The sequence below is a fragment of the Coffea arabica genome, chromosome 8c (assembly GCF_036785885.1).
Source record: "Coffea arabica cultivar ET-39 chromosome 8c, Coffea Arabica ET-39 HiFi, whole genome shotgun sequence".
Taxonomy (NCBI): Eukaryota; Viridiplantae; Streptophyta; class Magnoliopsida; order Gentianales; family Rubiaceae; genus Coffea; species Coffea arabica.
In genome coordinates, this window is record NC_092325.1 from 35,053,095 (window position 1) to 35,197,273 (window position 144,179).

Here is a 144,179-nt window from a genome sequence, read left to right on the forward strand (position 1 = left end):
AAGACCACGCCCTCATTTGTCTCTTCTACCTATTCCACGCCTTTCCTCCTTTTATCTTCACGCCTTCCACTTGACCTTATGACATAAAATAGGGCAAATATGAACCTAGGCAGTGAAATTTCGTCTTCATTTCCCCTTTAATAAAAAAAAAAGAAAGAAAACTAAAGAGAAAACAAAGAATAGCCTACGGTTTTCTCCATTCAGCTGATTTCCTCTCTCACAAGAAACTCAACTCAACACCGTTTTATACCGGGAATTTCGCCAAATTGGTCCCTAAACATTTTCACTTAAATCAATTTCGTCCTTCATTAAATATTTTAACCAATTTAGTCCCTTAACTAGTTTTTTGCTTTCAATGTAGGACTTTTTACTACATTTTACTCAATTCGCGTGGACCAAAGGGGTATAATTGTCACACTGGCTTAATCTCCTGCAATTATCCACTGAAACGAATTAGATATCATTATCCCGCCCATGCGATTATCCTTGGAAATAGAACTCAAATGGGGAAAATTGGGAGAACAACTAGGGCGAGCGGTGAACAGAAGGTGGAGGCCAGAATCGAAATGTCTACGCCACGAGCTCAGGCAATGGACGATGGCGATTCTGTAAAGGATGGCAACGATCAAGTGGAGTCATTGGGCTTGGGTGAACAGACGATGGAGGCTAGAATCGAACTGTCTACACCACGAGCTCAGGCAATGGACGATGGCGATTCTGTCAAGGATTGCAACGATCAAGTGGAATCATCAACAAGATCAGGTAACTCGGCTTACTTCAAACCTAACTTCATCAACCGTATGCATGAGGTGCTTGAGTTGAGTGCCACTACCCAGTCGTATGTTGGAATGGTGATATAATGTATAATGGAAGGACTTGAGGGAGGAGGGTTTAATTTTGCAGTATTGTACTTCAGTGGCGAGGCATGAACAGGTTAGGGGATGTTAAAATTTTTTGTTAAAGTGCTTATAGGTTCCACATGGGTAAGATAAAGCATTTAGTTTGGGTATGGTACTTTCAAAATTTTACTTTGTTTTCCTGAGATTTGTGATGTTGAAATGTTGGTAATTTTAAAATTGAATATGTATGCTTTTGGTTTAGGTGGTGAAATTTGGTCTCGATTAAAGTAAATTTGTTTGTTTGTGAACTGTGATGTGGTCCCTGTGCCTTTAAAGTATACTATGCGTTGCTTTCATGTTGATGAAAAGTCAGACATAACTGGGGCCAAGGTTCTGCATCTGAGAAATAATAAAAGATTTCTATTTTTTTAAATAAAAAAGCAGGTCAAGATATGGATTATTTTACTTTGAAAGTACATTATGGTGGTGTCTATGTTAAAGAGCCAAAAGAAGCATACGTAGGGGGTAGCGTCAAAACATTTGACGGAGTTATTCCAGAAAGAGTTAGTAAGTCAATTCTGAGTCACTTTTGCACTTTTGTGGGCTGTCGGGAGGATTCAAAGATGATGTATGGAATCCCCTATGAAAAAAATGTCCTGAAGTTTCGGCAAATAGATAGTGAGGATGATGCAATAGACGTGGCTTGCATTGGTAAAAAATATGGAGAAGTTGATGTGTATGGTATCCATGAATTCCATATACGAGATGTTAATAGCGACACTGATTTAGGTGCAGCAACTGTTGAGGAGATTCAACTAAAAGATGATAATTTATATGTGGGGCTCACCTTTGATGATATTGATCTAGCTGACTTCGAAGAAATACCAGTCAAAGTTGAGCAAATGAAGGAGCGTGTGAGGTCAAAAAATGAAAAAACAGAGCCTGCTGAACATGGAGGAAATGATGGTGATGATGATGGTGATGATGATGGTGATGATGATGGTGATGATGATGCTGTCCATTCGGATTCATCTAGAGCTGAAAGCTTCCATGATAGCGATTATGATTTCAGCCATGATGAAGAAGATGTTATATTTCAGAGTTGCATTGTTACACCCGAGCAAGAGTTAGATTGTCGAATTGGAAAGATACAACCTGATGGTGGAGCAAAAAGTAGGGGCAAGGAGTGTAAGAAACAGAAAATGTCTATGCCAATTCCGTAGGTGTAACAAAGCTGCCTAGAAGAGGAGTTGTGAAAATAAAGTGTTCAAATTGCCATTTAGAAGGTCATACTGTTAGAAAATGCCCATTGATCATTCCAGTGAATGAGCTGCCCGGTTCATGCTGTGGTAGGCCACCATCGTCTAACTCCAATAAATGCAGCTTCTGCAAGGAGAAAGGCCATAACAAGAGGACTTGTCCACAACTAAGTAAGACAACTAAGAGGCCTGAAGTGAATGAAGACCACAGATCAACTACTACAGCTGGTACTGAAGATTGCTTGTTGAATTAATTTTTTTTATGATTAATTCAAAACTAACATAAATTGATACTTTTTTGTTTAACAGATGTAAATCAGGCCTTCAATGATGGGGAAAGTGGAAGAGACCAACAAAAAGCTGCTACCGTATCTTCATCAAATAATGGTTTGCTGTGTTTCTATGTTTTTCTAAATTTTTTCGACTAGAGTTCTTTTAATGGTTGTATGTTCTTTTGCTGAATTAATTGTAAGCTTTTCTAGTCCCAGGTGGAATTGCAGAAGCTGGTACCGAAGATGCTGAAGTGATAGAGTTCCAGCTTTCGGCTCCCCAAGCTATTTCTACTGATTTGCCACAAAATGTGATGAAGTGTTCAGTTTGCAAGAAAACTGGACATAATAGGCAAACTTGTGATTCCTTTCAAGCTCGATCTTGGAGAAAAAGACGGGCTGCTATGTCAGTTTATGGTCCATTTCCTCCTTCAAAAGGGAAAGGGACCAGGAGAAAACAAACGGTCTGTTTGCGAGTATAATTGTTAATCAAAATTGGAAATTCGTTGTATACTCTATTCCCTAACGCATGTATGTGATTTATGCAGGCACATAGGGTGTTAAATGAAGATGATGATGAAGCTGACATAGCAATACTGGAGGGATGATTAATAGATGTGAACCCCCCTGACTTCTTAATTTTTGTTGCACATGTTTAGGGCATGAAGTCTCCCTAATATAGATCTTACAATTGTAATTATAGCGTACTGATCATGTGGGGGAAAGAGAACAGAAAATATCATTGTTGCCATGTATCTCATTGCCTAGACATGAGTTTGGCATTGATCTCTTTTGGACAATTGGCATTCACTGGTTATATGAAATTCCTAATATCTTTTGTTGGTTGCATATTCATCAGGTGTTACATGGGTTGGTTGTGTTTAGAGATTGTCAAATTTTAAGGCGAAATCCTGCCAAATTTTTTAAGACACCATTAGCTACCTGAATGGCTATCCTTACCATCTAGAATGAGATTAAAATTGCAGAATTAGCATGTGTATCCTTACCTAACTCTGGATGGTATAGACATTTCAAAGTTTAGTAGCACAGGTACGGGAGATGGAGTCATGACTTTCTCGTGCTTATGTAGCTTTCCTTTTGTCTGCCTTCTTGTTTGGTACCACTAACTCTATCTAGCAAAATAGTAGTTTTTATTAATTTTGCAAGTTTTATTAATCAAGTTGTATAGCTTATACATGGAGCAGTCAACTTAGTTACATCAATAGCTCCCTAAACATATCTATATATTCCTTACTATGAACAATGAAAACATAATCAGCAACATGATACACCTATCAAAACAATTATGAGTGAAATGTTTGTGGCAAAGCAACCAAAGAATGAAGGAGAACCGAGGAATGCTGTCTTTATCCCACACAAATTTGCATCATTCAACCTTAGCTCCAGCAGGTCTCAAAGCCGATGTGAAATGTTCTGCACGAACCAGCTAGCCATTTATTTTGATCAGCCTTATCTAGAATGGGAACAAACAAATTTGGAGTGACGTTCTGCAATTCCCTCGGGTGAATTCTTACATTGTGATGAAAAAAAAATGATTCTACAACGAGGGCGTATTGTGAATGATTTTCTGGAATTGGGGTTTTCGCATTCTCAGAATGCGAGCTCGTACTAACGTTGAAACCCGCAAGCGGGATTCTGTGTTTTTTCTATTTCAAGGTTAGCTCGCATGCGGGTTAATGTTATATTTGAGCGCGAGAAGGCTCTTTGGGCATTATAAGTAAATATTTAAATTAATGGCAGTTTTATTACACCAATATTATTGTATTATCATTATTATGATTATTGTATTATTTCTTATGCAAATATAACATTTAATTATTTAAATTTGATTTTATTTTTACAATTTATAAAATTTTTATCACTTATATAATATTTTTAAAACCCTAATACATCTAAATTTGATTTTATTTTTCAAATTTATAAGATTTTTATTTAAAAAAATGGGATACGGATAAGATATCCGGTTGGTTCGATTTGCATAGGTGCATATGAGAATATCCGAATACTCCTTAAACCCGCATGCGGGTTTAAGGAGATTATGGCAACTCTCTGACACACTAGTTACCCGTCCAACTTGTGTGTATTAAAATATATTTAAATATTATATTTCATATTTTTGTTATTTAGAGTTTAACAAAACATTAATATTGGGTAGATTTGAGGGATATGCATAATTTTGCACATTTGTAGGAATATTAGAAAATGGAAAATTTGGGTAAATTCCCAAATTTTGGAGGTAAGGTGTAATCCAAGAACTAAAACAGTCATTTATAAAACCTTAACAGTAATAAGGTGCAAACCAAAACTGCAATCCATGAGTAATATCATTACAAATTTCATAACCATACTTATAAATGCGAAATCTAACAAAAAAGTTAAATACAATTTTTGCAGGTCAAATTTAACAAATGCGAGCTATTTGCAAAATTTTAAATATTTGCAACATTTTTTAAAACAAAAATTAGAAGCTTTCTGCAAATAATTCCCTACCTCTCAAAAAATACCAAAATAAAAAAGATAAGAGCTCGCATTTGTTTCCTAGAAATAATTCCCTAGCTCTAAAAAAAGGAAAAAAAAAAATTGAGAAGAGCTCGCATTCGTGGAATGCGAGCTCAATAACCAGAGCTTGCATTCCACGAATGCGAGCTCTTGTAAGCTCGCATTTGTGAAATGCGAGCTCGTTATTGAGCTCGCATTCCACGAATGCGAGCTCTTGTAAGCTCGCATTTGTGAAATGCGAGCTCAATGAGCTCGCATTTCACAAATGCGAAGACCCCCTGACGGAAATTAAACCCAAAATCACCCCTTTTGTAGAATTTTTTTAAAATTCATCACAAAGTTGGAAATTTCTCCAATTCCCTCACTAGCCTACATCAGATAAGGACACTTGAGAAAATGAATAAAACTACGAATCAACTACAGGTTCCAACAAAATTTGCTAATTCTGCATTTCATCAACGGAAGACAGCTTCCAACAAAATAGATTACGATAGGCTAAATCTAATTTTTAATCTCGTTCAGGAAGGCCTATCAACATGTCCATATACAAAATTTGCCCAAAATTCGATATATATATTAGACAAATGCTTCATCAAATGCTTACACAGCCTTACAACCAAATCATAGTCAGACAAAATTAAGGCCAACCATTGCCACCTTACAACTTCATGAACAAAAGGCTAACAACAACTACATACGTTTCTCTAATTCATTTAAACTAACATTTGGAGCCCCAAATCTTTTTTAGCATGTCCTCTTTTCTCGTTGCCAACAAGCACAGCAATTAACAAGCAACCACAACAAACAGCAACAAAAACTAGCAACTTGCTCTTATCTCTTAACTTTCGAATTTCAGCCTTCATCATCTTCTTTTCTTCTTTCAACCTTGCAAGTTCAATCTTCATGAACTGGTTCTCTTGTTCAGCTTTCCTGAGTTCCTTCAAAAGTTTTGCCATTGTATTTTTTGTCATCTCCGGCATTGGTGGATCATACCACAAAAAGTACTTGCAAGCCTTCGGTGACTATAATCAATATCAATACCTCAATTAGATTACCTATTATTGCAAGTTGATCTAAAGCACAAATTACTACTAAATACTCATATCCGATTATACTGCCAAATTTAAAAAATTAATTCCCCTGAAGACAGATTAACAAAATAGAAAAAAATACCCCATAATTCTTGCAGCCGTGGAATTTTCTTCCTGGATTTGACAATGTCCACGAAGTAGCTATTCGACATGGTTCATTACAATCACAAAACACGCTCTCAGATCCATTGTACTCGCCTACCTTCTCTCTCTTCACTCCTGATAAATTTTCACTTTCCTCATCCTTATGATTTGAGTGTTGGAAGCTGCACGAACTTGATGCTCCATTGAAATACTTTTTCCCTTGATGCATCTTACATGTGCTCCTTTGCAGAAACAATTGGGCAACTAAAAATGAGCCCTAATGTCTTCAAACCAGATGCTCGCCCCTTTTTGTAATGATATCTAATTCGTTTCAGTGGATAATTGCAGGAGATTAAGCCAGTGTGACAATTATACCCCTTTGGTCCACGCGAATTGAGTAAAATGTAGTAAAAAGTCCTACATTGAAAGCAAAAAACTAGTTAAGGGACTAAATTGGTTAAAATATTTAATGAAGGACGAAATTGATTTAAGTGAAAATGTTTAGGGACCAATTTGGCGAAATTCCCTTTTATACCTCCCAACAGACAAAACAACACACATTCATCTGGATTCTTCATCAATCCACAGAACCCAATCGGCAAATCCAAAGAAACTCATTTGGGGATTTTTGATTTCTTGCAATTTAAGTCAATTTTTTAGAGACTATTCGTTACAGAAATGGAGCAAGGGCTTGGTGGTAATGGTGTGGATATAGAAAAGAAATTGCAAGAATTGCAAAAGCAACTCTCGAAGAAAAGTATGTTTGAAGAAGCCGTCTTCTCCATCAAATCCCTTCTTCAACAGTATTACACTTCTGCTTCTCCTCCTCTCAAGAATTTGGTTCGTATCATCAAATCCCCCTTCTTTTTTGGGCTTTCTTTTTTGGTTAGAAAATTTCTTCTCTTTTCTTGTTTTTGAAAGTTCTGCTATGCTTTTGTGTGTCTTTACTTTTGAATCTGTGCCTAACCCAGCCAAGGAATGATATCGAATTGGAGAAAGGAGTATCTGGCCTGAGCGAAGTTATGTAGAAAGTGATTAAGCTAAAAAAGATGGGATTTTCAAGAACTGCCAAGTTAGTTAAAGAACATAGGATTTTTGGCAAAGCAATTGCGATATTGTGAAGCATGAGATGGGAATTTATTCCAGGAAATTCATTTACCATTTAATTGTGTTTCCGTATGGGACCAATTAGTGTGGCCTGAACATAGAAGGATAGATCTTCTGTAAAGCATCTGTTTAAAATGTCTTTACCTAAGAGGGCCTATATTTTTGTTACAAGTTCGATAGTTTCTTATGATATTCATATGTAACGTACATTCAATTGCTAAGCATCTCAACCAGCTCAGGTATAGAAAATTTTCCCTATCCATGGTGTATGCAGTGTTAGTTCTCAATAAAAAGATGATCAGTTGGAGTGAATGTGATTAAGTGGTGTCCTAATTAGCAAAAGGGAAGAAGCAGAAGACTGAAGAGGTCACGGAAGCCTTGTTTTCAGCAAGATTTTCATCGGGATAAAATGGAAAAATTATGGTCCTTAGTTGAGAGGGATGGAAGGGAGAGGTCGGTGGAAGCCTTCCCTTTGCTTGTCTATAGTTGCTTCAATGTGGACGAGGCCTTAGAAATTGTGTTAGTTGTTTGTAGTTTGTCATCTGTAAACTATACGGTGGGAGAAGAACAAATTTGTTACTGAATCAATTGGCTTGTTTGGCTCTAGTCTTCTGAGCCCTTTCTTTTTGTGTTTCTTTTTTATTCTCTTTCTTTGACAAGACATGTCATTTCTAGAACAGTAAGATGTTTAAAGGTGCAAAGATTTTATACAACAGTTTACCATATAGGAAAAAAAACTATTTCTTAATCTTTCCTTGTTCTAATTAGGAAGAAGTTCCTTGGCATGTATTGGGGATCTGATCAGATGCTTTATATCCTGTGAAACCAATCGTGTTGCAGTTTTAGGAGGGAAATGGAACGCCAGATAATAGAACATGTCATATGCATAAGTGGAAATGACCTGCTGCTGACTTGTAGTTTAGACTCTTGACCGATATATTTCTTTTTTATCACTTTATAAGCTACAATTGTAGCTCCAATATGGTTTGAATTCAAGGGTAAACTTTAGTATTTAAAGTTGATTGCGGCTTTTTCGTATTGGTATGCCAGAGTACTGATTTCATCTTTCTTCTGCTTTCAACTATCCCAGAAATTCAATATTCTTCCAGACTTGCAGCTGTCACTGCCCAAGCTGTGCCACCTACTAATGGTCTTCTCTGCTTTGTTATATTTTCCCCTTTTAGTTTTGCCCTTGACATCCTGGTGTAGAGCTAAAGACCTAGAGACTATTTTACAGCATAGCCCAGATCCGCACGACTTATACTATTTCCCACCTTCAATAATCATCCTATTGCCAAATTCCCAAATATTATTGCCGCTGGATTTCAGTTGCATTAGTTGGAGAAATTTCTAATTTTATGATGAATTTTTAAAAAATTCTACAAAAGGGGTGATTTTGGCAATGGATTCCGTCCAGGGGTCTTCGCATTCGTGAAATGCGTGCTCAGTAGAGCTCGCATTTCACGAATGCGAGGTTAGAATAGAGCTCGCATTCGCGGAATGCGAGCTCTACTTATTGAGCTCGCATTCCGCAAATGTGAGCTCTAATATACACTTGGCATAGTTGTATGCACGTCTTTTTTTTTTTTTTTTTTTGGTATTTTACTTCCTTGCCTTAAGTTGCCTGCAGATGTTTGTATTACAAATATATGGTATACTGAATATATAGTATGCACATTAATTTCTTTGGATTGCTTAAGGGTATATTGTTAATAATAGGGGGTTTAACCATAAATTATAACAATTATGAAGTAATATATATTAGAAAATTAACACAATTATGAATTTTTTTTTGTAAAATTCAAATTTAATTAATAAGAAATGAAATAGGCAGTAAGCATTTACAAACGGAAAACAAAATCCTACAACAACTCTAGGACTCTACACCTTATTAAAAAAAAAAAACTAGTTCTCTATGCCTCAGAGAAGCTAAACAATCCTACAAATAAACTGCAAAATAAATCACAATAACGCAAATTATGTTAAGCTAATAAATACTACTGTGCAACAAAATTTTTGTCTTTGTCCCGCGTGAAACTACAAAGTCAAGAAATCTGCCTAAACATTTTGTTAGCATTTTTCCAAAAGCAGAAGATGGAAAATTGCCCATTTGTACTGGGGAGTTCGTGATCTTTTCCTCATTCTAGTCTACTTACAATTCTTGGAAAAAGGAATACTCACATCTCAAACAACAGCCTGTTCATCTGCAGCGTCCCCCAGAATTCTAGAAAGTAGGTGGCAATATTAATTACATTTCAAAATTGACTGCTGCGATAACTAATTCGATGGCGCTCCTTAGTGGGAGCTCGATGTCGCTGAGCTCGCATTCGGGGAATGCGAGCTTACTTGAGCTGAGGCATGCAAGTTCACTTGAGCTGAGCTCGCATTCGTGAAATGCGAGGTCAGTGAGCTCGTATTCCACGAATGCGAAGACCCCTTTTGCAGAACAAGCTCCAAAAATCGCCCCCCCGTTGTAGAATTCCTTTTTTTTTTCATCATAAACTAAGAATTCACCCCATTAGTTGATAGATTGGCTAAAATGATTTAGTAAATAAAGATTATTGTCTCCTTATGCAAGTCCATTTGCTACCATAAAGGAAAAGAAATCATAAAGAATACATGCTGTTATTTAATCTAATATTCTTGGTGCACATAAGAGTTCTAAGCTGGTTGAGAATTTGTGGAGAAGTTGGAAAGTGGAACTATAGTTAATGTTCGGCCACTGTTGTGTAATATTGTGCTTCTTGGATTTGGTTTCTTGTTTCATGTTGGTATTTTAATGATGTTTCTCCATCCTTTCTACGGTTCTTGTTTAGTGGTTAGATGGTGGTTCTTGGGGGAAGAAACGGTGATAGTGTTTGAGGATCATTTAATTGGGAAAGGTTGTGGTAAATAGGAAAGGGTTTTTCTTGCTCTTCAAAAGAGGTTTAATGCTGTCACTTTTTACATGTAGACCAATCACATAACCATAATATGAGGAGGTTAAGTGGTACACCTCGTACAATTGTGCAAGCATTTATATACCAATTTGCTTGAGCTGTATGTTGTTCACTGCAGGATGAATCACTTACAGAATTATGGATACTTGTCTTGTCAACTTGTCCTGTTCTGCTATGTTCTGGATTAAGATTCTGGGAGAAATACTTCATTTAAAATTTACATAAAGAATCAATACTGTACAGACTTCTTAGCTTTTCTGCTTAAAAGTTTTGTGCATAACAGAACATCACCCTATCAGTGTGCATAGTTGAAGAAGTCTCCTCTACATAGTCCTGTGCAATCAAGGACAATTTCTGACTGCATCACAAGGGTCTGAACCAGATGGAACACTTGCTTCATATAAACAGATAATCTTTTTCCTTCTTATAATCCTTCTTAGTGCATTCAGCTAAAAGTTAGATTGCAATCTTGATTAAGTTTGGGTATTGTATAAGGTGGGTTAAGGTATCTTCTGTTGAAAGGCACTTCCCAAATTTGAGTGGGGATGTAAAATGTATCCCTCATGAAATTAGAGTGGATGAGACGAAATTCTTACTTAAACCTCCTTTGCTACTCAACATACTACCTTATTCTGGACACAATCTTGTCTGATGATGTATAAAAGCAATTATCGCATTGGAGAAGTCCTCTATTAAGAATTTTGTTTCAAGCATATACATTGCCTCTTCTTGAAAATATGGAATCGTAACTTTTGCAGTTCTACACTGTCGTATGTCGGGTTGCAACTGTTCTAAAGACGAGATATACGGCACCTGGATTTTGGAATGCTGGGCTGGGGCTTTTCCTGGAAGGCGAACAGCTAATATCTGGAACTTCAGAGAGGAAACATTTGCAGAATTGCATTGCTCATGCCAGGGAACATTTGGGTGAAGCAGAGAATCGATCAGAAGATATGGGATCTGCTCAAACGAGGAATACAGGTCCATGAGCATGTTTTTTCTAACTTATGAGCATTCTACTGCCTGACTGCTCAATTGATTTGTTAGAATTGGCATTGGTGATGGTTCAAGTGTGTTTATTTGTTTTGATTTTTTAATCCAGGATTTTTATTTGAAGGACACCTCACAGTTGATCCTGAGCCTCCACAGCCTGATTGGCTGGTGCAATCAAACTTCTTGTCTGCTGCTGCTACCTTGTTTTCTGGAGAATCTTCTAATGAGCCAGTAGGCAATAGTAACACATCTGAAGAAGCAGCAAACCTAGTCCGGCAGTTGTTTGATAGACTTGATACAATGGTGCCAGTGGTATTCTTCTATCTTCTCCTTCTAAAACAATATATACTTGGTCCCATGTTTGTAATTATTCTTTGGGAAACAAATTAAAAAGCAGATAAAACATTGTATGTTCACTAGTCAGTGTTTAACTTTCTGATTTTTGAATAGTCTTCCCAGCCTTCTTTACATACACCCACTTGCTGGTGAAACCAAAAAAGAAAAGAATGAGACGTGCTTCTTCTCAAATAGGCAATGGTTATTTTTCATTTTCTGTGGGTTAACAGGAGGTCATAGACATCTATGGACTCAATTCTTGGAGGGTTACTCCCAGTCTAGTATGCAGATAATCTGTTTTAGAACATGATTTGGCTCCTCCTTAGTCATGCAAATGATACAAGAATACCTGCTTTAGCATCTGGTTTGCTGCCTTATCTTTTTTCCTTGGGATTTTGTCATTTACTGCAGGCCCGATTCTATATCTAAGCTTTGCAATCCTCTGTAAGAGCTGCTAATTGCTAAGTGGTGGCTTTCATGGTTGGCTTGAGATAGAATTAGGTGTGATATCTCTAGTCAATGTTGACCTCCACCTTATTACCCATGTTCTCTGTAGTTACAATCTGTTCCTGACCAACAAGTTATTTAATCAATACCTAGAACTAGCTGGGAAACATTTAATTGGGAGCAAAGTACTTTGATTGTCTGTTGGAGATGCGTGTTAACTTTGAACTTTTTCTTTTCTTTTTTTTGGGTGAATTGAAGATTCTGGAAGATGGACCTGCAGCACCAAGAGCCCCACCTGCAAGTAAAGAAGTGGTGGCAAAGCTCCCTGTTACAACTGTTACAGCAGATGTCTTGACCAAGCTGGGTGCGGATAGTGAGTGCGCCATTTGCACTGAGAGCTTGGTGCTGAATGACAAGATGCAAGAGTTGCCTTGCAAGCATATCTTTCACCCTCCCTGCCTTAAGCCCTGGCTGGTAAAAGCTTTTGCTCCATTATTACCATCTGTAGACAAATTTTGGCTTCGTTTTATGAATGAAATTTATCATTTGCTAGGTACCTTATAATTCCCATGGTTTATTGATTATTTTACACACACAAATGCGTGCGTGGCCATTGCATCTGATTTTCATTTTTATACAAAATTCTTCTTCCACAGGATGAACATAATTCTTGTCCAATCTGTCGGCATCAGCTGCGAACGGATGATCATGACTACGAAAGTTGGAAGGAGCGAGAGAAGGAAGCTGAAGAAGAGAGAAAAGGAGCAGCAAATGCTGTTCGAGAAGGGGTGTCCATGTATATATAGGTTAAACTGTTATTTCTAATGTTTTGGTATTCCAGTGTTCTTGTAATGGCATAAAACTTTTGTAGTAATAAACATTATTATTTTTTCTTGATTTGGTTATTGACTATTTCATGGCCTTCTAGTTAAATTCCATTGTTTCTTATTTCTAATTCAGAGATTTTATTATTTAGCAATACGCTGTCCCTGAGGGGTTGCTTCTTGTAAAGCAACACTATTTCAAACTTGATCTAGAATGCTAGAGACGACATGGATGATCTGGGGTTGTTTGGTTTTCAAGTCCTGGGATCTTATTGACATTAGCTATTCATTTGTACCTTAAAAAAAAAAAAAGTTCTTGGTGCATGTCTGAACCTTTCCGTGTACCCTTCTTATGAAGGGTGTAAAATGTAAATACAATGACATAAGTAAAATTCACTCACACATGAGACATGCAACAACAAAATGCATCACTAAAACGTAATGGGGCAATGTATATGGGATTCAATGAAGCCTCGTAGGGCCAAAGTTGATTCTTGAAGACCTGGATCTTATCCAAAAGAAGAAGAATGCAAAATGTTTATGGAATATTGACGGCATTAGTCCTTTCTCTTTTTTGCTTTCTTTTACACATGCCTTAGTTTAGGTAATCAACTAAAATGAATGAGACAGGGTTGAAAACACTATTTTTATTTTTTGCCTTGTTGTAGAGTGCAATTGCATGCACGTACGTAACCTGCAAAATCATGTGCTTCTTTCTACTGGAAACGTAATGTGAAGGTATTTGGACTGAGCCTGAGGTATCACCATCTTTGTGGTCATCACATCCATATCTATGGTCCCTTCTAGTTTTACTGCTTGCTAGCTGGCTGTTATACATACAACTCAGTCCGTCCAAATCAGTAGTTACATTCCTGCAATTTATTCTTTTAGCCTTTTCTTCTTACTTGTTGCAAGTTGTCAATATTGCAGAGCCGTTGCCAAATCAGTCCGTCCAAGTGTTACTAAAGCTAAAGAATAGCAGTACAGAGTTCCCACACTTCCCCCCCCCCCCCTCCCCAAAAACAAAAGTCACCGCCACCGCAATCTCAGCCATCCCTTAACCGCACACCAGACGCTGAGATAATTGAAGAAGGCCCACTACCGCCGGACCTTATTGCGGAAAGTGACTTTACATTTCCCTCGAGGAAGTTGTTGGTTTCCGCCCCGGAGGAATGCTGGGGAGGGGTGATTTGGGGTGGGGGGAGGGGGGGGCGGGTGTATGATTTGATGCTGGTGTGCATGAAAAGACAATAATAAAGTCAAATCACTCGTATTTCCTAGACTACGTGTAATTATGCAGGCGAGTTTGGATAACCGCTACTTAGCCTTGTTTGGATTGCTGTTTTCTGTCGAAAAATTACGTCGTTTTCCGTAATTACATTTCCCTATTAGCTTTTTTCCTCACATACATCAAATCGCTACAGTAATTTTTTCATGAAAAATCATAAAAAATGCAATTCAAACACATTTAATTTGGTCCTTGAAGATTATATATATATACGTACATACGCATATACATATACATATATATGCCATACATATATATATGTATGTATGTATATTATATTATATATATATATTTCGGTCCTTGAAGATTATTATTATTACTTCCGGACTAGGCTCGCAGCTTCTATTACTCATTATCTAATTCGGACCATGAGGGCTACTATCAATTTAATACTGCTATTGAAGATAAATACACATAAAAAGCATCAAGAGAAATTCGTTTGGAAAGATCACATGAATCATTGAAAATTGAGTTCCCAAAGGCTCCACAATTTACAGAAAGACATCATATCAGTAGTCTTAGTTTAATATGGGGCGTTTTTACAATAGACTTGTCTTTTCCACACCTAGAATACTAGAAAATTTTAAAATAGGGATAATTTCACAAACCTTCCCTAAGGTTTATGACAATTTCACTCGTCTCCCCTCAAATTTTACAAATTACATTGACCTCCCTTGTCACAATAAAATGACTATAATAACCTTCACTTCATAAATAATTCATATTATAATGAAATAAAAAAAAACTTAATCTTTTCGACGATCATGTTTATAAGTTATAACTAACGATGATTCCGCTCACTTACTGTCACTTCGTTCTCATCTATCAATCCCTTCCTCCTAAAATTATCACCAACTATTGCCTATAACTACAGCCAATCACACCACAAGTAATTCTTTAAACTTTACTATATATTCTTATTTCTCCTTTCTTCTCTTTAAAATTGTCAAATCACAAGTTTAGTTGAAAGATTAGATTTAATGGTTAAAGTAAAATCCAATTTCACGGTCAAACTAAAAACAGATAAAAAGGCACACAATAATAACACAATTATGGGCCAAAAGAGGAAGAGAGATTAAAATTGGTAATTTTGTTAATTTGTCTATCATCCATTCAAAAAACTTTTTAAAATTAATGTTAATAAGTACATTTACATTTCTTTTTATACTTGACAATTGTTAGTTGTGGTTTCATAATAGAAATAGAGTTTCTTCTCTGTATTTAAGACGTTAACATGTTTGAAGATTTGATGGTAGGTTAGATTATTTTGTTTTAAGAAGGTGTGCATTAATTTGAAAATTGGGGTGTGATTAGTTGCAAACAGAATTTTGATTTTTGGTAAAATAAATTTCTTGAAAATTTCTATAGTCATAATGATGCCTTTCCTTCTTTTAAACTTGATTAATCCCATCCATGCATCAATCTCCTTTTAAGGTTTTTTTTCAAGGCCATAATGTGGCACATGTAGTGGGAGTTGAGCCACTTATATGGAACCAAATCATGGCATCCCATGTTGAAAATTATTCAAACATAATGGCAGTTGATTTTGAATTTGACTGAAGGATGGAACAAATCTTCAGTATTGAATATATGTTTTGGGAGAAGCAATTTTATGACTATGATGATGGAATTGCTTGGATTTAGAATTTGGAATTAGACTATTTATTAGGCTAGTTTGTTAATATAGTGGGTTTAGTTGAGATATGAAAGAAAACAATTGGCAAAATAATTTTTGTTTTATTTTTGTACAAAAGGGTAGTTTAGGGTTTTTGAGAAAAAATATAGCCTTTTGGACCTATATTGTTATATAAACAGTAAAAGCAAGGGAGGTAGGTGTAATTTAATAAACTTGAGGGGAGGTCTCTACAATTGTTAGAAACCTCAGGGAAGGTTTCTGAAATTATCCCTTTAAAATATATCAAAACAATAAGAAGCATTATAAAATGAATGGTACGTGAAAGCAAAAGCATTAAAAAAAGACAAATTCATAGAATGTACAATCGATTGAAATTTCATTTTAATCTCTGAGCTTTGGAAGTTTTCAATTTCATCCCAAAAACCAGTAACTATAAAAATTGCTACTGCTATACAAGAATGAAACATAGATGAAAATCTGCATGTAGGGAGATAGACGAAAATATGCTTGTGAGGGAAGGACTAATTTCACTTTGTACTCTTGAACTTGTATTATATTCTCATTTTACATCCTAAATTTTAATTTTAGATACTTGACCCTTACCTCTCAGATTTATTGCACTTAAATCTGATTGATAATATCGTTAGCAAAATTAAAGGAATAGAGGACTGTGCAAATCATTAAAAATATATCATTCTATTGTGACTGTGATCCTTTTGCTTTTTGACCACTTTCAGCATATTGTCATCGATTTGCGCAGTCCTATAGTCCGTTATTTTTGCTGACAATATTATTGATTGGATTTAATTAGGATAAAACGGAGAAGTTACTGTGCAAAGTGTTTGAAGTTAAAGTTTAGTGTGCAAAGCGAAAATATGATACAAATTCAAAGGTATGAAGCGAGAATGATATTTTAGTCAATTCATTTGTATTTTATTTAGTTTTGACAACAAAATATAGCTTTGGCAAACATTGATAATCGAATAAAGATTACATTTTGATGTGAGTTGCCAAACAACCAATTCAAGGAAAAAACCTATTCCTATTGGAATTACCTTTAGATTCCGTCATTAGATTCAGATATTTACTAATTTATTTGCCCCAAAATTATTATATAATTGAAAACTGAAAAGTACTCTAATTAACAAGATCGTATACAAACTTGTGATTTTTCAGCCTAATATGTTTATTTTTCTTTTAGTTCTAAAGACATAGTCTAATTTCAACACTAAATTTGAGTAAATTTTTTTTTTGATATTAAAGCACATTTTATCTGTCCTCCTCTTGTACAAACAAAGATAATTTGTTGAAACGAGAAAAACCCATTATTAGAAAACAAAAACGTAAGAAATTGAGAATTATTCCATTTTAATTCAAGATTATGTAGAATATTTCTATTAAGTATAACATTTTTTATAATGTAATGTGAGATAAAAAGGTAGTTGAAGAAAAAAACGAATTAATTATTAGCATAGAATATCAGAAGAATCTCCCAAAGAAATTTCCAAATAATCACTTTGTAGTTACTCACCAGCTATGAACTTGTTTGCTTTTCTTTTTTTATGAACTTGTTTATTTGTTCCGAATTCGAATCTTTCACCTGATAGTTGTTGAATGTGAGAAGGGGACGAGAAGAGATGGAAGGGTTACAAAAAATTTGAAAAGTGGTTTAATTTTTTTTTTAGTTGGCATGAGAAAATTGGCCCGGTGACATTTTGTGTGGGGACCGCGCAGCGCAGCACTCGCGCAATCCGCTGACTTGGTGTTGACATGTCACTTTCCTAGAACCGCACGTGCGACCTTGCTCCCATTGGATGCTTTAGGTCATTGCTGACGTGGCATCGACCCCATCTCCTCCACATTCAAAAGATGGCCGTTGATCTGATCATGAACCATCACATCACCTCCGTCTGTATTTACATTCGGGCCCCGCCATTTAATAAATATCCAGCAATTTTTTTGGGCAAAAACATAAACGATCATTTCAGAAACCACCCAAGAGGTTTTTTGAAAATATCATTTTGGTACCTCACAAGTTTCCAACACTTAGGTCTAGCTGGGGAGTTTTGAAGAGAAAAAGAAAAGAGGACAAAATCTAAAACATGAGAGAAAAGAAAAGAAAAGAAGAGAAGGAAAGGAAGAGATCCTCAAGTTATTAAAAGTTTAAGAACAAAACAAAATGGTTTTGGGCATGTTTGGTGTTAATATTTTTTCATATTTTATGAGTAAATTTGTCATTTATAAAAAGTTTGCATGTAAGAATTTTACTTTCTTTTCATTTCTCTCTAATATGAAGATTTTTTTTTTTTTTTTTGTACTTAACTATCTGTGATCCTATTTTTCTCATTTTCCCTTCTTTTCCATCCACTCAAAACTCCCAAAAAATAAAATGGGTCAGTCCTCTCCCTTCTTTTCTGTTCTTTTCTCGCCATATCATTCTATACAAACTAAGCCTCAGTTGTGTTCAATTTTCACCATGGAACAACAGAATCGAAGAGTAAAAATTGGACCATAACTAGCTGGCATCAGCAGAAAACTTTTTAATATTCCATTACCGACCGTATGCATTTTAAAGGGAACATAGACACATGCATGAACTTACTACAAGAGAAACAATTCAGTAATATATTACGCAAGCTGCCTTAGGAAGCTTCAGCTTTGAGTTTTCTTAATATTGTGCAGGAAAATTTTCACTGGACTTTTGGGGTTGGTAGATATTTTCAGGATTCTTTCGAAATCTTTCAGAAGATTTCGACCTAGTTCCATTATGGTGTTGACAATTGATTTAGGTTTTAAAGTGTTTTTTTTTTTTTTTGCGATCAAATGTAATTTTTGCAAAAGCACAATCACAATCTGAGTTAGGTTTTTTTAATATACATCATAATGTTGCACAAAGTTGATAACCAAATGAATCTCGTTGCTCCATTTGAATTAGCTATTGTTGGGTGCTTTTGAAAAATTTTACTGTAATAGTGTATATGAAAAATTTTTACAATAAAAATTTTTTAAAATATTTGATATATTGTATGAATGAGATGTTTTTTGAGTTATTGTATATTACTGTAGTATTGTATTTAAAAAATTTGTTTTTGAAAAAATGACCAATCCAAACAGAGCAAAGTGCATTTTGCACATATGCAACTAGTTAACAATGTTGAGATACTAATAAAAGAACTATTACTTCTAAAACTCTAGGAATTAGAGGTTTTGAACTCAAGTTTTCCCGAACGTTTCTTAAATCCCACCATTTCCTTATTGGAAATAATTTTTTGTTAATAGAACTATTGCTCAAACGTTACGTAGATAAATTATGCTTCAATTTAGGAGCTAATCACCTAATACACGATCTATTTTCTATCGGTACTTATGGCCCAACAATGCATGTCACGATACAGCAAGTTATAAATCTTATACTTCAGTTATATATATATATATATATATATATATATATATATATATATATATATATATATTGAAATCTCACGTACTAATGTATTAAAACAATGAGATTAATTGAAGATTTTGGTACCAATTTGGTTAAATTTATGAAGAACGAACTGATTAGTCTAATAGAGTTAGTACCTGTAGTAGTTGCAAAATTGAATAGATCATAATGAGAGATCTATCCTGCTCTCGTAGTCATCCTTATCCCATATATTTTTTCTTAAAACTATATATTCCTCTGATATATCACGTCTGTTTATCACTTATCTGACGATTTTGCTTGACCTGTCTAGAAAATTAAGTTTTGTGACTTTTGTCCCCTTGAAAAGTGAAAAATTTTCAGAAGTAACTCTATAGATAAAATTTTTGGATTAAATTTCTATACACATACATTTTTTCCATTTGATGCATAACATAAAATTCGAATTTGCATTTGAAACTCAAATTTTATATATATGTCGTGCATCCAACAGTAATAGAGTATACACTGTTAGTATATATAAAATTTACTCAAAATTTTTGGCCCCAATGAAAGCTTTGAAAATTTCTATATGATACCCGTAAGTAATATATATGTAATGCCTCTCAAAGTAAATGTTCTAATTCTACCTCTACGTATTAGTATGCCCTCAAAAAAAAAAAAAAAAAAAAAAGACCAAAGGACGAATAAGTACTATCTTAAAAAGAATTATAAAAATTTTCAGTTCATTTTTTGCTCAACTAGGGAATATTATCACTTCTAGAGCTCTAAAAGACATTTCCAGTGTCATATCACACGTCCAAAAATTTCACCCTAACACTAACTTATGACTTAACAGTTTGTTGCGCATTTTGTTTCGGCAACTTTTGATATCACTTATTACTACACATGATTTTTTGATTAAGTTGAGGAAGTATTGATGGCCATTGACCAAAAGAAAATGGTAACAGAAAATTTATTCAGCATTGAATATACAAATCTAGAATTGCAAAGACTTGTCAATTTTGGCAATTTAATGAGAATTAATCTGTGATGGGAGGGTATGGTTTTGTCAAGAAGATGATAATGGAGATGCAGCGGCGGTGGCAGCCAAAAATTGTTGTGTGCTTTGCAGGCAACAGACCATGGTTGGCGGTGCCGTGACAGCAAAAGCAAATAAGCCATTTAATGGCACCAAACCGATGGATATATTCATTTGTCATCAGGTTTAATTCCAAGGGTCCCCAAAACTTGCTGGTGCTGCACAGTTGCACAGCCCAGATTTAATTATCTTTACCTGCCTATCTGCGCAATGTTGGCTTGCCTAGTGCAGAAAGTAAGAACAACTTTCCTATTTGGAATAGATTAATGTTACATGGAAAATCTTCTCAAAGAAAATTTTATGAAAAACCTGGCTTTTTTAGGCGGATATATAGCTTCTACAATTATCAGATTCATTTGCATGCATGGTGTAACATTTACACTAACATAACAAATATAAATACTGAACTAACAAATCTATAGACATTTGAAAGACAAAGTATAAAAGTGCAATAAATTTTATGGCTCCTTAAAATTTTAGTTTCAAACTCAATCTCGTTCTTCCAAATTCAAGATCTCACCACGAATTGTAGTTTGTATCACTATTGTGATATATTGCAGAGAACCCATATCTATATGAGTGTTTAATTTTGATCAGTTGAATTGATGTTGACTAGAAGGATTGAACCGCGGGCAAGAAAGTTACCTAGTTGAGTAATTTACAATAAATTTTGTAGTGGAATTTACCAGTGTGATGTGATGCTCAAAGAGCAATTATTAGATAAGACTGTAAAAGGGAATTAGAAGATAATAATAATAATGAGAACTGCCTTTTCCACTTTTTAATGCAGTTTAAGCTCTAACAGTAAGATAATAGGAGTTCTCAAAATAAAGGGTTCTCCTTCTAATGACGTGACCTAAGAACATATATTATATCTCTCTGAAGTAATTAATGATACATAGTGAAAGACTGAACTTTGTTTACCATTATTTTTCTCTTCCTACTCCTCATTTTCTAAGCTGCAATACTTCATTTCCATTAGATTTAAAGAAAGGGTAAGTGAGAGTCAATGTTTGCCATTTGCCTATTGCCACAACACATGTTAATTAGTTATGCCATTGAGGTTTTCCCAATACACTTTCTCCATCTTCAAAAGTAATCATCTTTGCTTCTCCATACACGGAATCGCAAGGTGATGTACACAAATCGTATTCAATGACCAAATGAGAAAGAATTAATGTAAAATTGAGCGTCCTTTATATTGAAGTTGGAAATTCTATCATAGGGAAGCCTCATTGCAACCTCACGATCTAAACCATCCATTAGGGAGAAAAAAAAATTAAAAAATGACGCACCCCCTAAATATTGAGTACCTTAATTTTTTTTTTGCAGTGTAGATTTGTGGGGGAGATAACAATAAAGGCTCCTAAGCATGTAAAATTTTCCAATTGAAGTACCTAAAATGTTGCTACTACGTCATATTGAGATGTGTTGAATGAGCAAAATGACTTCTTGCAGCGAAAAATAAAACTTTTGAATCATTTTCAATTAACGGTCTTGACTATAGCAAATGAACAATTACTTCTTTTTTGCTAATTTTTATTAGCTCTCTTTACATATTCACATGACTTCAAACATTTAGCAGCAAATGGTAGTAAACTTTCAATTTCCACACAAGATTATAATTTTGAAATTCTTTTGATAGTCCGCAAGTAGTGACATATCTTGATTTTGGTTTATTACCAAGGTCGTTGATTTTGTAACTTTTAGTCATAGTTAATTTGGCACAACCATATCTTTTTATATGCCATACGTAACAATTATTTACCGTGCTACAAAAATTCCTCCACACGTAATCAAGATCATCTCACAAAAAAAAAAAAAAAGAGAAAAGAAAGCAATAGTAGTGTTTATACATCATTCAGACCTGTCAAGCTACAGTGAATCAGAGAGATCAGTTATATGGAATCAATGAATGCTGAGCTTTCTAGTTTCTACTAGCAGAGTTTTTGTGTAGTTGTATTGCATCCCTTCCACATCTTGCAAGTGCAAGTTGATAATCATCTCATCTCATCTCATCACATAAGAAGATAAAGGGAAGAGACTAGTCAGCGAGAGAGATGGAAAGACAGAGGCATTCATATGTCATTCATTTCTCACACAAACGGTGGAGGGGTGGAATCAGAAATGTGAATGGTATCCAAAGAGAAAGAGAAAGAGCTTTTGAATTAGGTTTCCTCTGGTGATAATAATGTGTAGTAATGGGTTCTGGACCTTGTGGTCTATGGTCCTTTCTTGAGTGTTTTTCGCTGTAGGAAAGCCATTCGTCAAAACCATCTGCTGGGCACCTGCGAAATGAAGGGGATTGGTGGAATCAGGTTTTCTATAACCTCATCTGATAGAGAAGCCAATGCTGCATCTGTCTTTGATGTTATCCACAATTAACAACACAGCAGCAGCAGCAGCAGCCAGCAGAAGTCAGGCCTCTTTCCCACTTTCGTTTGCCTTCCTCTCTTTCATTGCATACCATAATATTTTATAATTCTTGCTTTTTTTTCTTGTCCTATTTTAATGTTCTCTAGTTTATCCTCTCTTTCTCTCTCTCCCCCGGCAACAAACCCTATTTTTCCTTTATTTTTTTTTTGTTTTTTCCTCTCCAAAATTGACTGTTTTCTTGTGCTTCTTCTCTATTTGTTTAATTCATTTTTATGGTATGGTATCTTCTTCTTTGTCTTTTCGAAAACAGAAGTCAATATTATTAATAAACTAGTTAAAAATAGTTAATTAACCTTTGATGATTTATTGGGACTTTTGATTTGCTTTGCAAAATTTAGAATAAGCAGTTTAGAAATATAAAAAAAAAATATATACTACTACATCTTTGGAGATGTTGGGGTTTATCAATTAATTACTTAATTTTGGTACATATTCTCTTTAGTTTTATACAATCAGTTGTTACTTAGGTCCATATGACAAACACAAGGTAAGGGTATAAACTAAAATTAGTCCTATATACTTTATGACAGCATTACTTAGCAATCAGGTTAAAAAAAGTTCCATATTCTAATTTGTGAATCTCGTGCTAACGATTTTTTTATCTTTTTATTTTTTTTTCTATTTATAACAAAAAATTTACATGTTTTGCACTTTATTTGACAAAACACAACTTCAGATTGATTTGCCTTTTTTTTTTTTTTTTTGGGTGGGGGAGAGGAAGGAGGGTTTGAGATATAAGCTCTAGCAGGGTTAGGATGTTAAACAAGAAGTTCGACAAACTGAAACTTCCTTGTCGTTGTAGAAAATGCCATCTTGGTATTTTTAGTAAAAAATCTTGAAACGCAAGGTTTGTTAAATGGTAAAATAGTTGTAGTACCACTGTCTAGTAAAAGGTTTGTAACTTGAAATTTAATTTTGATATGGAACAAGTCATGGACAAGGTTTGAGAGAACAACATTGGAAAATTACCTAAGCTCTATCAGTGTTTCTCACTTCCAAAGCAAAAGGATAGCTGTGGATTCAACAACATATAAAGCAAACCATATGAAGTGTCTCTAATCATATAAATTCTTCTGCAAGGAAATCTAAAATAAAAAAAAAAAAACGAAGATTAGGTATTGGAATTTTGATGATGCCAAAACATGAAATGCGGTTTGAATAGGGACTTTGACTTCCAAGAGAATATTTAGTTGAGGTACTCTTAGTTGGGTTTGGTGCAGGTACGTACAGTTGAGATTTCGTATAATTATTTGGTTATTGTATAGTTCACACAACTTGGTGTACATTGATATTACTTTATTGTGTATGTGAATTTTGTTCATGTATATCAACTTAATATATACATACATCCACCTGTGTAAATACATATCAACTTGTCGCACGATTGTATCAAATCTCAACTGTAACTGCTTCAATCCTCTTTTAATTCTTTAACTTAATTTGTAGCCTATGTCAGGGTGAAACTTGAAATTTTTATTCTTAACTAAGTGAAAAATTAATCAGGTACTAGGATGCTTCGCCAATAATTTAATCTCTCTGTCATACTAAGTGCTCGTGATGACATAGTAAGGAGAGGTAATCATGAGGTCCTTGCTTCAACTCTCAAATCCTTTCCTTCTCCTTTCTTCTGCGTAAGATTTTAGGTCTTCTTTGAATGGAAAACATAGCAAGTAAAGACTGGATCCTAGTTACCGGTACACAGAGTTAAGGGCTTATAGTGCTTCAATATCACAGGCTCAAAACTCCAAGAATTTGGAACTAGGAAATTAATATGTACAATCAAAATTAAAAAAAAAAATGGCAATTAGGTAATGATCTGCTTTGTTTAAACTTAAACTTTCATCAGTTGTGATCTGGAAACTCAAATTTCCTTTCAAGTATATGGCCTACAACATATGTCATACTAAAAATATTACCACCAGACGACCAACTCTGAATACGAGATAACAGGAATTAATTGTAAGAATTCAGTAGTCTTTTTTGGCAGATATCATCCAAAAAATTCAGCCTAAATAGATGTGTAGTCAACTACAATTTCTGATGTGTTCTAACCTACTTGTGAATCAAACAGCTGATAAGTAATGGTATGGAGTTCCAGTATGAGACTGCTAGAAAAATTGTAGACCAAAATAAGTTCATAGAAATGAATTAGAGCAAGATGAAACTTCAAAGTTTTTCTGCCGAAGATTGTGGAGTTTGACTGCTAGTTGCTCCTCAGATTTCAGATTAGAGACTAAGTAAAAGGGTAGTTGTTAAATGAGTAGTCTTTTTTGGCAGATATCATCCAAAAAGTCCAGCCTAATGGATGTGTAATCAACTAAAATTGCTGAAGTATTCTGACCTGCCCAATAATACATGTACTGTTCTGCTGTTATCTTTAAGATAAACAATTGATTTAGAGCTCACAAAGCATTATCATATTAACAAACATTTTGTTGCTTCTGCACTCCGTTAAAAACTGCTGATTGGATGTTGTCATGTGAGAGAGGCTTGTGCCAGCAATAACCGCAGCTTTGAGCAATGGTATGCTTCTGAAGAAAAGTAAATCTGCACTGCCTGCTTGGTAGTGGGAGCATTCCCTTTATTTCATGTCTCATCAACAATAATTTCTGCTCTCAGAGCAAATGTTGCCTACCAGCAGTTGGGGGAGTATTATCTATAGATTGGGTTGTGGTCAGAGTTAATAATTTTTCTGAGATCAATTACTTCATTGCTCCCCAAGTACACAACAAGTAGTACTTGTGAATGTCAGCTTGCAATTTTGAATAGTATTATTCTCTTGGAGAATGGATATGATTTACTTTGACATAAAACAGGTAACTTTTAATTAGTAGTACCCTACAGGTTGTCTTTTACATGAGGAAATTTTACCAAATTTGCCACTGACATAGCATTCTGCTGGAGGGTTTCAGAAGCAATGCCACTGCAACATCCTAATAGTGCTTAGAAATCATGTAATGAGTGTCTGGAGAAGCCACAGCAAGAAATGGAACAGAAACTGATATGAAAGAGGGGATGGTATGGAGCATTTCTGTCCTTAATAGGCCGTATAGTGGCTTTGCAAAAAGGTTCAAGTTCTCTGTTTCATCATCAGACTAATAATTTTCAGCAAATGGAACGGAAAATATTGATTTTATGGCTTTTTTTATACTAGTGTGGTCACACATATATTTATTTAAGCAAGAATTGAAGGTTACAACAGTAATGAAGATTCTCATGTCAGTTTCTATGGCTTCTTTGATGACGTCCTCAGAATCTGGTCCCAGTGTATAAGCTTGCAAACAAATAGAAGAAAACCCTTTAGATAATCTGTGTCCGAGATCACACATTCAATCATTAGGATGTTAATTTGTTCACTTAAAAATGTGTGTTCGTTGATATTCTTCTTAAAGAAATGATCTTACATTATCTGATAGATGTTTGACCTGCTGTGTGAATTCAAAGCTAAATTCATGGTTTTGTGACAGAGAGTCACACTAGATGCCATTTCTCCAACCTTTGAGAAGGGCTATTCATAAAATTGAGCTGAGTTTGCTGACTTGAAATGGATTCCATGTGAAGTTTCCCAAGTTATCACAAAATTTGTTTTGTATGCATGTGTTTCAACCATTTTTATTAAATGTCTGACTTAACGAAGAAGACAATCCTTTTTTCCCCCATTTTTAACAACAAAGGCATAGTGGAATCTAAAAATAAGTTCCCAGTTCTTGAGTGTTGGCCGGAGTTTGATCATTTGTTAGTTCTACCATAGTTGTGATCCCTTAAAAATAAAATAGATCTTTAATTGGAAGTGCGAAAAAGAGATTTGAATAAAGCTATTTCACACTGAGCTTTCTTTGGTTGCAATCTAGCAAAGGGAAAATATTGATATGTGAGACCATAGTTGTGTAAGCAATCATAGGAGAAGAGTACATTAGTATCCTAAAGGATCATTAGTCATCTGGTTCATTTGTGGGATCTCTGGCTGTTGGATGATAGTTACCAGTTGATGGTTCTGCCTGGAGTTTTACCTTGATTGTTAGCGGAACTTTGGATTCTTGACAAAATTGCCTTAACAGGGAATTTGACCATTAGGTGTTATTAGTTTGATGGTGTAAGCTAAACTTTTTCATCCTCTGATGGATGGATGAGTCTTTGAAGCAGGATGAGTTAGTTGCACTAATCTATCAAGTGGATTGAGGTCAGCCAGACCCTATGTGTGTGTTTTGGAGACTTTTGTGATGAGATTAAAATGCCAAAAACAAAAAAAAAAAAAAAAAAAAAAAAGACCATGCTTGTAAATTTGATGGCAAGTCAAGGGTGCATCAGTTACAAAAGCTTTTTTCTAACTGCCAATTTAAGGCTAGGAATAAAAAAATATGGAACATCCTGGTGGTTTGCCAAAAGAGGGAAAATTCCAAAAGAATTTAAAAACCCTAGAGACTGTCGTCAGCTATTTATAACACCCATGAGACCTCTGCCTCTGCATTCTGTACTTTGCCTTTCCAGAAAAGTGAAAAACATGATGTTTCAGACAACCGCCCTTCTTTCAAGACTCCACCACTTCATTTTCATCTGAGTACAAATACACCTTCAAGAAAACCAGCAAAAAATAGAAAAAACATAGACAAAGAGGGAAAGAGAGATGAGGGGAAGATCTTCTTCCAAACAAGGAAGTAAAGGAGGAATGGAAATTGACAAACTTGATAACCTAAAAGAAGAACCCCATCTCTCTGGTGCATACATTCGTAGCCTGGTTAAACAGCTAACCTCTACTAGAACCAAAGATCCACTCAACTCCAAGGACCAGGACAGTCCAGAAGATGGAGATGGAATCCCTGGCAACACAAATTTAAGTAAAGATCTTGATGGCTTTGGTGAAAAACAGCAGCAATCTCAGCCATCCCAACAGCCTCAACAGCACAAAAAACAGGTCAGAAGGAGACTCCACGCCAGTAGGCCGTACCAAGAGAGGCTTCTGAATATGGCTGAGGCTAGAAGGGAGATTGTCACAGCACTCAAGTTTCATAGAGCAGCTATGAAGCAAGCTAATGAACAACAACAGCAACAGCAACATCAACAACAACATCAGCAGCAGCTGCAGCAAGAAAGTGAATTGCAACCACAGCTGCAGCCTCTGCAACAAGAACAAGAAGGGAAATCAAAATCTAGGAGAAATCCGAGAATTTACGAATCCCAGATGACCAACAACTTCACTGGCTATGTAGACAATCTTCCTTGCTCAGCCTTTGCTTGTCCTCCAAATAATCATCCTTACTATTGGCCTTTGCCTCCAGTTGCTCCACCCCTATTCCCTGAAAATTTCAATTTTGTACTCCCTAATCAACCATTAGGCCTGAATCTCAATCTTCAGGATTTCAATGACTTGGACAGAAGTTTTTACCAAAGTACCAACATCCCATCAATTTACTCCTCAACCTCATCTTCATCTACTTCTTCACCCCCTCTTTCTGTTGCCACTGAGGAAGTCCCTAGTGTGGCAATACCACAAGAGGGGCTTCCTATGGTGACTACTAATGCTGAGTCAAGCATGATGAATTTTGGAGACACAGATTTGCATCATGCAATGGATGACCAGGAGATGGCAGAGATCAGATCAATAGGTGAGCAGCATCAGATGGAGTGGAATGATACCTTGAATTTGGTCACATCAGCATGGTGGTTCAAATTTTTGAAGACTATGGAAATTGATCCTGAGGAAAAGGCTGAGGAGTATGGGAATTTTCCATTTGATGAAGTCATGGAATTCCCTTCATGGTTGAATGCAAATGAGAGTTGCTTGGAGCAACATCTAAATGATTATTGCTTTGATGACTACATGCAAGATCCTGCCTTGCCATGGTAAGAATTTTGGTTCTCTGATTTTTTTTTCAACTATTTTCTGACTAATGTAAATGAACAATTTTATCTTTTTTTTTTTTTAATTTCTTACCTTTGGCCTTACTGACTTGTAAGATTCTTGTTGTTTTACAATATAGGATTGTCTATTTTCTTTTACGCAATGCAACCAGTTCATCTTGTGCTTTCTTTGCTTTGACCTAATCTGAAGGCAGAATCACTTTTGTGCATGTACCATGATTAAAGCATAAAGATCAAATTGACTTTGGGTTCTGAGGAAATGGGAAAATGTGAGCCTTCTTAGATTATCTGCTGTTCCCAATACACACTTAATTCTACAGAAGAAGCACCATAAATTATCAATTATTCTTCTTATATTGGCGGGTGATCAGATATGATCCGTCTACAATTAAAATTTAGTTGATTTAGTGATTTGGATGGAGAAGAATGAAATTGTGAACTTTTTGGTCAAAAGTTCTTAGACTCAAGGTCTTGCTCTGCTTAGTCCCAAATGATCTCTCATGCTTATCACTTGCTGCTTCTGTTTTCAGTGCAGGGAGTTAATGAGTTATTAATTCACTCTTTCTTATTCTTTTTCCCTTTCTTTTTCTTTTTCCTTTCCTTTTTCCCCCTCTGTTTTGATTTTCATTCTCTGTACTTGCAGCATGGAGATTGAGGAAATTGAAGGAATGGATGGGGAGTGGTTATCCTGAAAAAGATTGATTGGTTTTTGTTATAATCAAATCTTTGGCTATTCTTTTATGCCCCAGCAGCCAGAAATGCCCCCCCTGCCCACCAAAATCAAGAAAAGATTAGAATAAGGATTGGAAGAAGAAGGAAAAGATGCCACTGGAAATATATTCTTCTTCATTTTTTTTAATTTGTATTTCCTCATTAATAAGGCTTGCCAGAGAATGTGATATGGACAAGCCATGAAAAATAATAAAACAGAGAAGGAAGAATCAATGTTTACCTTCCTACCATATTTACCTATTAAAATATTTGAATATACCAAATTGTTGGATATTTTGCAGAAATGTTTTGGCTGCCTTGACCGCCTTTTCTTTTGTAATAACTAGGATGTTGAATTATTTGTGTCAATGATGAATCATTTGGTAGCTTGAATAGATTGGAATTCGCTTGGAATTGGGGTTGTAATCTATGGAAAATTTACTTAAATCCTATATATGGAATGCAGCAAATTCATTTACATATAGCAATTCCAATTTTCTCAACGAACCAAATACAGCCAAGGTACAACTCATTGCAACAAGAAGTATAACCTTATCAAATTAAAATTTCAATTTAATTGAATTTCATCTTTTGGCAAAAATGTACTAGTATAGAAGTTGTAAATTCTAACTGCTTCAGAATTTACTTGTTTGAGACTTAGGGTCTGTTTGATAACATAAAAAGTGCTGAATCTGAACTTTTTCAGACATTCAGATATTTTGAGTGTTTGATAAATGAAAATCCATTTGCTGAATTTGTTAAGTAGTGTTGAATTTGTGTGTATTTTTTTCAGCACAAGAATCCTAAATAAATGCTTAATTCTGATAAGAATCAATAGAATTACTTCAACTATCTTATCTTATCTGCCAAATCTACCCTTGTTTATTCATTATGTTCAAATTTCTTATATAATTAAACAACCTAATATTCTCTATCTACTGATTTTCTATATCTCTTTTCTTCCTTTTGAATGACTTTCACTTATTCACTATACTCCTCATATAATATAATTCATCTTTTATATTAATTTGATTTAAAAATAAATATTGTCATTTTCATACCTAACATTTTTAGCTAATTAAATCATAGGTTCTATTTCTTTTTTGGATGAAAAAATATAAGGGCAAAATTGTCAAATTTAACTTATTAAGCATTCATTTATAAATATTTATCAAATAGTATAAATAGGTTTAGTATTAAAATTCAGACATTCATAAATTTTTTTCAGTGTTTAAAATTTAGCAAATTAATTGTTTCAGTATTCAGAATTCAGATTCAGTTTTATCAAATGAAACCTTAGGCCTAAAGTCTACCAATCAAAGTCTAGTTTTGCATATTAAATTATGAACGGATGGAGGATATCAGTTTAGGGATGCAAATTTGTATATTCTTCCTATTTGTATATCTCCCAAGTCAAAGAAATCAATTAATAATGCAAAAGCCATCATATGTAACATTGTATCCAAACAAATAACAGAAATGAAATAAAGAAAAAAAGAAAATGAAAAAAAATTGAGCAAGCACATTAATTGGCTGATGCCCTAAGATGCTGAGACATGCAAAAGCAAAAGGAATTGCTACTAAGCCTTTCAGCTTCAGGATGTTCGGGAGACAAGGGAAAAAGAAGCACACTAGGGGTCTGTTTGGTTGGAAGTAAAATGTTTTCCTCGGGAAAATATTTTCCGTGGAAGTAATTTTTCATGAAAATCATTTCCCTTTCATCATTTTCAGGTGTTTGATTAGCTTATTGAAAATATTTTCTTACTTCATTTTTATGGTGTTTGTTTAACTTTTGAAATATTTTCACTTTTATCTCTATCTTTACTTTCTACACATTATAACTACATACTTCTTCCCATGCAAAATAAGAAAATTTATCTCATTGTTTAACTTTAAAAAATCTTGAAGAAATGTATATATGAATAAAAAATATCTCCTTAAGCAATAAACAAATTGCTGGCCATTTAGTGTCAAATATCAATCACATGCAATGCTTATTGTGACATATATCTTGCACTCTCACTGCTGAAAGTTTCTCTAGAAAAGAATGTCCCTATTATACATAATTAATTACTAGCATAGGATGAGCAGGATGAGTTTTTTTTTTTTTTATTTTGAATATACTAGGGGGAGGGTTAGGTTGGGTTGGGTGGTACGGGGGAAGGAGTGTAAGGAAGAGGTCTTGGGTTCGAGTCCTCTTGTTTACACAAAAAAAAAAAAAAAATACTACAAGATGTTTTCAGTAAGTTTGGAACATACTACAGGCAGGATACATGCATTTCGGAAAACAACTTCAGTAAGTTTGGAAGGAAAGTTGTTTTCCATAAGATGAGTGAAAATATTTTACATAGGAAAATGTTTTCAGTAACTTTTGTGCAACCAAACACGGGAAATTAGGAAAATATTTTCCTGGAAAACATTTTCACCCGAAACAAACGGACCCTAGAACTTTTACTCCATGGACATACTTTCTTTCTTTCTTTTCAAGTTATAATACAACTTCCATTGATAGAGCCAAAAATGTACACAAGTAGCTAAAAGTACAAAACTGCACAAGTATTATATCCAACTCCCTATGACTACCATTACACCAATAAACAGGAAAAGAAAATAATTATTCAGCAGCATAAATAACAGAGTTAAACTTCCAATCTGTGTAGCAAATTCTCAATAAGCTTGAGTTCTTGATGTTTCTCTTCAGCTAGCCATTGCCATCTGAATCACTTCAACAACGCAAGTAACTAAAGTTTAGCAGCATGGATTTGCACCAGAACCATCTAAAATTTCTTCCCTGTCATACGCTATATGTTGTTACACCAATTGCCAACTAAATTGTAACATTATTTGGGAAAATGTTGGACAAATCGTGTGCATTGTTTTAGTTTGCAAAAAAATTAATTAGTAACTAGAGCTTCTTATAGCGAAAAACTGGTTTGATGAAAATTGATGTACAGGACTTTTTCAGATTTTCAAACCAAAAGAGTGACATGAGGGAACTGTCATAATTCATTTTGAGCTGGGATTGAAGAGTTTGAGTGCGTTACATACATATATGTAGACATGGCCACGGTTCATTTTGAGCCAGAAATCGCACTGGACCAGACCTTATATGAACTATACCGGAACTGGAACTGGAACTGGAGATAGAATACGAAGTAAAGGTTTTGGTTCTGATTCTCTAAAAATGGAATTGGAATTGTAGTCTAGAATCATCTAAAAAAAAGAAAAAAAAATTAATAAGCTTGATCCAAGTTTAAGTTGCTTGGGGTAGGAATGACTTAGGTGATACGAGATAGGAAGTGTGAGTTCGAGACGTCACTCCTACATTAAAAAAAAAAATTTTGAAAGAAGTCTAAGTTATCCAACTCGAAAATACTCTTAAATTCTCTAAAATAGTGTATCTTTTCTTTTATTTAAAATGGTTATTAACAAACATTCAATAGTGCAATGTACTTTTCATAAAATATGTATCCCTTTTTTTCTTATTCAATAATAATAAAATCAAAAACTTACTTTTCTTCTATATATTTTTTTCTTCACCTTTTCTTTATTTTAAATCCATTGTCATATAAAAAATCAGAATCGGAACCGAATCATAATCGTAAGGAACTAAAGCCACAACTTGAATCGGAATCAGCGATTTCATAATTGTTACCAGGAACCTTCCTATAAAGTGTGATTTTGATTTACCTTTTCAGGGAATCAGAACCAACTGTTCTACAACTGTTACCAAAAAGGCCTCCCCCAATCACCCAATTTCCTCCTCATAAAAAAAAAATCCATATGATTTGTACTTTTGTACTGTGGGAAAGACAACAGCCAAACGAAAGGGGGAAATAAACATAAAACACATCAAAATTAGATCCAGGTAATATTGCATGGATTAAGACTTATTGCAAGGATTAAGACTTACTGCATGGATTAAGACTTATTAATTTCATGTCCTCATGTGTTCTCTTTCATTCATAGCAATTAACTTGAAATGCATAAACAATCATAGAAATTAACTACTCCGTCCGTCCCACTTTGATAGTGTTGTTTCTTTTTTTACACAGTTTAAGAAAAAGTAGTTAATTTTGTTGGAAAAGTAAATTTAGATTGCTATTTTCCTAAAATACCCTCACATTAAATAGAGTACAATTTTATGGGAACTTGAATTGATGGTAAAAAAAGAATCAACTCTCATTAAATGGGATAGGTTTATAGTAACAACAACTTACATTAAATAAGGGTATTTTAGGAAAATTAAAATACAACTACATTCTTCAATTTGAAAGTGGACTATAATTTGGGACAGACGAAAAAGGAAAACAGAACTATCAAAGTGGGACGGAGGGAGTAATAGATATGAAATGCTCATTAATACTTACAATGCCTCGACAATCATAGAAACTAATTTAAATATTTGCAAGTCAAAAAGATAAAAGAATCATATAAATTAACTGGAATGAAACTCTATTCTCATTACACATATATAAACATAACGATTCTATTCAAGATTATCTGGTCGATTTAATTTCAGATTACATCCATCAAACTCTCCAAGAAAAATTGACAAGTATAGTTTATCGATAAAATTACGGAAGGTGTTTTCCTGCTTTTGAAGCTGCTGGAGGCTTGCCAATTTCTGGGTCAGAAATACGATTGACAACATCTTCAACAACAGATGCCAAGTTTTCAAGATTTTCTGTAACTATAGTTTCCATGACTCCATCAAATTCACCAAATGCTTTATGGCATAGGGAGCTGGAAATCAGATCGAGCACGCAAGGTTTTGTGCCATGAGGAATTAATGTGCATCCACCATCGGCCCTGGTTCATTCAGAAGTCACAATTTCAGAAGGGCTTCTTCGATTTCATTCAACTTCACCATCAGATCATCAACGCATTCAAATAGATGACCAGCAGATGGAGTACTTGCGAACACAGTTTTAAGATGGGGAATTGTTGCGACGAATTTTCAGGCTCCTTGAACTTGTTGGATGCTTAATGAAATTACAGCAACAGCAGCTATAATTATCTTCGGCTCCTTGAACTTGTAGAATGCTTAATGAAATTGCATCAACAGCAGCTAGCTGCTGTTGTTTTTTATCCAACTTCGACAATTCGGTAGTTTTCCAGGCAGAGCTGAATTGGGACAGGATAGTTAGGAGAATAAAAGTGTGATTATCTTGGAGGAATTTGTGAGGGTTTGAATGTGATTTTGGGAGGATTTTTGTGAAGGTGTAGTTCAATTATTTTTGTCAGCAGTTATAGTAAAATTTTCAGCCCAAAAATCAACGTTGAGATGTACATTATGAGGTGCAATTTGCATGCAACAATCTTTGTTGGGTACAAAACAACCTTAATTGGAAGGTTAGATATTCCTTAAAAAATGTTCTTTGGCAGGCAATTATGCATGGGCAGTTGACGGTTCATCGAAAAGGGTGATGAATGAGTGAATCGTATTGGCCGGCTTTTGAGGTTTCTTCTGGATTAGATTTATAATTCTAGCTTCCGTCAAAAAAAAAAAAAAAGAGTGAATTGTATTGTGCTTACTGTTTTAGTCCATACAACTATAATTAAAAATTTTATACATTTATGGCTCTTAATTTGTGATGTTTAAGCCTAATTCCATTGTTGGAGATAGACTAAGACATCACTTTATATGATTAAATTAGGAAAATATTATTTGCACTCTCATTTTTGTAAATTGCAGACTCATTTTTATTTTTATCGTATACTTTTTATTTATTAAACTATATAATATGATAAATGGTGGGACTGCAATTAATAAAAAATTATAGGATTATAGGATTTCCCGTAAATAATATTTCCCATAAATGGTGAGTATAAAGTTTGGATAGGGTATTATTTGAAATATTATTTGGAATAATTACTGTAGCATTTTTTGCGATGTGATGTATGTGAGATAAAAAGGTGATTGGAAATATAAAAAGGCGGGTTGGAAAATGTGTTTATGATACAAGCAAAATATTATTTGGGATAATAAAGCTATCCAAACAATTTCGCGCCGTAAATTATAGGATGTATGATGTTTTGAAACTCAAAATACATTTTATGCCGGAAAATTTGTATGTCAGTGTGTAAATCATCCTGTTCCTAATTAATCAGAATCATTCTTCCAATTTGGAAGAAAGTATTGTTAAGAAGTTTACCATTGATTCAATTTATAAATGTTGCATTTCCTTTAGTAATTTATCCCCAACTCCGTTGTTTTATGTGATCGATGAGCTCCACTTTGGAAGATTGATTGTGTCAAATTATATGCTAGATACAAAAACTGAAATTTTAGGGATCGCATGTCAAATATAACATAGAATGTTTTGATAACAAGTGAAAATTTTGAGTTCAAATTACAAAACTTGTAAGTAGATATATGTCAGTCTGTGGGCTTTAAGCTATTATTGCAATTAAAAATAAAACGAAAACAGAGCAAGTTCTACTTCAATTATAGTTAAGTGAAACTAAGAATGGCATGAAAAGAAATACACAATTTCTTTGGTGTTAAATCTTTTCACTCCATTATACTGACAAACATTTTCTTCCAAAATACATCTAATGAGGAACAACTTAATTAGATGCAAGCACGCATATTAATATATCAATATTGGAATTCTACAGAGCAGATAATTTATAAGTGCCATTACAAAGTACTACATGTTAGAAGTTGAGCTTGAGAGTGTGATGATATTTGTCTCACTCACATCCCAATTAACTTGAATTTAATTTAGCACTTGCAATCATTGACAGTGTCATATTTTATATTTTGAGATATTTCAAAATATTTGTTATATTGAGAAAGTCAAAACACTTTTTTAGTCTGTCCTTTGAATACAGTTCCGCTTTTTAATTATATGCATGTTACCATTTAAATTCAAATTTTGAATTTGTGGAACGTAAAATTGAAAAAAAGAAAAAACACAAACATCACAGTCAAATCACTATTTTTAAAAAGTTGAATTCTTAAAATATAAACAAATAATTGAGACAGAGAGAGTACAATTTATATTCATTACCACATCTTAACCAGCAACTTCAGGGATATTGTCATGACTTTGATCTGATGTGCTTGAAACGAAAGCGTTACCTTGTATGAATCTTAGACAACAATTGACATAGGATATACGACTCCAAATCATTTTTAGAGTCAACAAACTTAGAAAGACAAACCTAGGATTTTTTGTGATTTAGTCATGCTGGAAATGTTGAAGCAAATGCAGCATTAATGCCATTAGTTAGTTTTGACAGTGCTGCACCATCCCCCTCAGCTTCAGCTTCCCCAGGATTAGAGAGCCTCTGGAGGATACCTATCAATGCAATCAAGCCATGGATTTCTAGAAGGTGACCATACTCGGCGCATCGATCGCCAGACTGCACTGTTACACTTGAATCCAGAACCAAATGAAATCTGCCACACCCGGTCACCTCTCTTGATCCTTTCTTTGGCTTCCAAATAAGCCAGCTCATACCAAATGCTACTGCTGGAAGTGTTGCCGAATCGATGCAGTGTAGCCCTTGAGGTTTCCATGTTCTTCTCACTAAGTTCCAGATTCCTTTGCAGCTCATCAAGAACAGTCTTGCTTGCAGCATGCACGCAGAAATGCTCAAATGCAAGTTTGTAATCAGGGATGTATGGTTTTTCGGGCTGTGACCCTCTACCGGAACCAAACAAATGCCTCCAAATTAGTGTTGCAAAGAAGTAAAGCTGCTCAGAGAAGGGTAGGACTAGAGGACCAAGTGTGGTGATGTTAGTCTTGAGTGCATCGGCCCCTATTTCTACCAAATTTTTGCTGATTTTTAGTCCCTTGAACCTTTGATCGTCTTCCTCTTGATAAACACTCCTGCAGAAAATTACGGTGTAAATTTCTTTTGTCGTAGTAAACTAAAAACCATTTTAGTGTTCCAAGAAATTTCACTAGCTCGTCTCCTTACCAAGTGCATATCCATTTCTATTTGCACGAGTTTAATCAAATTAAAACCATCTCTCTCTCTCTCTCTCTCCCTCCTTTTTTTTTTTTTTTTTTGCATTTTCTAATTTTCAATTTTTCCCTTTAATCTCATATTCAAGGTTTTAAAACTTGAACCATGCATTGAACTGGAAAAGTCACTGGGTCAAGGGTCATTGGTTCAACCATTGGATTGACCGTTTTCGACCCATGATGTCATAAATAAATAAATTATATATTGCTAATTTTATCATATGTACAATTTGCACATCCCACTATAAAGGTTTAGACACATAATCATAACTATAGTTCTTTTGCTAATAAGTTTATAATAAAATAAACTAAAAGAAAAGCAAAGATACAAAGCAAAACAAAAGCAAAGCAAAGAAAAAAGAGCTATAATTATACCAATATGACAAGCTTGACACCAAGAAAATAAGAATCTTACTTTAGAAAATTAGTAAATTACAAAGTAAAATAAAAAAAATCATAGATTAGGAAATCAAACCTACGCTTATAGTTTAGGCACAAAATTGAACTTTACTGAAGGAATTTGAGAGATTAATGATGAGATGATGAAGAAAGGGATGATTACGAAGAGAAGAAATTGAAGAAAATTAGCTAAAAATTAGAAATAAAGTAAGGAAGAAGATTGGAGTCTTAGGTCTTGACTTGAGTTGACTATAGGTTGCGGCTATCTAATTAGTTTCTAGTTTTTTTAAAAAAAAATTTTTGATCAATTGAATGAACCAAATTGATTTAGCAAAAACCGTTGCAATTTGACAATTCACTGGTTGGACCGGCCGAGTCAATTGATTTCACTAAATAAAGCGGTTTTTTTAGCTACACTGGATTTGAAGCATAACCCCGCCGCTTAGACAGCCACCTGATTGACAATTCAACCGATTTGACGGAACGGTCCGAGCAGGGTATTAAAACCTTGCTCATACTACAGGAGTGTAGCCTTGATCTGTTATTGACCACGTGCAATGACAAACCATAAAATTAACGATTGCATCTTGCTGCTATTATTAATATTATTACTATTTTGTTATATATCAAAAAAGAATATTTAAAAATTATGTCAAATCTAGGATTCAAATACCGTCTAACAGTGCGGGTGAAAAGAGCGTGAGAGGAGGTGGTGTATATATATACATACATACATATATATATATATATATATATATATATATATACATATGTGAGAGAGAGAGAGAGAGGGGGGGATCCCACATATGAATCTCACGTGTAAAACTTGTATGTTTATTCCGATCAACAACAAATCTTCTGGTCAAATCCTATGTAAGGTCCCAATAAGTGTGGTCCACCCTGTCTGTCTAATGGTCCCCCATGGCACGGGTCTATAACAGAAAAATCCACTATCATATTATAGACCAGCCAGCATGAGATAATTGTGGTTTCGAGCGGAAATGCAGTGGAATGATGATAATGTGTGGGCCACAGCTCACTTTTCGTCCACAACTCCACTTTTTCTTTTCTTTTTTTTGATCTTTTAGTTTAAGACTCCACCTAATTAAACACACTGCTTAATTACTTTGATTGAAAAACTGATCTTCTGTAATAATTGCGTACATCCATCCATCCATCCATCCGTTAGTAATGGTATACAACTTTGGTAATATACTTGTTCACTAACATCGTATACTAATTCACTAGTTTGGATTTTTTTTTTTTTTTGAGAATTTTTATAGAAAAAATGTAGTGTCATAATTGAATGTATATAAGGTAAAAAAATAATTAAAAAAATAGGCTTATAAAGAACGTTAATTTTTTTTTAAAAAAAAACTACAATTCAAACAAAAGGTCATTGATAGAAAAAGGAAACAAATAATTGGTGCAACTTTCTACATCCCAGCAAAGTGGCAACGTGTTAGCATAATAATTTTGCTTAAGATTGGATTATCATTAAATCTACCACCACTAACCATGTAATGATTTTGCTTTTATAGTGGAAGAAACTGTCACGCAGTACTTTGGCTGCAACCTATCACGAAACTTCTTGTTTGTATTGTAGTTCTTTTTTTTTTTTTTTTTTCTCCCTCTCTATCTCTTTTTTTTTGGGTCTAACCACCCGGTATCCCTTTCGGACTAATCCGGATTCGGTCCGGAGAGCGCCCGCAGAGTTTGACTCTTACTCTCTCTATCTCTATCTCTTTTTTAACACTACTAAACTTGTGACTATATTTTGGAATAAGTCTTATATACACGGACACTATCATCGTTGAATTCATGATATATGTGTAAAAGTTTGATTTAAAATTCAAATTTTATATAATTGTCATTCATCCATTCCGTACTGTACATTATTAACGTAGGAAAGATTAATCCTGTATTTTGTTTGTTAGAGTAATCCCATACATGAAAGAATTGAATATCAACAATAATATATGGACCCATGATCCTAAATGATAGGAATTAACAAGGTATTTTCAGTGTTATGGTGCTTTAATTTGAACTATTGTGCTAATCTCAAGAAAGGACTCCTGAGAAGATGCAGATTAATTTGGACCCACTTTTACACAATTTCTTTAAATGGGCGGTTGGCAATTAAGTTGAAATGAATGAGTAGGCAACCACCCCCCAGCCATCCTTCAACAAATTATCTAAGTTCTCAGGTCACCTTTCAATGCACATCCATCGGCCAGCTCTATGGACCATGCATTCCATTATTAGTGTGCAAAAATAGATTGACCACTCATGAGTCCCAACTCCCAATATCTCAAAGAGTAAATTAATGAGCATGGCAACCCAAGGAGAAACTCTCTCCCGAACCGCTGGGCCAATGGCTCGGTGGCCACGCCAAGAAAGAAGGGGCTTAAGTCCCTCATTGGACTGTAGGTGAGGATTGAAATCTCACTTACAGTAAAAAAATTTAAGGATTATGTCATAATACTCATTTGATCTAGTTGGATCTGTATACCCACTAGCTCTCTACCACAGCCTCCTTAGGCTCCTCCTCTCCCTAGATTAGGATAGAATAGATTGTACAAATATATCGTTGCTGACAAAAAAAAAAAAAGAGAAACTCTCTCCTGATTTGACTTTTTTTTTTGTTTTCAATTATATTGCTATTACGTTTCTATAATATAATTCTTTCATGCTTACACTATTTGAAATTTCAATTGCAAACATAAGCTCTAATATCGATCTTGGATTTAGACATTATTATTATTCCTGCACAAATACTGAAATGATTTTTTACGCAAGCAGATCTAGCTAGATTCATGCCACATGACCGAACTAGACATTATTCCTTTTTTTTTTGGGGGGTTTTCTACTAGTTCTAAGGAAAAAAAAATAAGAGATCAAGAAAGCTAACCTGAAGCTACGATCATCAGCACCCTTATGGGTCCTTACAATATGCTCGAGTCTGTACTTTGCACGAGCATAATCACGGCGCCTGTTGGAGAGCAAAACGGCCGAGCATCCCATCCGGAAGAAGCAATTGGGAATCATCATAGATCTTTCTTTCCCGGGATACCAATTGAATCCCACCATTTCAGTGCTAACCACAACAGCATAGCTATTAGGATTTGAATGTAACATGTCTCTAGCCAAATCCAATGATATAATTCCAGCGCTACACCCCATTCCCCCTAGGTTAAAACTCAGGATATTTCCTCTCATTTTGTAGTGATTTATGATCATTGCTGAGAGGGATGGAGTTGGATTGAAAATGCTGCAATTTACCACAAGAATCCCTACGTCCTTGGGGCGAATTTTGGTCTTTTCGAAAAGCTCGTCTAGTGCTCCAAACATCACCATTGATGCTTCTGCACGACCTTCTTTCATTGTTGCTGTATTCTCAGGGGACATGATGGATTTTGGGACGTAGGTCTCATCCCCGATTCCTGATGATTCTACTATCCTTTTCTGGAATTCAAGACTTGCCTCGTTGAATTTGCCTGATTTTCTTGCCATTTCAATGAATTGCTCCTTTGTTACCTGTCACGCAAATAGAGAATTATTTGTTATAATTTCTTTTTCTATTAACTACGCATTAATTATTTTCCAGTATCAAGATTTCTTTATTTGTATAGGAAAAAAAATAAAAATCAACTCCGAAGAAAGATTAGTGTCATGTATTTAAACAAACTCTTCTGTCTGTGTCAAAAAATCTTTACACCGTTAACTTTTATTATAACTAATAAACATATAATGATCATTAATATGATGAATCCATTTCCCTTAGGGACCTGTGGTCTCGCGGACACGATTGGCAGGTGACAGTGACCCGAACAAAAGTTTTTGATCAAACTTGCACAAACTTTTCTGCACCACAAAACACATATCTTTTTTTTTTTTTTTTAACATCAATTAAGACTTCTTTTCCTTAAAAAACAAAACATCAATTCAGACTACATCAAAAGACTATCTATCATTCATGAGAATCACATAAAGCCCATACTTATCATTTTGCAACAAAAAAATTCCATTTTCGTCCACACCATTAATTCTCTCTTCTCATCTAGTCATTCACACTTGATTAAAAGTTGTAAATGATATGAGATGGATGAACATGCCTGGATGAATCCAGAATAGTAAAAAGGTTGGGTTGAAATTAACGTCACGAGATTCGAAAATTGAGAAGGAAGTTAAAAAAAAAAGAGGAAAAAAGAGTATCATGCATGGAAAGTGATATGGTGGTACCTTGAGGTCATCATGGGGCCTGTAACACGCAAAGTCAAGAAGATAGATTGGCCGAGGCTTTGACAAGAAAAATACAGAGAGCGTGAAAACAAGTACACCAAGAGAGGCGAGCACAGTAGCAAGATCATATCCGGTGGTGCTATCCCAAAGCTTCCTCCAGAGTTCTTCCCTGCTGAGACTTCCCAATTCAGCACTGAACACGAGCACAAGCAAAGGTACAGTAGCCAAGTAAATCCCATGATTTATGAGGTAATGATACCCCAGTTTCACGTATTTCAGATTCACAGATTGAACAAAATCAGGCAACCTCCTTCGAACCCTGACGGAAAATGTCAAAGATCCAGCATCTGGACCTGATGACTCGATGCCACGGTTAACAATCTCAGTTGACAGCAGATGTTGCTCTCCAGCCATAACAATAATGATTATAATAATGGGATTTTTGAGCTCTGATGTGGGATTTTGGACTTGGGATTGGTTGAAGCTGATCAGAATTCGAAAGATGTTTGAGATAGGTGTTTGATAGAATATGTGAAGTACTTATTGCGAAAGCTACTAAGGGAGTTGGATAAGGGATAGTTAATGTCAGCACCCAAATTTAGGTTTGTGTAGTTGGGATGCTTTCAAGTTTCAGCAGCAATAAATTCCAACATTTATTAAGGGGAGGAAACTAGTGGGTGACATTTACAAATTCAAAGTTAAGAAATACATAGCCGTATTCTCTCCATTCCGAAATGTTGTCCGTGCATTTCAAGATTCCAACTTAAAAAAAAGTGAATTAACAGTGATGTTAGTGGATTTATTTTTAAAATTATCCTCAAAATGTGAATTTTAAATTTGAATTTAACACGAAATATAGATAAATTAAAGGTGGGGGATAATATTGAAAAAAGAGATTAAAAGTAAATTTGATTTTAGTAAGATGATAAATACGTTAGGATATTTCAGAATGGAAAGTATGATATTTTCGATGAAACAGAAGGAGTATTTAATATTGATATGATTTGCCACTTTTGGCAAGATTGTGTATACAACTAAATTGCTTGTTAAAATTCTCCTCTATTAATTTTCTTTTTTCCTGATACATCCACTACTTGCACGAAAAATAGCATGATTGGAAAAAAAAAAAAACCCTAAGATGTTTGGAATTACGTAGGAGTAGCTAACTCCTAAGATGGTTCACCTAAAAAATTGAAAAAGACGATGCTGAAAAATATATAAAGCCCGTTCGTGCTATTAGTTTGAATCAAGTGAAACAACAAGATATGCTAGCTCTTGGCAATTACTCCAACTATTGATTGGCGCAGCGATAAGAAACTTGTGAAGTTTATCCAAAAAAGGTGACAAGTTTGATTCTTACAAATGCAGGTCCCTTAAGTTTAATTATTGCTTTGAAAGTTCAGTTTAATAGTATAAGATAGTATGTTTATTTTTTTGGATAGCATTTATTGACATTGATCTAATTTAAACTTAAATTCAACATGCTTTAAATATATGGAATTTTGTTATACACAAATGAAAATTGTTTACCTAAAAAAAAGATTTTTGTACTTAACTTAAACTTTTGTTATGCAACAGGTTATTTAACTAGACTATTGTTGAAAATGGTCATTGGCTTTAATTAGTACTTCATCTATTAATACTTTAATTTATCTTGTAGTAATTAATTAATAAGCATCAAAGGGAAGGAAAATGGAGAATAATAAAGAAAAATCAAATATATATCTACAATTTCGGGGAACTTCTTTTGTCCACCATCACTGTCTAAACTAGAGTTGATACAAGGCTGTTGAGTGCCATATTACTCTTATGCCCTTAGTTTGTCTTAATTATTTAGGCTTGTGAGAAAAACTTTTCATAACAATCATTTTATCAACAATATAATACATCAATTCATTGACTACCCTACACCACCTAACAAAGATGTTGAAAAAGTCATGAAATTTATGGCAGTTTCTATACATCTTTGAATAAGCAGGACAGGATTATTATCTTAATTAATTCCATAACCCAAAAGTTGCTCAACGTGCAGGAGGCTTAATTTTGCGAGATCCACTTGGGATCCTCGGTGACATGTTTTTCTATGCCAATTCAATGCCACCTATAGTATTGTGCCAAGTGTCCTGTTATTATTTACACTTTAATTTTCTAATAATTCAACTTGATTTGGTTTAACACAAGTGTAAATAATAACAGGACACTTGGCATAATATTATAGGTGGCATTGGGTTGGCATAGAAAACATGTCACCGAGGATCCCAAGTGAGATCATAGGGATGGAGGTTTGTTTTTCCGGCCACTTGAATTGCTAGAAATGAAACTGAGGGATCAAGTCGGATGAATTAACCAAGTTGGGTGGGTGCAAATTTGGAATTGAATGGAACAACACAGAAACTGGTTATAAATGTTAAAGGGGTCCATCTATGCGATTGATTATAGTGGATAGGTTACATCAAATGAAGCAACGTAGACACTACTGTTTTTTGTCATGTCACATATTTATATTGTCTGGTTAAGTTTTGTGTCTGGATTATCAAAACTACAATCATTCATTCTTTCAAGAGGGAATATTAATATTACCCTATAGTTGTTCAATTTATTTATGGGAAAAAAAAAAACACTTTGTATCCACAAAACCTAAAAAAGAAAGGGTACAAAAATGAGGGCTGAATGTGTTTGGATAGAGTATTATTTGAAAAAATTACTGTAACACTTTTTATGATATGATATATGTGAGATAATTAAAAAGTATGTGGGATTATAAAAAGATAAATTAAAAAATATATTTATAATACAAACAAAATATTATTTGAAATAATTTGATAATCCAAACACACTAATTAATTTTATCGTTTAGAATTGTCCGATTCGGCAGAAATTCAAGTTGTGCGGATGAAACAAATTTTATTATGTAACATGTTAGGGTTCACATAAATAACAACAGCATGTCTTATATCCGTTAAAAATGTACTCCATGCAAGTGGTTTATCATGAATTACATGTTGTGTGTTGAACTGATGTTACTTTGATTCACGAAACGATTGTGCTGACAATTGTATGTGAAACCATTTCTCCGTCGCTACAATAAAGAAGCAACATGTCTGCAAAAAGCCAAAAACAAGAAATGTAGGCCTCATATAGCTTAAATAAAACAGGTGGGTAGGAGTGGTCCTTTGACTTTGAAACAACACCAAAAGCGGAGAGGGAGACAGGCCGACAGGTGTCTTAAAGAATTTCTTATTTTCCTTTTTGCAATGTTTTTAGAACCAGAATGAATCCGGTCCAATCGGTTGAATTGTCAATCAGTCGTCTTGCTGGTCCCATCTAGGGCAAAAGTCGGAGATTAATGAAAAATTACCATAAGTTAGTAAAACTGTATCAACTGCTAAAAATCGTTGGAGCAGTAAATTGGGGATTTTTAATTTTTTTTAACATGAACCACTTAACTTAAGTAAAAATCAGATTTTTTTTTTTTTAAAACAAACACTAAGACACAACGGTCGTTCTCCACAAATGAGCTCCAATTCCAGTACATTAATCTAATAATCAAGTCACAAAATTTGTCTAGAATTGGAGCTCATTTGTATCGGTTCCTGAGCTTTATTGACTCATATGATGTTATTTAGTTCTTAAATTTTTCTTTATTATGCTATTAGTCCTTAAATTTAATACTTAGTATTAGAATGACATTTGACATTTTTTGGGCCTTTTTTATACAATTGTGGCCGGACACGTGACTGTCATATAGTTTTTTTCGGTAACAATTTGGGAAAAAATCGTTAAGGATACTTAATGTGTTCAAAATTTGAAAGTTCGGATACCAAATTTGTTTTCGTCCAAAATTTAGGGACTAAAACCGCTCGTGCGTCAAAATTTAGGTACCAAAACTGCATTTTAACCTTTTTTTGTTCTATTTTGGTCGGACACGTGACAGTCACATGGCTGTTTCCGATAACAATTTGAGAAAAAATCGTCAAGAGTACTTAATGTGCTCAAAATTTGAAAGTTCGGGTACCAAATTTGTTTTAGTCCAAAATTTGGGGACTAAAACTGCTTGTGCATCAAAGTTCAGATACCAAAATTGCATTTTTCTCTATATCTCAATGTTTAAATTCTATTTATCGATTGAGGTTCATGTATGATATTCCAAGTTTAATGTACAATTTTCAGGGATTTACCCAAGCAGCTGTTAAAAAAAATAAAGAAAATCGTTGAATCAGTCAAGCGAATCGGCCAAACAAAAAAAAAAAAAAAAACTGTGAACCGATCCCTCTTCCGATTCACTGGCCAGTCCGAATTTAAAAACATTGCCTTTCTGTTTTGATAGAAAAGTCTTAAAGAAGTTGGGCACTGTTGGAGTTGTCAGCAATCTGATCATCGTGGGAGTATGGAGCCAAAGATAAGAATTTAAGGCCACAAACCGTTCAGCTACCACCTTCCCAATTTACATCAACAATGAATGATGTCGGACTGCAATTGTGATAGCACATACTTGTACAACAACTCTCTGAAGATGCCAGGGCTTTATTTTTACTATTATTTCCATTTTTTTTTTTTGGTAAACGAATTCTGGGTCAACAGCAGAAGTATGTATGTATGTGAGGATGGATAATAAGTTGGAGCAATATTTTTTTTGTGAAGAAATAAGATACCGTCTGTGAATAGTATTTCATGACTGGAATCAATAAAAAAAAAAGAAGCTATCGTGATCCTTTCGAACACACGCACACAACTTATTTAACTTTTCATTTTTATCAACAAAAAAAATGCTAGCAGTACTAGGTTATCTAATAGCACACTAACAAAAGATTGCGCAGCGAAGACAAAAATAACACTAAAATTTTGAATAATTGATAAACCAAGGAACTAGAAAGTATAGGTCATTTTACGGCTGAAAATGATTCACGTCGAGTCGAGTTTTGTTCTAATTGACTTAAATTTCAGTCAATTTTACCAAACTCAAATTACAGTAAGTTCTCAATATAAATCTCGAGGTTCGAACTCGACTTCGAACCTAGTCGAACTCAAATAAAAAGGCAATTAGTATTATATTTCTTTTACAATAGATAAAGAGAACACTTCATTTCATAAATAATAAAGATATTATGAATACACATTATAAATTCTGTACCACTCAGAAAAAATATCAAAACATATAAATTGAAACCCGTTGAGCCAATAAGTGAAGTATTTTTATACTTAGTTCGACTCGTCAATCTAACTCAATTCTTTTGCAGTCCTAGGTCCGGAAAAACACTCAAGTCTGAAGAATTCAGTATAAGAACAAGAACAAAACTGCACAGGTTTCTTAGATATATAAGAAGAGGAACAGTATGAAAGGCAAAACTATAATATTGGATCAATCGGATTTGTTTTGCACATCGCACTTACCCTTGTACATGCCTTTTTAATGGATTAAAGACTAACTAGAGTCTCAAGCTTATATCTACTACCCAGTGTGCTCATAATTTTTCATCACATTAGATTACCAAACCAACTAAATTGGGAAATTTAAAAAATATAAATAAAACACATCTTAATAAATAAAATTCTAATTATATCCCTTAAATCAAATTCTGGATGGAAACTCGTCCAATGCCATCTCGAGCAATGGTCTTCGCACAAAATTATGTTCGGGTGTGGGCGATGTACAAGTGCAACCCTAATTTGTAATTAATATCCACCTTCATCTTCACATATGAGGGAAACCAAGCTTCACCCTTCATGTACAATATGGTTACTAACTCTGCTTGATTGAAGAACCCATTCATGTTTACTTATTCATTGCTAAAGCCAACAAATGTCTCTCACATGATAACCATCCATGCAATTCTCAAAAACCAAGAAAAAATATCTCAAATAATATTTCGTTTGCATCATAAACATATTTTCCAACCCACCTTTTTATATTCCCAATTACCTTTTTATCTCACATACATCACATCACAAAAAGTGCTACAGTAATTATTTCAGATAATATTTCAAATAATACTCTATCCAAACAAATGTTTCCTTTTGACAATTACCTCCACTACGAGAATTTCCATAATGTCCAATATATATTTTATCCACCCCAAATTACAATCAATCCCAAATTACAATCAACAATTTCTTCCTCAACCAAATGAATAATGAATAACAACGTGTCGAAATTTCCCTAAATTTTCTTCGTCTTCAATTACCCTAAATAATGAATACAAATAAAAATAATACGTGCCGAAATTTCCTCTTTTCCAATGTAAGCAAGATTCTAAGCCTTACAAAGAAAAAAAAAAGGAAAAAAAAAGTTTATGAGTCAAATTAAAGACCTCATGATTGTCTAATTAATATCCTCGCTATTTGAATTGGGTCTTGAGTGCATCTTTCAAGACTATAATTAGGGGATACAAAGCAAGCCTCCTTTTTGCCCCTTTGGCGAGGCCAAGAAAGTCCATTTACACTGATACTACTCTACCATAGAACGTGCCCATAAGGTCCATAGTTCAGAAAAGGTTTGATTGACTCAAGTTTTAATGTAAAGATAATTCTTAAAATGAACCCAACTAGGAATCTGTTTTTCTCTGACTTCAGATTGAGTGACAGCAAGCCTTTTGAAGGCAATAAAGATAGTACTTCTTTGTCTCAGCTTGGCCCACTTTCGTACAGGGTACAAAGGCTAAGCTCCACAAGCATGTTCATATGCACTTTGGGCCAGTCCAAACAAAATAGTCGAGTAATTACATTTCTTGGATCTAAAAAATTTATGTATCTTTGGACCCAGGAAATAAATTGTTCTAAGTGACATGGAAATTTTTTTCTAAGTAACAACGGTAAATGTTACATTCACCGGGAAATATGAAGTCTTCGAAAAGATTTTTCGTTGTTCTCAACACTTGGATGTAAACAACAGAAAAGGAGATAAATTTGGGATGGGACAAATCCGGCTGAGATTAGTTGGGTAGATACTTGCTCATTTGCTAAGATAGTTTGGTTTGAAAGCTGAATCCTACTTTTAACGAGATCAATTGGCTCATCAACGGTTAACACCAACCTTGGAATTGAGATCCAAGAAAATGGCAATATTGCCATTTTATAGTCAAAATAGTAGACTTGCCTTGTTTGGATTGTAGTTTTCTGCAAAAAATTTTTTACGTTTTTCATGAATATATTTTTTAATCACCTTTTTATCTCATATACATCAAATCACTATAGTACGTTTTTCTATATTAATCTTCTGTTCCACCTTTCAATTGGCATATCTTTCTTTATACTGCAATTTATCACTAAAGAGAGTAAAAAAAGTCAGAGAAAAAAGGAATATATATTCATACATATTCGTTTTGTAAAATGTTGTTTTTTACGTTGTTATCAGTTATTAAAATTTAAGAAAACATTGAAAAGCATACAAATAGGATACCTATATAAAAAAAAAAAGAAAATATAATAAAAGATGAGATAGAGAATGATATAAAAAGTGCAATAGAAGATTAATTATATACTACAATCTATTTAAACTAAAAAGAGATGCCAGTTACAAGAAAGGTATTCCAATGACTTTGAATTCAAATTAACTGATAAGTAACGAAAACGAAACATTTGTGTAAGAATACAAGCTAAACCCTCCAATATTGCAAGCTAGTTTTTGTTTTTATTTGCATGCTTTTTCATTTTTTTTATTTGTTGTTTGAAAGAAATAAAGCTGAACATTTGTAGCACCACCACCACCACGTAAATTTCCATTTACTAGATCCAAATGCATATATTTTGAATTATTCTTTCTGCTTCTTGGATATTGTGCTTTGAAACTTCTGCATGCAACATTATAATCTACCATAATCTTATATTAGACGTAATGCGACCAATATAACATCCTCTCCCGTAAACAAATCCATTGGCACTGCCTATTTGGTATTTTGCATGGCAAAATTTTTTTTTTTTTGGGTAAAAATTTTCCATGGCTATGCCATTTTGAACTCTAGTTCATATTCTGATCATTGGAAAATTTGCACTTCCACCCTGGTGCAAAATTGTTTATTGTTTAATGCATCTTTATTTACCAAAAAAAAAAAAAAAAACTACTTTTGGACTCTATCAAATGATGCTATAGCAGCTAGTTCTTTAAACTATTTGACCATGGTACCATGTTTACTTCTTGTCTTGTGAACAAGCCCTACCAGAAAATGAACTAAACTGTCTCCCTTGGAAATTCCATGTTGAAATAAATTTTTTTTCAAGTTAATACAGAGGCAAGTCTTATACACCAAAAATCAAGGAAATTCAAATCTCCAATTGCATGAATTCGTGAAAAAAAAAGCATCATGAACTAAGTGAACAATACTAAAATCCACTTGATGGATTCATTAATTTCATACATAAAATTCTGCACTAAAAATTGTGAACAAGAGATCCAAGTATATTAGAAAAGAGATTTCAACCCCTTTTTTTTTTTTTGCGAAAAATCTCTCTCCCTCTCTGTTTTTTTTTTTTTAAAAAAAAAGCAAATCCATTGCATCACAAGACAAAATACGAGTAGTTACTGGATAAGTCATCTTTTATGAAGATAGAAGCAAATTGTATAACTCCAAAAACAAAACAAAACAAAACAAAAAAAAAATGCACATACCTGGCAAAGGAGGACGATGAGGCGGCTCCATGCCGTGAAAGGAAAGGGAAGATGGAAGTGTCCGTTAGTGAGTGTCGGTGACTTTGGGGACAACAAATGAGGGAAAAAGACACAAAAAACCAGCTCAGTCGTGTACAGGCAAGAGCATAACAATAAGGATACTACAATTGGCGAAAGGAGGCAATATGATAAGAAGTATCATATCACGTAGAAGTGGACCGCATTTGTACAACTTCTAATACACAGCACACAGCATTTTTTTTTTTTTTTAGCAGAAAATATGACAGCAAAGTTGCAGAACTGGACACCTTGAGGAGACCAAGGTCACTGTTCATAAACCACCGGTGCCACCACCAATACATTAAGGCTTGGTGGGGTGGGAGGTAAGGTTTGACACAATTAAATGTGGTCTTATTTAAAAAATTCAGAAAGTTGCGTAGCACATTCATCTGGTCCGGTGGTCGCTCAATTCCCTTCAAATTATTCCAAAACCTCTTCAGGCTCTCCCCTCCCCGTAGTATAGGAAGCTATCGTTTCGAATATATATATATATATATATATATATATATATATATATATCACTGTTCATAAATCCCAACTCCCCCATTTTTTTGCTTTTATTTGAGGAATGACTAACACATTGTACTGGTGTCAAATAAGGTCGTGAATCACGGCAAGCTTTGTGATAGGATTAATTTCTTTATAAATCACAAGAAAGAAGTTGCCAAAAACATAACCCTTATGAGAAACCAGACCTAAGAAAGGTCAACAACAATTAATGTTTGCCTAATGAAGGACATTGCTAGGTCGAATTGTACGAATCGATTGGGAAGTCTTTGCAAACGAGTGGCAAACTGGCGAGTGAAACGACACACTCACCCAAGTGTTTCACCGTCCCAGGTGTGATTGTGCTTTCGCTGTATCAAAGTCGTCCACAAGGAATAAATGGCATACAAATTGAATTGAAAAGATGACTACTACAGAAAACGAAATGTGTGACGTACTGTTCTCTGCCTCCAGAAGTCAAATGCTGGCAGACGTCTGCGTGTTTGATTGAAAAAGACAAAAATGAAATGGGTAAACTGCATATAATTCCGTTATAGTTTTATCTATTACCGTGTGACCCCTCTTAACGTTTCAAAATATTTACTTCACTTCCTATGATTTTACGTAAAGTAGAAATTTGACAAAAAATGACCCATGTAATATCGTTAGTTGAAATATCATTAGTGCCCTCACTCAAATGCTAAATCAACCGACGACTTAATCACCTTGTATAAAAATATAAGGAGATTACGTGAATAAATGCAAAAATTATACGGGATAAAGTAGATATTTATATAAACCATAAAGGGGATATATGGATATTAAAATTTTATCATACGAGCTTTTAAAACGCGATTGGTATGAGAGTTGTAATTGATTGTGCATTTCGTTGATTTTTTACTTTTACGTAAAATCACGGAGGGATAATGTGGCTATTTCAAAACTTTAGAAGGGCCATCTTACATTATGTAAAACCATAGGCGGTGGTAATAAGTAATTTACGCAAAAAAAGCAAAAGAATGCTTTGATTGGCTGAGTAAGAGAAGAGTGTAGGATAGCAGCAGCTATGCTTTGATTTTTGCCTATGTCCAACTCTTTATCTTTACCAAAAAGGGGTAGACTCGCTTTAAAATTTCGATATTCTTCCTTAATCATTTGGTATTGTACTTGAAGGTTAAACTTTTGCAGACAAAAAACAATTGGCTCTACTTAGAGGTGGCAAATCAACCCACTTAATTAGATTTATCCATACTCGCCCATGAATAGATGGATATGGGTATCTTAAATTTTTGTATATGGGTATAAATGAGTTACCCAATAAAACCCATTTAATAAATGGGTATTATTGGGTAACCCATAAAACCCAATTAACCCATTTAAAATTCTCTTCCCCCCAAGTCTCTTCTTTTCCCCTACCTTTTTTTTTTTCAAAATTTTCATTTTGTCATGATGTTAACATTATTATTATTATTATTATTATTATTTGTTGGTTTTATCTTATTATTTTATTTTTTCTTAGTTTGTTAACTTGCTCATTTTTTAGCATTACCAATTTATGATAAATTTTAACCTATTTTCTTATCTTTATAAAATGAAATTTTAAATTTATATATGAAAAAAATGTTAGGGGTTCAAAATTTTTGGATTAAGTTTTTATATTAATTTTTATAGTACTTAATTCAAATTTTTATATTCGTATTATTCAATTATTAAATAATAGGTAATTTTGTGACATAGAGTATAAATGAAAAAAATTGGTAATTAAGTTTATTGAATATTATAAGTAAATATTTAAAACTAATGATGGGTACAAAGAGTGGTATAAATTGATAACTTAGTTTGCAAAAATGAATTTAAATGAGTTTGCAAAAAGTTAAAATAAATGAGTTATAAATGGGTAATTGGGTTACCCAATTCATTTTTTGACTTACCCATTTATACCCATCTAATTAAATGAGTATAAATGAGTTGACTCACTTATACCCATTACCCATTTTACCCAACCCAAACCCGCCCAAATCACCCATTTTGACACCTCTAGCTCTACTTTTCTCGTGTGTAATTAGGGAAACCAAGTTCATTTTGGCAAATGCTGTACACCAAAAACCTGTGGACATAAATGAAATCGAGGTGTGTTCTGGTTGATCGAATTCTTGTAACCAAAATCAAGATTGATAACCGAAAAAAAAAAAACAAATGCCATAACCGAAAGAACAAATGCGACAAGCCGAAATAAATCAAGAAAATAACCCACAAAAATGTCCCCACTCAAACCACTTGAAGATCTAGTACAGTTTTTGTCCATGCATTTGATATCCATAATAACATCAAAGAATAGGGCCACGAGAGAAAAACAATCTAATCAGTCACTATCAAACAACAACTTTTTTTTGTTTTTTTTTAAATACCAAAGTACAATGTTTATTTTCTTCGTGTGCAAATTGGCCGTTTACCTCACCACCGCGTTAGCCTTAGCCCACCTCATTGATGATCTCATTAATGCCACGCCAGGCCCTCCGATCCACCAACGATCCCTTCTCCCTGAACCGGCCTGTCTTTGTACGCTATTCTTACGCTTATTTGGACTTGTCTTTTGAATCAACACGCTTGGGTAGTCCTTCCACTTTGACATTGGAAAGTTAAAATCAACAATGGAGAATTTGTAGGCATGGAAATGGACTGTGGCAAGGCATATATATATATGCACACTGAGTTCTTACATGAGCAGTCAAATCCATAGCATAATTCCGAGCAAAGATATTCCTCTAGATTGGTGCTTGATACTTGCTCATTGATCACTAGTAGTGTATCCGTGGACTACGAAATCTAAAAAGGGGTAATTTTTTTAGCAAGTTTTTATCACTTCAAGAGTCTCTGCTACGTAATAGCTGGTCCAAAATGTTTAAGCCAAGTTGTTCGTCGTCTGCACCTGCTTCCTCTTCGATAGCGAGTCAGGAAGCTCAGGTGAAGTATAAAGGAGTGAGGAAGCGAAAGTGGGGGAAATGGGTGTCGGAAATAAGGCTTCCCAATAGTAGAGAACGTATTTGGTTAGGCTCTTACGACTCTGCTGAAAAGGCAGCTCGAGCATTCGATGCTGCACTCTTCTGTCTTCGTGGCAAGAATGCTAAGTTCAATTTTGCGGATATTCCTCCTGATCTTGTGGGGGGTCGGTCGCTTACGCCGGCTGAAATACAAGCTGTTGCATCTGAATACGCCAACCGCTATGGTAATAAGGAGAAGCAGCAGCAGCAGGGAGAGGGATTGATCGGTGAAAAAGAAGATGATCCATTGCAGTTTGATCAGGATACATCGCCAATATCATCAAACTCAGACGGTGCACTTCAGAATGTGGATTGGTCGTTTCTTGGTATGCTAGAACCAAATGGAGCTGCAACAGGGGCAACTTCCAACGCACCAGATTATGATTTGATGCTTTCTAGCCTTGACAACCTGCATGAGGACATGTATATGACTCCACACGTAGGGACCAAGGTTGATGTTGATCACAACTTCAATGGTCAGCACGAAGATTATCAACATCTTGATGAAAACTATTCTCATCAGTCTTTCCTTTGGAACTTCTAATTGCTGAAGGAATTAGAAATCTGCAGAAGAAATCTGCCTTTATTGATCTGTGCAATATAACTTTACAAAGGTATATCCTACTACATCAGATAACTATCGTGCAATATCTACACTCTACACTGCTTTAGGCTTTTAATACTTAATATGCTATACATGTACAAATATTCTGGCTGAAGCTGGCCAATAATCAAATGATGTTTTCGGGAGTTGCCTATACTGTGTTTTTCCCCGTTTTGTATCATGAGATTGGTGGTAATTCAGCTTTATACATGAAGTACCATCTTCCTTTAATAATCTAGTAAACCTACTAGGAGCAGGTGCAATATATTGGCACATGTCACCTTAATATAGTATCCATACAGATAAACTCCACGTCTCTATCTCGAGTCCAAGGAGTTTTATGGCATGTGACTATTTATGAAGTGGGAGGACGTTCATATACTCTTTAAGCTGATCTGGATAATATCACTTTCATGATTACGGATGCTTTCTTCTGTAGCTCCTTTCCATCAGTCTCATAAAGGTGAGAATAAAAGCAATTCTGCACGCATTATGATTTGGTAAGTCTATTTGTTTTAGATGCTTGGGAATGACAATTATTTGAAACTATTTATACCCTCACACGACTAGTACGCAAAATCATTTGCACAAAAGGAGACACGATCATGGTTCAAAGTTACGATCGCAACTCGGACGGGATCTCGGCGAAATGCAATATTCGAAAAATTGTTAATAATATGAAAAAATATGTAAAACAAAAATAATAAAAGAAAATCTTTAAAATGTATTTTTTTTTATTGGATTCGAGTTGAGTCGAAATGATTCGGTGTGACTTGATTGTTACTATTCTTGTCGGAAATTTCTCGATCGAGTTCTCGGTGATCCATATATCTCGAAATTATCTGGTTTCGATATTGAAACGGAGAGTTCCATTTCGATGACGACTCGACCGAGTCCGAGAACCATGGACACGATACAAACCTATGACAATGACAACCTGCCCTTGATATTTGTTCTACGATCGATTTTATATAGAGTAACAATAGCAACGCAGACGTTGTGTTTTGAGAGTATTTATAAAATAAGGGTGAATGAGCTTAAATTTAGAGATAAGAAAAGAAAATAAACAATTAGTTTAGTTGTAATAAATTACTATTAATAGTTAAGAACAATCTCTAATTTTCAACGTCAGAATATGTACAACATTGCACTTTTACTTTAGATGTTGTAGGCCTGGTAGTTGCAGTTATTTTGCAAAGAACATCCTAATCAAATGTTCGACCATTGTGCATACGAATTCTTTGTACATTAAGCAACATACTGGGAATCTTGGGAAATTAAAAGAAAGCTTAAGGCCTTGTAGCGTCTAGTTTCATAGGTCCTCTAGGTGTCAATCGAGCTCCACCAGCTGCGTTTTATCCAGCCCAAATTCTACTCATAAAATAAATGGAACTTTCGACATTTCAAGTTTTTAGGTTCAGGTCTAAGTCAGAAGCCTCAAGTTCGATTCATCATTTAATATGGGTTTTGGACTCATATTGGATTCATAATTAACTACTCCCTCCGTCCCACTTAAATAGTCTTGTTTTCCTTTTTCGTCTGTCCTAAATTGTAGTCCACTTTCCCATTAAGGAATGTAGTAATCTTTCAAATTGTCTAAAATATCCTTATTAAATATCTTGTTATTAATACATTGTTATTAAATACTAACCCACTCCATTGAATACATTGAGTTTTTCCAATGCACTCCTCGTGATTAGCATAAGGGTATTTTAGGAAATTATTAATCTAAATTTATGTTTCCAACCAAATTAATTACACTTTCTTAATCTGTGTGAAAAAAAAACCAAAACTAACAAAACGGGACGGAGGGAGTATATAATTATATATAAGATATGAATATTTATAAATTATTATAAGTTTGTATACAAATTATTAATATTCTGATGTTATATTATGTATGATTATATACTATATACATCATTTAATATGTAATTATATATGTTATATATATAATTATACATATGAATAGGTCGAGCCTTAATCGAGCTTGAGTTTAGTGATATCCAAGCTCAGCTCATATTTAGTTTGATCGTATCATGGAGCACACGGCTTATTGGGTTTTGGGCGGGTTGGGCTCGAACTAGCCCGGCACAATGAAGATGGAGTGATTTCGTCCGTGTGCGTCTATTGCAGTAGAATTCTTGACAAATTCGTGCCTGTCTTGTCGGGTCTTCTGGTTCAAGGACACGAAAAGAAGTATTTGGGAAAAGAAAAAAAAAAAATTCTAAAACTGATAAAGTCGCAGAGGCTTTGTTTTGGTTATTGCCTAATTGCAGCTTGAACAAAATTTAAGATAGGGGGACCAAGCTAATGATAACAAACAAGGGGCAATTGGCTATACGATAGATATATGCCACGTGGAAACAAAAAGCCACGTGATTATTTGCCTAAAACAGACACATGGGATCCACGGATAAAAAACCCACTTTGATTGGACGAAATTCTTGACCTCGAATTGGATTCATCGGGAAACCCACAACCATTCATTTTTATTGGTTGATTTCCATTCAAGAATCAGGAAATCGTATATCTAAATCAAGGCTAGCTTGACTGCTTTATTATTATTTTTTTTTTTTGGATTTTTGGAATGTACTCAATGCACGTTTATGATTATATTTAATTTGTCATCTAAAAATACATAAAATTATTGTTCTCTTGTTTTGAAACACTAGCTTAAATTCAGCTACTCTTCTCTCAAACATCAGAACTTGAGGCCTCTCTTGACAAGTTCTAGTTTAGAGTACTAGACAAATCGTTTTACCTTTAATCTAGGCAAGCTCGCGGACTAATTTTTTTTTTTTTTTTTTTTAATTGTACCAGTTCAACTAGCCAATACTACTATTTTCTCGACAACATTGATCATCGAAGCACAAAATGAAAGTGAAAAACTGATACGAAAGCGTAAATTCACAGGAAAAATCGCACGAACATTTTTATGAATCTGAATCAAAGATTCGAAGAAAGGAGAGCAATCTCTCAATTTATTGAAAGAACCCCATGAAAGTTTGATAAAAATGATGAAGGCATTATGAAAACATCTTAGGGTTGGCTTATTTACAGGGACAATGTTTATTAGCCAAAATAAAATAAAATAAAATGAGTACATCAGGTAATAGTGGGTCCTATGTTGGATTCAACGATTGGGGACGAGGGACCTGGACGGTTGTCAGACAGTTCACGGCCTGGATGACCCCTCAAAAATTTGTGCGGCTCAAATCACGTCTTGTAACTCGATTTTCACGCCGTGTGGGGCCCACAAAAATGTTGTTCTAATGTTATTCGTTGTTGTTCTATTGTTACACCTTGTACAGATGATGTTACACCATGTACAAATAATGTTACACCTTCCGGATCGATTGTCAGAACAACCGCTCCAGTCCCGCGTCCAACTATTGGCGCACCATCATAATCTGACTCTATAAATTGGACAGGTGAACCTGACAACGTTGGGCCCTATAACTGGCGCTTATTCGGGCGCCCGACTTGACTAGATTCAGTTTTATCCGAGATTTTTTTTTTTTTTTGCGCCATCCATCCTACTCCAATTTGCATTTTCAAGCTGCCGCATCAGTCCCATCTAACTGGAAGGAACTAGCCCTCAAGTTAATAGGCACATTTGGATACATTGGCATGTCCAATGAATGATACAAGGACAAGTCAGAAACATTTGAAAGTTGGGGAAATATCAAGCAACTCGGGCAAGTCCACCACATAGGCATTAGGATTTCTGCATCGTGAGATTTTGAAGGAACCATACTTCCGTGGCTGCAACTTGCCATAAGTACCAACTAGAAAACATTTGCTCATAAATACACCATCACCATATCACCTTCTTCAAACACAGTAGCCTGCTGATGCTTATCAACTGTTGTCTTGAACTTAGCATTCATCGACTCCAAATTTTGCCTGATAGCATTCTAAATATCTTGAACATCTTTAGGGAAGGGTTCAACTGATCAAAGAAGATTACAGAGAGTGAGTCCCACCTTTAGATCAAAGGGGTTACGCTACTATACACCATTTGAATTTTATTGTAGGTGCAGAAGTTTGAATTCCTGATCTACAGTTAGATCTGTATCTTATGCTTCACTTGATAGCCAACTCCCCTAACGCGAGTTAGCTAGGAAAGGTATAGACTATGGAACACAAAGAAATCATTCAAATTCGAGGAGAAAAGTTCACAACAATCGGAAAAGTGATCTTTTTAATAGAATAAAAAAAGAATATGATAGAGAAGCAAATGAGATTATGAGAAAGTGATCCCTTATCATGGCAGTTAGGAAAGGTATATGCTATGGAACACAAAGAAATCATTCAAATTTAAGAAGAAAAGTTCACAACAATCCGAAAGTGTTCTTTTTAATAGAAAAAAAAAAAAAGAATTTGGTAGAAGAGCAAATGAGAAAGTGATCCCTTATCATGGCATGATGGCGCACTAAACAACCACTTGTCTTTTGTTTGGTATTAAGTTGACCAATCACGTATCTTTTTATTTTATGTTGAGTCCACCTAGTCGACCGAAATTAATTAATTAATCAACCGGTCAATTATCTTGTTGCTTTCTATTAAGTTGACCTATTATGCTTTAGGCTAATGGTCAAATTCTTCCGATTTAGTCAGGTATTTTGCCGCGGAGACAGAGCAGCAAAGGATGTTTAATGAAGACTACGGTAGGCATTGTGAACACAACAATGCCGGGTCAATGGTCAATAAGTGACTAAATTGTGAAGGCAACACCTTTTTTTTTTGGATGGAAGAACAAAAAATGTAATAAAATGTGAAGTCAACAGTGAGGAGGGCAAAAAAAAAAAAAACTGAGAAAATCTGCAAGGCCCTACTTGATTTGGGCCAAGAATAATAATAAATCTACATATATTGATTGAAGGAGGACCTCGGGTGATTTTTTTTTTTTTTTTAATATAAGATAGAAGCCAATATTATTAATAAATTAATTGAAAATCGTCCATCACGATTTGCTTGATAAAGCAATTTATACTGAGGACAAAAAATACATAAAACAAACATGTCACATATATATTTGATATGAAAAATTATCAAATATAATAGAGTTATAAAAATATAAAAGATTACACTGTAAATTACAAAACATCATATTTGACCAATTGTACGAACTGCTCAATAGATATCTGTGTATGTCTATTCCCTTAGATCTGATATCCAACTGGTTCAAGTTCAAAATCTGATGAGAAGAGTCAAGAAATTTCAGATCTAACATATAGATATGAAAAAACTCTTAGATCTCCAAAGTAAATAAATAAATAAATAAATAAACAAAGATTAAACAAAACCTCCACTATCATAGCCTAGAAGAGAAGAAAACTCTCACTAGTAAAATACTAGGAAAGACAAAACTTTCATTAAGATACCTTAGAAAAGATTTTATTAAACATAAAATTAAAATAGATGAAGAGGAAGGGAGACATTGATTTAAAGCCAAGATCTCCGTAAGATCTCCCTCCTATGGAGAAAGAACGGTAGAGAGAAGGTAGCAAGAATTGATGGGTAGAGTTTTTTTTCAATATCATGTCAAGTACATGTCACAATTTGGCGACTCGAGAGTACCCACCTACACTGCAAATATACAAATTCTAGATATGTTTTGAGATGATTGTATAATTATGCATTTTCTATGACAGCCATTTTCATGTGTGTGTATATATATATGTATATATTCATCACATTCTTTTTACCATATTACAATTTTTTTATTCTCTATTCTTTATTTGAGAAATTTTGTAGTGATAAATGTTCTTAATTTTTTTTTTTTTTTATCTTCAAGTGCATTTTCATATTGGGTACTTGCTCATCCGACCCTATTCTATTGAATACTAGTTAGTGGGTCTCTATTTCGAGGAGAAACAATAACCCTCAAAAAAATTATTTAAGAATGGCTTGAAGGACAAAGTGTGCTCCTCAACAGAGGTTCATCATTACACAATAATTTTTTCATTTTTCATTTTTCATGCTTCTTCTTCTTTTTTTTTGGAGGGGAGGGGGGGGGGGGGGTAATATTTCTTGTGACAAGTTTTCACTGCTAAAAGAACTAGTACACGAGGAAAATATTCAAATTGATCCCCCCAAAATCATAAATTCTGAGTGTGAAGTTTATTTGACCATTTGAGCAGAGACCCAAATCCAAGCCATATTAGGTGTTGATGTTAAATGTCCAAGCAAAAGTTTTGGACTACAAACATACAGTATTCAACGTTTTTTAAATGTCCAACTCTTTTAGGTGCAGTAGCTGCAGAAGCAACAATGAACCTTCAACACCCCAAATCACCTTGGTTTCAAACGTTGTTTTGAATAGAGAGGAAGTTGCGTGGGAAAGTAAAATGCAGGAAAGTGAAGTTAAAAAAAAAAAAAAAAAAAACTGAAGATTGTTTTCTGGCTTACGTTTGGTTATCAAGAAAAAGTTTGATGGAAAATGAGAAATTAGTGACAGTTATTGGTGGTTATTAAAGTTTTCGTATCTAATCACCCATCTAAAATGAGAAAAACAAGTGATTAATGAATGGACTCACACAACAAACGCGCAGAAAAGGTTCAACCAAAAGAGTGCTAATAAACTTTTAGAGCCCAACGCTTCCCAATTAAAAAAAAAAACTAAACAAAATAAAAGGTCGAAAAAGGAAAGATATCATATTGCACCATTGCATACATACAAAATTATTGCCGTGCATGCATGTTCTTTATCTGTCCCGTTGGGTAGCTCGACCGGTCATGTAGTCCTTCTTTAAGGCATTGATCAGTGTTAGAGTCCCGTGGTTATCGTGCTCGGAGCCGCAGGGGGATTAGTCAAGCCGAAAGTCTAGATATCCCCTGTGTCGTCCACAAAAAAAAAGTATATTCTGTATCTACAGTGCACATATTGCAAGAAACTATTAGTACCACCTCCATATTCTCTATACAAAGCACTGAACTAAACATGAGGAGGAAGAACAACATGAGATAATACAGCGAACTAAGTACAAAAGAATTGCAAATATATCTATCACCTGATATCTATATGTGCTAGACATCCATCATTCACCTCAGACTGATTTGCCAGCAGCTTAAGCCAAGAGGTGGGAAACCATTGTCCTAGTGGATTCTGGTCCATGATTGTTTACGCTTGGTATGATGTTTGCAGGAGATATAAACTTGACAAAGTCTCTGAGTTCCGAAAAGCTGCAATGCTCACTATATGGTACTTCATACCTGAAGATGAGGATAAAGCCTTAATGAGTTTCAGGTACAGAGCAGTTTGTTACAGGACCAAGAAGGTACAAAATTTTCATGCCCCATCTGAATTTGTGAAACAGTTCAAAATGACCACAAGGTATGGATGGCATTTTCAAGCATGATTCGTCTTAAAAACCAGCACAATACTAAATATATCCAGCAGGATTAGAATTTTTTTGTTCTTCAGATTATACGAGTCAGCCTCAATGTATCAAACCAGCACTGTGGACTGTCAAATAGCCGAAAAATAGATAAAGGAACATTTTCTTTGTCAATAAAAACCTAAAGAAAGTTTAACAGATTCCACTCAAGTTTTAGGACTATTATCCTTGCACTTGGTGACTGCAGTTTACCCTGTGTGATATAATATGCTGGTCATAAAACTGCCAGTATAATAAAAGGGGTGAAAATATGAGTTATGTTAATATCCATAAGCCAAATTTGAAATTACACAAGTAATCAATAGCAGTACGGTTCACAATTCCAGTATATAAAGGGTGTGTTGGGATTTAATTTGTCATACTAACTTCTAAATTTGTGATATGGGCAAACCATGGAACCTATTTTGACTGTTTGAAGATGCAAAATTAGCTAAGGACTAGAAAACACTGTGTGGTTATTTACCATTATTCTCTTATTGTCTGTCACAAACCAACTCATAAATTGAACAATATTGGAAGTCCCACTTTGCACCTATTCCGCCAAAAAGTACATCAAAGTCCTGATTCCTCTCTTATCAGAGAAATGCTCTTAAAAAGAAGCCAGGCATCCCCAAAATTAAGAAAGTTTTTCTTTTACCCAAAATGTCAATTTGTTAGGACCTCTTATCAGAGAAAACGTAACTGAGGAGGAAAATTTTAATCAGAAATCAGCAGTTACGAAGTCAAAAGCATCATCTTAGTCACTTGACCCACTACTGTGCAGATTTTTGACCATGAATAGAACCTGTCTTGCTCTTCACATTCATATTCTGATGATATTAGCTGGTAAAGTTGACAGGAAGATGTCCTTGAACCATTTTAGACTGAAGTAAAAATTTGCTATCGACCAACGTTTGTTGTGACTTGAATGACAATGGAAGAAAGTGAACAGTTACAAGATTTAGAAGTTCTTCTAATTGCCATATATTTCAAACAATGGAGACTAAGTGATGTAATTAGCCCTCTGCAGGTGTGCACCAGAAAAAGGAAGGAAATTGCAGATCCTAGTGGTAGGATATGTATCGGTAATTGAAAGACTGAATTTTCTCAGTGAAAACTTGCAGTTTCCTCGATGCATTAATAAATGCTACTCTTTTGACTAAATGTCAGAATCAGCTACATTTCCAGATATAAAATCCATCCATAATTGAGATGTTTTACTTTGGTCTAACAGATTAAATACCAAATCTGATGATCTGGTAACCAACTCTGAAGTGTTACAGATTCCCAGACCAAGGTATATCCCCAACTTATAATGTATACAACTCGTGCAAAACTAAATTGCAAAAGAAGAAGGCCAAATAATAGTTTATTACTAGACTGACCTTATGATGGTACCCTGCTGCCACCTTCTTCCAGGAGACTTCTTCTTTCCTTTAGAAAACGTCCAGCCAGTTGGAGAAAAAGCTACTATTAGATTGAATCGACCCTAAAGAAGAAAAAGGGATAATAGAAATTAATATATTGCCAAAAATTAAAAATAAATGACAAAAACAATGAAAAAGATTTAAAAACATAAGAAATCTAAAGAGGAAACAAAAGGATTTTTTTTTTAATTCTCAAACTAGCATCAGTGTCACAATTAGTCACTAGAAAATGTACTTATAAGAGCAGAACAATGGCATGCTGCTGATATGCCTTCTTGTAAGAGGACATGTATACAACAAAAATAGATGCGAAACTGTACTCTGGAGCAGTCACGAATCAAATGGAACACAAAGAGCCACCCAGAAGTATCTGGTTTCCCTTGGTAAATGACGAAGTCAAATAATTCCAAAGAAAATCATCCAACAGAACATCAACTACACCACTAACGCCAAATCAAATTACAGAAAGTACATTATTAAGTAAACTAATATAAGCTAATCTCACATGTCAATGGTCAAACTTGTATCTAATAAATGTTTCCATCTTACATTGTGATAGGTTCATTTTCACTTATGGCACGCCTATAGCAGAGACAGTGAAGAAAGAAAGTAAATAAAAGTTTCTAGCGACAAACAATTGAAAGAATAAATTCGCCAAAGAAGTGACAATTATCTGAATGCACATGTCCATAAATTTTCTCCTATACAAACAATGTCAAATATTTACACAGAAAAAAAATATTTCTGAAGCTGACTGTTTATTTTGATTTGAACTGTTGTCACTTTTTGCCTCTTCATTAATGGTTAAAGAGACTTCCTTAGTAAACAAAGCATGTAAAGAAGGACTTAATGTAGCAAAGATGCTACAAAGAAGAGAAATACCAATTCAGGATAACAATGGAATGTTGTTGAAGTTGTTAAAAGTTCTCGGTAACAAGTAAACAGCTGACAGTTTCGAACTTTAATTACTTGAGCTGTCCAACATGTTATTTTCAAGCATGGATCTAGGACATCTGGAAATAGAATTTGGAAAGCCCTAAATGGACAAATGCAATTTACCCAACATACCATATTCCAGGATTTATGACCAGCCAACTTATGTACAAAGATACCTAACCGTTCTGTTTCCTTGGTGTTTTTAATGAAGAGACTTGCAGAAACCGGAAAAACACCAAGGAAACAGAAAGGTAAGATATATTTGCATCTAGTTCCCTATTTGCATAAGCAACTCAGATGGCCATGGATTAACAGTAGCTGTTGTACCAATATAGCAAGGGTCTCATGTAATCTTCTCTTATTTTTGCTGTGTAAAGTTCCCACCTGCCCCATAAACTACATACCGCTATCACTTTGATCAAGGCTACACAGTTCCAAAATTGGTTATATTTTGTTGTAGGTTCATTTGAGGTTCCAATGGAAACTTTCAGATAAGATACCGTATCAAGCCATGCACCCTGAGTATCTGTAAAATGAGAAAAAGATTCATTGTGAGCTTACTGCATATTGATTTGCTATATACTTCAATCTCTTGAAGCTTGCAAGCGTCCACATGGGCACCACATGAATGTGGCTTTCGTGTTCATTTAAAGTAAACCACTGTGCATCTTCCTTTGGAAACTCGAGGCATTCAAGCAGACGCAATTTTGCGGCACTGACATAGACTTTTTTGCGAAGAACACGAGCAATCTCTAAAAACAACCTTTCCTTGCCTGTCGGTAAAACACAATCAGAAAAGCAAAAACTGAGGAAGATTGAAATATGAAAATGATGACGGTAATAGTTATGGTTAAGCAGAAGATGACCGACAACAAATTTAGGTGCAGAACAATAGGTTGACAGAAAACTGTACCAATGGTATAGCTGCCAATCAAAAATAAAGTTTTGGGGTTAAAAGCCTCGGCTTGGATGGCCTCAATCACAAACTGAATTACAGCCTCCTGTTTTGGAAAGTCATACTGCAAGGATAGCAAACAACCTTGACAACATTAATAATTTAACATAAAACAGAGAAGCAACTTGAGACAGTAACGTTTTATGAAATGCAAGTATTTGTACAAGAATTAGGATCCACGTACCATGAGCAAGTTAATCGGGTTGACATTAGCTTAGTGACAATTTATCTTTTAGATATTGAAGCTGCAGTTTATTGCTTGTGAATACCATGAATCACAAAAATAATTGTACATGTATACCACCCATATTAACATTCATGGTTGTGCTTACTGCTTTGACTGTTTTAATGGGAGTTTCAAGTTCATCGGAAAAAGAAAAAAAATGAAAAGAATATATTGAGCTATTAGCTTGCATCTCATACCACAGCAACTGAAATCTAGAGTTGTAATATTTCATAAGGGAGATTACCTGGGGGTCACAGTATGTGGTGTCGAGAATGAGTGTATGGATAGGACATGTCTGCAGAATTGGAATTTTTGCCATTTCCTCACCGAAACGAAAATCTCCAGTGTGCAGTACAGCCTAGGTGCATGAAAGATGCGGGCCATCAGTCTAGGAAACTAGGACATGGTCATTAGCGGAATATGCTGTCAAAATCATAAATATATTTTGGGTCGCACCTTATTATTGGGTGGTTCAAATAGAATTATGATGGCACCTGGACAGTGATTTGCATCAAAACACGTGACAGCAATCCCTGCAATATTGATCTTCTGGTTAAGGGGCAAAACTTGCAATTTGTCCCAAGAAATTCCAAGTTTCATGTTGACAAGCTTTGCTGTAATCGATGAACAATATATCTTCCCATGACAAAAGGACCTCGTCAAACCTTGATAATCTGCAAAGATGAAGGAATTTAAATGCTTAAATAACAAAGAAGAAAAAAGAGGTGACAAAAGGAATGATCTGTTCTAGAAATGACAAAGCTACTGATCTAGACTAACAATAACACATACCCATGCAAGAAGCTATTACACTATTCAACACCAGGTAAAGATTAAATTATGACAACAGAATATGATATTCCAAAATTCACCAAAAAACTCAACATGAAAACTAATAAAAGCCTAAAATAGATCTAGATGGCAATTATCCTTCATTACATGAGGAAGACATTGACAGACAATTGATAGAGAGACAAATAAGTTAAATTGAGCCCAACAATAACTTGAATTTTAGGTTTCTAAATAAGATATGCCTAGAGCAATTTAAACCTTTTACACAGAATCATGCAACACTGGTACAATTCATTAAGTAAAATAGCGAAATCTGGATATCTTCTTCTTGAGAAATTGGTAATGAAAAATTACATGCTTGTATGAGTATAGAAATGTGCATAAACCAATATGCAAATTCAGCAGTAATAAATAAATCATCACGATCAAGAAAACTGCACCATTATTAAACTCTTCTAACTGATTCAGCATTAGAATAAACATCATACACTACTTAGCAGGAAAAGTAACTTTCTCAAGGTCATCATCCTAAAGTAACAACATAAATGCATGAAACTATACTTACGATCCATATGGAAGTGAGTAAGAAACCAATGAGAACATTCTCTTCTTAGATATTTGAATGCATCCTGCAATAAAGAGAAAAGATGAGATTCAACTGAAGCTGGCCAGGAAGTAAAATGTGGAACCATATTTCATGTATCACTACTCCAAGCTACAGATGAGTTGCTTAAGGAATAATGTGACACAAGCCAATCTTGAAATAAATCATGCAACTAAAAACATAAACATGTTAAATAGCATAAATGACTCATCAGGACTAAAACTTATGCAGAAAGAACTTCATGAAGGGAATCCTTTTTTTTTTATTTTCAGGCAGATATCATTGAAATTTTTATAACCCCAGCAACTGTAAGCCAGTAATTAGTAGAATACTGTAAAATGGAGCTAGTGGGAGCATGTTTAAGCCGGGTAATAGTTTGTAGTATAAAATATCTGAATTGAAGTTGATTAAGCAAAGAACCATGCAGAGAAACATTAGTTAGCCCCATCCTTCAAGTGAAATCTCAACACTGGACTTGATTTTGAATCATTTCACCTATATTCTGCTCATTGTCATGCACCTTGTATAATGAAATCTAATGACATCACATTAACCAGTGAAAAATTAGGGTTCAAACAACCTAAGCACAGGAGAGAGTATTAATCAGTCCAAGAGAAAATGCCAGACTACTTACAACACGGAATGGTGTTCCTGGAATGCAACACCAAGTGGGAACTGTCTTGTGTTTTACATTATTTATGCGATTTTTCTTCTGTTGACTCCTCGAAGCAGAACTTGGGTGACTTTTAAGTGTCTCCTTCTGTTCTTTGGCACTAATGCAATCTCTCTTTCTCCTAGCAACAGAACCTGGAAAATAGTCCGTTATCAACTTGTTTGTAGCAAGTTTGTTTCTTTCATCAACAACTACATTTTGGATATCGGGGGTTTCCACTGGGTTGCCCTCATGCCTTTTTAGCTCAGCAAGAGCATGAACGAGCTTTTTCCTTGGACCAAGTGCAGTAACACCAATGCTGCAAAGATCCTACAGTCAGGAAGAGCTTAGATCGAAGACACGTCAGGAAGAGCTTAGATCGAAGACACGGCCGCTTATGTAATGTAATAAGTATAACCAATAATTTATTCAAAAATACCAAAAAAAAAAAAGAACTCAAGAAAAAGAGAAAACAGGCTGCTAAATTGCCAAGGAAATTAAGCTTAAAAAATTTCTCAAGATCATAATTTTTTATGCAATGGCTGTAATGGCCAATGCTTAAGATCATGTTGATCACATCTCACATCTAGAGAATAAACAATTTAAATTGGCCAACAAAGCTCCAGAAAGATTGTACTTCCAGAAATTTGGAAGTATAAAACAGGACGACCAAGTCCAATTCTTTGTCCAAATAGACTAAACATACAGCTGATTTGTAAGTGACAAATCATGCAGTAACAAACACGGTTGACCGCATTACAGAGTTGGATCCCACTGAAAATAAACTCCAAGGATTTTGAAACAAAGGTCTGAGAATTTAATTCCACATTGGGAAAGAGCACAGAGTCAACCCTGTCCAGATAAAATCCTAAAGCTAATAATCACAGGTCAAGTTTGATCTTTTCCTCTTTAGGATGCCAAATAAACTACATTCTTTACCTGCTTAAGATGATATCAAAGAGTTAAATCACATAAATCATTGTTTTTCAAAATCTTTGTGTAAAATTTTTCTGGGCAGGCAAAGTAAGTAGTAAATCCTACTACCATACCTGCATCTGCAACCAAATAAATTATTTTGCACACAGTGAAGAGGCAGGTTTTGATTAGTAAGAGTAAACACACCTCCTCGGTCAGCCGCTTCAGAGTATCCCAATCAATCTCTTCTCGCACAAAAATTTCTTCATATTTAGCAAGGCCCAGGTTGTGTAGCCATTCCAATACGGGAAACGCAGCTACAACTTTCCTAGAAGATTGGCGTGGAGAGCCATCAAGAACTTGCCCAAGACAGTGATAAGCTGTGGAATCATGGGGAGGAACCGCGGCCGCCTGGCAAATGCAACACCGTGATCTTGTCATAAATTAATTTTGCGACCTCACATTTCCCATGACAGTCGCTTAAAAAAAAAAAGAGATAATGACATCACCTATCACCTAGCAGCATTTTGTTCAACCAAGCAACGGATTAGGGGAATGAAAGGTAGTCAAGTATCAGATCTATAAATTCGCCTCATTTTACAACATTTATTCTAATTACACTCGGGCATGCAACACCAAAAGGAACAATATGAGTAGCCTTCTCTTGATTTCTCAAATTCTGTAACAAAGGCATACTTTTAGTCTTTCAAAAAAATTTCAATCATAGACCTTTTCTGTAATCAGAAGCTATTAAAAACAATCCCAAAATATTTAGATGACAACCACTTCCAATAAAATCAACAAACTAAGACAAAGATTAACAATCTACCAGCGTAACTTTTATTAAACAGCCTTCATCAAATACATTCAATATTCACTGCCTCAACAAATAATAGCAAAAAAAAAAAAAAATACAATTTTGACATCTTATTAGCATCTCACCTGGCAAAAAGCCTTAAAGAATGAATAACTCGCTAAAAGCGTTGTGGATTTTTTCCTGCTACCATTGCTAATGTATCACCATGCAAGGAAAAATCGAAATTCATTTTGTTTTGTAAATAAGAATTAGTAACTAGTATTGAAATTCCAGAGAATTATCAACCACCACATAATATCCACGTTAAAAATGAAATCAAAGATGAAGCAGAGGAAACCAGACTAGAAAGATACCTCATTTGCTGTCTCACCTTTATCAAGGCACTCATTTGTGTGAACTTGCCTTAACTCATCACTCAACCCGGAAATATCATTTCCACAAAGTGGACAACAAATCAATCTTTCGTCCACTTCCTCTTCCTCAAAGCCACAAGCCTCACGAAAATCCAAGCCATCATCACTACAAGTAGAAACTTTTTCAGAGCATTCCACATCCTGGTCAGAATCAACATCACATAACTTGAGCAACAAATCCAGATGCGCCGTTCCCCCTTCAGATTCTTCCTTATACTCATTACCTCCCCACTGCCCCTTTCCACTTTCTTCCAACCCAGACTCTTTTCTTTCCTCATTGTTCTTCAATTTCCCATTTGCCTGACAATCTAAGGTGGACTCAATCGAATCCAACCCACAGCTGTCGGCCAAATCCAGCTCAAATTCGTCGATAGTCTTATCATCTTCTCGAAAAAATGAAGGCCCGGATGGATTTGATGATATCCAAATGTTTTCTTTCCCGGGATTGATCTTTTGCTCCGTGTTCTTGACCATTTTGGGCAAGGGAAGATCAGAACTATTCAAGTGCTTAAAAGGGTTTTGCTTTAAGGTGGAACTGGAGCTGATTACGGAAAGAGAGGGGGAAGGGTCTTGAAAATCGTCATCATCGGCAGAGATTTTGGGTTTGCAAAGTTTTAGGGGTTGTGAAGATGAGATATTCTTCTTCCTCTTGGTTGGATTGGAGAAGTTGGGGCCGGAGGCCATTGAGAAGGAGGTTGCCCAATTGAACTTGTAGCGTCTGGTCGCCGGTGGCCAGTGCGGTCGCCGGCGGTGGGATGGATTGGTCAAGGACTCAAGGGGGTGTAGCTGAATGATTTTTCCTTCATAATTTTTTATAGCTTTTTTGAATCTAGTAAGGCACCAATTATGGAGGGAAGGGGTAGTAGCCTATGGGCCTAAAGAAAGGAATGGAGTCCAATCTGAGAATGGCACAAAAACAAAATCTTCAAAAAAAAAAAATTGTGGAAACCATTCCAAAGCTAGTATCATAACAATTGGGCCAAAGGCTTAATCCTGATTTTCCACACGGCCCATCCCTTTCACAAACACCATTGGGGACCTTACTTATATAGGAAAGTCCAGAAAACAAAAAAAAGGGAAATTAAAACCAGGGAAAAAAATAAAAAAAAACTAGAATATAAAAATAAAATAGAGCGGTGGAGATTTTAAAAACATTGAAGAATTCTGAAAAATTGGCCGTTTATTCTGATTGGCGAAATTGAAGAATGAAGAATTCGAAAAATAAAAAAGAAAATTGTTATGCCTCTGGAGATTTAAAAAAAAAAAAAATATGACCGCTTTTTTTCTTAGAGAAAAAAATTGAAGAGTGGAAAATTTTTTTTAAAATGCTTTTCTCTGGAGAAATCTCCAAGAAATCTCTATATATATTGCTATTATTCACTCAAAAGTTACTCACAATCAACATGCATACACACACAAAGACACACACTAGGTCTTCAATTTTATTCATTTCTTCCAAAAGTTTAATTCAAATTGGACCCAATTTGAATGCTTTTTTCCAATTGTGATTCTGATTTTCTTCATTTTTTGGATTTTCATTCTTGATTCAGTTAGTTCAAATGTGTGAGAAAAGTGTGTTTTGGTGTTTGAAGGAAGGGGAGGAAAGAGTAAAGAAATCAAATCTAATATGGAAACCAGGTGAAATTTTGTTTTTCTATTTTTTTTCTTTCATTAGGTTATGATATTTGGAATTTTGCAGTAAATTTTTAATTTTTAATAATTTTTCAGTATTATCATATTCTTTCTCTTTCAATGGTTACAAGATTTTTGACAAATATCGTGGTTTTTTATCCAAGGAAAAAATTCAAGTCAATTTTTTTTGAAATTATCAATTTTTTATTGGATTAATCTTTTCTTCATTGACAATGTATATACTGTCAACATTGGAAGAATGACAATTATATGAAATTTGAATCGACCAACACCATTAGATCCATGACATATGTGCAAATTTAAATTTGAAATTCAACTTTCGCACATATGTTATAAATTCAACAGTGATAATGTATACATTATTAGTATATATAAGATTTAATCTTTTTTATTATAAGCTTGTGAATTTTAAAATTTTATTTTTTTAAATTTCTCTAATAATTTTCAAGAATCGTGTAATTCTGTCATATGTGTTTCCATGTTTCATTTTTTATTCACTTTTCTTTCCAATAACTTTCCACAAATTTTTAACTTGTGATATTTCCTAGAATCGTGTGCATGTGTGTTTCATTTTTCGTTTACCTTTTTTCTTTTATATGATGTAATTTTCACGATAAGCTTATGTGGGCAGTAAGTGCTATGCTTGGAAAAGAGAAGGAAAAGAGAAAAAGAAAAAGAAAAATCTCTTAGAGTGTAGAAATCATTATTGGTGAATTATGTGGTTCTGTTGCTGGTTTACTTATTTGATATTTTTTTAGTCTTGATCTTCATCTTTCTTGTGACCATAATCATGTGTTGTTTGGTGGTTGAAAGTCTTAATGAACACGCTCAACTTTAGGAATTTTGACTCGATTCATTAGATCATGTGAGGCTATGAAGCAAGATTTTGATATCAATAGACAACACATGATTCCCTCAAGAAGTAGAAAGAAATGCAGCATGAAGTCATTTTTGGCATAATCATCTCTTTAGAAGGAATTCTTATTTCCTCAAGAAGTAGAAGGAAATTGTGACGACCCCACTTCTCCCAAAGGCGAACCCAAGGGTATCGGCGGGCCGCCTGCCTAGCTCACGCCAGGGTTCAAAACTTAAAACAATAAAAGCCAGAAAATCCAAAAGTGTACTATACATACTAAATACAATCCCAAAAGAGTTATAATTACATTCCCCAAAAGTGCCTGCTCATACTATTACATCCTTATAATTACAACCCAAAACCAAAATGTAGACCCTAAGGAGGGTCCTTATACAAACCACCACAACAAAAACAAACATCCTAATTGTCCAACTATTACAAGCAAATCTAACTATACTAGTGTATGTGCCAAAAGTCCTCGCGTCGGCCCCTGCTAAGGAAAACAAAAGGAAAGGGGTAAGCTATATGCTTAGTAAGTAAATAGGGGCAAAAGCGTAAATTTCACGTAACAACAGTTACACAGTAAGAGTAAAGCAAAAGCAGAAAAATAACATTCAATAGTAAGGATACGGGTGGCTCCAAAGCCAATTCATGTGCCATGCGTGACCTCCTTTCGACACTCCGTCGACCACAATTAAGGTCCGTAGAACTCCACTTGTACACCCACCGAACACCTTATCACCCTCACTGGCCAGTCACCTCACAAACTTGCCTGGGCGAACGAAATCACAAACTTGAGTTTGAGTCACAAGCTCGGGTCACAAACTTAGTTCACAACTCGGTGAACCGGATTCACAAACTTGGTGACCTCAAACCAAGTTGGACTGACTTCGACCAACCCCTAACCGGCTCGAATAGTCCATCGAGGTATTGAGATCAGCCCCAAACTCACAAATTGCACAAAATTATTCAAAAGTTACCTTGAGCTACAAGTTCAAGGGTTTTAGTTTCAAAATTGCTCATATACACAAGTCATGTACAAATATGTGCGCAAATTTTAGGGTTTAGGTCAAGTGCGATAAAGTACACCCTCGCCTAAGTACCCTCTTCATACATATCGAAACACATAAGCAACTAACACACAAGAGCGGCCTGAATACTTACTCAACGAACAAGGATAACAAAAGGACAAAATTCACATCGCGAAAAGTAGGTAGTAGGCCCCACCGGCTCCACCTACCTCACCACCATCTGAAATAGAAGATTGTGTCACAATATATCACAAACGGCTACTAACATATTTAAAACAAGCAAAACGGCAAAAGCCGACACACTCAAGTACGAAAACGGCAAAATTGGCACATGCAAGTGCGCGGAACGGCAAAAGGAAACGGCCAAATCTGCCATCTCAAACCGTTTTGATCAAAGATTAGGCTAGGAAAGTCAGATCAAAGTGAACGAGATACTGTTTTGAAGCTATGAGAAAGGGCTACAAATCTCCTGAAGAAACTTTAATCTAGATCTGAATGGAAGCAGGTCAAAATTGTAGAAAACAATACCAGAAATTTACGTCTTAGGGTGACGAACAGGGTTGTTTGCTGGACCATAACTCCCAGCTCACAAATCCAAATCAGGAAATTCCAAAGGCATTAGAAAGCTGAGACCTAAGACTAAAACTTTGATGTTTTGGACAAGACCTGAATCCACTCAGAACAGAACGAAATTTGAGTATCAAAGTACCCGTCAGAACTGTCCAGATTCAAAGGCAGTTCTGACAATTGATCTTGTTTGGGTCATAACGGAAGCTACGGAACTCGGATTTCGACGCACTTTATACCGTTTCGAAGCCAAAACCAAGATTTATATTTCTTATGAAGGAGTCACCACCCAGATCGTACGGTATCAAAACCGAAAAAGTCACGGGCAGAAGCTAAACTAAAAACGCACAGAACCTGATGTTCAAAATAGGCTTGAGTATTTCATCTATAACTCATAATACCCTAATCCGTTTGACCTGAAATTTTACAAGAATACTCAGGACTTAAGGGGCTAGAATATTGCAGAAGGTCACTCAGCCCAATTTCGAGTGTAACTACGTCAAAAATGTAACATACTACACCAGAATCGTAAAACAGGTTCACAAACCGTATTCTAGTACAAACATCATAACACAGCCTACATAAGTCAAAATTCAGAAATTTCAAAGCCATATGAAAACTTAGAAACAGGGCTACATTTCATTAGAAGACAAGAACAACCAATTCTGAAGCATTCCAAACCAAAATACCCAATTACAATCGCAGTTCTCAGGTTCGGGTAGAAACAGGACAGCAAGGGTAAATCCGTCTTTTCTCATTCTACGCTACTCCGATTGATCTGAAATTTTGCAGGCACCTCTAAAATGTCATTCCCTACAACTTTTATGTTTTGACCTAAGGCTAATTCGGCCTCTAACATAGGGTTACAAAATCAGACAGAAAAGAGGGAAAAATTTTCCAGGTTCTGGAATTTTCAATGCAACCTTCCTTGATTTCTTACTTCCAACACTACCAAAACCCCTTATATAACCTTAATTACAACATAGATTAACCATACACCAAGTTGGGCAGCAAATCATCAAACTCTAGTTCATATAATCTAAAGAAGAAAACCCCCAAAACATGATAGCATCCATTATTCACCACCAAATTTGAGTTGCTAAGCTAATTTACACAAGATTCAAAAGATCAAAGACCATGACCAAATTTCATACCTCAAAGACAAGCTTGGATGAGTGATAATCAACCCCCTTGGAAAATTTCTGGTTCCCCTAGCTTCCCAACTCACAATTAGCACTTTGATCGGTTTGGAAATTTGATTTTCTCACTTGGTTTAGCTAAGATTCAAGAAGAAAGAAATTTTCTTTTGCTCTCCCTTTCTCTCTCTCTCTTTTGGTTGGCCAGCAGCAAAAATAATGAAGGGAAAGTGCAGAAAATTGGTTTAAGAAGGTTAGTTGCTCACTTGGCCAAGAAACTCAAGGATGGCGACAAGTGTCGCCACCTCCACCTTTCATTTTTCTCTTTCTTTCCTTGCTATTTCTAGCCTCTAATTTTCGGTCAAACAAACTGACAATTAAGAGGATATTTTGCTCAAATATCAATAAACTTGTATGGTAAGAAAGTGGTGGTCAATTGGTGCGTTCAATCGGTAATGCGCGGGACCCGCCGGTTCGCGCCGTTTTTCTTCAAAACACACGTACTAGGGTTTTTACTTCCTATTCACTAACCTTATCTCATTACTCCTAATCACATATTATTTCTCACTTAAAAGTCACTTTTAATCACCAAATTAATCCTTGGTCAGTACCGAAAATTCATCCGGCGAAAAATCGCGAAAACCCTAATTTGCCCCAATCTTGAAAACGAACAATGAAACCCTACTTTTTAGGCTCATTTGCACTTATTATGGAATAATTGGATAGTAGGGTTTTAATAAATAATAATTTCCAAATAAAAGGAAATTTTTAAGAAAACATGAGGAATTTTTCAATTCCAGTGATTAAAATTAGGGTTTCAATTAAAATGTGAGAGATTTAAGAAAACCGGTTAGTCACAAGTAAACTAGGGCTTTTGACTAAAATATTAGGGTTTCTAGTCTTTTAAAACAAAATAAGGCTTTAATCAAACCCAAAGAAATACACTTTAGTATCTTCTTTACCAACAACCTCCTTATTATTATTATTATTATTTTTTCGGGATGTTACAATCTCCCCTCCTTAAAAGAATTTCGTCCTCGAAATTCATTTATTTATTCGTAATTATTCATAAATAAGTATAAGCAAAATCAAATAGCTATACGGTTCAATAAAAGCATTTTCAAATCATAAAACGAAAATTAATAAAAGGGCAAATAAAAGGCAGATAATCATATACACAAATATACCAACTAATGTCATGTCATAACGATATAAGGCAAATCAAAAGAAAAGGTGATATCGTCCCGGTCTCAGTTAAGATAACCCCGTCCGGTCTCTCACGTCACTTTCTATCCAAACTAAGCATCTGTCGACCTCTTGTACTCATTCTAGCCAAACGAAGCCTATTCATGTTCCCAAAATGCAAGTCTCAAGTACTTAACGCCGCCTCAACTTTGGAGTACTCGGGCACGAGAATCCGAAATAAAACAGTTCACATCTCGAGTTGGCCAGTCCCAAAAGTAAACTATCTACAATCGAAATTCCTGCCCGACGTGCATATGTATGATCCTCAAATACCACGGAAAAGATTAAAAGCCCATAACATTCGCAATTCATAACTTATACTCGAACGGGCACTTAGTCCCTCATACTTATTCACCACTTAGTCCAGGGTCACTCTGCGCAGAAACCACACAAAGCGGGCTCTAGGTTTTATCCCTCAATTGCTTAACTTTCAAATCAAATCGAATCCCACAGTCCGGCATCCTAAATTTCAAGCCTAGGATACACTACAGGAATCTGAATCCTAAGCTCTGATACCACCTGTGACGACCCCACTTCTCCCAAGGGCAAACCTAAGGGTATCGGCGGGCCGCCTGCCTAACTCGCGCCAGGGCTCAAAACTTAAAACAATAAAAGCCAGAAAATCCAAAAGTGTACTATACATACTAAATACAATCCCAAAAGAGTTATAATTACATTCCCCAAAAGTGCATGCTCATACTATTACATCCTTATAATTACAACCCAAAACCAAAATGTAGACCCTAAGGAGGGTCCTTATACAAACCACCACAACAAAAACAAACATCCTAATTGTCCAACTATTACAAGCAAATCTAACTATACTAGTGTATGTGCCAAAAGTCCCTGCGTCGGCCCCTGCTAAGGAAAACAAAAGGAAAGGGGTAAGCTATATGCTTAGTAAGTATTCAGGCCGCTCTTGTGTGTTAATTGCTTATGGTTTCGATATGTATGAAGAGGGTACTTAGGCGAGGGTGCACTTTATCGCACTCGACCTAAACCCTAAAATTTGCGCACATATTTGTACATGACTTGTGTATATGAGCAATTTTGGAACTAAAACCCTTGAGCTTGTGGCTCAGGGTAACTTTTGAATAATTTTGTGCAATTTGTGAGTTTGGGGCTGATCTCAATACCTCGATGGACTATTCGAGCCGGTTAGGGGTTGGTCGAAATCAGTCCAACTTGGTTTGAGGTCACCAAGTTTGTGAATCCGGTTCACCGAGTTGTGAACCAAGTTTGTGACCCGAGCTTGTGACTCAAGCTCAAGTTTGTGATTTCGTTCGCCCGGCCAAGTTTGTGAGGTGACTGGCCAGTGAGGGTGATAAGGTGTTCGGTGGGTGTACAAGTGGAGTTCTACGGACCTTAATTGTGGTCGACGGAGTGTCGAAAGGAGGTCACGCATGGCACATGAATTGGCTTTGGAGCCACCCGTATCCTTACTATTGAATGTTATTTTTCTGCTTTTACTTTACTCTTACTGTGTAACTGTGGTTACGTGAAATTTACGCTTTTGCCCCTGTTTACTTACTAAGCATATAGCTTACCCCTTTCCTTTTGTTTTCCTTAGCAGGGGCCGACGCGGGGACTTTTGGCACATACACTAGTATAGTTAGATTTGCTTGTAATAGTTGGACAATTAGGATGTTTGTTTTTGTTGTGGTGGTTTGTATAAGGACCCTCCTTAGGGTCTACATTTTGGTTTTGGGTTGTAATTATAAGGATGTAATAGTATGAGCAGGCACTTTTGGGGAATGTAATTATAACTCTTTTGGGATTGTATTTAGTATGTATAGTACACTTTTGGATTTTCTGGCTTTTATTGTTTTAAGTTTTGAGCCCTGGCGCGAGTTAGGCAGGCGGCCCGCCGATACCCTTGGGTTCGCCCTTGGGAGAAGTGGGGTCGTCACAGAAATAGAATTAGATATCTTGCCTTCTGCATGATAACAAAATTGTACGTAGGCATCTAGAAAATCTGTTTGTGAAGTAGAATATATTTTGTAAAAGAGGGCTTAGATTTTCTATTGGTCATTGACTCCACGTTGAAACTAAAGCCATACTTGACTTAAGATAAGGTTGTAGGTGGACAATGTAAAGATTGGTTCCTAGAGTTTTTGTTTGATGAGACTAGGATACATTAGTTATTACCATAAGCTACTTTGGCAAAGATATTTTGGAACTCTCTTCGTTGAGTTCAGTTCTATATGTCACTTGAAGGAAGATGCTAAGGTTATAGTAAAAAATTCTTGAAAAAGATGTCACGGTTGTATAGCCTTAATTGTGTGATTTTTTTTTTCTTGGAGGTTGAACATTGTGTTATCCAAGTTGTTCTAGGGAACTAGGTTATTGGATGTCATCCGATTACATTATAAACTTTCATATATAATCCACTATCAACTTTTATTTAGAAAATCAAAATATGTATTTGTGCTATAATTTATGGGAGGATAGGCTAGGGTTTGGGGATGGACGTTAGGGACACAATATGTTAAAGGCATGAAGGGCGAAAAGAGTGGGCATATTGAGCAGAGTGGGCATGGCACTAATGGCAAGATTTTGGAGGAAGAGCTAGCATAATGATCAGGGTGAGCGTGGATCAGGTACCCGCCCCCATCCATCATTTGGCTGACCCAACCTACACCTTGCGGGTCAGTTATTTTCTGACCCTTACCCGCCCTGCATATCAGCGGATATTCGATTATAGGGTACTCGTTGAAATAGGATCCAATCAACGAATACCCGTTTTGCCCCACTTATCATTTTTTTTAAAAAAAATAATTTATACTAATTTAATTTTGTATTTTACACATTCATCTAAGATTTAATAAAGATTTTTTTCTCAAAAAAATTCTCCTACCAAGAAATAAACATGCAAAGAAAATACAAGAAAAAGGAAAAAAATTAAATGAAATCAAAATGAATAAAAGTTTGAAATAAGTAGCATATTTTTTAAATATAGATTCCACTTTAATTAAATTCTTGTCTATAAAACATAAGATCATGACCTCTACAATTGAATCTTACAAATAAACTATAGTATCTCATATTTGTAATGTAAATAAATTTTTGGATTAGCAGATAATTTTGCCCATTCCTACATAATGTAAAAAGGAGCGCGAGGAATAGTGTCATGAGCTTGAGAGAAATAATGGGGAATGGGTTAGGTAAGGGTATGGAGAAAGGGATAGGCTAAGCAAAGAGAGGAAAGGACTTGGGTAGAGCGAAGAAAGAGAGGTGGGAGCGAGTGAGATGTGTGTATAGAGAGAGAGGAAATAGTAGCAGTGAGGGCGAGGCATGAAAAGAGAGGGAAGAAAGATGCTAGGATAAGGTGTGCTCTCGATGGGTGGTGGTTGCTAAGAATGAGAAGGTACTAGCAAAGAAGAAAGAAAGGGGTTTAGAATAGGTCAAGGATATAAGGGGGTCAAGGTATAAAGTGAGGAGATTGTTAGAGATAGAAAGAGAGGCGTGAATGGGAAGGTACAAAAGCGATTAGAATATGGTGAGTAAGCAAGGATAATTGCATTGAAAAGAGGGTGAAGGTGTAGTGTGAGAAAGAATTAATAGGGTGTACCCATAATTAAGGGAATGCCTAGAAGGGAATTGAAAGAGGCAAGAGAAAGGGCTAGGTTAAGGAGAGGGAAATGGAGCAGTGATGGAGATGACGAGGGGCTTAGAATAGAAAGAAGTGGATTACATTAGGGTAAGAGTGAAAGAGGCCAAGGGCAACAGAATATGGTGAGGAGATTGGGATGGGATATTTTTGAGTTAAGAGAGGATGACAAGTAGTAGGTGAGAATAGTAAGTAGTAGGGTAGGGTTGTGGAGAGACATAGGGTAAGGCAATATAGAGTGGGAAAGTAGAAAAGAAATGTTCGGATAGATGATTTGGCATGGTGACAGAGAAGAGGCAGGATAAAAGGAAAGAGGAGGTGACAGTCAACGAAAAAAATGATAGGATAATAGGTTAAGAAGATGGGGGACATGGTGGGGGAAAGGGTGACAGTGGGGGACTTTGCGGTAGGAAAGAAGGTGTTGAAAAGGATTGGAGTAAGGTAAAAGTGGAGAGGGCCAAGAATAGCAGGGTAGGATAAGGAGATTAGGCTAGAGTCTTTTAGAGTAAAGAGGAAATAGCAAGTAGTGGGTGAGGGCAGTGGACAGTGGGGCAAGGTAGCGAAGAGGCATAGTGCAAGACAGAATTGATGCAAACCCGATTGTTGTTAAGGATTTGTACGCTGGGTTTTTTCACATCTTGAAGGTCCCAAGTCAAAAGTTCAAGCTAATCATTCAAGACGACCCCTAAATCTGCATAATGCATTAACTCACACAAATGGAGGGTTCAATGGATATTTTCAACATCACATTGATTCACCTGCAACCATTGAACACTTATGCACTTATTCAAGTTGTAGAAAACATTCGCACTGTAGCAATGTTTTAAAACCAGGACCGTCAATTGAAACGGTGAAGTGAAAGGGTCGAAATTCAATCGGTCAGACCGATTCAACCCCGGTTCAATAAATTTTTTAAAAAATAATTTATATAAATATATATATGCACAAAATAAGACATGCAATAGACTAATTTAAAACTTTATATGATGAAAAGTTTACTATTTTTGAATAGCTTGGATTTTCAAAAATAAATTTTTTAAATTATAAGTTAAAACAAATAAATTTCATTTCAATTTCAATTATATCTACCAAAATAATCTTAAATCCAACCCAAAAATATCACAATATTTTGAAATTATACAAAATTCAAGTCTATGAGAATTTGACATTGTGAACTTAAATTTTAATTTACGTCTTTGGGATTTAGAGATTGCAATTTAAAAAAGAAAATTTGGAGTTCGAAGGAAGTCAAGAGAATCGAAAAGAGAAACACAAACTTGATAAGAAACAAAAAAGAGATGAAAGGGAGTGGTTGTAGCATAAAATAATTTGGGTTAAAGAAAAATAATTCTTTTTTAACTTTTTTCAATTAAATGGACAAAAACAAAATTAAAAAGATGGAAGAAAACATCAATAAATTAAAGCTAAGGAGGTTTGATTAAAAAGGGAGTGACAAAAAAAAGAGGGGAGAGAGAGAGAGAGAGAGAGCGTGTGTGTGTGTGTGTGTTGAAGATTAAAAAAAAAGAGTCATGAAAGAATGAGATTTTGTAAGAAAATGGAAAAAAAAATATGGATGTTTGTTAAATATATATTTAAGTTATCAAACAAAAAAAATAAATAAGATGTGATGGTGCAATGGTTACTACATTGGTATTGTATTACAAAGGTCTTGAGTTCGAATCTTGATAGAAGCATTTTGCAAAACTTAAAAAAAAGGGGGGGGGGGAACTTGAAAATCGGTTCAATCTGGTTCAGTGGTTTTCACGGTTTTGACCGAATTTGATCGGTTTTTGACAAAGTCAACACCAATATAGAATCGGACCGGTGTCATGATCGGTTCGCGGATCAATCGATCGAACTGACCGGTCTAGTCCGATTTTCAAAACACTGCACTGTAGGCCATGGCATGACCTATGATGCATTTCTCATGAAAGAATGTGAGATGTTGGGCAGAAAACTTTACTCATATTAGATGTGCCTATGTCTGTCTTTGTATTTGTTTTCCTTTTTCTAGTTTGGATAGAATAAATGACTAAATCCAAGTCTAGATTGGATTTGTCCAAGTAGGGATATTTGGCTATAAATAGCCCTTGTAACCTGTTCTATTGACTGCTAATAAATAATTGAGATATTTTCTCAAATCAAAGCGAGTTTGTTTTCCTATGGGTTTTTTGATAGAACTCGAATTTTTTCTTGAACTGTATCAAATATTTTGTTTGGATACTCGTGGTGTTCAAGGTAAGGTGATTCACATCATTTTGTTTTTTCAAACCAATAACCAATTCATTAGGTTGTTAAAGATGGTGTAGACACCAAAATTTTATTTATTCCAATTTGTTTTTATTTTATTTAGTGCTATCTCATTTTAAATCATTTTTACCTTATTTGATGATTTGCTTGGTTTTGTAGGTAAAACAGAAAAAGAAAAGAAGAAAAAATAGAAAATGAAAACTGCAGTTTTGTCCAAAAAAAAAACAAAATGTCCCACGAGCGCGTGCACAACACGCGCGCATCATCCTCCCATAGTGCAGCCAAGAAACAGAAAAGAAGTATAGGGAAGATCTGGCATTTTTGGAGCAAATTTCGGTTCAATTTTTCTGCCTTTTCTTTGATTCCCAAGCATTAGCAGTACAATGCCACCTCATCATAGCAAGAACGATCAAGAATCTTCTGAAAAAAAGGCCATCAAATGGCCCAAAAATGAGGAGCAAAAATGGGTTCATCTCAACCATTAAGAGTAGGGTTTGGGAGGTTTTTGTTTCATTTAAAAGGTTCAGGATGCATCCATTAGGGAAGAACGTAAGGGGAGGTGGCGGAAAAGAGAGAAAAAGAGAAGGGAAAGAAAACAGAGGAAAAAAAAGGTAGCAGAAAATTTTCTGAAAAAATTTTGTGAGCCAGGGCTGGTCGTTTGGCTCTCTTTATGATCGAATTTAGATCTGAATTCTAGTCCTTTTTGCTTTTATTTGATTTCTGCTCTATCTACGTTCATCTAGAAACAATTTTTGTTCAGAAAACTTCTAGAAAAAATGCCATTATAGCTTTCGAATTTGAGTCCAAATTTCCCATCTTCGCAACCCTTCACTAAAAGTCTACAACCTGGGGTTTGATTTCTGGAGAAATTCATTCGTCTTCTTACGGATCCCCACTACGGTTTCGACTCTATAAGGCAGCAACGACAACTCTAAATCCTCTCCTTGTTCATTCCAACTCATGTATAAGATTGAATCCACTAAACCTGAGCATTTGGATTATCGCTTCTTGGTCTGGTCTTCATATTTTGCCTAGTTGGCTGTGCTTGATTTTTTGATCATGGATGCGTTTTGATATGGTTAATCATTGCTTTTGTTGTAAAAAGGGGAAGGCAAGATACGTGAATAATTTGACTAGAGTTAAGTTTCCTTTAGTTGCGCATGGCTGCTTCTTTTCGTTGCTTCCCCTTCCTTTCTTCCCGTTTCATTTTTGTCCAAGAATCTACTTCTTTATTTGAGAGTTGGAGAGCCTACTTGATGCTTGGTGATCTTGTTAGGAGGTTGTATACCCTCATATGCTTGAATCGAAAATTTGGAGACAAGTTTGGTGCGACTTTGGGTAAACAAGCTTCCAGATTGCGAAAACAGAGTTGCAGAAGAAAGCCTTCGGACAAGATGCATGGAAATTTTTGAAATTTTCATTTTTGGCCCCTTACTGTTTAGATAATTTCACTGTGGCCCAAAATCTGGAAATTTGAACCAATTTTACCCTTTTTCAGCTTTAATCCTCCTTTTCATATTTTAAGTGGGTTTTTGGGTACATCATTTATGGATCTTAGGACATAATTAGGGCTTAACTAATTTTTGGTAGATTTAATACCTTGTTGGGTTTTGGTAAAATAAATCAAGGTATGGGTTAATGTTGTTTTGTTGGGCTTTTGGTAAATGACTTGTTTTATTTTTTGGATTTTGAAGTTGATTTGGAAAAAAAGAATGGGCTAGCCTTTCTCCTTTCTCTTGGGTTTTCAGTTGGGCCAAGGGTGGATTCAGCCTACAAAGGAAATAAAATGGCCTGTTGGCCTTTTTTATTAAGAGATCTGATACGGAAATTGCATTTCAATCCCTGGACTTATGAATATTTTTATTATAATACTAAAAGCTTTGGATTTCTTTCAATTAGATCCCCAATTTAATTGTAATTTGGTCCCTAAATTTTTTTTTTCTTTAATTTGGACCCCTAATCTTTGTAATAATTATAATTTAATCCTAAAAACTTTCTTAATTTTTGTAATTAGATCCCTGACAAATTTGATTTCTTAAGTATAATTTGCCTATCTTTTTTAATTGTTAACCATGCTTCATTTAAATGTTTTAATTGGTAGGTTCATGGTTATTTCCACTTTTTTTATAATTTATTTGTTAATTAAATTGGTGCCTTGACTATTTTGTTAATTTTGGAGTATAAATAGGACAAATCCAACCTCATTTAACCACTACTTCAAGGGAGGTACCTTCTTTCATTATTTTTAATTCTCTTATGTGCTCATATATGTTTTTTTATGTGTAATTGCATGTTTTGAGTGCTTTTTCTTTAATTACTCATTTTTATTCATTTTAAGTTTCATTTGTTTTATTTAATTTTGATGATTATTTGAGAGGTATTTAAATGCTAATTTGTAATTGATAGATGTTCAAGACATGTATTTAGCTAGGTTATATAATAGATAGGTTTTAGTTTTATCAAAATGTAATTAGTTAGATAAATGTAATAGTTAGATTATTATTTTTTCGAATTCCCCCTTTAGATTGTAGTTAGGGTTCCAAATGTAATAGTTAGTTTTTATGTGCGTTTCTTTGCTTGTGTGCTTGCATGCTATATGTGTTTATGTATTTATTTGCTTTTTTTAGGGTTTTTGCATCTAGATATTATGTTTAAGTGTTATGTGCTCTATGTGTTTTATGTGTTTACTTGTTTTAATTATATTTTATATGATTTATTTAGTTATAATAAATGCATGACGTCACCACACTAGTCCAAAATAGTTGTGACCTTTTTCTCGTTTTCTCACTAGTCCAACGCTAGTGAGAACCTATAGAAATGGGTTAATCCAATGCTAGACCCATTAGGCTGTTTCCGAGCTAGATTCACATTTTTTGCATGACATTTATCGCATTTCATACATATTTTTTATATTTAGAATATTTTCTCATCTTGCATGATATTTTCTCTATATATTATCTCTCTTATCCCTATGTGTGCAAAACATGATATTTGGACTTGCATTTCATTTAGAAAATTAGAAGTAGGCTAGTCCATTTGCTTGACTAGGTTAAGAGAGTCACCCTTCAAATATGGGATATTAATGAATATGGCTTATTAGTTTTAACACGCTTTCATCTCCTTTATAAAAAGGAAAATTGAGTTATGAATCTTAGTTTCCCATACCTGTTATGATGCATTCCTCTTTTTTAGGTCATATATATTTATCTATACATTATAATTTTCCCTTTTTCAAGTTTCATCCTTTGTATATTCGTGACCTCTTCTAAAAATCATTTTGGGCATCACAATTAATGTAATTTGCACCAATTAAATTTTAGTTCAGATTTGCATCCATGTAGAAACATTCACATGTGATAAGTTTTATAGGTTAGATTAGGAAAATTTTTGACTAAATCTCACAACTAGCCTTGACTAGGTTAAAAGGGTGTTTTAGGTTTGATTCTATCAAATCTTTGCCTTCACTTTCTTCAACCGTGACTCTCGAACTTTTTTATCTTATTTTCAAAAATCTGGAGTCATCTAAAAAGCGTTTTATGTATTTTTTTTTTATTAAAAATACATTTTTAAGTGACTTGGTATATCTAAACTCGATACTAAGTGGTGACTCCTATTTTTTTCTTAAAAACCCCTTTTTAGACTATTATTTATGAATCAAATTGTCGCACTTTTTAAGTTTCATTTTAGGCACTCTTTTTTCTTTTATTTTTCAAAAACTCATTTTTTTCAACTCACTCAAAATTAATCAAAAATTCATTTTTTTCTAACACATAATTTTAATTTTCAAAAAATAGGGCGCGATAGATGGGTTTTCTAAAGATCTAACATGGTAGTCATTGTTCCATAATCTAATCAAGATAGATCTTCCATTGCATGGTTGACTTGGTTCTTGAGGAAAAATTCTTGAGGAGTCAAATTTGTATCAAGAATAGTGTGGGAAAAAGAATATTTGGTTAGATGATTTGGCAATTTCCAAACTTATAGGATGACAATCTTACAATATATCAAGATAAATAATAGTGAAATAATTTATTTGTGAATCAAGATTGAAAAAAATATTCAATACTTGCACTTCATCATGTGGTATGGATCATTTTTCTCCTAATTCAAAAACAAATTTTTTTGATAAGTTATCAAGACTACCTATGAGCAAGGTTATGGAATCTCTTATACTGAATAAAAGCTTTTTACCAAGGTTGAAGACATATAGGGGCATAAGTGATTAGATTAAGGAAAGGGGTCTAGAAGTAGCAGGAGCAAGGAAAATGTTTGAAAGAGTGTGGGGATGGATTGGAGATGAGAGAGAAGGGAGAGGACACTAGTAGCCAAGGAAGAATAGCTGCCGGTATTTGATGATGGAATAAGATAAGGTGAGGGCATGAAAAGGGGAGATAAGGTATAAAAGGGTGAGAAGATTGGGACGGCAAATAGTAAGTGCGGACTACAAAGTAGGGCAAGGTAGCAGTGAGGCCTCCTAGAGATATAGAGGAGGGCAGAGTGGATTTGAAAGAAAAAAGAAAATGTACCCATAGGGTAGAAGGGGAGGCTTGGGGAGAGAGGCATGATGGGGAAAGGGAAAAAGGCAGCTAAAGTAGGGTAAGGATGAAAGTGCTTGGGTTAAGGGGTGGAAGGTTTGAGTAAATTCCTAAAGAGTGTTCAGATTTTAGAGGAAATTACCAAATGGTGGAATAGAAGATGTACAGGAGGGCATAGTAGATTTGAAAGGAGAAAGAAGATGTACCGATAGAAAATCTAATGGAGTACATAGGGTAGAAGGGGAGGCGTGGGGAAAGAGGCATGATAGGGAAAAGGAAAAAGGCAGCTAAAGTAGGGTAAGGATGAAAGTGCTTGGCTTAAGGGGTGGAATGTTTGAGTAAATTCCTAAAGAGTGTTGAGATTTTAGAGGAAATTACCAAATGGTGGAAGCTTTCGTACCTCTTCTGAAAATGTTTAAAAAACATAAAAGCATAAAATGTATTCAGTGAATGCAATACTTACACAAAAGTTACATTTGCAGAATGCATTTTTCGATTTTCCTAGACATTTATTTATCAAAAGTTACCATTACAACAAAAATGACCTTTTAACGACGTTTAAAAGTGTCAGTATAGATAATCTAAACTGATACTTTACTTTTCCTCACACCTCGGACAAGTGTTGTCCCTTCCAATGTGGGGATAGGCTCGTAGCATTCAAATGTATCATGAAAACTATGCTATTATAGCATTCCATTTGCCAACAAAAATCTCTTTTCTTGACAATCGAAAAGTGTCAGGATATTATCGAAGTTGTTGAGCTATGCTGACACTTTTAACTGCCAGAAGTTTTTTTTTCTTTTTTTTTTTTAAATAAAGAAGTAACCTGGTTGTGCTCCTTGCTATACATTCCGTCAATCATATACCCAAAGGACTTGTAAAATTATCCCAAAGAACAAAATGCATGTAGTAATTTAAAAGCAAAAGTCAATGCCTAAATATCATTTGTGGAACTAAAAGGCAGCAACAAGTACTAACATAGCTAATCAAAATCCAAAACTAACACCAGCTAATGTAACTAATTGTCTACACTGTCAGTATATAACAGCCAAAACCAACATTTAAGGTCCCAAATAGAAGTTCCTTTACCTCTGGAACCTTGGTGCTCAATGCGTCGTTAAGCAAAGTCTTGAACAGGAGTAGAAAGCTTTAGTTCATGTACGGCTTGGAAGTAATCGGCAGCTGCTTGTTTCAAGCCTTGAGACTTGGATAGCACTCCAAGAAGGAACCACGTATGGTGGTTTGTGGGCTCTAGTCGGAGAGCAGTCATCAACAAGCTTCTTGCAATAGGAAGATTCTGTCTACCCAATTTTATCAGCACTCCAGCACTTGAGACAATGCTTGGTACATAATTTGGCTCTATGGAGAGTGAAACTGAGAATGCAATAAGAGCTTCCTTGTATTGTTCTTGAGCTTCGAATCATTTACCTCCAGATATATACCAAAAACGACTCCCTGGTCACTTTAAAACTAGAATTTACTGAATTTTCTATCACTTAATAATGGCAAAGCATGGAAATTGCCTTTCAGACCTTTTGTATGCCAACCTTGAGAGTTGAAAATATTAGTTGCCTTTGTTTTGCCGATGCATATGTCTGCATCAGGCCATGTCTCGAGGTCTTAGTAGATTCTAGCCAAATCTAGCCAAGCTTCTCCTTCCAATTTTCTAATTGATATTACCTGCAAATTTCGCAAAAAGAAACTTTGAGGCGGAAGTTTATCTTCCACAATTTACCTCTAGAGAGAGAGTATGTTATTATGCATTAGTTCTTGCTGAACAACAAAGGGATTTTTAGACTTCCGACTTCATATTTCCATATCATTCAACTTAACAGCAGCTTTATCTAGTAGTAGTATCATACAACAAGAACTAAGGAAGTGCTAGATTTTAGGCTCTAATATTTGTACATAGGGAGTCTCGAAGAGAAATTTCAACAATTTGTTAACCTCATTTCATTTAATTCTATTTTTCTCTAAAAAAAAAAAAAGGCACGTGAACCTACATCTTCGTTGCTGTTTGGAGCTTGAAGTTCGATTTGTGATTGAACCAAAGCTAGCAAAATCCTGTAGGTCTCTAGGGCTTGCTTGGGCTATTCTTGAGCTATTTCAAGAATGGCTTTCAACTGTAGAAGTTCTAGCTGTTCAATCCTTTCAGTCTCATCTAGAGCAAGGTCAGCTATGGACTCAATATCTTGAAGTCTCTGCTAGGCAGATACAATTAGAGCCAATAATTTCTAACCTTTTACGCAGCTCCCGCTCAACATGTTTGAATACGAAATTGCATTATCAAAAGCTGAAACCAAATTTCTTTGGAAGGCATTCTCCAAACCAAGATTTAACATGATCTCAGGGTCCTCCTTGTCAATGTGAGCTGTATGATTCAGAGAGTTCAGTGATTCTCTTTGGAAAAATACTCTTTCAGTGTCTGAACTGCAAATTCTTGCTGCATCATAGTGTCTGAAAGTTTGACAAATAATGAACTGTAGCATACCAAATCCATTGCAAGCATTGTAGACCCCATATTGGTCGTAGCAAAAGGTGCACAAAAAGGATTCATTTTCTTGTATGACACCCTCAAAGCTTCTATTGCATCGTTAAAAACCTACTCAGTTAAGCCAAAAGGGCATAGGAAGAAACATCAGCGAGCAAGGGAAAGAAACAAAGCATAAGAAGCTAAAGAACCAAGCAAAAACAAAAGTTATATATTTCCATTATGGTGCTTCTATTTTGGCTGAACGACAACCAAGGGGCCAATTGATATTAGCTAAGGTAAGGAAAAACATCTTAAAAAGATAAAGAAAAAGGGATTTAAAAAATCTGTAATATTCTTCACTTTCTTACCTAATACATAGAAGTAATGTTTAGGTTGATCATTTTATAAAAAAGAAAGGAAAAAATGCCATTTAACATTGCCAAACCACAATAGACAAGCTAAAGAAATAATAAAAAAATGTAATACATTTCTACTATGGTGCCTCTGTTTTGGCTGACCCAAAATCAAATGGCCAAGCAAGATAATAACAAGGTCAAAAAAAATAAAGAAGAATGGACTGCAAATATCAAATAAAAAGGCAAGTAAGAAATAGTTATCCTATGCAAATAGTCCTAAAATCGGAGTAACCCAGAGGAGAACTTCTTATGTTGCCTGACCGCAAGTAGAATGCAAGAATAAAGAAAAATAGATTCATAAAAATCTACAATATTCTTCACCAAGAACAACGTTTAGGTTGGTTGGTCATTTAACGGTAAAAAAAGTAAGGAGAAAATCGCATTTGACGGTATGAAACCACAACAGACATGGGAAGATGAATCCTCCCAAATTTTATCAGAGGTATAAAAGGCAATGACACCAAATTAGTATAACCAAAGATATCCTTACCAAGAATAAACGATGAACAAATAATAGGCAATCCAAAACAAATGGGGATTATAGTAGCAATATTCTCACTGATGACCCAAAATCCAGTAAAACGCCAACAAAAATCAAAATGGAAAAAGAAAATAAGAACAAAAGCAGTGAGATGGTTAACCTAAGCAAATGGTCCCAAAATAAAGCCGCAAATGGCCCCAAAATAAAGCTACAAATGATTTATGCAATGCCTTAAAAGGAAAGGAGGAATATAAATTCCAGGTGCAAATGAGAATGAAGCAGTGACAAACCCAAGGAAAACATACCCTTCTTGGCAATTGAAGGAAAGAAAGAGAAGAATATGGAATAATTTAAATGAGAAAGAAAAAGGAAGGATGCGATGAGGGATTAGAGATTGGAGAGCCAGAGGAAGAAAGGAGAGCAAAAGCGGTGGAGGAGAAAACAAGAGGTGAATTTGTATTTGCCCTACTTGGGTAGGAGAAGAAAAAGGAACACATGCACCTCACATGAGGACGACGAAAAACTTGTGAACAGTAACATTTTTTCAAGTGTCATAATAGATAGTCTAAGGGCACATTATTATTCTTATATCGGATAAAATAAAAAAAATTAAAATATATATTATTGAGTTGATAATAAGTGTCATAATAGAAGTACTATAATGACACAAACCAACAAGTGTTCTTATAGACATGTCAGGAAAAACTATTTTTGTTGTAGTATACATTTATCATTTTTAAAGATTTGCAGTCGTTGGGTATGTTTTTTTTCTTCAAAGGTCTCACTGTTTTGGAACTCTTTTGAAAAATCACCACTATTTGAAAATTTACTCGTAGGAGGTTGGGAAGTAAGAGTGTGGCAGGTAATAGGACAACGTAGCACCTGAAGGCCTATAAATATAAGGGAAGATGAAGTGGGTGGGAAAGGAGAAAGGGAAGGTGTACCAATATAGAAGGGCTAGGTATGAAAAAGGAAATGAACGAGGCATGAAAGGTGAAGGAAAGATGATACGAACTCAACCCAGTAAGAACCTGTCTTGAAGAACCAAGTTGATCAGGCAGTGGAAGGATCTATCTTGATCAGATATTAAACAATAACTACTTTACTAGATCTAAAGAGAAACTGTCTCTAAAAACCTAGTGGATTGATTATTAGATTGAAAGAACAAGATGATGTGATCATTTTACCTTGAACACTACAAGTATCCAAGCTAAATACTTGATACAGTTTAAGAAAGAATTCAAGTTCTATCAAGAAACTCCATAAAAGGGGAAAACTCACTTTTATTAATTCATCTCTCAAAAAGTTTTTTTACAGTGGAATAGAAGAACCCTATTTATAGATAAAACCTAAACTACTAAAACTAATATAATTTAGAAATAATACAAGTTTCCTAATTCGACTTTGAAAAGACTAACAAAACGCAAAACCTAACATGAAAAGACTACTTTATTTCGGCCCAACTTGAGGCTTAATTTGGCTGATTATTTTACCACTAATTAATGACTAAATTAACACTAAAATATTGAAAAATAATATAATAACTCAAGACTTAAACATCAACATAAATTTCGCATTAAATGTGACTTTCCTACCACTTGAATGAGATGAACACGCTTCCAATCTTTATTTTCAAGTCCCTCAATATGTTTTGGGACAATTGCTTGACTTTGAACCATGCGAACTAGAAGACTTCATGCATGTTAGACGTGCGTGCGTCTAACTTAGTTTGATAAGATGCCTAGAGTAGGATGAGAGTGAAGGTTGAAGGATGCTAGGATAGGTTGGGAAAGAAGAGTGCAAGAAAGGATAACGCTTAGAGACATGAAGAAAAGTAGATTGGAATGGAAAAGGAGAAAGTCCAATAGACGATCTGGCGGAGTAGGGTGAGGCATGAAAAGAGAAAGGAAGAGAAGAGCTGAATTAGGGTGTGAATGAAAGGAGCTAGGGAGTGGGGGGTTTTACAAGTGGGAAAATGTGAGGAACTGGTTGAGAAACTGAATTGAGGGAATAGGAGAACCTACGACTTACAAGACATAAGAATTAGGTATGATTGTGGCATATACGACATATGATACGATAAGATTACTTGTCTCTCTTTATGAGAGTGTTTTCTCTCGTTTCTAGAGAGAGAAAATCACCTCTTGTGGGTGTTAGAAACTTCTGCAATAAACTTTCCCAAATTAAACTTTCCCAAAATAAGATCAATATTCAAGCGCCAAATTCAAAAACCTTCCACTGTAGGAAACTTACCGAATTCATCTTCTTGATCTGGATCTACGCTTCGATTTCTAGAGAATGTAGCGCATTTTATCCTGGTGTCCCAGTCCTTGGAGATCTAGGAGCGTCGATCCTTGCTGCCATCCATCATTTTTCATTTTTTTTTATTTTTTACTATTTTTTTTTGCATCTTGTGTTCCATTTCGCTTCGTGTTTTGGATCTTCTAACTTTGTGTCTGTGTGTTAGTTCTCAGGTTTTGGTGCTGGAGTTTGGTTGGTGACGTTGAAACAACGCAGACTATTTCTGGATCGTGACTGGCTTGTACAGGTTTCAAGTAAGTAGTGGTTCAGCTGTGGGAGGAGGATGGAGAACATTGAAGAAATCCTGAGAAGGTTTAATCTCTCTGAGGAGGAATGCAATGGAGTCAGCCTGGGGAAGGAGGAGGTAGCGAAAGGTGTACTAGAATGTAAGATGAGTCTGATAGGGAGGGTTTGGGGGGATAGGCAGGCAAATATATGTGGATTGAGGAGTTTTGTGCTTAGTATGTGGTCACAGGCAAAGAATGTCCGGGTGATAGAAATAAGACACAACTTGTTCCAGTTCATCTTCGAAAAGGAAATTGATATGACTGCTGTGATGAATCGAAGGCCATGGATTTATGATGGACAGCTGCTTGTGCTTCTGAGGTGGAAAGAATGACTGGAGGATGATGAAGAGGCCTTGCGAAATACACTAATCTGGGTCCAGATCTGGAATTTTCCATTGCATTGGGTTACGAAAGAAGCTGGACGGAAAATAGGCAGTATTTTCCTAAAGGTGTGTGATGTGATAGTGCCACAAAGCGGGGGTAAGGAGGGGAAACATCTGAAACTCTTAGTAGAAATTGACCTATCTGTTCCACTGCCTCGGGGAATCATGGTGAGTTGTAATGGAGAGAAAATGTGGATTGCGTCTAGATATGAAAAATGCCCAGAATTCTGCTTTGGATATGGTAAGATTGGGCACACTGAACGAATTTGTGGGCAGAAGGGGTTGAATCTAGGGGGCGCTCAGTTTGGGAGCTGGATGAGAGCTAGTCTTCCTCGAAGTCCAAATAGGAGGAGCAAGAATAGTAATGTGAATGGGGGTGCTGAGGAGGTGAGAGGCTAGGCACGGGATAATACAAATAAAGCGTGGCTTGGGGATAAATTGCTACTAACTTATACGGAGGACTTCCATAAGGCAGCACATTCCAAGGGTTGGTCTGAGGGGGAGTTGATCATGAATTAGGTCTCCAATAGGGAAAAGGAGGAGAGTGTAGGTGAGGAGAGGGGTATGAGAAAAGGGGAAGCTGCGAGGGAAGAAGTGTACAACAGGGATACAATGGTTTGGAAGGATAGTGATGGGAGGGGTAAGGAAAATGGGGAAGAGGGGAGGGATGAGAGGCTGAGGGATTTACAGGTTTGGGAAGCTTTGCGAAGGAGAGAGGAAGTTCGGATGATCTGATGTGGGTGGATAGGGGACAAAGGCATGCTAAGGGGGACAAGAGCAATGAGGGTTTAAGGAGAGATGGGAATGATGAGTCGCAGCCTGGGGAAAGCAAAGGGAGGGGGAAGGAGGGTAGATAGAAGAGTAAGTCTACAGGAAGGAAGAGGTGAGTAGTACATGGAAAAGAATAGTGCTAGAGGTGAGTAAGAGGAGGCCACTGGGAAAGGTGAATGTGGAGCTGTGTGGAGCTAGAGACGGGAAAAGAAAGCTGGAGGAAGAAGAAGGAAAGGATACTGAGGGCCGAGTGGGAAAGGAGAACTAGAAGAGGGTCAGGTTTGGGGCTGATTCTAGTGAATGGATGGATCTGTCTGAGGGTATAGAGTCCACCCTACAAAGGATTCCGAGGTCTTTATGAAGGCTCTGGTGTGGAACTGTCGAGGTGTGGAAAGCCTTTTCACAATTTCCCAATTGAGGAAGGTCGTGAAACTCCACTCTCCGGAATTAGTTTTCCTGTCAAAAACAAAGAAAAGAAAAGCTACTTAAATAATGTGAAACAGTGGATTAAATTTGATAATGGCTTTGTGGTGGATCCAGTTGGTATTGCAGGGGGCTGGCTATATTGTGGAAAAAGGAGTTGGTGGTAAAGAAAACCCTGTTTACTAGTTTCACTATTGAGGTGTTAATCGAAGACAGTGAAGCAAAATGTGACTGGTGGTGTATCTGTGTCTATGCTAGGGTAGATGTAGGCATCCGGAAAGAGCAATGGAAAGTTCTCACTAGGAGAAAGGTGTTGTGGGGTAAATACTGGGCTATTATGGGGGATTTGAATGATATTGTTTCCAATAGTGAAAAGTGGAGAGGGAACCAGAGGTCAGAAGGGAGGTTTCAAGATTTCAGATCCTTTATAAACGACAATGAGCTAATAGATATTGGGTTTGAAGGCAAACCATGGACTTGGAGTAACAATTGAGGGAATGAGGGTGAGATAAAGGAGAGATTAGATAGGATTTTAGGCAACAAAGATTGGGTAGAGAGGATGGGAGGAGCTAAGTGTTTACATGTGGACACCGAGGCCTCAGATCATTGCATGTTGGTGATGGATACTAGACCTGCTAACAGGAGAGGGAAGAAAAGGTTTATGTTTGATCGACGGGGGCTATAGCAAGAGGGCATTGGGGAGGTAATAAGGAAGGCATGGGAGGAGCAGCAGCAGGGATCTAGGCTATATAAAGTGCAGTGCAAAATTAGACAGGTTAGAATGGACCTGTTGCGATAGAGCAAAGGACAGGCAGGAAACTCAAGGATACAGATTGAAATGTTGAAAAGGGAGATCAAGGAAATAAAGGAAAAGACTGATGAAGGCTCACGGGCAAACCTAATAAACCTCAAGAAGAAGTTGGTTGAGGCTTACAAGAGAGAGGAAATTTATTGGAGCCAAAAGGGCAGGGTATAGTGGCTTAAGGAGGGGGATAAAAATACTAGTTATTTTCATGCTATGGCGACTGGTAGGAGGAAAAGGAATAGGATTAGTGTGTTAAAAAAAAAGAATGGGGAATGGTGTGAGGGGGAGGAGGAGACTTGCAAGGAGATATTAGACTATTTCACACATATGTTTTTGTCAGACAACCCTGGTGAGTTTGATGAAGTTTTGCAGGGGATCCCACATATTGTAACCACTGAGATGAATAGGAATCTAATTAGGCCAGTCACTGATCAAGAAATAAGCCGAGCAATTTTTCCAATGCATCCAAACAAGTCTCCAGGACCTGATGGTATGTCTCCTGTTTTCTTTCAAAAATTTTGGCACATTGTCAAATTTGATGTTATTCGGGCTGTACATAGTTTTTCAATTTCGATTTTCTGCTTAAGTCAATCAATGAAACTTTGATTAGCTTGATTCCTAAAACTGATGCCCCGTGTACTATGTTTGATTTCCGACTAATTAGCTTGTGTAATGTGCTCTACAAAATCATTTCCAAGGTCATGATCAATAGATTCAAAACTGTTTTTAGTAGATGTATAAGTGAGTCTCAATCTGCCTTTGTTCCGGGCAGACATATTTTAGACAATATCTTTGTAGCCCACGAATGTGTTCAGTTCCTAAAAAATAAAAGGATTGAGAAGGAGGGATATGTGGCGCTTAAACTAGATATGTCCAAGGCGTATGATAGGGTTGAGTGGGAGTTTCTGGCGAAGGTGATGTTTAAGATGAGGTTTTATCCTCGATGGATTAACTGGATCATGAACTGTGTAACTAGTGTAACCTATGCAGTGAATTTTAATAGAGAAAAAATAGGTTTTATTAGACCATCTAGAGGGTTGAGACAAGGGGACCCTTTATCCCCTTATTTGTTTCTGATTTGTGCTGAGGGATTCTCTTCCCTATTACAACAAGCGAATGAACAAGGACGGCTGACAGGTTTGAAGATTGCAAGAGGTGCTCCCAGACTATCTCATTTGTTTTTTGCAGATGATTTGTTGATTTTTTGTAAGGCAAGTGGGGAGGAGGCTGGTCATCTGAGGAGAATCCTGAAGGTGTACAAACGAGCTTCTGGACAGATGATTAGTGTTGAGAAATCCTCAATCTTCTTCAGCAGTAATGTCAAGGAGGCACAAAAAAGATGGGGTGATGGCTGAGCTGCGGGGAATGAGGCAGGTATCGCAGAGCAAATATTTGGGTTTGCCACTGGTCATTGGGAGGTCCAAAAGGCAGGTGTTTGATTTCATAAGGCAAAAAGCAACTGTAAGACTCACTGGATGGAAGGAGAAGCTGTTGACTCCAGCTGGAAAAGAGGTATTGTTGAAATCTGTTGTAATGGCCCTACCTACCTATGTAATGTCTTGTTGTTTGTTGCCATTGACCTTATGTAAGGATATATGCGCGGAGATGGCGAGATTCTGGTGGGGTCAAAGAAAGGATGAGCATAGGACTCACCGGCCTAGGTGGGGGAAGTTGACTGAGGTCAAGGCAGATGGAGGACTAGGTTTTCGGAAGCTACATGAGTTCAACTTAGCATTATTAGCTAAACAGCTTTGGAGGCTTTTGACAAAGCCACACCTCCTGGTGAGTAAGGTAATGAAGGCTAGATACTTTAAAGGCCTGTCTATTTGGAATACAAGGGCATCTAATGGGGATTCATGGTGTTGGAAAAGTCTACTTAGTGCAAAAAGGTTGTTGAAGGAAGGGACTAGGAAAAGGGTAGGTGATGGGAAATCTATATATATCTGGGAGGACCGTTGGCTTCCTAGTTTAGAGGATGGAAGGGTTAGAACGAGGAGAAGCGAAGAGATGAGGTTCCAAAAAGTAAGTGAGCTTATTCGGGAAGGGAAGTGGGATAGGGAACTAATCAAACAAGTATTTGAGAATGAGGAAAGCAAGAATATACTGAGAATCCCACTGGGAGTACAACCACGGAATGATAGCTTATATTGGAACTTTTCTTCTACTGGCATGTATATGGTTAAGTCGGGTTATAGATTGGCAAAGAAAAGGAAAATGAGGGGGCCATGGTGGGGGACAGAGACTGGGTCGAGTTGCACAAGAGTAGGGAATAGCCAGAGTTGAAACTTTTTATGGGGCTTGAATATGAAGCAAAAGCTGTAGTACTTCATTTGGAAATGTTTGCATGGGGTGTTGCTAGTAAATGCTGTGATCCAAGAGCGATGTTCAAAAGGCGATCCCATGTGTAAATGCTGTGGAGAGAGCACAGAGGCTATAGAACACTGTTTGTTTCTATGTGACCACGCCAAGGTGATATGGAAGGCTGCTCCACTGAACTGGGATGGGCTGGAGGTGTTTACAAATAGGTTATGGCACTGGTGGAAGGAATTAAAGGGGGTAGCTAAGGAGGAAAATGGGCGGGAACGTATTACTTTGACCGTCAACTTGCTATGGCAAATTTGGAAGTCCAGGAATGCAAGATAGTTTGAGGAAAGGAATGGAAGGAAAACATATTGATGAAAGATAAAAAAAAAAAAAAAAAAAACTTCCCAGTTTGGCTGCTGGATCAAGTCTAGGTAGATTGTAAGGACGGTTGCCCACCTATACTGTAATTGGTTTACTATTAATACAATGTTGCCGTTTTGATAAAAAAAAAAAAAAAAGACATAGGATACGATAAAGAATGATGCATTTGATGGTTTTTTCCTTCTTTGATTAGAAATGAAATTAAAAATGAAAACTAATGGTGTCACTGATTTACGGAACAAATTTGTGATCATACATGACTCAACAAAAAAAATTGAACTGTTATCGATCTACGATTATAGGGTACCCAGATGACTGAGTACCTGCCTCCTAGTTTAGGTACCTGTGAGTACCTACTCCAGTATCTTTAGAAAAAATACATTTCAATAATTGACAATTTAAAGCTAACTAAATGTCTAAAAAATGTCGTTATTAATTCATCATTTTTTAAACAAGATGACATAACCGTCAATCCTCATATTTTCATAGTAAACAAGTTTTTAGAATAACATTTATTCACAACAACAAAAGACAAAAAATTTATGTAATTGACATGTTTAAAAAGTTAATAACTTTGTATTGTTGAAATAATAAAGTGCATCATCGCAAATGAAAAATTGATGAAAGATGGTTAGATCTTCTCCTATTACCTTTAATTTTAATAAGTAAGATTATAAATATACCCTTGTGTGTGAATAGTGTAGGGAACTATGGTATCTAAAATCTATGAACCATGACCTGACTCGCATCCACATTGACCTGCCTTGCTTCCTGAATTGTATGCTAAAACCAATTCGAGTACCCTATCTTTGTGGTTCGAGTAGGGTTGGTTTTTAGTTTTTTAGTTTTGCAAATCAAAATGAATAGCCTTAATGAAACCCTTGGTAGGGACCTGTGGTATCTAAAGTTTGCGAACCATGGTCCGATCCATACCCGATATTTACCTGACTTATTCCCTCAACCATATGTTAAAACCAATTTAGGTACCCTATCTTTGGCGGTTCAAGTAGGGTTGGTTTTTACATTTTTTCAGTTTTCCAAATCAAAATGAACAACCCTAATGAAACCCTTGAATCTAGATGATGAAAAATAATTTAACTAAAAATTTGGAGATCAAAGACTATGCAACATAACTTTCAAAGGCCAATGCACAATTCTTAATTTCTACTTCTTTTTCCTTTCATTTTGCTTAAGTTTGTTGTGTTGATTGTTTTGATTATTTGGCTCATGTGATGTATATGTCCCAATTAAAAAATTAAATAAAAAACATCTTGAAGGGTTTCACTTCTAATTGAATTTTAGTACAATTGGGTCTCTACCATGATTCGTGTTAATCTTGGAATTTTTTTTTTGTTTTGCATCCTCCTGGGCATAAATAATTTTTTTTTTCTAATAAGCAATGTTGGATTTAAGAAGTGGGTATAAGGTAGGCGATTTATAAAGTTAAAAAGTCTATAGACTCCTTTTCTTTAATTTTTTTTCCTAGCAGGGGACTTTTTTTTAAAATTTTTTTCCTAGCAGGAGAGGTGAGATTTAAGAAAAGAGGAGGTAAAGGGATTTGAGCCTAGAATCTTTAGACTCCTTTTTTTAAAATTTTTTTCTAGCAAGGGAGATGGGATTTGAGAAGCAATGGGAGAAGTAGAGGGATTTGAGTCTAGTACATCTAAATTTTGAAATCTCAATCTTAATCACTAGATCAAGACCTCCTCGACTTCTTCTTCATCTTCTTTTTTTTGTCCTGTCTTCCTCGTAGACTCTTTTTTAGTTTGAAACTTATGATGGAATTTTGTTGACTTAGTTATTCGACTAGAGTTAATTAATGTAAATGTTTTTTGTTTATTTTGCTAATGTACGTATATTTGGTTTATTTAAAGGAATGAGTCTTGTTAGGTTTAAGTTTATATTGCGATCGTCTTCACACAATTCTCATCATTATTCAGTCCTATTTTCACCTTTTTTTACTTCTTTTAGACTGCATTCTATGTTGATTGCTTTTAGTTTACTTGGTTCCTATGTGCCTGATGTCTTTCTTCTTTGAAGCTAATGTTGGCATCAAAGAAATCCTACTAGCTTCTTTTATGGTGGAAAAAGGATGTTACAGTAGCTGTACAGCCCTGTAATGTGTTATCATTATGTGCTGTTGGCGATTTTCTTTGTAACTATAGTCCTTGCACTCGATTTTCATGCTGTGAGTGGTATATAATATTTAGGTTCTGTTTAATAATTCAGTTCAACACTTAAACTTCATAGATTCAGATTTTAATATATTCAGACCATTTGATAACAAAAAATTGAACATTTTAATTAATTAAGTGGCATTGAATTTTCTAGATAAAACTTGTTTCGAAAATTATGTGATAAGCTATTCACTTATCATTGAATATGATATGCACTTAAACATATTAGATTTAATACTTAACAATTCAATAAGTTAATGGATTCAAACTTCAGATTTCAGACTTTAGTTTTCAAATTTCAGTTTTATTAAACGCACTCTTAGTTTCTTTTACGTGTAACTACATTTTCTTTCCCCTTTCTATTTGAAAATATGGAAGGGAAATTGCTTTTGCTTTGCATCCTTGTTTGTGCTCTTTAATCTTTATATTAGTTTGTTAAGAATTTATGTTGTACATAGGCATGCTTTGGTTGCATTTGGATTATCTTCTTTTGGGTATTATTTGTGTTAAAGATCCTTACAACATGCTCAATAACCTATATATTATACGAGAGCATTCTTCATGACCTTTTTCTTAAATTGTTGTACATTTATTCTTAAACTCTCTTTTGAAATATTGTTACTTTAGCAGCAAATGAGAAAACAATTAAGTAATGTGGAAATTTCAGAAAGGGAAAAAAAGAAAAGGCATCAAAATTGTCGGGGTTTTTTTTTATATTTTTAACTAAAAATTATTGATCAGATTCACCTGGAAATTGTTACTTATGTTGCTTTGAGCAATTCTTATACCTATTTCGGCATGCTGTTGTGCCGTTCTTAGTCTGAAGCAGTAACTTGATTCTGGCGTGCCTTAATATTTGAAAGCCCGGTCTGATGCATTTTAGTTTTTTGGATAGATTACATACTAAATCTGATTTGCCTTGTGCCTGTAATTATCTTGCTGGATTAGTGAAAATTCCTTTTTTCCTCTTTCTTTTTATCTTGCAAAGTTCAGGAGCTTCTATTGTTACTTTTTTGGATATTCCATGGTGCCACATTCTATTTAGTACTAAGTAGAAGAGTGCTAGTGTGCACCACCATGTTGCTCACTAAGCTGCCTTTATTGAGGTTCTGAAGCCTAAAAAAATGCAGAGGAGTCAATCTCGAGATGTAATTTTGATCCCAAATATTTGACGCATAAGCAATTCTAGTTCCTAAAGTTTGTATGAAAGCAATTGCTACCGAAATTAAGTCATGTGCTTGAAAACAATTTTTTTTTTAAAAAAAGTTTAAAATTATTGTTAGCCATAATTTGCAATAAAAGATGACTAATTATCCACATGCTGATTATATAAGTAATTACTCTTTAATCCAAAATTTTCTTTTTTGTTAGTTGAAATTTTTATTCTGGGCCAAAAACTAAATTACTCATGCAATCACCATGCGATTAATTAGTCCTTTTTTTAATTAAAATTTATTGTTTAAAATATATTTGCATTTTTTTATTTTTTTTTAAAACGGAGCCTTGTCTGCACATGATTGGATTCCGGTAGTAATTGACAAAAATTGGTCTGTGGGACTAAATTTGCAAAGAAAATGAAACATTAGGAACTGCATTTGCTTTCATCCAAACTTTAAGGACTAGAATTGTTCATACCCAAACATTTGAGACCAATGTGCAATTCTCTCTTCTTGTCTATCATGTTTAGCACTAAAGAATTCCTCCTGGTGTCTCGAGGCCTTACTTGTCTCTATTAATTGGAGCTTTCCCAGCATCATCATAAATGGTGTTCTCAACATAAAAGGTTTTCTTTTGGGTTTTTTTTTTCCTTTTTTGTTTCACTTTGTTTATGTTCTTATTACTTCTGCAGAGTTGAACGGACTGCCACATTGAGTCGAGAAAGCGAAGAAGGCGAAGAAAGGTAAGTATGGTATACAAAGGCTGGTCAGGAGCTCACGGATAAAACAAATAGAAGTAGCGCAACTGCAGATGAGACAAAGAAAGAAGCAACAAATTGATAAACAAGGAAGCACAGTGAGGTTGATATGTTTGTTTTTGCTAATGGCAAATGAAGACACAAAGGAAGCAGAGAGGTTAGTACGGATTGCTTTTTCCAAAACCGAGAAGTCGGAAGAGGATTTAAGCTATTGTTCAAGGCAAATAAGGCTAGAAATGGAAGCAGAGAAGTTACAAAGAGCTGCATTTGCTAGGATTGAGAAGTCAGAAGAGGATTATGTAGGCAGGCATCTTTAGCAGGAACTGAAAGAAGCTGAAGCAGATAAATAGTTTCTTTTGGGAAGATTAAGTTCACGGGCATCACAGAGCAGTTCTGGCATGTACTCCAAAATATAAGACCTGCTCAAGAACATGGAAAATGTACCATGTAAGATGGTGATCTGCATTCTCTAGGTGCTATTCCATAATTATCTCGATGGGAATGGCTAAGAACCTTCACGACTCACTTTGCAGTTCCAACCATCAGATCCAATATGAATAAGCCATCTTCTCTTTGAAAGAAGGTGCATTTTGTATCCTGATTATGCTTATAACAACCAATTTATCGAAGCTGAAAATCGACTTGTATTGTTTGCTCTAGTTAATTAATTTAATTTCATTAAAAGATTGCTTGTATTTAAGAAAAGATTACTTGTGAGTTTGTATAATATCCATTAAGTTAAGATCGCTTGGATTTAAGAAAAGATTGCTTGTGAGTTTGTATAATATCTTTCAGGCCATGACAAATGCTTGAAGCAGGATGTTGTCTAATTAGATTAGGTGGAAGTTGTTCTAACTTTTTAGAAGGGATATCTACCTAACCTCATTGAATTTAAGTTGGTAGAGATGATTAGGGATGGCCACTTGGGATTGTCTGTGACATGTTTTCTATGCCAATTCAATGCCACCTATAGTGTTACACCAAGTGTCTTGTTATTATTTACACTTTAATTTTCTAATAATTCAACTTTGTTTGGTTTAACACAAGTGTAAATAATAACATGACACTTGACGCAATACTATAGGTGATATTGAATTGGCATAGAAAATATGTCACCGAAAATTTCAAGTGAGGGATGGCAACCCGCCTCGCGGGGGTCTACTGGGGGGCGGCAGGGGGAATTTTTTCCCCCTGTTTAGAAACGGGGTAGAGGACTCGTTTGGAAAAAAAAAGATATATATATGTGCATAATTATATACATAATGATATTATCAATTATACTACTAATTATACATGTCTATTAATAAAAATTATTAATTATTTATACTAAATTTATTAATACATTTATATTAAATTCTTAACTACACTTAATACAATAACACTTTTTTCTAAAAAAATACAACAATAATTTAGTGATTGTATTTGTATCAAAAGTAAAAATTTGATTATTTTAGTTATATTTGTTTTATCATATTAGATTATATTCAAATAACTTTTGTTTAATTATTTTTATGAGTTTCAATTGTGAAGTTATAATAAATAATAATTTGGTGATATGTTGATATTTTAGTACTTGATTATTTGCTCAAATTTAATTATAATGAAATTATATAATAATTATTTTTAATCTCACGGGTGCCCCCGCAGGGGAAACGAGGCAGGGCAAGCGGGGGGGGCGGGGGACGGGGCGGGGGGTGGGGTAGGGATCCCCCGCCCCATCCCCGCCCCTACAGATGATCAAGAAGTATTATTGAAATTGTAAGGTATACAAATGACAAGAAATAACTAATTGGTTTCTTTTCTTTCAGCACTCTTCCGAAAGCCATCTATAAATTCGATTGGATCAACTACCAACCAAATGCAAGGCAGAAGAAAGGACTCGCTCAGCCGACATCCAGAGAATTTTTGCAGAAAAATGTGTGCCTTTCACAGTCAACCCAGTCGAAATATCCCTAGAATATGAATAGATTCAATCGCAACTTCCAACATGAAATTCAAATTCATTTGATATCTCAGTTTTGTAATTACGAAATTCTTCTTTTCTAATTTCTATGCATTTGGCACTATTTTGCACACACATAGGGTGTGCCAGGTTTAATTTACAAAAACCTACTACTCCCTCCCTTTTTTTATAACTGACGTTTAAGGTTTTGCACACCAATTAAGAAAAGTTTTTCATTGCTTAAATATATACACTACTTTCCTTTTGTACCCTTATTAATTGTCCAATTCACCCATATTTTCTCTCACTAGAGTACTAAATGGTACTGTTTTACTAGGCCAAAAGTAATGCAAACTAACTCCCATCAAACTAAATATTTCTAAAATGAAGCAATAATTACTAGGAGTAGTAATTAAGAACCCTGTATTGGAAAAGAGAGATAAAAGGGTAAAATTGTGAAAAAATAATTAATACTGTATAGGGATAATAAAACGACAGATAAAAGTACACTAGAGTAAATTTCTTAAACGTCAGTTATAAAAAAAGGGAGGGAGTATTAGTTAGTCTATTATCATGAATGATAAGATGTGCGAGTCATATAATGCAAGACGACGTCTCAATTTTTGCATTCGTGAGGTTCCGCTCCTTGTTTTGCATCGAAAATCACTTGGGCTCTAATGAGTAAAAGGCACCTTTTTTTTTGGTTAAATTACCTTTTACCTTATTGTTGTTGGGTATTTTACCATATAATCCTCTATAGTTTAAAAATTTATATATAACTCTCTCATAATTTAGTTAAAGTGTCACTGTTAGTTTTTCGTTAAACTAACGGTCAATAATAAAATGTTAAAATCAAACTAATAAATCAATACATTCACTCTTTCACCACCTTTTTTTCCCTTCTCTCTCTCTCTCTCTTTCTGTCGGAAGAGAAAAGATTATATTGAAAACTACAAAATTTTAATTTTCTTCAAATACAAAAGAGATGGAAGGGAAATACAAAATAAATAAATAAAAAAAGATGGAAGCGAAATATGAAACAAATGAAGGGAGAATTGCACCAACTGTCCCTCACATATCACTGATGTGAAAATTTAGTCCCTTAGAACGAAAATAATTAGTTTTAGTTTCTAACAAACAAAAAATGATCACATTTAATCCATTTTCACTTTTCTGAGCAGATTTTGACCGGAACTTACTGGGCCCACATGATGTGTCCAATTTTTAAAGGGTAAAAATGAAAAATCAACTTGATCAGAAATTTGAGGGACTAATGGTGCATATCTTTAGTTAAATATTCATCAAAATATACAAAAACTATTCCACCAGTACTTGAAAGTCTCTAATTCATCTCAACCCAAAATGAACCATAATTGCAAACTCCTCTTAGTTGATTGAAAATCTTTCGAAGGAAATTCGTGATTAAAGACAAGAAAATAACAAGCAAATGTGCTATAAAAGATAAATGCAAAAAGAAAAATGAAAAATGAAAATGTGCTTCCTCGCCCAAAACATTCTAGTAAGTTTGTCTGGAGTTCTTGGTCAAAATCAAGATGGAAAAAATCCCACAGGCCTAAAGTTGAGAGCAAACTTTGGTGGCTTGCAATATCTAAAGACTGCACTTTTTTGGGTGAAAATGGGATGGGGTTGAAATGCTTTGTCAAAGTTTCCATCTTTTTCTTGTTACAGTGACACGCCATTGGACTCTTTCCCTTCTTTCATGAAGAAACTATGCCGCTTTCAAGCTAGGATTGTTGAACAGGACAATGGCAAGATGAGAAAAAGTTTTAGGAGATGAAGGCATAGATTGTATGGGATGTGTCTTTGAGAAACTCTTTGGATCAAAGGCAGTGAGATTTTGTGATAGAAGTGTGATGTCTAAAGTCTAAACAAGGCTTTTGATGGGGCTCAAGATTCTGCTCATGGTCGTTGATGATTGGGGCAAAGAAGAAACTGGCTTTTTATGATTTTTAAGGACTTCTCTTTGGTGTTTGAGTTTCTTGGGTTTTCGGAGACTTCGCCTCTTAAGAGGCAAATGCAGAGCTTTCCCCAGTGCTCCACGGCTTCAAACATTTCATTTAGGCATTTTACAAACACTTGTAATGCTGACCGACAATGGTGCTGTCATGATCTACAACAGTAGTGCAATTACTGAAACCAAGAAGAACCCATTCTCCATCAAAGTCAGGATGCCTCAAAAGCTGGAAGGTGGAGAAATTGTGGAAGTTGCATCCATCGATCACGCCAAGGTCACCAAGTCTGTCTGCGTTTGTTGCATCATTATCTCTGAACCCAACATATTTGGCATTTCAATCAGCAATTTCTTTCATATGAATTTCAATCAGCTGCTGCGAGTTTGCTATTAGGGGTGTTTTGGGTTGAGATGAATTGTTAGTAATGGTGGGTTAGTTATATAATTTTTAATGAATGTTTAACTAAAGCTCTGCACTATTAGTCCCCTCACATTTTTTAGTTAGGTGATTTGCCATTTTTACCCTTTAAAAATTATGCACATCATGTGGATCCAGTAAGTTCCGGTCAAAATCTATTCGGAAAAGTGAAAATGGAGTAAAAGTGATCATTTTTTGTTTGTCAGGCACTAAAACTAATCATTTTTGTTCTAAGGGACTAAATTTTCTGTAAGGCCCAAAACAACCAATGCAAAGATCATAAACGAAACAATAAGTAAATAAAAAGGAAAGGATTGCAAACCAATTAACTACCCAACTCCTCTTGAGCTTGTAAATTAATTGAAACAAGCTACTTCAAGTTGATGAATTACAATCACTCTTGTGTACAAAGGAAGGTTCACCTCCTCCTTACCCCAAGCAGCACTCGGTCAAGCCAGGACGTTTTACTATCCCTCAGGACAACCCTCACAGAGCTACACTCATGAAAGATTCACTCACAAATGAAAAGCTTACAATGAACCTCACACCACTAAGACTACAAATATTCTTTTTGGAGTATTTTCTCACTAAAATCTCTCTAGATCTTTTGTATCTTCAGTGTGCCAAAGTTATTTGAAGTATCTCACCAACCACTATTTATATAGGACCAAGAAAGAGCCTCATTAAAGCTTCCAACGGATAGAAAGTAGCTGAACAGTCAACTAGCCGTTGGTAGTGTCGGACGTCCGATAGCACTGTTTTATGCGTCCGACAGCAGTCAGTGAGTTTGAGAAATTTTCTTCAATTCTTTCGGACGTCCGATAGGCTGGTTTTCTGCGTCCGAAGGTATGATGTAAAACTGAGAATTTTTCTTCAATTCCTTAGGACGTCCGATAGGCTGGTTTTCTGCGTCCGAAAATACTCAATGGTTGTCGGACGTCCGATGCAGTCTTTTTGAGCGTCCGACAGTAGGGCTGTCAACGGGTCGGGTCTAGACCCGGATCCGGGAAATTATTACGGGTATGGGTAGGGATTTAATTCCGTTTCCCGGATCCGGATCCGGATCCGTTTTGTCAAACAAAAAAACGGGTCGGATACGGAATATAATATTCCGGCCCGTATTAGACCCGGATCCGGATATAAATGAATTAATAATTTAAAAAATATATATTTATCAATATAATTTGATTAGGGTGATGTATTTTAATAAAGTTAATTTGATTTCTTTTCTTATTTGATTTTTTCTTTGCATTAGTTAGAAATTAGTTTACAAGTATATTTTTTCTCATTTTTATTAGAAATTATAAAATTTGGTAAATTTATTCGGGTAGACCCGGATCCGGATCCGGGACCGCCGGATCCGGATCCGGAACGTAGAATAAAAGACCCGTCGGGTAAACGGGTCGGGTCCGGATCCGGCATAGTAATTCGGGTCCGGGTCCGGAATAATGAATTCCGGCCCGGACCCGACCCGTTGACAGCCCTCTCCGACAGTTTCAGCATACTTTGTCTTCTTCCAATTGCACTTGTTCATGGAATCAAATAATTTCATAACTGAAAATATATCTTGAAGAAATATTAGTATCATCCATTTGTTTTGTAAACATCAAAAGATAGGGATCAAACTCAACAATCTCCCCCTTTTTGATGATGACAAAACAATGGATGGAAAGAAACAAAAATAAGTATAAGCTCCCCCTCAATCATTGCAATCAAAACTTTTAAGAGCCAAACTCATAATCTCATAATAACTCCCCCTTACACATTGCATCCATCTCTCCCCCTTTTTGTCATCATAAGATGAGAGTAATAACCAGCAACCATAATCCAACAACAATAACAGAAAATCCAATATTTCAAACAAAAACAGAGAAATGATAGCAGAATTCAGCAATACCAACATACCAACTTATTACTGAGAAATTAGCAAATCATCGTTAGATCAGAATAGTTCTTTTCTCTCCCTTTTTGACAACATATAGATTCAGTAGTATTCAAAAATATCAGCGAAAACTCAAATCAAAATATCAGAAATATCAAAAGAAGAATATTGTAAACAAGAATCACTGCAATGATTAACAAAATCTCCTACTTGTTAAAGTTAGCATCATGCCTAACTATCCACATGTATTTCATGCCTTTTTTTATATTCTTTCTCACATAGCAATCACTTTTCATATGACCTTTTTGACAACAGAAATTACACATAATCAGGGAATTATTTATATGAACAGGTTTAATAAATCTTACTTGTCTTCTCCTATGGATAACAAACTCATTTGCAGCAGAATTTATCTTAAAATGAGGTTTTGATTTATTACTCTGAAAACAGTCCTGTTTTTTATGTTGAAGCAACTCATTTAAATCATCCATTCTTCTTTTCAAATCATCTTGTTCCCTTTTGAATATTTCACAAAAACTTATTTTTCTATCAAGATCCAAGTGTAAAGCAGTCTCACTTTTTTTGAAGTAATCATTTTCAGCTTTCAACTTTTTGTTTTGTTGAAAAAGATTTGCATTATCTCGAAGCAAAAAACTAATTTTCTGTTTTAACTCCTTGTTTTTAACATAAGATTCTTTCAAACTATCATGCAATTTTATAATGAAAGATTCAAGATCATCATCATTTTCATCATCACTTTCAAATTGAGAGCTAGAAGATGTTACCTCATCATCTCCAATGGCCATGAAAGCCAATTGAGCAGATTGATCTTCCTCTTCAATTTCACCATCGGAATTGCATTCATTCCATGTGAATTGAAATTTGTTTATTCTTGATTTTCTTCCTTCTTTCTTCTTCATCACTGGACAGTCACTTGCATAGTGTCCAGGTTGGCCGCATTCAAAGCACTGATCAGTTTGCTTTTTGTTGAACTGATTTGGGAATGAATTGCTAGGTCCACCATTTCTGAATCTCCTCTTGTTGAGTATTCGTTTGAAACTTTTTGTGATGAGAGCGATATCATTGTCATCACCTTCCACATCTTCTTCATCTAGGGAGGCATAATCATCTTCATCTTGTGAGGCTTTTAGAGCAATATTCTTTCGCACTTTTGCATCCTCTTTCTCTTGCACCTTAGTCTTAAGTTTCAACTCATAAGAGGTAAGAGAATTAATAAGAGATTCAATAGGCATAGTATTCAAATCTCTAGCCTCCTCAATAGCAGTCACTTTATTTTCCCAATCATTGGACAAGGCATTCAGGATTTTTCTATTTTTCTAACCAAGAGAATATTCTTTTTCCAGCACCTCTAAATCTTTAATGAGATCATTGAATTTACAATACATTTGATCAACATTTTCATGAGGTTCCATCTTGAAAGATTCATACTTTGTAACTAGAATGGACTTCTTTTGTTCTCTAACATTCTCACTACCTTCATGAATTTCTTTCAGTTTGTCCCAAATTTCTTTAGCTGACTTGCAACCCTTGACTCTAATAGATTCATTTGAGTCTAATGCACAATATAACACATTCATGGCTTTTGCATTTAAGGTGAGATGAACTCTATCCACAGCAGTCAGTTCACTTCTTGTTTTCGGTCTAGATGCATGAGTATTTTCATCTATAAGAGAGGCATCATATGGACCTTCACTAATAATAAACCACAATTCGATATCAATAGATTGCAAAAAGATAATCATTCTTTCTTTCCAACTCATATAATTTGACCCATTAAACACAGGTGGTCTAATAACAGAATGTCTTTCAAAAAACATAGCATTATTGGTTGTCATCTTTACTACAAAGCCGATTGAGCTTAATCTCTAGGAGACCAGCTCTGATACCAATTGTAAGGCCCAAAACAACCAATGCAAAGATCATAAACGAAACAATAAGTAAATAAAAAGGAAAGGATTGCAAACCAATTAACTACCCAACTCCTCTTGAGCTTGTAAATTAATTGAAACAAGCTACTTCAAGTTGATGAATTACAATCACTCTTGTGTACAAAGGAAGGTTCACCTCCTCCTTGCCCCAAGCAGCACTCGGTCAAGCCAGGACGTTTTACTATCCCTCAGGACAACCCTCACAGAGCTACACTCATGAAAGATTCACTCACAAATGAAAAGCTTACAATGAACCTCACACCACTAAAACTACAAATATTCTTTTTGGAGTATTTTCTCACTAAAATCTCTCTAGATCTTTTGTATCTTCAGTGTGCCAAAGTTATTTGAAGTATCTGACCAACCACTATTTATATAGGACCAAGAAAGAGCCTCATTAAAGCTTCCAACGGATAGAAAGTAGCTGAACAGTCAACTAGCCGTTGGTAGTGTCGGACGTCCGATAGCACTGTTTTATGCGTCCGACAGCAGTCAGTGAGTTTGAGAAATTTTCTTCAATTCTTTCGGACGTCCGATAGGCTGGTTTTCTGCGTCCGAAGGTATGATGTAAAACTGAGAATTTTTCTTCAATTCCTTAGGACGTCCGATAGGCTGGTTTTCTGCGTCCGAAGATACTCAATGGTTGTCGGACGTCCGATGCAGTCTTTTTGAGCGTCTGACAGCTTCAGCATACTTTGTCTTCTTCCAATTGCACTTGTTCATGGAATCAAATAATTTCATAACTGAAAATATATCTTGAAGAAATATTAGTATCATCCATTTGTTTTGTAAACATCAAAAGATAGGGATCAAACTCAACATTTTCACATCAGCGATATATGAGGGACAATTGGTCTCATTCTCCCACAAATGAATAAGAAACCAAAAATACCAAATCTTTTTGGACTACAAATATCATTATAGGTTTTTAAACCCAAATTTTTTACTACAAATACCATTTCAGATTTTTGAAGTTTAAAAAATATTAATGTGCGTTAAGTGTTTCAACCATTATACCAATTTTTGAGAACTTCTTTACATACATTTCCTTATACTAAATAAGGAGTTTGAGTGAAACTCATCTTTGAATTTCAAATGCCAGATTTGGGGTTAAATTTATAATTTGAGATGAGACTTTGAAGCTTCTCTAGAATATGGTGCAAGTTGTAGAAGCAGGTTTTTTACGTGTAGCTATCCTTTTGCGCTTTTGGTGTTAAAATCTGGCTGTCATCCATGAGCAATGGTTACCATGGTTACTTGCATACCTCTGAAAAGCTGAAAAGTCATTACTTCTTCCTCTCCCAATTTTGTTGGTGTTCCACTTCTTATATATATCTTCACTTCTTGGTGCTGCTGCTTTTGTTTTCAACTTTCAAAATTTTTTTTCTTTTTATGTTCATTTCTTAATTCATAAAGTTTTCTTGCTTTTATTGTATGGAGGCAAATTTTCATTCTCATTGATCTCATGTTTTTCTTGCTTACAGTAATTTTGCAATTTGTACTCTCTTTTCTTGGTATTGATAATCTAAAATTTTCCTTTTGATAAAAATTTAGTTGGATTATGCCTTCAGGGCTGTCCGCAAAGCAAATGCCATGTCCTTCGTTCTTGGAACGAAAAATAACCTTCTTGGCATCAAGGAGAGTTCTCTAGCCCCATGTTTCAAGACTGAGGGTAGATGCAACCCACCCCTCCCTCTGAAATCAAATCATTCACCTACCTTTTTTTTTGGTCTTTTGTTCTTACAATTTTCCTAACTAAAATTGTTGTTTTATTGTCAATGGAGGTTTGATAATTAGTCAAAACTTTAGTATGCAATCGTTATTCATTATGAATTAGTGAAAACATGATTGTAATATTAAACTTTTTGCTTGCTGCCTGCCTTGGATTTCTTTGCTGAATATTTCTAATTTTGGGCTTTTATTGTTAGATTGATTAGAAAGTTGTGAACCCTTATACAGATGTCCCTTCTCATTGTATCAAACGGATCCTTCAATAGAGCTAGAATCATGGTTTCATGACAAAGAAATCCATATTTGGCTTAAGCATGTTATCTTGATGATATACCAGAGGACGATTTGCTCCATGTTTCCTTCAAATCCTGACCTAAAAACGTTGGCAAAGTAGCTAAGAAACATGATTTCAATGAAAATCAACAAGGAGTCCGGCAAGATTTCTCAAAATGAATGCAAACTAGTGGTGATCCAACAAACTAAACATAATGAGATATTTTCAAATAGAAAATCTAACATCACACTAAAAAATGATCCTTTGCATATAGTGTGTGCTTTCGGAACTCATCACAAATAACATTAAAAAAAAAATTCATCAATTTGCTTTATATCATATATATATATATATATATATGTATGTATGTATGACTCTTTTACTTTTATTACATTTTCTAAAACATTTCAACTATAGATTATGGCAAAGGTACCCCGCTCCCGCATAGCTTCCTCCCCCAGCAATATAATATTATCCAATACTGAAACTCACACCAAAACATGGATACATATTCTTTTAGCTAACTGTTAAATTTTTACAACGATTTATAAACCTAGAGCCACATATCTACATTCAACTAATTATTTTAATTGCATACCCTGGTGGATTGGTTTTGGCTTTCTTGTTTATCAAGTGATTTGTACAACTTTTGGTGTAAACTCATATAACTTAAGTGTTGACTTGAATTTCTTAACTTGAACAATGAAATCTACGACTGTACCAAAACTGCATGAATTTACACCAAATGCAAGAATTGCATGAACTGATTTGAATTGGATAAAATTCAACTTCTAAGGTCCTTGATTCGATTTAATGCTTGCGCCTCAACATTTTTTTCAGGAAAATATGTCGACTTTATCTTGACTGCACATGCTAAGGGAATGATTTGAGGCCTCTGCGAGTGTGGTTGGATTTCCCTGGTGAAATTGCTTTATATACAGTTATTACTTGGGCCGGGAAATAAAAAGAAACTGGATGATATAAAAATTTGCTAACACCACAGACTTTAAACTAGTTATTAGGCCAAATTGCAACATGCCTTAAAAAAAGGAAAAAAACCATATGGTCCTTAAAGGAAAAAAATAGAACTCTTTCCATAGATTATATATATATATATATATATAGAAAGTCAGGAACATATTGATCTATTATCAATTTGGAGTTTAAGGTGTACAATTTTGAATTTTGTATCTTTTTACAAATAAATGAAAATTCCTTTGATCCTTGCTTCTTCTTTTTTTTTCAGAGTAGATCTAGGGACAAAAATTGGGGGTGAATCTACCAACAATAATTTGGTACCAGACAGAAAATTGCCGAACAATTTTGTAGTTACAGACAGAGGATATGAAGATATCAAATCCATGGAGGATAAAGTCTCATAATCCACGGAGGATTTGAAACTATCACCATACTTAAACATGGATGACTTGATGATGATATGAAGATGTCCATGAACTTGACAGATTTGATGATGTTTCAAAGGATTTGAAATGAGGATTTGACAAATTTGAATTTAAAGGATTTTGAACTCCAAGAACTTGACAAATTTGATGATGATTCAAAGGATTTGACGATCTTCAAGGATTTGATAGACTTTATCCAACATCCTATCTCTCTGTCCATCTATCTGCCATCTGTTATGGTTGATAGACGTTATTTAACATCCTATCTTTGTGTCTATCCATCCACAATCTATTTTAGGGGAACACCCTAAAATAGTACTCAGTGTACAACTTATATGTGTGCAATCACAAAACATAATATTTAGGAAAAATCGTTCAAAACGTCCCTCACATTTTATAAAATGACTTTTTTCGTCCCTCACTTTTAAAAGTGTAATTTTACATCCCTTACAAATTCAAATTGACTAAATTTGGTCTCTACCTAGGTTTCTGACTAACTAGTTTTTTACCGAAATTCACCACGTGACTTACATGTGATCATTTTTTAAGGGCAAAATTGTCAAATCAAATTTTTACATAATCTGATTCATAGTTCCTCACATTTCAAAAAATGAATTTTTCCATCCCTCACATTTTTTTAAAATGAATTTTTTTATCCCTCATTGATCATGTGTATGAAAAGCTTTTTTTTCTATAAACCCACATATATATCTATTTGATTTTATCTAAATAGTACGAATAGCATGTCATTCATCTCTATTGTATTTCATCTAAACATGCTAATCATAGTTATACACATGCTATACAATAGATATATATATATATAGGTTTAAAACTAATAATTTTGTTTGAAACCCATGTATATATTTATATGATTTCACCATTTAAACCTATTCAATATTCGTGACATTTCTCTTTTGGTAATAATTTATTTATTGAATTGTATAATAAGGTCGTCTAATTAATGGGTCATAACTCGAATTCTATAATTGTGCTAACAAATTTCAGTTTAAATATGAAATTTCTACTCGATACTTTTAAGACCAACAGTTGAATTATTTGCCTTGTGATTGTCTTAAAATTTGAAAATGTCAATCACTTATTTCTTTTTGTCATACTTTTCTTTTGTTTATTTTTTCTATCCAAATTTAATTCGATATAAATACTCGATAATATTTAGGATTAAATGTCTTCTTTATTTTCAAATTTTGAGTAAAAGAAAATGAATATAAGTGAAAAACTAACAAATTTTTTTAACCCATGTATATATCTATTTGGTTCGCTTGAACAGTACAAATAGTATGTAATATATCTTTATTTGATTTCATATATTATTCATATTGTTCAAGTGAAATCAATAGATATATATATGGATTTAAAAAAAATTATTCACACACATGATCAATAAAAGATGAAAATTTTATTTTGAAAAATGTGAAAGATGAAAAAATTCATTTTGTGAAATGTAAGGGACGAAAAAATTTATTTTATGAAATCTGAGGGATTATGAATCGAATTATATAAAATTTGATTTGACAATTTTGTCCTTAAAATATGATCACATGCATGGCACGTGGTGAATTCTGATAAAAAACTAGTCGGAACCTAAATAGGGACCAAATTTGACCAATGAAAATTTGTAAGGGATGTAAAATTACATTTTTAAAAGTTAGGGACGAAAAAAGTTATTTTACAAAATGTGATGGACGTTTTGAATGATTTTTCCTAATATTTATGCTCATACATTTTAAATAAATTTTTTATTACTGAAGCAAAATTTAATTTTTTTAAATATTTTTCATAAAATAATTTTATATTGGTAGTTATGTTGAATACATATATTTAAATAGTTAAAAGTAAAATTTATCATGGTTAGTTATAGGTAGTTAAAATAAAAAAAATTATAAAAAAATTCATAAAATAATGATAAATATTAATTCTAACGTTAACTTCAAACCCTTTCCTCATAAAATAATAGATATGCCTGGGATTTCTAACCGTAAGTCACGTACTAGTAATGACAAGACCTTAAGTAAGTCCATCAACATGCCCAAAAATGTCCCATCAATAGGAAGTCTAACCTCCACCCAAGTCCTAGATTTAGTTAAACCCAATCACTTGTGTAATCTTGGACTAAGCACTTAATTAATTAACTAAGAAAATTATATTAATTTATTTTCTTGACTAATTAAATCTCAAAATTTCAATATCAATACATGGCCTCACTTTAAATGTCAAAATTTCTTGGATTCAAACTTTCTGGTCAAGGGTTGAAACTGGGGGTTGAAGTACTTTAATTTTTTTTTTTTTTTGGCGCCATGAATCGCAACCTGACCTCCGTCTAACAATTTAGCGGCCCAATTATGCTGGAACCAAGAAATGGATGAAATGCCCATATAAAAGAAGCCCAAGCCTTAGTACTGGTGCATCACATGGGATAATACCCTTGAATTTTTGTGCGCTATCAATTATTTTCAGAAAGAAACGTGAACTTACATAGAATTAGCGTCAACAGCAACTGAATCTTCCGCAAAGAATACCGCAAATCACACCTTTTTTTTAACCCCTTCTCTCAACTCGCTTTAACTACGATGAGAAATCCAAGTTCAAATAGGTTACAATTTTCACTTCTCAGGAACATTGGATTTCTTGACGACCTTGAACTCCAAAAATTAGGAAATCTACTTTTCAACTTAATCTCAAGAGACTTGAGGTGCTTTTGATAAAACTGAAATCTATATTCATGAAATTATTGAATTGTTAAATATTGAAATTCTAACATTTAAGTATATTTTGTACTAAATGATAAGTGAATAATTTTTCATTTATTTTTAAAGTAGGTATTGTCTAGACAATTTAGATCTACTTAATTAATTAATATTTTTTTTGTTATAACTTAATCTCAAGAGACTTGAGGTGTTTTTGCATGACTCCACATTTTGGATGATATAAGTATCACAAAAAGTAACACATATAATGTGTAACGCGCATTCTCTTGTACTAGTTATGGATGGATATTAGATTCTTTAATTAAACAGTGAGAGACTCCACAAATATATTAATTTTTTATTGTTTTGCATGAATTTATGTAGTTTTTTATGTGTATTTTACTGTTTTTTCAATTAAGTTTGAGCTGGATCACTAGTTTTCTAGTTGAGTTTTGCATTTTGTGGTTAAAAGACAAATGTTGCATTTATATGAAATTAAGTGGTTAAAACTTCTTGTTTTGTAGGTTTCATTAATTAAATCATCATTTGGAATAATGCGAGTAGAAGTTTGAATAATTCTTGATGAATTAAAATGCATTTAAAATGATCATGAAGTGTATAAATAAAGAAATGCAATGTGTGCAGCACTTGAGCAAAGGAAGGAAAGATTTGCTAAGAAAAAGGTATCCAAGGCAATCCATGGATAGATTCTAACCTCCCAAAACCGGATTCAAGAATGGATCAAATGCAAAGAGTGAAAAAACTCACGAAGAATGAAGCTAAAGAATCGATCCGAGGATGGATCCACGAACTTAGATCGTATTGGGACTTGCTTTTCATGTGTTGGGTAAATTGTAAAGGATTGGCAAATATGGTAACAAGAATTAGCTTCAAATCGTGATAGATATCACTTTTCTTTAGGCTTTATTTGTCCGATATAACGTGCAATAATTTTGGACAGATATCCTTTAGAATAAGATGAAATTTGTTTGTTTTAAACTCTTGCACAAAACAAGACAAACCCTTTGTGCACTAAGGAGTGCTTTCAAGAGAGTATACAAGAGTAGAAAAGTGATTTTCTGCAGCAAACCACTCTCTACTTGACCTCTTTATATAGGAAGATTGTTTGAAAAACAAAAGAACTCATTAAATACTTGTACGAATAGATTCAAAATATTGTGTACAAATTCATGCACTTTAATCATGCATCTCATGATCTTAATATCAAAATATGAATCTATCCTTTCATTCAAGAATTCCCATATACATGAACACATTCATAAATGAATGTACATAATAAAAACATTCACAATACTATACATGCACCAAAAAACATGAATTTACATTAATTACATGTATGTACATCATACAAATTTTGAAAAGTTTCAACAATCCCCCGCCATTTTCAAAATTTGAAAAATAAATTTCTAAAAGGTCACCAAATAATCAGACACACATATGCATAAATAATGGTGTCTTTCGATTGAACCACTATTTTAGTGAAGGTTCTTTGCAATCAATCCTTCAAGATGGTAGACAAGTTTTGAACCATTTAGACATTGGACCAACCTCATAAACACATCACACACTGAGCAATGTACAACCATAAGTTCTTCAACGATACATTTTACGGCCTTGTATCACTATCCTTTCATGAATGTTACAAAGTAAAATCCTTAACTTTGTGATTTTGTCGAAACCAACATTTATATAGGCGACATCTTAGCGCCCTCGCCATAGATAGCATTTTTAAGATTCGTTAAGAGTCCAATGATTCACCCTTACATTTGCACTGGCGAGAATAACATGTACTTTTCAACATTGGGATGTCTAAACTTCACATAGTGCACCAATTACTAGAATGGTGTACTTTCACTCATTGAATTTAAAACTAGATGTTATATCTAGCATTGAATTGAGATTCCACCATTAGTGATCAAGAATTTTGGACTTTAAACCCATCCCCTTTGATGTTCTTGACACCAAATTTCTTGATAATTCTTTTGTCAAAGGATCACTCAAATTTTCATTTGATCTCACAAAATCAAGCGATATGACTCCATTTGTGATCAAATCTTGGACATAACTATGTCTTAAACCGATATGTCTTAACTTACCATTATACACTTGACTATATGCTTTAGCAAGTGTAACTGTATTATCACAATAGATTGAGATAGGCGACAAAAGTGTTAGCCACAACGGTATATCACAAAGTAAATTACGTAGCCATTTAACTTCTTTACAAGCCGAAGCAAGTGCTATAAACTTTGCTGCCATTGTTGAATTAATGATACAAGTCTGTTTCTTGGAACCCCAAGAAATTACATCTCCACCAAGCATAAAGATCCAACCATTTGTCGACGAGTGATCATCTTTATTGGTGATCCAACTAGTATCTAAAAATCCTTCTAAAATTGAAGGATAACCAATATAACATATACCATAGTCCTTAGTGGCCTTTAAATACTTTAAAATTTTGGTTACACCTTGCCAATGTAATCTATTAGGGTTACTTGTATATCTGCTCAATATACCAACTGCATATGCAATATTAGGTATAGTACAAGTTATTGCATACATTAAGCACCCTATAACCTTGGCATATTCCATTTGAGATTTTGGATCCCCCTCATTTTTCACAAAGTTTATTTTGGGATCCAATGGTGTTGAGGCTGGAATACAATCACTTTGATTGAATTTGTTAAGAATCTTTTCAATATAATGTGATTGAGACAACATTATATTATTACCATGTTTGAAGATTCTTATACCAAGAATAACATCTGCCTCATCCATGTCTTTCATGTCAAATTTGTTTGAAAAATTTTTGTGACTTCAACTTGTTCCAAGTCAGTCCAAAAAATTAACACGTCATCAACATATAAACAAATTATGACACTTTTGCCATCACTAAACTTGCTATAAATGCATTTATCAGATTCATTTATTTTGAATCCACTAGCAAGAATAACATGGTCAAATTTCTGATGCCATTGCTTCGATGCTTGCTTTAGTTCATATAAAAACTTTACAAGTTTACACACCTTATGATCTTGACCAGGTATCACAAACCATTCGAGTTGCTTCATATATATTTCTTCATCCAAATCACCATTCAAAAATGCTGTTTTAATATCCATTTGGTGAATGACTAGATTTTGGATAGAAATTATAACAAGTATCACTCTAATTGTAGCAATTCTAGCTACTGGAGAATATGTGTCAAAATAGTCTACACCATACTTTTGTGTGAATCCTTTGACAACCAACCTGACCTTGAACTTATCAATAGTTCCATCGATCTTCATTTTCTCCTTGAAGATCCACTTACAATCGATTGGTTTGGAACCAGGTGGTAAGTCGACTAATTTTCAGGTTTTATTACCCATGATTAAGTCCATCTCATCATTAATAGTTTCCTTCTAAATCTTGTGAGTTCATTACTTCTTCATAGGTTTTGGGATCAATCTCAGTATTGAAGTAATATGAAATTTGGTTGCTCACTGTATCTCTAGTTCCTTTAACTAGATACATATAAAAGTCTGAACTGAAGTCTTTTAACTTTCTAGCTCTTTTGCTCCTTCTCAATTCAATGGTTTCATTTTCACCATCTTTTGTCAATTCACTTGGTTTTGGAATAATATCTTTTATAGAGGTGAATATATTCTCTTCAAAAATAGCATCTCCAGATTTAAGTATAGTATTAACCGAAATTGAATCATTAGGTTCAATTACCATGAACCTATATGCTTTGCTATTTTGTGTATATTCTAAGAATATACACTCCATACCTCTTTCTCCTAATTTTCTTTTTTAGATTCTGGGAGTTTTACAACATCCCTACAACCCCAAACTTTCAAATAGTTTAAGTTGGGCTTCCTTTTATTCCACAATTCATAAGGGGTTATAAAACTCCTTCCATTAGGAAATCTATTTAGAATATGACAAACCGTTAACACGGCTTCACCCCAAAATCCTTGATTTAGTCCAGATTTTGACAAAAGTGCATTAACCATTTATGTTAATACACGATTTTTTCTCTCGGCTACACCATTTTGTTGTGGTGTATAAGGAGCAATCACCTCATGTTTTATCCCAACAGACTCAAAATAAGTAATATCATAATACTCTCCACCTTTATCTATTCGTAGACATTTGATAAAGGATTCACAATGAAATTCAACTTCTGATTTGTATGTCTTAAATTTTTGCAATGTTTCACCTTTTTAATGTAACAAGAAAACATGACAGTATCTACTATAATCATCAATAAAAATCACAAAGTAATTTTTACCACCCAAAATAGGAGTACCATGCAAATCACATACATCACTATGAATAAGATCCAAGATTTTAGATGATCTTTCAACTTTAGAAAATGAATTTCTTGTGATTTTCGTTAGCATGCATGTTCTGCATTTTTCTTCAATCTTATCACAATATGGCAACAAATCAAGTCTCATCATTTCATATATTCTTTTGTAATTAACATGGCCAATCCTATTATGCCACAATTCAAAAAAAGACTCAACCAAATAAGTAGAAATAATATCATTCATATTATTTCTAATAGCAATTACATTCAGTTTAAACATCCCATTGCAAAGATAACCCTTGCCTACAAACATACCACCTTTAGATAAAATAAATTTGTCAGTCTCAAACACAAGTCTAAAGTCAAATTTATTTAATAATCCAACCGACACCAAGTTCTTCCTAACTTCCGGTATATAAAACACATTTGTCAAGGTTACAACATTGCCGGAAGTAAATTTTAATTCTACTTCTCCAATGCCTTGAACCGAAATTGTAGCAGAATTTTTCATGTAAACAACAGTACTCTCATTCACCGGTTTCATGGACTTGAAGAACGTTCTATTGTTACACACGTGTCACGTAGCTCTAGAATCAATCCACCAAACAAAATCATCTTCAATCATATTGATTTCAGAGATCATTGCCACAAGATTTTTACTTGTGTTTTGAGAAGACTCTTATTTCTTCTTCTTGTTTTGAAGAATCTTGCATTCCGACTTGTAATGTCCCTCTTTCTTGCAATAGAAGCATTGTCCCTTTTTCCTTTTCTTGGACTGATTCTTGGGTTGTTGGCCCTTCTTGCATCCTTGAGACTTTTCAGTTTGTCTCTCTTAAATCACATGCACTTTTGAAATATAATCTTTGTTCTCTTCAAGGATTTGAATATCTTTCTTTTTTTACATGCGAATTTCCTTTTCTACTCGAAGAGATTTAGCAAGAATCTCAAGAGAGATACCCTCTTTCTTATGTTTGAAGTCTCTCTTGAAATCTTTCCAAGAAAGTGGTAATTTATCTATTATAGAACAGACAATTATCGTTTCATCCATGTGTAGATTGTATTGTGTGAAGTGATTAAGAAGCCTTTCAATCTCACTAAATTGCTCCATAACAGACTTACTATCTACCATTTTATAATTATTAAAAGATGAGACAAGAAACTTCTTACTTGTAGCATCTTCTTGCATGTACTTGGACTCCAAACGATCCCAAAATTCCTTGGCTATAGTAATTGAATGGTAGACATCAAACAGGCTGTCACTAATGGTATTGAGGATGTGACCACGGCATATTTCATCGTCGTTCTCTCATTTCAAACGTTTTCGAATGTCTTCAAGAGTTTCTTCCTCGGGATTGATCAATGATTTTGGTGTGGTCAAAACATAGACCACTTTGAGTGCAGTGAGAAGGAAACGAACACGTTTTTGCCAACGAATGAAATTTCCTCCGTCAAACCTCTCGAGCTTGACAATGTTGGATGCGAACTCTTTCAGGGTACCAGCCATTGTAGAGTATCAAATAAAGCCTAAAAATTGGTGGGTAAATTGTAAAGGACTGGCAAATATGGTGACAAAAATTGATTTCAAATCGTGATAGATATCATTTTCCTTTAAGCTTTATTTGTCCGGTATAACGTGCAATAACCTTAGACAAATATCCTTTAAGATAAGATGAAATTTGTTTGTCTTAAACTCTTGCACAAAGCAAGACAAACCCTTTGTAAACTAAAGAGTGCTTTCGAGAGAGTATACAATAGTAGGAAAGTGATTTTCTACAGCAAACCACTCTACTTGACCTCTTTATATAGAAAGATTGTTTGAAAAACAAAAGAATTCATTAAATACTTGTATGAATAGATTCAAAGTATCGTGTATAAATTCATGCACTTTAATTCATGCATCTATCCTTTCATTCAAGGATTTTCATATACATGAACACATTCATAAATGAATGTACATGATAGAAACATTCACAATACTATACATGTACCAAAAAACATGAATTTACATTAATTACATGTATGTACATCATACAAATTTTGAAAAGTTTCCAACATCATGTGGATTCTTGGCAGAAACAAGGGAGGAATCCGTCTTATAATCCATCAGTGGATTGCGGACTAGCTTTGTATCGGCAGAGCAGCACGATTTGCACAATAATTCAGTCATTCCTCTTCCCTATAAAAAGGACTTCTCATGGACGATTTTGCAGAGAAAAATAGAGAGGAAAGAGAAGAAAACCCACAACAAAATGTAGATATTAACTAGAAATTAGTCTCTTAGTTTAGATTAGGATTAGTTTAGGATAGTTGTAGTCCGTTCTTGTGTTGGTTCAACAAAGAGGCCAAGAATTAGGAGAAATCCTTGCGTAATCTTGATGCAATGGATTCAAGGATGAGGAGTTGTTGGAGGAACTCTTGGCTCCATTTGATCAATGAGTTTTTTTGGTGTTTGTTTAAAATTTTACTGTAATTTATTGTAGAAGTTGTAGGAAAAATTTTTAAGTGTGTAAATTTTTGGATATTCTAAAATATATAGTTTAAAATTTTTGAGAAGATTTTAAGGTTACTGTAACTAAAGTTGTTAAAAAATTTAAAACTGACAAACTTAGCCAAAAACTTATTTGCCAAATAGGCCCCTTGTTTCTTCAATATGAATGAGCAATCTCTTTCCTTCCCTCTTTAGTTTTTGTTACATTGTGTATGACTATATGACTGACTTGTGCTTATTTTTGTATATATTATCATTATGTGTAGCTAATATTTTGCTTGGAGATCGATGAAACACTTGACTTGAGATCGTGATTGATGATGGTTAATCTCATTGATGGCTTGTACTTGACTTGTTTATTCATTTGGCTTTAACACTTAGGTTGCTTGATCACCAATCTTAGGTCACACTAGTTGATGGATAGGCAAAGAAATTTTGCTATTCATTAATGGAAAGAAAATAAATGAAACTTAACGAGTAGGCACATGAAAGTAGTGATACCCTTAGGTAGGTGTTTACTGTAAATTTCATGTAATAGATTCACTATTCACTTTGGATCTCCCCACAAAAGTTGGGGAACCTTAAGATTGGTAGTGCTGGTTAGCCACTAAAGTGCAGATCTCAGTTACCATTGGAAATGACCCCGAGCGAGACAAAAGGCATTAGGGAGACCCTGGCCATTTGATTACCGATTACGGTTAGGTTGTGGATTCTATACCCCAGAGTCTTGGGTTAGTTGATTTCCCCCTTTTTTTAGCCTGCTTTTACTGTTTTCATAGTGTACTTTATTTTGCTTGTCTTATGAATTTATTTGGCGAGTTAATTCCACTTTATACCCTCAAACTTTGGACGATTACTAACTTCAGTCCCTAAACTTCAAAATGGGACACTTAAGTCCCTAAACTTATAAATACCTCCCACTTAAGTCCCTAAACTTATAAAATGGAACACTTAAATCCCTAAACCCTTATAAAATGGGATACTTCGACCACCAACGGCATTCAGGATTTGTTAACAATTTTCCTTCAATGGGAGGTATTTATAAGTTTAGGGACTTAAGTGTCCCATTTTGAAGTTTAGGGACTGAAGTGGGTAATCGTCCAAAATTTGAGGGGACAAAGTGGTATTAACCCTTTATTGGGCAGTCTAGACAACAGAGCAAGTTTAAGTCCCTTATAATTGCATCAAAGTGCTCCCTATGGGTTTGACTCTTTATGCCACTATAATTGTTTATGACCTATATACTTTCGGATATGTTATGTGGCATATATAGGAATTTATAAATATAAAATTTGACTGTGAAATTGAGTTGAAATTGAGTTTAATTTTATATGCATACCTGTGCATGTTAGGTTTGAATTTGGTAATGGGGGGCTTTTCTTCTTTTTGCTTGAATAGAATCATATCCTTCATTTTCCTCATAATACTTTCACTTTGAATATTCAGTATATGGATGTACCAAACTCAAGAAAATAGTTGTCAAGTCTGTTAAAATTTCATTAAATTTTTGGAGGAGTTTTTTTGAGAGTTTGATGTGAGTAGTTTATCTTCTTAATTTTAATTTAGTTTGATATTAATATTCAATGATTTCCAATAAGATTGAAAATCAATTAAAGTATGTAAAAAAGTTTTTTATATGCTTCGTTGAAGACAAAATTAGTCTTAGTAAAACACTTTACATACTTAATATCTCTTTTTTTTTTCCTAGTATTCATGATAAGAAGTAGTACGTACAATGTGCAACACACATTATCTAGGTTTTTTTTTTAAGTAAGGACATTTTTGGAATTAATTTAGGAAGAACTTATGCATGAATTCGTCACATTGAATAACGCTAAGTTTCTTCCTCATATTCTTCTAATGTTAATTCAGAGTCAAAATCAAGTAAATCTTCCGAAGAGCTGAAAATGTTTTTTGATTTTTGATTTTTAAAAAATATCCAGTATAAAAGGATACTTCTTTTTTGTCTCGGAGAATTGGTCAAATTGGTAAGGAGGAAGTGAGAAAATGTGATTTGCATCCGTTGGGGTTGATTTTGATTTTGATTTTTGAGTAATTGGTGCCCAGGTCAAGAGATTAGAATGCTGATCTATACTGGATATATTGTAAGAATTACATTAATTGGACAAAATTCAATAGGAGAAGCTGTAGACTCTTTCTCTCTCCCTCATATATATATATATATATATATATATATATATATATATATATATATATATTTGGGAGAATTACGTACAACTTTTTGAGATGTAATTAATCATTCCAGATGATGTATCATGAATTTAATTATGTATAGCACGTCGTCGCTTCTTATAAGAAAAGTACTCATTCATATACTTCCATTTTATTGAACATCATGATTCACTCTATCTCATGAATCACTGATATAGTACTTGGCATACTTATATGATCCCACCCTCGCGGAAACCGAAAAACACACTAGAAAGGGCATATATTATACCCATTATTTAGTACTCGTTTAGAGTACTATATGTTGTAAATCCCTTTACCAAACCCCAATTTTTGCACAGGCGGCCAAGTACAAATCTCTTCCTTTCCACTAGTATAGCGAACAAGACAGCCGTTGGAGAAGCAGCAATTGGTGCAGTTTATCTCCAGCTTCACTCCATCACATATCACGGACTCGACAAATATGCAATGGAGTGGGCAAGGCGTCTCAGGCCCAGGCCCAGGCCTGACGGCCGCGACCTCCACATTTGCTTCCAGAAGGATCATCCCTGTTTTCAGTACCAAAATCATTTTAAACCAATTGAGAGATTGGATGAATCAATTGAGAGATTGGATGAATAGTTTTCATTGTTTGATAATATATATATATATAGATAGGATGAATAGTTGTCTTTTTATATTTTGAAACTGCCCCAACGGGTTTAACTCGTATACATACCACAAAAAAGAATAGCCATTGCACCAATCTTGTTGACTGCCATGATTCCTTCTCTTTGTCTTCCAAAAGTTTGCCTTTGATTTGAAATGGCTTGGACTAATACCCAGTAGGTTCTTATATAGACGGTGAGAAGCGTAAAGAGTGAGAGTCTATCATGCTACTAGGTGTAAGTATTCTGCTTATTGTGCTTCCACAGAGTCGTAGGATCAGTCCATTCAAAGTTATTGTGCCTCGGGGTCCATCAAAAATTAACCCTCCTTAGAATCCTGGGACCATTTTTTACAAATGAAATGACATCCAAACAAACCTAACCTTCCTTAGAATTTTGGGACCAGTCCATGGTATTCAGACGAATTTTTGGACCACTCCTTTGTAAATTATTGGAAGGCAGCCGGCCCAGCGTACGTTTCATTTACGATACCCAGCCATAATTTGGCCCATTGGATTTGATGTTGTTAGCCATCCAACATTGTCCTTCAGCACGTTGGCGTCTTCCAAGGAGAGAATCTTGAGAATCTTTTTTAAGGCTTGGCGTTCATGAGATTAATTTTTGAATTGGGAAATAAAATTTTTGCCGCCGATTTTTATTCCATCCACCAAAATGATCCCAAATGTTTCACCAAAACACATATCTGGTGCCTCCCATTTATTCTAATATCCACCACTAGAGTTATTTCAATTTCTAAATGAGCAAAACACTTGCAACTCAATGAGCAAAACACTTGCAAGAAGGACAATTAAGATATCAAATTCAGAAAACCCTCAAATTTTCAGGAGTAAATGAAGAAGAAGTAGTAGCTGCCTTCCTGGCAGCTGGTAGCTACAAGCATTGCTGAAGCATTTATGCGTTCATCTTAAATATCCCATCTCTCAATTCTGATCAAAGCTTCACTGCCAATCACCCAATTAATTTCACAGAGAAAAAGATGGTGTGGATCGGGTACGTAGGCTGTGTTAGAGAGGAAGCCAAAGAAAGAGAGATGGGCAGACGTTCCTCTCAAAGAATATATGTAGTCTTTGCGCATGATATGTAGTCTTTTTTTTCTCATTGTATTTGGTTTGCGTGGACGACAAATAAATAGAGGTTAGTGATTGTCGACCCTCTCCAACCCTATACTTCTATCTTTATACTCCTTTTACTATTTAAGATTTGTTACCTTACTTTTACCCTTCCCAATGCTAAACGTCTATCTTTCTATTCCTTTTTATTATTTAGAATTTGTTATCTCACTTTTCAAGTTTTTTTTTTTCAAATAAAAAGTTAGAATTATAGTCGTCGAGAAAAGTAATTGGGTATAAATTTGGTGAAATACAACTATTTTTGTAGCGACCACCCAAGATAATTGTTCAAACAATATTTTTTAAAATTTTTTAATAAAAACTCCAAAAAAACCATCTAAATGCCCTTTTATTAATTCAAAATTCATATAAAAATTTTGTTTTATGTGCAATTTTTGATATATGTGTTATATGAAAAATTATCCTGACAGAATTTGCGCACGTGAAAAATTATCTAGGTGACTTGTGTGTCAGAATATTTATTTCATTGGTTGGAATAATTGTTTAATATGATAAGTTTACGGCTAAAAAAATTGATGTTGTTGCTATAGGTTAAATGGTTAAGGAGTGTTTATAATTGAATATGTCATTTGAATATTTGACAAATCTATGTATATACCAGGAAGGAAAGTGCTACAAATATTACTATGTAAATGATTAAAAAATAGGACTAATCATATTATTCCTCAGATTCTATTTTTGGCAAAGGCATATTTAATGTTGTTTTTCCTATTCTTTAATTTTCATTTTTTAAAATTTTTGTTAAATTTCATCCTTCTATGTTATGACAATAAGATATGTTGAATTGTGGAAATTGTTATTTAAACCGGCTCCTAAATTTTGGATATGTGAATTGTCATAAGTTGAGTTTTATCCAATTTTTGCTTGCTTGATATAATATTAATTGTGAATTTATTTTAATTTATTTGTACCAGTTGACAAATTACAATTATCATGACATCCAAACAAACCTAACCTTCCTTAGAATTTTGGGTACAGTCCATGGAATTCAGAAGAACTTTAGGACCACTCCTTTGTAAATTATTGGAAGGCAGCCGGCCCAGCGTACGTTTCATTTACGATACCCAGCCAAAATTTGGCCCAGTGGATTTGAGGTTGTTAGCCATCCAACATTGTCCTTCAGCACGTTGGCGTCTTCCAAGGAGAGAATCTTGAGAATCTTTTTTAAGGCTTGGACAAAATTCAATTGGAGAAGTTGTAGACTCTTTCTCTCTCCCCCGTATATTTGGGAGTATTACATATAATTTTTTGAAATGTAATTAATCATTTCGCCCCGCGTGAATGGTCCAGCGGTAACGCCTCTCACCGGTGACCCTTAAGGTCCCAAGTTCGAGTCTCCGCTCCGCTGGGTTCCTCCGCGCACTTATCGCGTTCGGATTGGGTTGGGACGTCGGGCCCGGGTCGCAGGGAATTAGTCGGGTCTCGTAAGAATTGATTCGGACACCCCTGTGTCGACAAAAAAAAAAATTAATATATATATATATATATATATATATATATATATTCATTTCAGATGATGTATCACGAATTTCATTATGCATGACAGGTTGTTGTTTGTAAGAAAAGTACTCATTATCTATATCTATATGTATTCAGGAAGGGGTTTTTAGCAAAAACCCTCTCAATGACTTCTAAACTTCTCATTCTTTTTTCTAGATTTTTGTATTTATTTTAATACATAAAATGTAGTGGGTTATAACCCACCTTATCACCCATCAATATTCCCACTATCCCACTATCTTTTTTTTTTCAACAAACGACTATCCCACTATCTTAACCCATCCTACAATCACTCCTACAAATTCTCTATTCCCACTATCCCACTATCTCACTCCCACTCTCTCTCAGTTTCTTATTTGTTTTTTGTTCTCTATTTATTTTGTAAATGTATTGATTTTGTTTCTTTTATGAGCAGTAGTGGAAGATATTATGTGCAGAGACTTCAGCAGAATTCAACCTTCTTGAGGAGAATTGGAAGTATATTCTTGCCAGCTTAATTTTCCAGGTCGGTCCCCTCTGCCTTTCAAGTATGTTTTGCTTTTGCTTTGCTTTTTGTCATGAATGATATTGCATTGATTTTCTGATCATCCATTATTTCTGAAAAATTTTTACAAAATCCTATAAAACGGTTATTTGTTTATTGTTACACTGTAAAGCAAAGATAGTCAATAGTGGGATAAAGTATAAACACAAAATCACAATCACATTTCTAACATAAGGTATTGCTTGCTTATATAATTGCGGATGGTATAGGTTCATGATTGAGGGTTTTACTATTTCTAACATAAATTGTATATTATAAAAATTTATTTGTTTGTATTACTGAAATTTTTTTAATTATTTTTTATTGCACATTTATCACATAAAAAAGGTGTTACGATAGTTATTTTCATAATTTTATTCCAAAAATGATCGTGCATGAAATAAAAAAATATTTTTTGATAATAAAAAATAATTAAAAATGGTTTATAATTAGAGAAAAATAATTCAGATGCTACTAATAACTAAGGCACTATACGCCCATTATTAAAATTGGATTAATTTTTAATTTCGTCAGAAACCCTTTTGGCAAAATTGCATTCTAGCCTTTCTTTTCTTTATCATTTTCTCTTTGCATTGACTGCAATAATTTTCATTTCACTTTTAATGGGTGGGCTTTCAAAATTGGTAGAAAGAGAGTTTATTAGCATTCAAATAACTGTTCTGTGTTGCATCTTTTTGAGATGCTAAAGAAGGCATGAAACTTCTTGAAGGATGGTATTTTACTTTTTAGAGTTTGAATCACAATATTACCTTCATTTTTTGTATTTTTGTATTTTTGCATCCACTGGATTAGAAAAAACGTGTCCTTCTAAGCTTGAATTATGTTCAGCAGTAATGCCAAAGACTTAATGATATCTATATGAAAAAAAAAAACCAAGGGACATAATTATATATCATACCAGATATCAGAAAACTAACTGCATAAAGGAAATAATCCTGACTCATATTTCGGCGCTCTACCTGACTCAAGACGGTGATTTTAAAAAAAAATCTGGTTTCTCTTGGTATTTGAAAAATTCTGAATTCTAACTGAACTTAAACCAAAAGAATAAATTAAAAATTATAGAGGCTGCCAAATTAAAAGACAATATTGAATTGGATATTAAAAGATGGTTTAAACATAGTAGGGACTACGAACCAAAATCTTTGAAAAACAATTCTGTATCCAAAAAAATAAAAAAAAACCTACAAGAACAAACTCATTTTCCCAAAAAAAAAAAAAAGAAAGAAAAGAAGCTTATAAGAACATACGCACTTTTTCAAATTTAATAATTTATCTACATTATGAACATATTATAAACTAATACATTCCTTTTTATTTAATATTAAAAATTGATTTTAAATATACAAGTGATAGCAGAGGGAATGAAGCAGTTAGCGACATGTGAAAAAATCGAAAAGGACAAAAGCAATTAGAGGGATAATTTCGCACAAAATTCGTGGGTTAAAGTGCAATTTGAGGTATAGATGGGAGGCATTTTAGTGCATTTATTGGTTTGTTTTCAATAAGTGGTGGTTGATTTTGCGGGGTTTGGAGGGTCTACATGTACCAAAATATATTTATATAGGGATTACTTCATTAACTATGGGTGCTAATAACAATTCTATTGGTGCGTAATTTTCATTTGATTACAACATAATTGTATTAAATTCTATTGATGCTACTTCTATATTAACTATTGTATTTTTTTGTTAACAATTCTCATACAATGTATCACTTACTACACATAAAATAAATACAAAAACTATTTATTTTTTATTTCATATATATATTTTTTTCTAGATCAAAGAAATGAAAAATATTGCCTCTCTTCAAGTTCGACAGCCATCCGCATCACCAATACTTTTGCGTGATCATGGTAAATATGCAGTTTTTTATATCGTCAAAGATCGTGCATTTTCATTTGTAGTACACACTCCACAAAATTCAACATAGTTAATTAAATCATCAATTTTGGCTTTCGTACTAAAAGTGGATTGGTGTGAAGAGTGTTCGCACCTTCAAGAAAGATTATCAAATCGAATGCTTAATATTTATAAGTATTTCATTTTAACAACATTCAATTACATTCATTTGTAGAAATATATCATTCCCTTTTTTAATATAAATTTTAATTTTTTTTCAGGATCCATCTTTCGAAAAAAGACAGTTCTTGAATGATATACACATTCTATTATATTTCAAATTATTGTTAAACAGATATTACATTTAAATTTTGTTGGTTCAACTTTTTCACCTTTATTTGTTCACCATTTTAATTTTTTTAATAATGTCAGCACCGTGCGTAGCACAAGTATTCACACTAGTATAATTCAATTTTATTGAACATGATTCACTATCTCATGAATCACTGTATATTACATTGTCATATTCCACCCCCGCGGAAACCGAAATACATACTAAAAAGGGCATATATTATACCCATTATTTGGTGCTCGTATAGAGTACTATATCTTGTAAACTCCTTTACCAACTGGTTCACAATACTCTTCAGTTCCATCAGTAAAGTGAAGAGTGCAGCCTTCCGACAAGCAGCAATTGGTGCAGTCTGTGTAGATCTTCTCTCCATCACAGTCCACGTACTCGATCCCCAATATGCAATAGGCTGGGCAAATCTGGTCAGGCCCAGGCCTGACGGCCGTGACCTCCACATTTGCTCCCAGAAGGATCATCCCCGTTTTCAGTACCAAAATCATTTTAAATCATGTGCAAATCAATTGAGAGATGGGATGAATAGTTTCATTTTTGGATATATATATATATATATATTGAAACTGCCCCAGCAGGTTTAACTCGTATACCAAAGAATAAATTGTACATACCACAAAAAAGAATAGCCATTGCACCAATCTTGCTGATTGCCATGATTCCTTGTCTTCCAAAAGTTTGCCTTTGGTTTGAAATCGCTTGGGCTTATACAGAAGTTCTTATATAGACCGAGAAGAGTAGAGAGTGAGAGTTGATCGTTCTATTAGGTGCAATTATTGTGCTCATTGTGCTTCCGTAGAGTTGTCCATCCTCAATTATTGTGCTTCAGGGTCCATAAAAAATTATTGAATGTGTTCGTATTTTGGAATAAAATTATTGATTATTTGGAATAAATATTTTGAAAAAAAAAACTTGTAACACTTTTTATGAATATGATGTATATGAAATAAAAAATAATTAAAAAGATAAAAGTACTTGAGAAATATGTTTACAATGCAATTATATAATTTTTTTACAAATAAAATGATACCCAAACAAACACAATCTTCCTCAGAATTTTGGGACCAATCCATCCTAAATTATTGTGCATCCAGATCCATCCGAAATTTTTATGCTTCAGCAGAAATTTGGGACCAGTCGTTCCTATACTTTCCGTGCTTTATCAGAAATCCCATGCAAAATTAGTCACGTTTTATTTTCCTCAATTTGTTCTCCACTTGCATGCTTGTTATTTATGATACTTCCTCAAACTTTGTGGCTAAGTATCACAAAAGTTAATAGACGAACTGCTCTAAGTATCACAAAACTGATACTTTTTGTCTCTTTATATATGTAGATTGGCTTTTAGTTGAACTGTGTATAGGGAGAATAACACTGAAATTCTGTCAAAATAGATATGTGCGGCTTGGCATGTTACAAGTAGGGATGGCAATGGGGGCGGGTACCCGCGTGGGGGGTCATTGGGGCGGGGGCGGGGGCGGGGGAGGGGGAAATTTTTTCCTCCCGTTTATATATATAATGATATTATTAATTATACTACTAAATATAATTATACATGTCTATTAATAAAAATTATTAATTATTTATATTAAATTTATTAATACATTTATGTTAAATTCCTAACTACACTTAATACAATAACACTTTTTTTTCTAAAAAAAATACAATAATAATTTAGTGATTGTATTTGTATCAAAAGTGAAACTTGATTATTTTAGTTATATTTGTTCTATCATATTAGATTGTATTCAAATAACCTTTGTTTAATTATTTTTATGAGTTTCAATTATGAAGTTACAATGAATAATAATTTGGTGATGTGTTGATATTTTTGTACTTGATTATTTGCTCAAATTTAATTATAATAAAATTATATAATAAAATTTTTTTAGCCTTACGGATGCCCCCGCCGGAAAAGCGGAGCGGGGGACAGAACGGTTGGGGGGGGGGAGGGAATTAAAATGCAACGGAGAGAGGGTTGGGGAGGTGTCCTCCGTCCCACCCTGCCCCATTGCCACGCCTAGTTACAAGATAAATACATATGCATCACCATTTGGTGGCCACACACAGCCAGTCCCTGCAACTAGTGATTCAAATTGGGACGCGGGTCACGCGCTGAATGACTGTCCAGTCGGGAGTTTGGATTCTTTTAATGGGAATTAAGCTCAAATGATAGATTTGCCCGTAGATATTTTTGCATGAATTTAGGACTTCAATTGGCCACGTTATGTCCGTAGACAGTTTTGTAAAGTTTTACATGAATTTAGGACCTCTATCTTTTGCGCATAAAGGTGTTCACCAGCGGAACTGGCCTCTCATCCAACGAAAATAGACTCCATTTTTTGACCAATGTAACTGTGTTAGGATAAGAGATTATTTGGAATAATTTTTTTTAAAAAATAATACAATATTTTTTTGATGTGATGCCTGTGACATAAAAATGTAATTAAAAATATATTTATGATGTAAACAGATAAATTTGCGTAAATAATTTGCTATCCAAACTAATTCGTTGTGAGGGCCCAAGTTATATATGTATCGATATCAACATTAATCAAGCAATCAATACATAAAAACTTAACCATCATGTTGTACTACATTAAACACGTACGAAGACAACATTAATTTCTTTTTTTTTTTTTGAGGGTAGGTGACAACATTAATTTCTTGCTTGCATGTTTTGCTAGATTTTAAATGATTCTTTCGTATTGTTGATTATATAACACATATGTAGTATCGATAAAGGTACCTCCAGAGAGGACGACAATGAAAGAACCTTTTTCTTTGTTAAATATATCAACTTCTGGCAATTTCCGTTGATGGTTTTAATCTTTCATGTAAATTTCTTTACAAAAAAGTAGTATACGTCGCTCGTGAAGTAGCATTTTCAGTTTGAGTATTCAGCACATGGGTGCACCAAACTCAATAAAATAGTTGTCAAGTTATGTTAAAATTCCGTTAAATTTTTGGAGGAATTTGATATTTTATATTTTGGAGGAGTTTGACAATTAAATATTTGTCAAGCTTTCAATATGAGTGTGATATTTTATTATTATTCATATACGTTCCATGTATAATAATTGTGTGTCTTGGTTTAAAATTTTACAAAAAATTAAAATATATTTAAAAAGTGTTACATCATTCGGGCTCCAAGTCCTCAAATTGATGCTAACACCACCGTACCCCACGAATGTGACTATTCTTACCTTATTTCACTGAATTTTGGGACCAGTCCATCCTACATATTGTACTTCCAAATAATTTTGGGACCAATCCATCTTAATTAAATTATTGCCCTTCGTGGTCCATCCTAGTGTTTTAAGAATCGGATCAGATTGACCGGTTGGACCGATGTGAGGAAAATAAAAAGTATAAAAAAAAAAAGTCAAAGTTAGTTAAAACTAGAATCGGAATAAACCGATTAAACTAGTCAAGTCCAATTTTTGGATTTTGACTTGGAACTTGGATTTTTTTTCTATAAGCTGCTCACTTTTTTGAGCTTTTAAATTCTATCAAAGACCGACAACTACAACTAATTATCTGCTACTACAATTAAGTTGGTTGATGGCTATTTTTCCTCAATTTAAAAAAAAAAGCTTAGTTTTTCCAATTTAAAAATAAAATGACTAATCCAACAAAAAACAAAGGAAACTCTCAATCCTCTTCCTCCTTTAAGAATCTTCACCTCCCGGAGCCACTCTACAAGTTCTGCTCATCTCTTCATTTTTTATTTATTTTTTTCCCTCTTCTCTTATATCTTTTCTTTTACATTATTGATGGTGAAGACAATAATGAATTTGAACTCGGCAGGCAAAGAAGCATACTTGTTTACCCTTTCCTCTTATATTTTTTGTTTTGATATTAATGATTTTATCTACTTTTTTGGTAATTTTACAAATCCTATTAGATTTTCTTTTGAGTTGGGAATTGAACTCTTCTTTGTTTAATTTAAGATATAGGATAGATTTGCTTATATTTTTGTTGATTCTTTATTTCTTATGAAATATATTTTCTTTTATTTGGTAGATGAATTAGAAAGTACTAGATCAATAAATCTACTCCCGAAGATATTACAAAATTTAGGATTTTTATGTTGATTTTACATATAAATAAAAAATAAATAAATAAAATCAATGAACCAGGGATGAATTAGTTAAGTCGATTGAACCTTGATCTGACCACTTTACTAGTTCAATCACCGATTTGAGTTTCAAAACAATGGTTTTGTACGAGTCCAGGTTGCAACATTTTGCGCGTCCCATTGCCATATCACATTATCATTTGGCTCCCACTATCACATCAGTATTTCGGTTCATCACCATATCACATCAATGTTGTTTGGATTCCTCAATTTTTTAAAAACAAGTTTTTCATATTCAATGTTACTATAATACACAAATAAATATAACTCCAAAACATCGTATCCAAATAATATATAAAAAATAACTCCAAATATACAAAAAAAAAAAATACACCACCACCAACCACCAAAAACACACTACCATTCGCTACGTCTGCCCCCTCTCTCCTCCCTCCTTCTTCTTCCTCCTCCTTCTTCCCCTCCCCTTTCTCCTCTTTTTCTTTCTCCCCTTCTTCCTCCTCATTTCTCCTCACTCTTCCTCCCTCTTCCTCTCTTCCCCTTTCTTCCTCATGTCTCTCCTAATGTCCCTCCCCCTCCCTAGTCGCCAATCACAGTGACCAAGTTTGATCTAGTTGCCATGTCCAGCGACCAGTTTCTAGTTGCGACTTGTGACCATATTTGGTTGTGGGCGGCGACCAAAAATGGGAGAGGGAGAGGGAAGAGGGATGGTGGGAGACGGTAGAGAGGAAGGAGGAGGGGAGGGGACAAGTAGGATAGGAGGAGAGGTAGATAGTGGTGGGTGGTTGTAAAATTTTATAAAATTTTAAAATTATCTCATTAAAATTTTATAATTTTAAAATATCCCAAAATATATTTTCAAAGATACCTTTAAAAACATCTACAACAAAAGTTTTTTACCTACATTGTTACGATAAAATATTTTAAGAATACTTCCAAAAATAGCTAATCCAAACGGAACCATCATTATTTAGGGATCCCACTCCTATCATGGAAAGGAAAATTAAATTCCTTGATGCTTTAGAAACCAAACCGCAGTGCCCAGATTTTCTCAATGCTCCATTAAAGTTAAGGCTCAATCATCGATGAATGTAAGATGAATTTACACTTCCAGAACCAACATATTTATTTCATAAATTTAGGTGGGGGTATCAACGGGTTTTGACCTTCGAGTCCTGCAATCGACGTCCGATGGGTTCCGAGTCGAGTCCAAGTCCAGGTCTATCCGGAAAGAAAAGGTTCAAATTTAAATATGATAGATTGCAATTTTATCATTTATTTCATAATTAATTTCCCTGATTACCTTATCAAATGTGGATTAATTGCAGATTTTACTCATCTTTGGAAATTTGTATTTATTATAGGGAGTAGAACAAAAATACCATAACAAGTGCCAATTTGATGGTTACCAGGAAAGGAGTTCACGTAGCAGTCAACACAGCGGAAAACAATTAAAATCTACTTCCTTAATTCAAGGGCATTTTTGGAAAATGGGAACTTTTCCCTCTTTTGGTAATTGCCGAAGAGAGAGGAGATGGAACAAGACCGGGAGTCTTCCTTTTCTCCAGGGGAGCGCCACATAGTAGCAAGGGGAATTAGATAGGAAAGAGAGGAAAAAAGACAAATTGCCTCAGGGTTGAAAGGGTATTGGGTGGTAGTATCCCACTTAGCAGCAGGTCCCCCCTATAGGTACATTTGTCCCACATCGGGGTTGGGGTTGGGTTTGGGTTGGGATATAAGTCCCTGGGATTGCCTCAAGAGTTGCCGGCTTTTGAGGTTAATTCTGGGATTAGGTTTATAAAACAACAAAAGTCTGATTCAGGCTGTTGAAAAAATTGTGACTACTTTTAGATTAACTTTTTGACTTTTCCTTTTCGTCCTCTAATGGTTCTTTCCCTGCGTATGTCAGGGGCAACAGGAAGACTAATCATTCTCTGTAGCTTTGCTATTCCTTCGTTATCCGAACGAATTGAGCTTCCTCAATCGAAGACAATGGCCATGTTAGTTTCTTCAGCTCTGTATGGATTTTTCTTATCCACGATGAAATAAACCCCTTTTTCTAGTCAAGGAACAACAGAGGCTTTAGTTCGTCTAAAAATTGTGAGATCGGATTAATTTTATCTTTTTTTCTTATTTATTGGTATTTGCATATTCTTCACTTGCAATGCTTATGGTTGTTTAATTAATTGATTATCTAGGATCTGGATAGTGAATTGATTTAGTAACCTATTGTCAATTGGGGCATTAAATCCGTAATTGTTTAATTGTTTTGAAATAGTGACAACTGGTATGATTGGATTTATGTCAGGGGAATACGCAACCTAACCTAAAATAACCCTGATAGTGCGTTATTTGGTTAGAATAGAGCTCCTCTAATACGTAAGGCAATTGGAAAATTAAATCTTACGGGCGTACCTAGGATTATTTCTCAATTAGAGTAGTGATTAACTGATGTACCTTAATCACCGATACAGTAAGGAGCGGTTGACTGTCATCGCTTGTTTAGCAGTTATAATCTATTTATTAGTAAATAATTGGAATTGCCTTTGCATCGATGATCAATTAGGTGAACCATTGCTGAAATTATTTCTTGGCTAGACCTTTAGTTATCATTAATCTGATTTTAGCAAATTGTCATTTAATTTTTAGTTAGTTATTTGATTTTAGTGAACTGCTTTAATTGTAATCTTTTATACAAAACACCTCCCTTGTTACTATAAATTTCAAAAGAGACAAATATCCCTAATCCCTGTGAATTCGACTCTACTTATCACTATCTACAAAAATTATATTTCAGTTGAGCAGGTATTTATTATTGCGGAGGTATCGACAACCTGTCAATTTTTTGCGCCGTTACCTGGGACTGGCGTTCGTTATTTGTTTTTTTTTAAAGTTCATTCTTGTTTTGATTTTCTGATATTTTTTTAGTATATGCCTCGTTCTTCTCGTACAGGCGAACTAATTTTTGATCCCAAAGTAGAGAAGACTGCGCGGAGGACACGAAAAGAGACCAGACAGCTCAGAGAGGAGCAATCTAGTGCCTCATCTCAGAGACTTGAGCCATAAATTGAACCAACAGATTCGCTTGGTGATACTTCGAGTGGCTCAGATCGTGTAGAAGTTACTATGGCTAATGCACGAACACTAAGGAAGTTGGCTACACCAGATTTAAATTAGCAGCCATTATGCATTACTTTTTCAAATTTGAATGATAATACCCTATTTGAGTTAAAATCTGGTCTAATTCATCTCTTGCAATCTTTTCATGGTTTATCAGGTGAGGAGCCTTATAAGTACTTGCAAGAGTTCGATGTCGTTTGCAACAGTATGAAGCCCCGGAGAATTACAAAAAAACAGATAAAAATGAGGGCATTCTCCTTCTTTTTGAAGGACTCCGCAAAAGACTAGTTGTACTACCTAGCACCAGGTAGCATCACCACTTGGGACCAGCTAAAGAAAAAATTCTTAGATAAATATTTTCCTGTGTCTGGAGGTGCAAGTCTAAGGAAGGAGATATGTAGTATCAAAGAGCATCCAGGAGAGTCGCTCTATGATTACTGGGAGCGATTCAAGAAATTATGCATCAAGTGCCCTCAACACAAAATAAGTGAGCTTTTGCTCATCCAACATTTTTACGAGGGACTACTTTTCAGAGACAGGAGTATAATTGACACTGCAAGTGAAGGGACGTTGGTGAACAAGACTCCTCGAGAAGCGTGGGAGTTAATTGAAGGAATGACCGAGAATTCGCAGCAGTTTGGTACGAGGGAGGATGCCCCGACATGCAAAGTGAATGAAGTAGAAACCTCCTCTATCCAATAGCAATTGACAGAGTTAACATCTTTTGTTAGACAATTGGCTGTAAGGAATGCACCACAAGGCAAGGTGTGTGGGATTTGTACTGCCATGAGCCATTCTACAGAGATATGCCCAATGATTCAAGAAGAGAGTGCGGAGCAAATAAACATGGCTGGTCACGCGCCCGCGCCAAGGCAGCCATACGACCCGTAGTTGAACACGTACAATCCGGGTTGGAAAGATCACCTTAACCTTAGCTATGGAGGAAATAGGCAATCAAATTTTGTGCTGAATAGACTACAAAGGTACCAACAGCAATATCAATCTCGCCCACCACCACCTCTTCCAAGCTCAAGCCCATCTTTGGAAGAGATGATGAAACAATTGATGGCTAGTACTGCGCAACATCAACGAAAGACAGACTCCGAATTGCAGAACATAAGGAATCAAATGAACCAGATGCAAGCAATGCAAAATCAGATGAATCCGATAGTCATAACGATCAACCGATTGGAGTCCAAAATTCAAGGGAAGCTATCATCTCAATCCGAATTGAATCCGAAGAAAGTGAGCGCAATGACCTTGAGGAGTGAAAAGGAAATCCAAGGACCAAAACTTGTGATTCCGAAGGATATAAATAAAAATCGAATTGAAAAAGAGGTTAGAGTAAACAAGTTCGGGTTCGGGTATCGGAATTATTTTTTAACCCAAACCTCAAAATTTTATCGGATCCGGGTTCAAATCTGACTGTTGACACCTCTAAATCTAGGGATTGCATGTGTTTTTGGTGGCTCCAATCTTCTAATTGCTCTCAGTCGTCATGCATAGATTGCTCAGAATTAAAATAATTTTCCCTTTTGTCACTAAAAAGTAGTTTATCTCCCCCCTCCCCCCCACAAGTTCGTAATTTTTTAATTTTATTTTTAAGGAAAACTCCAAAACTTATAGGGAAAAAGGAAACTAAAAAGCTTAATACGCTTGTTTGTTAATATCATGATTCACCTAACTACTATCCCTATCAATTAATCTTAAAAGTTCTAGATTGTTGAAAGTTCTTAGGCTCCGTTTGGATTAGCTATTTTTGGGGTTATTTTTCAAAAACAGCACTGTAGCATTTCGTTTTTGAAATATAAGTTCGTTTGGATTAGTTGTTTTTGGGGTTGTTTTTCAAAAACTATATGAAAAACTTTTACGGTAGATGTTTTTTGGATTATTTTTAAAGGTATTTTTAAAACATATTTTTGGGTATTTTTATAATTTATAGTTTTTATATACATTTATGCATTTATAATACATTTATAAATATTTATAAATAAATATATTTATATATTCGCTAAAAAATATATAAATGTATTATATTATATATAATACATAATATAAATATATTTATAAATGTATAAGTGTATATTATTATAAATGTATAAATTATAAATGAATATTATATAAATGTATAAATTATAAATTATAATTTATCATTTTTATATAAATATACATTTATGCATCTATAATACATTTATAAATATTTATAAATAAATATATTGATATAAAAATATATAAATGTATTATAAATTTATTATATTATACATAATACATAATATAAATATATTTATAAATGTATAAGTGTATATTATTGTAAATGTATAAATTATAAATGAATATTATATAAATGTATAAATTATAAATTAAAATTTATAATTTTTATATTTTTATATAAATATACATTTATGCATTTATAACATATTTATAAATATTTATGAATAAATATATTTATGTATTTATATAAAAATATATAAATGTATTATAAATGTATTATATTATATATAATACATAATATAAATATATTTATAAATGTATAAGTGTATATTATTATAAATGTATAAATTACAAATGAATATTATATAAATGTATAAATTATAATTTTATTAATATATATTAATATTATGTATAAATGTATTAATATAATTAATATAAATGTACAAATGTATTAATATTATGTATAAATGTAAAATTAATATTATGTATATTAATATAAATGTATAAATGTATTATACATGTATTATATTATATATAATACATAATATAAATGTATATTATAAATATGCATTAATATATATTATGTATAAATGTACATTCATATAAATATATAATATAATATTATATATATAATTTATATATATAATATTATATTATATATAATATATATAATATATAATAATCATATAAATATATTATAAATATATAAAAATATTTTTTAAATAAAATAAAATATTTATAAAATGTATAAATAAATATATAAATATTTAATATATATAATATGCATTAATATTAATTACAAATATTATAATAATATAAATATTTTGTTTATATAATATTTCAATTTGTAATATTTATTGTATATTTCATTATATAAATATTTATATAATATATAATATATAATTTTCAATTTATATAATATACATAATATTGTATATATAATATAATATACATAATATAATATATTGTACATAATATACATTATTACATTGTTACATATTAAGTATATTATATATTATACATAAAATTATTATGCATTATTATGCACAATAATGTACATAATAATATTATACATTAATAATGTATATATTATAATAAAATGTACATAATATATTATGTATAAATATTTACACATTTATGTTTACAATATTACATATTATGTATATTATATTATGTACAATATACCATATTATGTATAATATTAATGTATATAAATATTTATATAATATATAAAATTTTTAATTTGTATATTTCAATTTATATTAATAAAAAAAATATATAATATACATAATTGAAATATACATATGTAGTTGTTTTTGATATAATGTTTGGATATGGTGTTTTTGGAGTTGTTTTGGAAATACACATTTACTGTAGCATTTTGAATGTGAAAAACAGTTTTTCAAAAATTGCCCCAAAAACAAGGGATCCAAACGGACCCTTAATTTTAGGGAGGGAGGAATAGGCTAGGTGATATGATGGGAATGAGTGTAAGTGGAAGGTTTTACATTCGAGATCTCTTACTTATACTTAGAAAAAGAAAACTCCATTTCAATAGACTTTGCCCCTTCTAAGATTCCAAAAATCCTTTTATATCCCACCATAATGTTATTAGTTCTCGATTATATACTCATGAATATTAGACTTCCTCAACCCGAATTTTTAACAAAAATAAACAAATGCCGCTTAATTTTGCAGTTGTTACTTGTCTTGCCCAACAAATCTCCACTTCTCATTTTACCACAGCCCACAAATACACTAAACATGCCCGGACACATTGACTTCAGAGTTCAAGAACTATTGAGACCTAATCACCACTATGAAGCTTAATTTTATTTAATCGTCAATTGCTAAATCTCATCAAATTTTGCTCGTAACAACTCTTTACTTTTGAAAATTTTTGTGTGAAGACATAGAAACTCTCATGCACTACAGGGACATTAGAAATGTCAAATGATCGAAACCTCAACCATTAACATACAGATCTCTTTTGGATGCACCAAATAATACATGAGCGAAAAATGAAATCACGTACACGTTTATCAATACAATTGCTGTAGAGAAGCAATAGCAAAGGCGGAAGCCTCAAGGTCCTACCAGCTGAAGCCGAAGGTGACGGTTTGATGACAACTGTGAGTCAACTTTAACTTATACTGGCGGAAGTTGCGCTTTATGCGCTAGATGCGAATATATCAACTTCAGTCTGATCAAACACTGTGTCTAGTTTCTCCATAATTATCACCAAATTTCATTTCGTGTAGGACGAAGGAATTTGTAGGGTGCTTTCAATAACAAAGCTTGTGAGAAATTATAGGAAGTAATGTCGTGTATTAAGCGGATATGTATTTTTCTTGATATTCATTTTACTTTTTTGCTTGTATTTGTCGTTCACCATATAATGTATGTTTGATTTTTGATGTCGTCTAGTCAAATGTACTGCTATTTACATGGGAAGTTAAATTGAAATACATATAAGGGATCCTTAATGTTCATTTGATCAATTCATTTGGTTTCTAAAATTAAGTTTAGATTAAACTTTTTGTTTTTAAAGTTTACACCATGTGAATGAATAAACCACTTCATCTTAGTAATGCAACGGAGCACTTGCAATTCATTGGGATTTTTTAGACATGCTTAATAATCACTATTGCATCGAACACAATATTTAGATGGTTCTCTTAGTAACTGAATTGTGTGATCAAGTACTACTTAACTTTCTTGATGTCTACTAGATTCTTTAACTAAACAGTGAGAGACTCCACAAATATATTAATGGGTTTGAATTTGGTAACGGGAGCTTCTCTTCTTTTTGCTTGAATACAATCTTATCCTTCATGTTCCTCTATATAATTTTAGTTTGAGTATTCAATATAAGCATGTACCAAACTCAATAAAATAGCTGTGAAGTCTGTTGAATTTCATTAAATTTTTGGACTGCCATGACTAGCATGACTAGATAATTGAGCTCTAAAGCTGAATTCTTGAGCTTGAGATATATAGTAAGTACTCTATTAGTAGGAGTGCTAATATACTGGAGCTGCAGAATTTCATTTTTGGGCTGCCAATTTTGTCTTCATTTTTCTCTTACACTAATTTGTCCCTTTGCATGACTAATGACATATTCTGTTTTTCTGGGGCTACCCCATTTATATATATGATGGCAGGGTGGTTCTGGCGCCGATGACAAGATGCAGGGCCATAAATAGCATTCCTCAGCCTGCCATGGCGGAGTACTACGCCCAAAGAGCAACCAATGGTGGCTTTCTCATCACGGAGGGCACCATGATCTCCCCAAGTGCTGCCGGGTAATTCTGTACTTTATGCTTTCTGGATGTTTATTAGGAAAAGTATATTACTGCTACTTGGTCAATTATTTGAAACCGTAGGGCCTCTCTGATAAAACAACGTTGTCTACAAGTATTACTGTAGTTGAGTGGGATCCATATGTTTAATGTTCGCACAATTGGAGCCATTAGAGCTAGATATTTTTTCTTCATAAAGTTGGAACATCATTTTTACACTAACCAATCGATCCTTACACTGCAGTTTGGTATATAACGCAGTAGATTTGGAAGCTTAGTATAGCCGAAAGGAAGGAAAACATAAATGAGTTGTGTAATTAAGGGCATGTATTATACCCATTATTTAGTACTCGTTTAGAGTACTATATCTTGTAAACTCCTTTACCAAACCCCAATTTTTGCATAGGCGGCCAAGTACAATACTCTTTAGTTCCATCAGTA

The 144,179-nt window shown here is 34.5% G+C and overlaps 5 protein-coding genes, 3 long non-coding RNA genes and 1 other non-coding gene across 11 annotated transcripts in view; 3 read left to right on the top strand and 6 right to left on the bottom strand.

Moving 5' to 3' along the window:
* Positions 1 to 5,383: 5,383 nt before the first annotated feature.
* Positions 5,384 to 6,385, bottom strand: LOC140013205 (uncharacterized). Its single transcript, XR_011820272.1, has 2 exons — positions 6,061 to 6,385; positions 5,384 to 5,909 (listed from the first exon to the last, which is right to left on the bottom strand). It is a non-coding gene; the product is annotated as an uncharacterized lncRNA (long non-coding RNA).
* Positions 6,386 to 6,607: 222 nt separating this feature from the next.
* Positions 6,608 to 12,781, top strand: LOC113705284 (E3 ubiquitin-protein ligase AIP2-like). Its single transcript, XM_027227088.2, has 5 exons — positions 6,608 to 6,902; positions 10,867 to 11,089; positions 11,211 to 11,413; positions 12,143 to 12,358; positions 12,541 to 12,781. The coding sequence occupies exons 1-5, from the start codon at positions 6,741 to 6,743 to the stop codon at positions 12,688 to 12,690; spliced, it is 954 nt and encodes a 317-aa protein (XP_027082889.1). The 5' UTR covers positions 6,608 to 6,740; the 3' UTR covers positions 12,691 to 12,781.
* Positions 12,782 to 27,007: 14,226 nt separating this feature from the next.
* Positions 27,008 to 29,448, top strand: LOC113705583 (uncharacterized). The gene is made up of 2 exons (XM_027227490.2): positions 27,008 to 28,414; positions 29,076 to 29,448. The coding sequence occupies exons 1-2, from the start codon at positions 27,198 to 27,200 to the stop codon at positions 29,122 to 29,124; spliced, it is 1,266 nt and encodes a 421-aa protein (XP_027083291.2). The 5' UTR covers positions 27,008 to 27,197; the 3' UTR covers positions 29,125 to 29,448.
* Positions 29,449 to 36,128: 6,680 nt separating this feature from the next.
* On the bottom strand, positions 36,129 to 42,380 carry LOC113706907 (3-ketoacyl-CoA synthase 10). Its single transcript, XM_027228961.2, has 3 exons — positions 41,767 to 42,380; positions 40,436 to 41,061; positions 36,129 to 36,987 (listed from the first exon to the last, which is right to left on the bottom strand). Exons 1-3 carry the CDS (start codon positions 42,178 to 42,180, stop codon positions 36,432 to 36,434), a joined length of 1,596 nt encoding a protein of 531 aa, XP_027084762.2. The 5' UTR covers positions 42,181 to 42,380; the 3' UTR covers positions 36,129 to 36,431.
* Positions 42,381 to 53,608: 11,228 nt separating this feature from the next.
* On the top strand, positions 53,609 to 54,696 carry LOC113706508 (ethylene-responsive transcription factor ERF018-like). Its single transcript, XM_027228426.2, has one exon. It carries the CDS (start codon positions 53,813 to 53,815, stop codon positions 54,497 to 54,499), a length of 687 nt encoding a protein of 228 aa, XP_027084227.1. The 5' UTR covers positions 53,609 to 53,812; the 3' UTR covers positions 54,500 to 54,696.
* A 6,404-nt stretch (positions 54,697 to 61,100) lies between these two features.
* Positions 61,101 to 70,445, bottom strand: LOC113706555 (uncharacterized). 3 transcript variants are annotated; one of them, XR_003452046.2, is made up of 11 exons: positions 69,622 to 70,445; positions 68,659 to 68,862; positions 67,519 to 67,866; positions 66,846 to 66,909; positions 65,945 to 66,162; positions 65,733 to 65,846; positions 65,221 to 65,326; positions 64,869 to 65,080; positions 63,330 to 63,433; positions 61,579 to 61,780; positions 61,101 to 61,437 (listed from the first exon to the last, which is right to left on the bottom strand). XR_003452046.2 is itself a non-coding variant. In XM_027228476.2 (10 exons), the coding sequence occupies exons 1-10, from the start codon at positions 70,363 to 70,365 to the stop codon at positions 61,636 to 61,638; spliced, it is 2,259 nt and encodes a 752-aa protein (XP_027084277.1). In that variant the 5' UTR covers positions 70,366 to 70,445; the 3' UTR covers positions 61,101 to 61,635. The 3 variants fall into 3 exon arrangements, 1 of the variants encoding a protein (XP_027084277.1); XR_011820417.1 differs by having other exon boundaries at positions 69,639 to 69,789; XM_027228476.2 differs by having other exon boundaries at positions 61,101 to 61,780.
* A 54,628-nt stretch (positions 70,446 to 125,073) lies between these two features.
* On the bottom strand, positions 125,074 to 125,814 carry LOC140013244 (uncharacterized). Its single transcript, XR_011820316.1, has 2 exons — positions 125,675 to 125,814; positions 125,074 to 125,504 (listed from the first exon to the last, which is right to left on the bottom strand). It is a non-coding gene; the product is annotated as an uncharacterized lncRNA (long non-coding RNA).
* A 12,789-nt stretch (positions 125,815 to 138,603) lies between these two features.
* LOC113707572 (small nucleolar RNA R71) lies at positions 138,604 to 138,710 on the bottom strand. The gene has a single exon (XR_003452295.1). It is a non-coding gene; the product is annotated as a small nucleolar RNA R71 (small nucleolar RNA).
* Positions 138,711 to 143,908: 5,198 nt separating this feature from the next.
* The window catches only part of LOC140013735 (uncharacterized), an 873-nt gene continuing 602 nt past the window's right edge, over positions 143,909 to 144,179 (bottom strand). The window contains exon 2 of the long non-coding RNA XR_011820584.1: positions 143,909 to 144,179. This exon is cut by the window's right edge and continues 171 nt beyond it. This is a non-coding gene — a long non-coding RNA (uncharacterized lncRNA).

Excerpts from the sequence above, each read along its gene's own strand:
- LOC113706508 (XM_027228426.2), top strand. The coding sequence starts at position 53,813 with ATGTTTAAGCCAAGTTGTTCGTCGTCTGCACCTGCTTCCTCTTCGATA.
- LOC113706907 (XM_027228961.2), bottom strand. The coding sequence starts at position 42,180 with ATGGCTGGAGAGCAACATCTGCTGTCAACTGAGATTGTTAACCGTGGC. Across the intron at positions 41,062-41,766 it reads GGCCCCATGATGACCTCAAG|GTAACAAAGGAGCAATTCAT; the intron begins GTACCACCATAT and ends TTTGCGTGACAG. Across the intron at positions 36,988-40,435 it reads GCTGATGATCGTAGCTTCAG|GAGTGTTTATCAAGAGGAAG; the intron begins GTTAGCTTTCTT and ends AATTTTCTGCAG.
- LOC113705284 (XM_027227088.2), top strand. The coding sequence starts at position 6,741 with ATGGAGCAAGGGCTTGGTGGTAATGGTGTGGATATAGAAAAGAAATTG. Across the intron at positions 11,090-11,210 it reads TGCTCAAACGAGGAATACAG|GATTTTTATTTGAAGGACAC; the intron begins GTCCATGAGCAT and ends TTTTTAATCCAG. Across the intron at positions 12,359-12,540 it reads CCTGCCTTAAGCCCTGGCTG|GATGAACATAATTCTTGTCC; the intron begins GTAAAAGCTTTT and ends CTTCTTCCACAG.
- LOC113706555 (XM_027228476.2), bottom strand. The coding sequence starts at position 70,365 with ATGGCCTCCGGCCCCAACTTCTCCAATCCAACCAAGAGGAAGAAGAAT. Across the intron at positions 65,081-65,220 it reads GATTGGCAGCTATACCATTG|GCAAGGAAAGGTTGTTTTTA; the intron begins GTACAGTTTTCT and ends TTTTACCGACAG. Across the intron at positions 63,434-64,868 it reads ATATAGCAAATCAATATGCA|GGTCGATTCAATCTAATAGT; the intron begins GTAAGCTCACAA and ends TTTCTTCTTTAG.
- LOC113705583 (XM_027227490.2), top strand. The coding sequence starts at position 27,198 with ATGAGGGGAAGATCTTCTTCCAAACAAGGAAGTAAAGGAGGAATGGAA. Across the intron at positions 28,415-29,075 it reads CAAGATCCTGCCTTGCCATG|CATGGAGATTGAGGAAATTG; the intron begins GTAAGAATTTTG and ends CTGTACTTGCAG.